Raw genomic sequence first — 121725 nt, 5'->3', positions numbered from 1 at the left:
TAAACCCTAAGCCTAAAAACTAAACCCTTAAAACCTAAGCCCTAACCTTAAAAACTAAACCCTAAACCCTAAACCCTAAACCTAAACCCTAACCTTAAAAACTAAACCCTAAACCCTAAACCCTAAACCCTAAACCTAAACCCTAACCTTAAAAACTAAACCCTTAAAACCGAAACCCTAAAAACTAAACCCTAAACACCTAAACCCTAACCTTAAAAACTAAACCCTTAAAACCCTAACCCTAAAAACTAAACCCTTAAAACCTAAACTCTAACCTTTTTAACCCTAACCCTAAAAACTAAACCCTAACAACCTAAGCCCTAACCTTTAAACCCAAACCCTAAAAACTAAACCCTAAAAACCTAAAACCATAAACCCTAAAAATAAAAATAACAAAACCCTAAACCCTAAAAAAAGAAGGAAGAATATTAAAAAATCTAAAAGAAAAAGGTTCGAGATCTCTCTATTTTTTTTTTTTTGTTTTTTTACTATTTTATTTTAGTTAAACCCTAAACCCTAAAACCCTACACCCTAAAAAACCCTAAACCCTACAAATATATTTACCTAAACCCTAAACCCTAACCCTAAAAACTAAACCCTTAAAACCTAAACCCTAACCTTAAAAACTAAACCCTAAACCCTAAACCTAAACCCTAACCTTAAAAACTAAACCTTAAACCCTAAACCCTAAACCCTAAACCTAAACCCTAACCTTAAAAACTAAACCCTTAAAACCGAAACCCTAAAAACTAAACCCTAAAAACCTAAACCCTAACCTTAAAAACTAAACCCTTAAAACCGAAACCAAAAAAACTAAACCCTAAAAACCTAAACCCTAACCTTAAAAACTAAACCCTTAAAACCCTAACCCTAAAAACTAAACTCTTAAAACCTAAACCCTAACCTTAAAAACTAAACCCTTAAAACCGAAACCCAAAAAACTAAACCCTAAAAACCTAAACCCTAACCTTAAAAACTAAACCCTTAAAACCCTAACCCTAAAAACTAAACCCTTAAAACCTAAACTCTAACCTTTTTAACCCTAACCCTAAAAACTAAACCCTAACAACCTAAGCCCTAACCTTTAAACCCAAACCCTAAAAACTAAACCCTAAAAACCTAAAACCATAAACCCTAAAAATAAAAATAACAAAACCCTAAACCCTAAAAAAAGAAAGAAGAATATTAAAAAATCTAAAAGAAAAAGGTTCGAGATCTCTCTATTTTTTTTTTTTTTTTTACTATTTTATTTTAGTTAAACCCTAAACCCTAAAACCCTACACCCTAAAAAACCCTAAACCCTACAAATATTTTTACCTAAACCCTAAACCCTAATCCTAAAAACTAAACCCTTAAAAACCTAAACCCTAACCTTAAAACCTAATAAGAAAAGTATGAAAAAATGATACTTTGAGTTAACTGTTTAAAACAAACATTAAACAAACAAGCACTTTATTTGCTGTAATCAAATAACATATTTCGTTTCAGACTGTTAACTCTCGTACAGAGGAATATGGACAAGTCGTGGATGTCAGCACCTAGAGGTACGACACAGTATAACGACGGGTGTAGAGTGTTCGTGGCATTCGCCGTTCGTAACTGTAGGTCTGTTGATGGCAAAATTTACTGCCCATGTAAGTACTGCCGGAATAACCAGCGGCACCCCCCAGATTACGTTCTTGCCCACCTGACAGGGGGGAAGGGAATGTGCACGGGATACGGTTTCTGGTATATGCACGGTGAGACAACCCTAAACCCTGCTGTTCCTGTTCGGGGTCACGACCATCCCAGTGTCACAGATATGGATGCATGTGGCATTGAACATGTAGAAGTCACAGAACAAGGCGGAGACCTGGAACAAGGTGGTGACATGCACGCCATGTTGCATGACGCCTTCGGCGTGCACGATGCATCAGATACCGATCATGTTGGCCAGCCCGGAGAAGTAAATGAAGGAACCTCTGCAAGGGACACATTGAAGTACCTTGAGTTGTTGAAGACTGCCGACAAGCCACTTCACCCCGGGACAAAGCACAGTAAATTGAGTGCTACTGTACATTTCTACAACTTGAAGTGCATTGGAGGTATTAGTAACAAGATTTTTTCTGATATTCTTGAGCTTGTCAGTCAGTTATTGCCTCCTTGCGATGAGGCATTGCCGGTGAATACGTACGAGGCGAAGAAATTTCTCAGTTCCATGGGTCTCGGGTATGAGAAGATTCCGGCGTGCCGTAATGACTGTATGCTATTCTGGAAAGACAATAAAGATCTAGATACCTGCACAGTATGTGGAGAATCTAAGTGGATGGCTGATATACATTTCGATCAGGATGGTGAGGTAATATCGTCGAGGAAAAAACGTCCAGTGAAGGTGTTGAGATGGTTTCCACTCATCCCACGGTTACAGAGGTTATTCATGTCGGAGCACACGGCGCACAATATGAGATGGCATGCAGATGGCCGCATTAGGGACGGCGTATTGAGGCACCCCGCGGACGGTGAGGCATGGAGATCGTTCGACTCTCTACATTCAGATTTTATGGCTGACAGTAGGAACGTGCGGCTTGGACTGACAGCAGATGGATTCAATCCATTTGGGAACATGAGTACATCCCACAGCACATGGCCCGTATTGCTTGTACCGTACAATTTGCCTCCTTGGATGTGCATGAAACAGACGTCGTTCATCCTGTCACTGGTTATCCCCGGACCGAGCTCACCTGGTATGGATATCGACGTCTACCTTCAGCCACTGATTGATGAGCTGTTGGAGCTGTGGGATGTAGGGGTACGAACACTAGATGCTGCGAAGATGGAGAATTTCAATATGCGTGCTCAGTTGATGTGGACAATAAACGACTTACCGGCGTATGCAGATTTATCCGGTTGGTGATAAGTTTTGAATTATTCAATTCAAGACCCCTTAATTTGCATTTATTAGACCTAGTTCGTATTGTATATATAACGTTTTGTTATGTTTTAGTGTTTTCTCTTATTTTTAGGTCTTAGTTGAAATCTAATTCAAAATACTTGAATTAGACCTGAAAATACATCAAGGGTATTTTGGTCATTTCTAGAGTTCGAGATTGATCCTGAGAAAATGGAAAATTGTCCAAGGCATTTCGATCGATCGATTATTTGTACAGCAATAATTCGATAGATCGACTTCTCGATCGATCGACATAATTTCGATCGAGCGAATTCGTGTCTTCCAGAAAGTTCAGATATTTTCAGATCTTTGTATTCTTTGTGCGATCCAAATTGAAAGTTGGATTTTGTGGACAGAAATGGACGCCGACCAACTCTGTTTGTGCGGCTAGGATTCACTCTTGATGATCTTTTGTAAATCCAATTCTCTATATATATGAGATTAGGGTTGTAGGTTAGAACATGCATCTTTTGAGATTTCGGATTTGCTCAGATGTATCACTTCAATTCCTTGTGTTTTTAGTTTCCTTTAGTGCACGTTTTCTGGGCTTAGTTCCAGAGAGCTTGTCTCCTTTCCTTAATTTCAAGTTCTAGTTTAGCTTGTTCTTCATTTTCTTCCTTTCTTGTAATCCGAATTTATTTAAGTTTAATCTAGTTGTTTTTAATTCATTTCTTTCTTGTTTCTTTACTGCTTTCCTTTAAATTTATGCTTAACTTAGATTCAATTCATGTCTAGCTAATTTAGTTCTTAGGGTTTGATTCAAAATCCAATCCAAAAGCCAAGAAGTGTTCTTGATGTTCTTAGGATTTTCTTTAGATGTTTGATGATTGTTGAGGGCTAGAGGATATCAAAACCCATGCTAAAAGGTTTTGGTATCAAGATTCCAATCAAATTTATTCATGAAAAAGAGTTAACTTGTCTATGAGTTTTCCTTGAAGTCTTGAGTAAAACCAACGTTCTTGGAAACAAGAACGATGTCTTTTTCAATGGTGCTATTTGACATGATGTATGATTTCTCATTAGAGTCACCTTATAGGGTATGCTAGGGAACACCAATCATTTCACCCCTTTGGTAGTCTAATTGTCTTTCAATTGTAGTTTAACTTTATGTGGAATGATTTGGTGTGAAACTAGATATCTTATCATTGTGGCCTAAGTAGGGTTTTTCATGTATTGTGTATACTTATTAGGATGTGTTATAGAGTAGTAAGCTAGGGCATATTAATCACTCCACACCTTTGGTAGAGTAAAATGTTTTCAATTATAGTTTAATCTTTACGTGGAGTTGATTAATGTAAATCTAGGTGCTTTATGATTACGTCTTAACGAAAGTATTTTCATGTCGAGGTCGTCGTAATGGTTGACGCCCATTGCGCGCTCATATCAAGCATGTTAGGAAGATCCATATAGACTTTAAGCATTGCATAGGTTGAGGATTGGATAGGATCAACATCCTAAGTTTTCTTTTAAGTTAATTTCATTTCCGTTTCCATTTCTTTCACCTTATCGTTGTAGCTTCAATTCTACAACTTTTGTTTTTACTTTTGTTGATAAATTAAGTTAGATACGCTCTTCTCATATCCTATTACGCAAAACAACCAATATTTCTCTGTGGTTCGATCACCCTTACTATAGTACAACCGATTCGTACTATTGCGAGTGGTAAACTTATAAATTTAAAATCCACGTAGCCGCTTGGCGTGCTACCAGTTGGCCTAACAAAGGTGTGAAGGCATGTCCTTGTTGCATGCATTCGACACGTTCTAAACATTTGAAGAACAGTTGTAAATTTTGTTACATGGGACACAGGAGGTACTTGCCAACCGAACATCTGTGGCGGCTGAACAGAAGAACGTTTGATGGGACTGAGGAGTTAGAATGTGCTCCTGATGTGCCTTGCAGGGTCGAGATCCTCCAACAGTTGGACGGAGTTGCGTTTGGGGATGAGACCGCGGGTAAGACGAGACGGAAGAAGCGGAAGACGGGTGCACGGGGTGCTGATGATGTTGTGTGGAAGAAGAAAAGTATTTTCTTCAGATTGCCGTACTGGAAGGACAATTTGCTTAGACACAATCTTGATGTCATGCACATAGAGAAAAATGTCATGGACAATATACTTGGCACTATTTTGGACATCAAAGGGAAAACGAAGGACAACTTGGCAGCTCGGCTGGATTTGCAGGAGATGGGGTTGAGACCTAAATTGCATCCGTTCACCGCCGCAAATGGTAAAACATTTATACCCGCGGCTTGTCACACGATGTCCAGGGAGGATAAAGAAAGCTTTTTAAAGGTGCTTCGAAATGTGAAAGTTCCAGACGGATATGCGTCTAACATTTCACGGTGTGTTCGGATGAAGGACCGTACAATTTCAGGGTTAAAAAGTCATGACAGCCACATACTGATGCAGCAGCTTCTACCAATTGCATTGCGTCAGTCATTGCCAGACAAAGTGGTCAGACCTATAGTTGAGATGTCAGCATTTTTCAGAGGCATATGCTCAACCAAGCTAATCCAAGCTGAGATGGACCGACTACAGGATGACGTCTGTATCACACTGTGCAAGCTGGAACAGGTATTTCCTCCTGGGTTTTTTACTAGCATGGTCCACTTGGTCGTGCATCTTGTGCGCGAGTGTAGACTCGGCGGGCCCGTGCAATATAGGTGGATGTACCCGGCAGAGAGGTAAAATACAGCAGAATATATATATATATATATATATATTCTGCTGTATTTTTTTATTATTATTATTTTTTATTTTTCATGTCACTCGTGGCATTAAACGGGGACAAGCCATTAATGTTTGTGTGTGCACCAGGAGTCTTGGAGGTTTCAAGTCGAATGTGCGCAACAAAGCGGCTCCTGAGGGGTGCATTGCGGAAGGTTACATAGCGACCGAACTAGTAACGTTCTGTTCGAGATATCTAGAAAATGCACCAACCTTCCACAACAGACCTTTGAGAAACCCTGATGGTTCCAAGGGGGCGGGAACACGAGTTAGTTTGAACCGGTTGACGATGCATCAGATTCATCGTTATATTGTGTTCAACTCTGAAGAGTTTCTCAATTTGCGGATGTAAGTAGTGTTTACATATTGAACCGGATTCAAATGATATAATTGATAATAACTAGTTTTTTAATTATATCCGCTGAATGTAGGATGCACAAAGACGCTATTAGGCGATCATGCGTTAGGGGTCGCATCACAGACGCTCTGATTGAAGCCCAACATCACGAGCAGTTCTACGAGTGGTACGGCGCATATGTAAGGAAATAGTGGTATTTTCGTATATAGTATTTACCTATTTTCAGTGTCAATTTAAGATAGGGTTCGACAATATGCTGGTATTAACCGATGTATTCTTTTAATATATGAAATGATAACATAGGTTGATGGCCTTGACGATCAAGGTAGGGAGGAATTGGTGCTGCAATTGGTTATGCGCAGTAGAGGGTTGAAGGAGACAGCAGTGAAGTATAACAGGTACGTGGTAAACGGGAAACTGTTCCGCACGCTAGCCCATGATGTGGGAAGGAGGACTCAGAACAGCGGCGTATGTGTGCCAACCGTTGAAGGCGAAACCTACTACGGGCAGTTAACCGATGTGGTTGAGGTCGAGTACTACGATAGGACTACGTACGTCCTATTTAAGTGCAATTGGGCGGACCCCACGATGGACAGAGGATTTAGAGTCGACCATTATGGTCTAGCGTTTGTCAACTTCACTCACCTCGTCCACAGGGGAGAACTGCTAACTGACGAGCCTTACGTGCTTACATCTCAGGTAGACCAAGTGTTTTATGTCGAGGATGAAAGGAACCCAAACTGGGTTTGTGCCGTGAGGACTAAACCGCGCAACGTGTACGATGTTGGTCAGGGGGAAGGGAGTAGTGATGCAGATAATGCATATCACGAGTGTGTACCGATCATATTACCCACTGATGACCTGCATGATATGAATGATGAATTCGATCACGACAGGCCCGACATTGATCCGATTGAAGCTCCTGTTATACAATGATTGCTATATTTATTATTGGTACAATTTCCTTAAACTCAAAGTACTTTCTTAGTTTGCATAGAGCTCATTGTATATTATGCATATTCTTTTGTAATATTAAAATTAAAACGAATTTCAAATATTTTGTCTCACATTTGTTCGCAGGTTTCGATGGACCAGAGAACCCCTACTTGCGCACATCGTGCACCACGCCTACCCGCGCCTTGCACGACTACATCCACACCGGCGATGTCAGCGGCACTACATACCACACCGTGGCCACACGGCCCTGATGCCTTTTACAGACCATTTCCCCCGGGTACGGCGGGGATGAGCAGGTCAGATCCCGGGCAGACGAGCACAGCTGGATATTCTCCTTCTCTATACCCGCCTACGTCCACACCGGCGATGTCAGCGGCACTACATACCACACCGTGGCCACACGGCCCGGATGCCTTTTACAGACCATTGCCCCCGGGTACGGCGGGGATGAGCAGGTCAGATCCCGGCCAGACGAGCTCAGCTGGATATTCTCCTTCTCCATACACGACGTTCTCGCAGTTGGGGCTGACCTCATCGGGTCATATTGATCGATGGTGGGCGCCAGAGTTTCATGATCTGAGCAAATTTCCGTTGTACTATCCACACCCCCTTACACCACCTATGCCAGTCAACCCTGATAGTGAGAATCAGGATGACAGATTTCCGTTGCCACAGCGGGGGGGGATGCCTATGCCGGGTATGCGGTCGGGATAGCTGTCGGCACCGGCGGGGGGCCAGGGCCCGGCACCTGGGGAGAGCCAGATGCCTGTTTATGGACAGAGCCAGTTGCCGCTTCCTGGGGAGAGTCAGGACCCAGATGTGGGGGAGAGTTAGCTGCCCCGCGAGGGGGACGATGTGATGTTGGGTCTTGATCAGTTAGCCCATGATGTCCCCCAGGATATGCCTTCGGATGACGATCATGATGATGAGCATCACCTAGAGGATGAGTTAGGCGAGGAGCATGCTGGTGACCCAGCGACCGAGCACATAGCATTCGACCATATTCGGCTGATGGGTAAGTACATTTTTATACATCATTATATCTTAATTTAGTAAGTTCGTATAATATTTAAATTGAATTCTTAATTTATTAATATAATTGAGTTATTTAGTGTTACTATATTAACGTTTTATATTTATTGACTAGGGTATAACCCAGACGGAAGCATCTATTTTGAGGTAATTAAGGACCCGGAGAGAAATTGGGTGCTCCCGAGGGGTAAGAAAGTTGTGTTGCAGTACAATGCTGCAACACAACCCGTGGGACGAGCATGCAATCGTTATAGACGGGCTGCGGGCAAGATGTTACGGAGCGGGTCCCACATTCACTTGCGGGACAAATGGGCGAAGGTAGATAAACAGATTAAGCAGGCGATGTGGGATGCCATAATGGTATGTGTATGAAACTAATATATGTATTTTGTGAAATTAAAGTTAAGATGATTTTTTTATTGAACTGCTAAAATTAATTATTAGATTGAATGTGCAGCAAGAATTTTATGTACCCGTATCCGTCGACCAGCGCCTGGCACAGAATGAATTCTGGGGTGATATGGGCCGTAAGCACCGTTCGTGGAAGTCGAAGTTGAGGACCCAGCTAAATATTCGACACGGTGACACGCCATTGACAATACGTGCGAGAATGCCAGATACTTTTTTTGATAAGTATGACCGAACGGATGTGGAGGACGTACTGCACGAGTGGTGCACAAAAATAAATGTGGTATGTAGGTCTTTCAATGTATTACTAAAATGTTGTGTTTTTTTAATAAACAGTTCATTCAATCATAGCACATAAGTAATTAAGTGTATCAATTCTTAAATTTTTTTGCAAATGTTCAATGTAAAGGAGAGGTTTGAACGAATGAAGCGGCTGCGGGAGCAGAATGACATCCCCCATAGTCTGGGGTCCAAAAGTTATACCAGATTTAATCACGATGAGGTATGGAACAATATGTAAAAACCCTAATTCTTATTTGGACATAATTGTTCTTTCTTAACATTAAATGAATATCCAATGTTTGTTATATATTTATACTGTATGGCGACAGGCATCTATATCTGGCACGCCCCCCACTCGCGCCGAGTCGTTTGTGAAGACGCACACAAGGAAAGACGGCACTTACCTGAACGAGCGGACACGGGACCTATGCGTATGCTACTGTTAAATGTTATCGATTATTATTAGTTATGCGTGTGATATAGTATTTATTAATTACCAGTGTTTTGTATGTTGACTACGTACAGGAGCGGATGACACAGAGTTTGTCCACTGATCCTGCTGTCTCGGACCCTGTCTCATCAGATACGGTGCGTTGGGCACCTGGCGACGCATACGAGCAAGTGGTTAGGCGACCCGAGTATGCGGGTAGGGTTCGGCAGGTTGGGCCGAACGTTACTCCTGTTCGCGGGACTTGTTTCTCGTATAGGGACCGCACACGGGGGGGACCGGCCGAGGGCACGTCTCAGGATTGGGCTGCTCATAAAATTGCGGAGTTGGAGGGCATAGTGCAGGCCGAGAGAGAGCGGGCTGACAGCATGGAGCAGCGCATACGACAGTTTGATGCTATGGAGCAGCGCATGCGACATTTTGATGCTATGGAGCAGCGCATGCGATTTGAGGCCTTCATGTCCTCTACAGGATTATCGTTCGTATGCCCTGGTGCTCAGCAGTCTTCACCCGCACACGTAGGTAGTACGTCATCTGTTAGTAGTGCGCCTGCAGGTATGGTTCATATTATGTATACATTTAGGTTTATTTTTAATTTGTTCTCATTATTTGTTTAAATTTGCATATAATATTATGTAAGTTAATTATTTTTATTACTTGCAAGTAATGCGACAACGATTGGTTCGTTGTCGCCTTCTGGACAATTGCTGAGCCAACAATCCCCTCTCGGGACTCCATCGCCCGTTACACCATCTCTTGCGGGACAATCGACAGTTGGCGAGGTCACGCCCGGGACTGCACCTCGTGATCCACAGCGACGTCCTCCAGATTTGTAGATATTTTGTATATATTTTTTTTTTGTTAGTCACGAATAACTTTATTAAATCAAGATTTAAAAATTTGTTGATATTGTTGTGTAAGTAGTTATTGTTAGTAATGAATATGTTTATTAGTACATGGTATTCGAATTTTTAAATATTGTTGTTTTGATTAATTAGTGCAATTTGATTTTGTGATATTTTTGGATGAAATAAATTTGGAGAATTTTAGTAAAAAAAAAAAAATATAAAAAAATATATAAATTATATATATATATATATATATATATATATATATAAAATATATATAAATATATAATATTTTTTTTATAATATTTATACTGCGGCCAGTTGGCCGCGTGTATTAATGTACACGCGGCCGGCAAATTGGCCGCGTGTACATTAATACACGCGGCCAACTGTGCAGTTAGTGCCACATTGATCCGCCACGTATATTTACGTTGCCACTTGCACGTGGCAAACAGTTCGCCACGTGTACAGTGATTGTACACGTGGCGAACTGCAAGTGGCAAAAAACCATGTTTTTTGTAGTGTTTACACATGTCGTCGTGAACCTGTACGTGTCTAAAATTTTGTCCATGGTGCTCGCAGGATGCCTCACATTTTGAAGGGCTGATGCCTGACTTAATATAAGTCAATTGTAGTATTTTGTATGACGTTTTGTAGTTGACATTAGCTATTGTTATGGGAATTCCAATAACTCTACCTACGAACTTGTTTTAAAAGCTAGGGCATTAAAATGGTAATGATGATCATTATCATGATAAGGACGAGATTGTTGACGGTGATGATGATGAGCTTTACAATCTTGTTTCTAGTGGATGTCATGCAACAATGAAGTATGTCATTAAACACATTGATAAACAACCTTGTGGAAAATTTGAAGAAATTAGGTATGGGTGGTTTATGCATACATTGACTAGTTATGAGAATAAATGTCATTATATGTTTAGAATAAACCACGTATTTTGTTTCAATTATGTTGTTGGGAAAAATTCCATTTAGATCGGTCTTCGGGTCAGCACCGGCCTAAGAAAGAGAAACAACAGAACTCTTGGAAACGTACTATCCCGGGATATATATACTAAGCAGCAACGTAACAAGACTCCCAGGATAGTCTCATCCCGAGAGATAGACACCAGGCACCCATTCCCGAGAATACAAGACATGAGTATGATTATATTGGGTCCTAGGAATGCAGACATCATGGGACTGAGATTTAACTTAGCCAGTTAAGACCCGGGACAAGCATGTCTCGGGAACTTAGTTATCAACCCGCATGCTAGGAAATTCGGATTAGAATCTTACGAACTAAGATATATAGACATTACGGTTTAAATCTCTTGAGATCGTGTCCAGTCTCTAAAAATACGGGATTGAGCTAATTCTGGATTCATTGCCAAAGAATCCCAAGATTTGAGGGAAGATGAGCCAAGTCTAGATCAGACTCTGATGGCGTTCCCAAGCCAAAGAAGACGAAACCCTAGCTGTAAGGGATCCCATCATTCAGACTATAAATAGTCTCCAACCCAAGGTATAAACAGGGACTGGATTTTTGGGATTAAACAAACTCTTTTTCTCTCGGAAGCTAACTTAGGTATCAGAGTGAGACTCCCAGAAGAGTCTCTGAGGTTTGCTGATTTTGCAAGATTTTTGGAAAAGCCTGAAGAATAAAGAAGGAAGATCAGTGTTCACACCATACCGGAAACTGTACTAACATATGTAATCATATATGAGAGGGAGAATGAACCTCTTTATTATTTCAAATGAAGCTGAGAAGAGCTGATTCTTTATAAAATAAGAGGTAAAATTGCCCAAAAAACAAAATAAGGAATGCTTTCCGCAATTTAACATAATTCATGTACTAAGTGCTTATTTTTTACGACACTTGATCTTATTTCAATCTTTTCTCCAGAGATTAAGGATTAAAGATGATCCATGAAAAAGACCATAGCGAATCAGCAATTGAACTGCAACTCATATGGACAAAGAGTGATTTTTGTATGCAAATTGCAAAAATCGTGGTACCCATACACTCATATGTAATTTTTTTTTGTTTGCTTTCAATTGTATTGCATGGGATTGTGTATCCAACAAGCAATGCCCACAATACTATCCTATCTCCAAAGAGTAATGTTTGCTGCACAACATTTGTACAACAAAGCTGACGTGTAAATTATTTTCAATTTTTTTACGAAGTATGTGATGTTGTGTAGCAATTTTCACGTCAGCTTTATTATATAAATGTTGTGCAACAATCATTACTCATCTCCAAAACCCTATGGATTTTATTCAAATCGGGAAAAGTATACAAAAAGACACTTTTTTCTATTGTATTAGTATTTTTTTTTTTCATTTTTTTGTTTGTCTTTATTAACTGTGATTTGTTCTTCCATTTCTTTTTTTTCTTTTTTCTTTTTCTAATTTATATATCATTTCTTTTTAATGTTCTAAAAGTACTTTCTTTCACATTATCTATGGAAAGATGGTCAAAAGAAAAAATCTTTATTTGAAATGACTTCCTCCTATACTTATGAATTTATTTTGAATTGGGAAAAATAAATAAAAAAGATATTTCTTTTATATTATATTGGTATTTTTTGTTTTTATTTTTTGTGATTTTGTTTTTCCTTTTTCCTTTTTTATCCTTATTTTTTGTTCTAATTCATAAATTATTTTTTATTTAAATTTTCTTTTGTAAATTTTACATTGAATTGAGGAAAATGATGGTGAGGGAAAGAGATTCCTATCGTTGTTTTGGTAAGATATATGATGATTTTTTAATTTATACTGTTGTTCATTGATTAGTTTTATTCTTTTCTTTTATTTTTCTTTTCTTTCTATGTGTAATACACATTATTTACATGCTTAATTGATAGATGGCATTGTCTTTTAAGGTTTCATTGGAACAGGAAAAAGTATACATAAAATATAGTTTTTTTATATTATATTAGTATTGTAATGCCCAATAAAATAATTATTTAAAGTCATAAAATAATCTTAAAAGTATTAAGAAAATTGAAATGTTTTATGAGAAATAATAAAAAATATTATTTCTTTTATTACTCAATTACGTGACTAGAAATTAGGATTCAATTTTAAAGAGACATTATTGGCAAATCATGATTACTTGCTTTGATCACTTCTTCTCGTTTAAAGCCAAGCCACGTGAGATAGCAACCCTTTGTTATTGATGTAGATAGAACAAGCCATGATGACCAGCTTCAGTTTAAGGCTAGTTTCATGAGTTAGAGATAAGAGATATTATGGGCAAATCATCATTACTTTTTTTTTTTTTGAAGAGCAAATCATCATTACTTGCCTTCATTAATTTCTTCTCACTTAAGCCATCTGTAACGTGCATAAACTCTCCCCAGCCATTGATCTAAAAGAAACAAGCCAATCTCAGCCCTTCAAATCTGTATAAAAAGGCAGCTCCTCAGGTCACTTTTACTTCCCATTTCAAAATGAACTCTCAATTTCACTCTCGGCCAGCAGTGTTTAGGTATCTTGTTCATAGCATTTCAGCTTCTTTTATGAGCATTTTGGTGAGTTTGGAAAAGCATGTATCTTTAATTTTTGTAATTTTAAGATTATAATATTGTTTTATATTTAATATAGGCTTAAAAGAGTATTTTTAGATTTATGTTCAAAATGGGTATATTTGTTTATAAAAAATGCTATTATAATGCCCAAATTTATTTAAGTATTCCATTAATGCGCTGATACGTTGTCCAAAGTTTTAAAATATTTTTAACATTAGTTACAATTATGCCATTATTCTGCCAAAATTTTACAAATAGTATATAATAGGAACTATCCATAATTATGTTGTTATGCCGCCCGTGGGTTTTTTAAAATTGTACCCATTATTTATACAAATGGGGTTACTATATCTATTTTTATATAAAAATATTAAGCTTTTAACATATTAATACTGATATGATGCCTATTTTAGTTTAAAAGTATTTTAGGTATTAACTATATAAATGTCATAGTGATGCTTATAAGAAAATATGTGGTAATGCTACCTACCTATTTGTATACACCAACATAATGTTCAAATAACATTAGGAGCTATAGTAATTTATTTAAAAGTCAAAAGTGGCGAAAGTGATAGAATAATATTTTTAACAATTTATACTAATTCACTATCATATGTATAAAACTGTGTTGCAGTAATCACTTGTGTTGATATTATCTGAAAGCTGAGAAGTGTAAGTATAAATTACTTACTGGAATATGATACTGATTTTCATAACATAATTATTGCAGATTTGTTTAAATGTATGTGTGTGAATGAACCATTATATATTGTGTATATTGTTGTGACTAATGAATATGTTAATAATAAAGCTGCTGAGTAGCAAGGGGTGGGATACCTACCAGTGGGACCTTAGGCTCATGTGAATATTTAATAATAAACAAGACTATATCTGCATATCATCCATTTTCCCCTCTCCCCAGCTGGCCAGTTTTCGAACTTGTAGAGGTTCATGGATTTGGTTTTTTAAAGAGTAGATCTGTAACTCTCTGCAAGCACCTCCTCTTCACGTGCCCTTCCTCCATGCTCCTGAGCCTCCTAGATTACAATCGGTCTCTTCCTTGTTGCCATTAGCCCTGGCCTTCACGCGCATGCGCATGGATCTCGATCACTCTCTCAAGAGTGTCCTCCACGCGTTGGCGCGTGGAGCTGTCTCTCTGATGCGTGGCCTTTCCGGTGGTGGGTTTCTACCACTCTCCTCCGTTGTTGTTGCTGTTTACAAGGTTTTTTTTTTTTTTTCGTTCTATTTTCCAGTTGTTTTTCTTTTGTTATTTTGCAGCCTGTTATGCTTTTTGCTGCTTTTGTGTTTTGTGGGCTAATGTCTCCTAGCTTTTTATTGTTTTGATCATTTAGTGGAGACTTTTGTGACTAGATTTCTGTTGGTGCCTTTCTCTTTGCAGTCCCGAATTCAGACTCTACAAGTGCTTCTACTGCTTTAGCTTCCTTCCGATGGTTATCGTTATTGCTAAGTGGGAGTTTAGATAGGTTTGCTTTAATTTGTATCCATTTTACTTATGTAACTGCTTTGTGCAGCTCCTTGAGAGGACCGTGTCACTTGTTTGACTTATTTTCTATCATTTGTAATTATTTATGCACTGTTTTAGTTTATTTTGAGTTTATTGTTAAAAGCCCACCTCATTTTCGTTCAGGATTATCCACTCATTATTCCTTTCAGATGAAAGAGCGTAAACTATCATTCTTTCTAATCATTTTTTTATTTAATTAGAAAAAAAAAGGTTGAAACCTTATCATTTTTCTTTGGATAAAATCTTCACTACTTACCATGAAGGGTTTTTTTTTTTTTTTTTTTTTGTTTGTTTGTTGGGAAGTGTCTAAACTGAAATACCTCATTTTTTATAGTTGTGGTAGGCTGATTTTGTTTTAAAGCAAATGACCAAGTAATAAAGTCAAACGGTCACAAAAATAATGTGATTTTAAAGCCCATGACCATTTGATAAAGCCAAAAGTGTAAAAATTTATGAAACAAGATAATTTGTAAAGACTAAATGATATCTTGTCTAAAAGTCCAACGGTCATAACGTATGAAACTAAATTGTGTTAAAAAAGCAAATGGTAAAAAAAAAAAAAAAAACTATGGATGGTAAAAGATTTTATTGACTAACAGTTAAAAAAGCCAATGGCTTGCACAAAGTTTTTAATATCCAAATTACTAAAAATAATATTTGTAACACACTACAACACTTTTCATGTCTATTATAGTACGATGGGAAGGTGTGATACATGATACATTGATACATGTATTTTTTTAGATGCTATCTATAAATCATCTGCCAACTTTCTGAGACCATCACCAGATATAGTATTTATATCTCACATATGGTTATTATTATAATGTCTAAGAAAATATTATTTGGTTGATGCTAGATACCCCTTAAAGAAAAGATACTTGCCACCTTATAAGGGGGAGAAATATCACATTCCAGATTTTCGACAAGTTAGTCGAAGAAATGAGATAGAAAAGAGGTTTAATTATGTTCACTTATCACTGAGAAGTGCGATTGTCCCCAATAGGTAGCTCAATCGGCTGGAGACTACGCCTCATGAAGCGAAGGTCACTAGTTCGAATCCCCCCTCCTTCCTCTTGTGTGGACATGTTAAAAAAAAAAAGAAAGAAAAAAAGAAAGAGAAGTGCGATTGAGCAAACTTTTAGAGTGTGGAAGAATAGCTGCCGAATTTTAAAGCTAATGACATCTTATGATATTAAAGACCAAACGCTCCCTAGAGATGCTACTCCGATTTTTCATAATTTTATTATAATACATAATAGGAAGGATAAGGAATTTAAGCGGGATAAAGGCAACTCCGATAACCTCTGAAGCAATAATGATGAATCAATGAGTAGAAGTTATAGAAACATTTGAGATATACATTATGAGGAGATGAGAGTGGTTTATGACAACATAACTCGGTCCATTTGTGGGTTGTAAATAATACTTTTATTATTTATGGTTTAGGCTAAATATTTTTTTGATGAATGAGATTTTAGATTTAGGCTAATTTTTAATGTACTTTAATATTATTTTTTTGGGTGATATATCAAGGTACTAATTTTAATTATTTGTGAAGCATGTGATTGTTGGTAATTTGTACATAGAATTGCACTTTTATACCAATGTTATCCAAACACTCAATTGACAAAAAAATAATATTTTTATACAAATTTTACTAAATACTAATTGGTATCCAAATACCCACTTGACAAAAACTACACTTCTATACAAATTTTACCAAATACTAAAAACAGCACTTCTATACAAATTTTACTAAATACTAACTACAATTTTAAAAATTGTGCTTTCTTAACTACGTTTTAAGAGCGATTTCACAGACCAAAAATGTAATTTTAATTCAAATCACCAAAATGTATCGTTTGAGAGTATTTTTAAAAACTTGCGATTTCAAATTTCAAAATGTAGAAAAATATGTGTTTTTAAATCGTAGGGAAGATGGTGCATTTTAAAATGTATGATTTTAAAGTCTAAATTGCAATTTTAAAAGTTAAATTACGATTTTACTAAGTACTTAATTACAAATCACATTTTTAAACCGTCCGTTTTAAAATCACTATTTTAAATAGCACATCCCAAACTAATCCTAAAATCACTATATTTTCTAATCGCACTTTTTAAAAATTGCAATCCATAAGAAAACCAGATCTTCTCCGATCCATTTGAATTCGATAAGAGCCGATTCCTTAAAAGAGAGAGACAAAATTATCATTTTACTTTTTGTTTAGACAATAAAATAGGTCCCTATTCCCTCCTTTTTAAGAACCGGCTCCCTCTATTTGATTTGAACCGGAGAGGATCTGATTTCGTCTAAAAGCACTCTGCCCAAACAACCAACCAAACGACACGATACTTCATCCCTTCCGTTCACAGCAACGCAGTCGGTGCCTCTCTGCCTTTCTCTCATAAACACACAGTCACACATGCACACTTATTTACTTACAAACAAAAAATTTCATAATTGGCTGATATAGAGATTTGGTTTTTTTGCAACTTATATTCCAATTTTTTTTTTTTTTTTTTTCTTGGTTTGTTGCTGTTTTGGTGAAGTTTTGGGACCTCAGATGGGTCCTATTACGCTAGCCGGCGATGCGAGAAGCTCTTCAGTAGCTTCATCAGGTAACCCATTTCTTGAATATGTATTGTATATGATTTTTAACGTGATTGTGTTTTAGATGATAATTACGTAATTTATGGCATAATGTTACAGTTTTATTGTTTATTCTAATGCAGCTACTGAATTCATATCTTTGAACATAGCATCATATTTTCGGATGAAATGTTACAGTGATTCTTTTGTGCCTGTTTTTCTTTTCTTTTTTAATGGTCTAGAGCTCATTCTTTTTTGGGTCAAGCTTGAGTTCCTAACGCGTGGTTTAAAAAAGATTGCACTTTATCCAGATGAGTCTAATTTTATTTCTTTTTGGTTCACAAGTTTGGTGTGTTCAGGTTGTAACATGCATTTTGGGCTTATTTTTAGAGGTCCGTTTGGGTTAGCGATTTGAAAATCAAATTCAGTTAAGCGTTTAGTAAAATCACAATTTGACATTTAAAATTGTTGTTTAGTCTTTAGAATTGTGGGTTTTTAAAAATGCACCCATATTTGCTTGTGATTTGAAAATGAAGGGTTTTTTTTTTTTTTTTTTTTTTTTTTTTTTTTTTTTTTTTCAAATTGCAATTTTTTAAAAATGCACTCTCAAATGATACATTTCTGCAATTTTGGTTTAAAATCGCACGATTGGTCTACGAAATTGCAGTGCCAAACACTAATGATTTGAGTTGGAAAAAAATGTTCAACAATGTCACATGGGTAAAGTGCAACTTTTTAAATCACAGGCTGAGAAATCAAACTTAACCTAAATCACAAGTGGATAAAGTGTAATTGCCCCTTCTATTTTTTTTTTTGTTCCTGGAAAGGATTTCTGTGATGGTTATCCATTTGAATTAAGCCAATTGCATAACTTCAAGATTTTGATACCCCCCAGCCTTTTGGTATCATTTATAAGCATGAGTAGACCTAGTCGTAACAACAAAAATCACATAATTTGCAATTTGCTTTTGCCTAGTGTCACCCTTAAACCTCTGTATATGTGTCTATGTGAGGCAAATAGCAGAAGAATACCTTATATTCTGTTTCTCAATCACTTAAGAATACCACTTCTTAAAGTAAATGCTTGAATTTATGTGACAATGCCCAGTTTTTTAGAATAATATGTTCTGGTTGAATGCTGATTTTATGTTGTATTTTTATGGGATATTCGAATGATAAAGTAGAAATCCTTTTTAAGAATCTTAAATAGGGAGATATTTAGTCCTTCATATTATAGGTTTTGAGTCCTGTAGATTATAGTTTTGCAACATTGTTAATTGTGCGTGCTTATGTCTCTCTTGAAGGGATGGGGATTTCGGGCCGTCTCGTTGTATATAAAAACAATGTTGTTTTGAGTGATTAGCTTTTCTTGTTGTTATCAGTGATTGGTTTTTACTGAACCATAATAGAAACTAAAATCTTTGAAACAATTATTTTTTATTTTATTTTATTTTTAAAATTTTCTTAAAGCGCAGAGGGGCGCAACCCTAGTACATAGGAAGTATACAAAAGTGTCCCTAATCAGAGGAAACAAAAGAACATGAATGTAAAAGAACATGAATGTAAACAAAAGAACATGAAAGAAAAAATACTTATAAAAAAAAAAACTCAGCAAACATAATACGACTCGAGCTATGCACCGAGACCCAAACATATAACATATTAAGCACATTTTGACACAAGTCCACAACCAGTAATTCCACATCTTCAAATAGCATTGCATTCCTCTCACACCAAAGACCCCACATAACACACAAGGGAACCTACTTCCAAAGACGCGTAACATGATCACAACCCAGCGAACTGCTCCAACCACTCAACAAATCCAGTACGCTTCTTGGTATGACCCACTCCACCTGGAAAAAACTATAGAAAGAGCTCCAAACAGCCCGTGCCACATCACAATGAAGTAGAAGGTGTTCAATGGATTCCCCATTGTTCTTACACATACAACACTACTCTACCACCACTATATGACGCTTACGCAAGTTGTCAACTTGTCATGTGTCAAAACCTTTTCTAATGCCGCTGTCCACACAAAAAACGCCACCCTCTTCGGAGCCTTAACACGCCAAATACCCTTCTAAGGAAAAGAGACCGCCTCTTGACAAGTTAAGGCTCTATAGAAAGTCTGCACTTCAAAGCTCCTCCTCTTAGAAAGATTCCACACCAATCTATCAACCTCTCCATGCCGAATCCGAATCTCTGAATATTTTTTCATGCAGTTTTCTATTTCTTGTGACTTGGGACTTTGAATTGTTTATGGAGAACATAACCAAATTGGCCCTAAGTACTTAGGCAGTCCAGTTTATGGTAACCTCTTATGAGATATTTCCTTTCTTTCAGGGCAAAATCTTTCGTAGAAGTTTTTAGGCTCGTTTGCTAATGCCTATTAGGACAACTTTTTGCTTTTTTGCAAAGAAAATAAAAGTATTAACAAACAATTCAACACACAAAACATTCAAAACTGCTTTCACTTTTATGTCACATCACAACTAAAAAGCAAAAAAACCCTAAAAGGCATTAGCAAAAGGTTTTTTTGTTTTTGTTATTTTACCCTTAATGTTAATTTGGTAAATAACAAGAGTTACAAAGTCGGATTTAATATAAAACAATTACAATAATCTTCTACCAGATTGGGAAAATAACAAAGCATGATAGAGAAAAGATTTTCCCCTATTCATGACTTCGTTGGGTTTTATTACATAACGTATAACTTGGCCTAAGAAGATATATACATAGGGTACTACTTGTGAGAATGAATTTCTCAGTTAGCTATGTGCCTGAGGGAAAGATTTTAGCATCCACTTTGAATTTTGGGAAAGTCCCAATTAGGATCTCATTTTCTATCTATTGATGTGATTGGAATTTTTTTTTTTTTTTTTTTAACCTCAGTGATATTTTTATTATACCACCATGCTTCCTTTTTGAATAGGTGATATGGTTTTGCAGATGCATGTGACAGGAAAATGTTAAATTCGCTGCCGGGAAGAAGAAAGCCATTTGCATCAATCAAAATGGGAGAAGAACAACCATTTGACTTTTTTCGTACTTTCTTTGGTATGCTAAAAACTTCTTGTCAAACAAATATTGTCAAGGTTTGTTGAATGTTTTGGGGTTGACTAAGAATGATATTGAAGCTCAAACTCTGAGTTGATCAATAGATTGAATGACTTTGACTAGGGCTGTAAATGAACGGAGTTGTTCCTAAACAACTCGACCTCGAAAAATTTAAAACTCTTTTCAAAACCCAAAGCCGAAAACTCTTTTCGAAAAATTTACCAAACAGGCCCTGGTTTCTCAATCAATTACTCTTTTGGATCAGCAATGTGATGCTTACTTCTTTTTGGAATATGAGATTATATAGGAATGAATGCTAAGACTATTCACTGAGTTTCTCTTATAGATCCACCCCCCTTCTCTCTCTCTCTCTCTCTCTCTCTCTCTCTCTCTCTCTCTCTCTCTCATATATGTTGCTTATGGAATCTGTGGAATGTGAAATAACATTTCCTGGGTAATTATAAAATGTTGAGCCTATATTTTTTTTTCTTTATGTTGAAAAGCAATAACAAAGATTTTTATAGCCAGCAACTGGGTGTATACATGTTAATCTCTATTTTAAGTGGCTTGGAATTTGTTGTGCAAGTTATGTGGACTCTTGTGATTTTTTTCTTGGTGACACTGTCTTTGAGTCTTAACCTGTCATATTAACTATGGCTCAATAAATGCATGTTTATACACTGCAGAAGAGAAAGAAAATCAAATGCTAGCAGAGTATTACGTATATGCCCAACAATGAGTTTTTGAACACAAAGAAAAGAAGAAATAATTTTCTTCGTTTCTTTAATAAATTATGCTTGATATTGGCTAGTGATTGTAAGGCCCTAGGTCTTGTCTGGAGGGAACACCAAAGGCGTTTGCCCCTCCTGACCTTTTACTGATAGAGAGTTAGGCAGACCATTTGCTTCTTTCATGTTGTCAAATTCTTTGAATACATTAGATGGACAAAATGCTAGTAAGAATAAACATAAATGTTGTCAAATTTTTAGTTTCTAAGTAGTCTGGTGGTGGATTTTGCAGAGGGTGTTATAGCAGGAGGTACAGCCGGTGTTGTTGTTGAGACAGCTTTATATCCCATTGATACTATAAAGACACGACTGCAGGTGGGTTAACTATGCATATTAAATTAGAGTTCATGTTTAAAAAAAGTTAAGGAATCTACTGCACCAGGTTACGGGTAATTTCCTGATGTAATACATATGGATCTAGAGATTGTTCCTTCAAATTTTATTTTATTTTATTTATTTATTTTTCTATTCCTGTTACATTTCTTTTATTTTTTGGGCGCTAGGGTTACTTCCCATTTGCTAGAGGTAATTTTCAAAATCAATTTTATATTTTTTTTTAATACTCGAGGTTTATAAATGTACGTATATAATTAATTATGAAATCATGTTGGACAACAGAGAGATCTAAAAAATTACGTACTCATCCAATTGTCACGCAGAGATTATGGATGTAACTTCATACTCACAAAACTAAAACTTTGCAATTCTGATTGATATTTTCCAACTATCATTTTTACATAAATTTTAAAATCTTGGATTTTTATGAGTGATAAATCTTAGAACATGAAAACAGGGGTTATGGTGCTAGGTTGTCCACTATATAAATACACAGCAATTGCATCTTCTTAAGTTCTAGTAGCTTACATCTAAAAAACTCTTTGATTTCACATATTGTTGTTTGCTTCAGAATGCAAAGGTTGGGATAGGTCTCTTTCTTTGGGCTACTTTGAAATTGATACATTTTGTTTGGGGGGAGTAGTTTTTCATGGTTGCAAGTTTTTTACCAGAGTATTTCCAAATTTACTATTGTGCTTTTGTTACAGGCTGCGCATGGTGGTGGAAAAATAGTTTTGAAGGGCCTTTACTCTGGATTGGCTGGAAATCTTGCTGGTGTCTTACCGTAAGTACCTTTCGAAATGCATGACTTCCCTTAATGTTTAGGATTCACACTTCATATGTCAGTATCCATTTTTGTTCATTGAACAAGTTTTGAACCTGGAAATGACTCGATTTATGCTCTTTGGATGAATTTGTTTCCTTCTACTGATTATGTAGTTTCATTAAAAAAGAAAAAGAAAAATGCTCCTTCATTAATGTACTAATCGTAATTGTATGTGCCATAAGTGTGTTATGTCATCTATCTCTGGATTCTTTACAGTTCCAAATTTTCAATAATGTTGTGGAATCTCAACAATTAAGACTAGCAATCTCCAGCGGGCTTTCTAGGTTGCTAAATTCTTATTTTTCATCTTTAGAGATAGTTTAATTATTCCAATTCATCGTCAATTATGGAATAGATTTCTGTATGAGATTGAACATAACCATATAAGAGTATTTCACTATTTCTTGCCATCTCCCTCCCCATCCCCTTCTCTCTAACTCAGTCAATTTCATCATTTAAATTTATTTCTACTCTCTGTTGCTGTAGGCTGACTGTCTTTGTTTGTGTAGAAGAACCATAGACGGTTAAATAGTTATGAAAATACTAATTATGCACAAGCTTCTTGAAAAAAATGCACAACATCATTTTAAATCTGCAGATTTCTAAGGTGAAAGATGTTGAAATTTATTAATATCCAAGCGAGTGTTGGAGGTGGATGGAAGGTATGTCATGTCCTCCAGTGCCTGACACACCAGTTTGTTAATAGGAGATGTCCTAAAAATTATGATTCTTGGAGCAGGTTTTTCTCTTCTTTTTTTTTTTTTTTTCTTTTTCTTTTGGATTTGTTTGAAAGTGAAGGCTCCATACTGAACAAAGAGAGAAGAGAGTCCTCTTTCCGGGAGCTTGGACATGGTGAGAAGTTGAGGGATGGATAGACGATTTCTGGTGGAGGCAAAAGCGTTTGCTTTCTTGGTTATTGAAGGGGCGTCAGTGCTAAGGGTGGCAGAAAAGTGGAAATTTTATTCCGGTGCGGTACTTCTCAGCAACCAGTGCATTGAATGACTGGTTTCGACTATAAAGGTGTTGATGGGTGGTCATGGTCTGTCTGATTTTGTCCAATCTTTCAGGGAGGGGGCGAAGGTGACGATAGTTTGTATTGGAGGTAACACTAATGGCCGGTTTGTGGAGGTAGCGGTCTATGGGGTGGGCGTTTAGAGAGGGTTCCTTCGTATTCCTAAGGGGCGGGGTGGTTGGGGTTGGCTCAAGTTTATTAGTGAGTTGCATAAGGCTATAGAAGTTCTTGGTTCTTCGGTAGGGTGCGGGTTCGGTGTTTCCTTGCCGGAGGAGAAGGCAAGGGGGAAGAAGGTGGGGGATTGTATGAGAAATGCTGCGGGTCCACTGTCTTTCGCGGAAGCGGTTCGCTCGCCGCCAACCATCCATGCTTTTGGTGGCCGGATTCTGGTCTCTAAGGAGGAGGTGGCTTGGTGCGAGGAGGAGCAATTCTCGATAAAGGAGCGGTCTTGTGCGATAGTCCGGCGGGCGGTGGACTGTTCTACCTGGGAGAGAAACCATTTTGATCCGGTGGGTAAAGACCTTTGTGTCGATGGCTCCAGTGTTCGAAAAGGCAGAGAGTGCAGAACAAGGGACTGCGACGTCTCATTCTGCAGAAAGATCCTGGAGCAGGTTGATGTAAGGCTGGATTGGGTGAGTGGGCCTAACGTGGGCTGGAACAGGATTTCTCTTGTTGGGCTAAAACTGGGCCGGTGTAGGTTCTCATTTGCTGTGATTAGAAGGCCACGCTGTAGGGATGGTTCTAGGAAGTTGGGCCTTAAGCCCAACCCTAAGAAGGCCTAAGAGGTCTTTCCCGGATAAGGTTTGTGGACTCAACGAAGCGGGGTTGGACTCTGAAATGTCGGGATTGGGTTCTTTGGCGCCGGAAGCGTTGGACGGGTCGTCTTCTACTCTTCCGGTGTTCAAGTCAGGCTCGTCGTTGATGGGGGGTTCTTCTCCGGTGGAGAATCCGGTTTTCTTCGCTCATTCTGCTTTGGCCCGGCAAGATGGGTCTAGGTCGGAGGTGAAGACGACGACTGGCATGGGTGGAGGGCTGTCGGATACTGGCGAGTTCTCCGGCGCAAGTCCTAGCTTGTGCACGGCGGTGGTTGAAGATCTGTTCGCCTTAGAGTGGGCGGCGAAGCCCAACCTGCGGTCGGATGTGTCAGTTTGTGACTCAACCCCGTGTCTGCTTGGGGGGTTGGGTTCGGACTCTAAAGGATTTGTAGGTCCCTCTTTGGGGGCGGCTGCGTTGGGAGAAAGGATTCGCTTGTCTCTTCCTGTGATGGCAGATAGTGGGGCTCCCATTTACCCGTCCGAATCCCAATCGGTCATGAGGTATCAACGGAAATCGAAGGCCAAAGCTAGTAAGTTGGATATTTCCTTGATTGATGAGGCAATGACAGCTTTGAGGTTGCCGATGACGCAGTGTTTGGGTACATCTTCTCAGGCTTTGGTCGGGACTGTGGTTAAAAACCTACCGATGCCAAGTGGGGGAGTGGGTCTTCGGCGTGGGTTCTTGCTCCCGAGAGTTCCCTCCCCCTTGAACGGCTGCAAATTGTTGACCATTGACAAGGGTGAGACTCCCAATACGAATGGTTTGATCCATTCTCAGGAGTGGCCGGTAGGGTTTAGCCCATCTGGGGTGATTGTTTCGTGGGATCAGGGAGAGGATGGTGATTCTCCTCACCCCTTGGGCGTTTTTCCTCCCGACTTACACTTGGAGTGGGAGTTGGATGGTGCTGAGGATGAAGATTCGGCCCTGGCTTTGTTGGATGCCATTGAGGAAGATTTTCATCGGGTAGTATGGGGAAGCGGTATAAGATCAAAGGAAGGAGAGAACTGCAGAATCTGAAGAGCTCCATAAACTCGACGTTGCGAGTGTGCATTCTAGGAGTAGGAGAGGAAAGGCTCAGGTTCTGTAGTTTGTGGGTTGTTTATGGGCTGCGGGTGTTGTGTTTTAGGGTGTAGGTTCCTGTGGGGTTTTGGGTGGGTTTCTTTTGTGTTCCTTGTGGGTTGGATTGGGGTTCTTTGTGCTTGTAGGCTTAGGTTCCTGTGGGTTTGTGTGGTGGGTTTCTTTCTTTCTTTTTTTGGGCTGTTTTTTTTCGTTTTCCAGCATTGCGTTTTTTCTTGTATACTGCCGGTGTACTAAGGGGCGCCTGACGCTTTTAATAAAACCAGGTTATTACTTATCAAAAAAAAAATTTGTTTGCTTAGTGTAAGATAGAAATATGTCTATCTAATCTTAACAAAATGAATGAAAGCAGAAGAAATGAAGTTTAATTCCCCTTTCTGGCCTGGTGGACCAATCACTCTCCAAAAGGTCCTATACCTCGTATTATTTCTATTCTACTTCTACCAAATTTAGTTTATTATTTTATTTAATTTTTAATATTTCATTTGAATATATAATATAAATATCGTTTTAATAATTTAAATAATATCGATTTATAAATTAATATCTATTTATTCTTATATTAATTTTCTTTATTTTATTATAGACATTTTTTATCCAAAACAAACGTGCTACCAAGCTGTGCTACATCCCTTTCAATTGGTTGACAGTGTCATTGTAGAGAATACCTGTATTGTTTTCCACATCTTTATTTTATCCATTCATATACAAAAATTATCTTGTCATTTCTTCTTTTTTATCTCATCTCATATCATATAACATATATTTTATTATAATAAAGGACTTATATACATATGTAACATATAATTAAACCCGCTAAAAAAAAATGAATATATTTTTTTTTGGGAATGCTGGGAGACTTGTTTTGGTAATATTCTTTTATGCAGGGCTTCTGCTGTATTTGTTGGTGTGTATGAACCTGCAAAGCAGAAATTGTTAAAGATGTTTCCCGAAAATCTTAGTGCTGCAGCTCATTTTGTAAGAGATTCTTCAATTCCCTTTTATTTTGATATGAATTCATGGGCTTCACTTTGGCACATGACCAATTAATGTCTTCAATTATCTTATTTATTAAGGCTTGTCACAACACAGATTGACACTCAACAAGGTGTTGGTTTTTTATTCTTGTTGAAGCCTAAACACATTTTGGATGAACAACCTCCTCTAGCGCCTCAAGAGTTTGTTTTCCGTACTAGTGAAGGATCTACAAAATCTACTGCAAATCCTAAAATAAAAATGAGAATGCATATCTAGTTTTAATTGCATGACCAACTAAACCTCCTGAATTCATTGGGTTGTTTGATACTATAGCTGATAGTTTGGCTGTATAAACTGTTTATGGTTGAACTTTATTCAGACTGCAGGGGCCATAGGAGGTCTTGCTGCTTCTCTCATTCGTGTTCCAACAGAGGTAGATAACTCTTGCATTTCAAACCCCCCTCCCTCACTTTTTCCTTTTTCCTTTTTTAACACTTTCAATTACTCAGGTTGTTAAGCAAAGGATGCAGACGGGGCAATTTACTTCAGCTCCTGATGCTGTCCGCCTTATTGCTTCTAAGGAGGGCTTTAAAGGATTCTATGCGGTGTGTGGTCCTCACCAACTACCCTCCCCATCTCTTCTCTCAATTTTTTTTTCTTGAAATAGATAGATTGACACTAATGAAGTACCAATGTCTTTAATAGTAGAGAGGAATTTATTGTTCTTTTATTCTTGGTTAAAGGTTGAAAGGGATCTTCTAGGAGAGGATGGGCCTGTGTTGTTGATTATGCATTACATGTGTTGTTAATGTGTGACCTGCATGCCATTTGTTTGTGGCAGCTTTTTTGTTGTTTTGTTTGTATTTATTTTTTTCCATTGCTGAGATTGCAGGGATATGGATCTTTCTTATTGCGGGATTTGCCATTTGATGCAATTCAATTTTGCCTCTATGAACAGCTTCGGATGGGTTATAAGGCAGCAGTAAGCTCCTTACAACATATAATTCAATGTTTGGACACTTTTTGGAAGAATTTATTTTACTTGATGATGTTTTACATTTCCCTCTTTGACTGTGCAGCATGCTAATGATATATGAAATGCTTTTTATAGGTGATGCTCCTATTCTAACACGGTTTGCAATTTCTTTGACTGCAAGATTCTATGTTACTTCAATGCTTCTTTATTGATGATTTGACACCATACCATGTGATCTAGTGTTTGGAACTCCTATCACTTTTAAGAGTATATGATCTAATATTTTCATGGGCTGGTTTAATTGAGAAGAAGGCTGAGTTTAGAAGGCATAGAGAGTTCTCTTGAACCTGAACTTGGTTGAATCAAGGAAGGTATGGGTTAGCTAGTGTGGTTTTAGAAGGCAAAGAGAGTCCTTTTCCTCATTCTTGGGATTTGGACAATGGTCTGTTCTGTAGCAAGACGAGCTGGTTGTTTAAACTCCTCAACTAAGTCTAATAAAAATCCATAGGGGTTGGTTATACAAGCCTTTTCTCCAAAGCTAATTGTATATTCTTCAACATTGTTTATAGAATTATGTACTACCAAAATCTACATCTTGTATCTAGCGCAAAAGTTTGATGCTAAGAGAGTCCTTTTCCTCATTCTTGGGATTTGGACAATGGTCTGTTCTGTAGCAAGACGAGCTGTTTGTTTAAACTCCTCAACTAAGTCTAATAAAAATCAATAGGGGTTGGTTATACAAGCCTTTTCTCCAAAGCTAATTGTATATTCTTCAACATTGTTTATAGAATTATGTACTACCAAAATCTACATCTTGTATCTAGCTCAAAAGTTTGATGCTAAGCTTATCATTTGACAGACGTGTAACTGAATTTTGAGCTTGAGCTTACAACTTGATAGTACTGTATAACTCTGTACTACGCTTATTTTGTTATATTGTTATGTGTTTGCATGTGTTATTCAATGCTGTGGTCAGAATCCTATTTGTTCAGGTTTATTTTATTTTATACTATATGACGTGAGAATTACTAGACATATTCTGTGTGTGTGATGGCACAATCTATATTGTTTAAAGTTTTCAGCTCCCGAGTCTTTCTCTTTCTTTATCCTAACTTCCTAAGCATGGAAAGTGTATGAATGTGAATTTTAAATTTTTATTTTAATATCGCAAAACCCAAGGACATAAGAAGTATATAAGAGATACACCTAGCTAGAAGCAGAAAAAAGAAGAAAAAAAAACGTGATACCTTGAAATATTAAAATCTAAGGCAGCAGCCCAATGAAAAAGTCTCAAAGAATAAAGCCTTTAAATCCACTAATGTCCTCTCACGGTTCTCAAAACTCCGATCATTTCTTTCCCTCCAAAGACACCACATAAGGCAGGGTGATATCGTCTTCCAAACAACATCGAGCTGAAACCTACCATCTAACGCTCTCCAACAAGCGAAGAGATCTACCATCCGACTAGGCATAACCCAAGCCAGCCCTACATTGTTGAAGATAGCATTCCAAAGGGCACTGGCAATCTCACAATGGAATAAAAGATGATCCACAAACTCCTTATTCTTTTTACACATGCAACACCACTTAACCACAATGACATGTTGCTTTAAATTGTCTATGATGAGGATCTTTCCTAGTGGCTGACCAGGCAAAGAAAACCACTCTTAAGGGAACCTCATTCCACCAAATACTTCTCCAAGGGAAAGGAGTACTATCATGGGGAACATGAATATTGTAATAGTATCTAACATCAAACAATCATCTCTTGGAAGGAACCCAACTGTTACGGACCTTCGTAACGAGGGATGAACAATGATATATCAGATAGATTTGGGTAGGATAATTTGAGGTATCCTGGGCCTCCTAATGTTAAGGTTATTCGAGGAACCCTAAAAAACTCACAAGCAACTATAAGAGTTGTCTAATAATTTTCTTCTTATATTTTTATTCCTCAAGACCCCTATTTATAGGGTTACAAAGCTGAATAAAATACCGAAAACGATAAATAAATATTACATAAATATTACTAAACCTAATGGGATAAATAATTTCTTTATTTCCTTCCTAATAGAAAACCTAACATAATGGGATATAATTCCCTTAAATTAGGGATTCTTGCTTTATGAGCAAGAATCCAAATCCCTAAATATCTTTTATTTAGTCAATGAGGCATAATAGATAATTCCATGAATGTCCTTATCCATAACCCTAGATACGTAACACTCCTACCCTCTTCAAATGGACCTTGTCCTCAAGGTCCTAGAAGTATGCTGCCAATAGATGTTGACCTGGGGAATTTTTTTTTGCATAATATCCCATATTCAGTGCCACACGAGCCCTTGATTCCACCCATGATTTCCTTTTTTTTCTCTCATCTGCAATCTTAAATTTAGGGGTAACAGATTAGGCAAAATATTTGACCTTGATTTCACGCTACCCTCTGTTCCACAAGCTCTCGCCCTTTCTCTTCCGGCTAGAATTTCTTGCAATTTTCCTCCAGCTGCATGTCCTGGGTTTGCTGCTCTTCCGCCAGAATTTCCGGAAATCTTGGATATTGCCAAAATGCTCTTCAATTTTCCCCTAGCAGTAAATTTTGGATTCCCATCTCCATCAACAGAAAATCCAGAAATCTCGGACCCAATCTTCATTCGTCCTCTGCCAGTCAAGCCTGAGCGTGCTCCTTTGTCCACCTCTCTCAAAGGAAAATGTTGATCGTTGGCCTGGATATCTGCATCTGTCATAGAATTGCATGGAGGCTCGTCCCTGTTTGGGATGGAAAATTCTGGGCTGCCCTGATTCACGCCACAATCGCTGTTCTTCACACAATCACCGAAGACCCCGGGTTGGGTTCAAGAAAACTCCTAAACCCCCCCACCCCGACCCGTGCACACCCCTAACCACTCCTAGGCCCCACTGTCCCCCCCCCCCCCACATTCACTAAAGCAGAAATCATTTTACTTAACGCCTCCATAACAACAATGAACAGAAATGGGGACAATAGATCTTCCTGTCTCAGGCCACGAGAGTTACTAAAGAAACTTGTAGGAGTGCCATTCACTAAGACAAAAAGCGCATGAAGGAAATACAATATGCTATCCATTTACGCTATCTTTCCCCAAAACCACTTCTCCACAACATATACAAGAGAAAGTCTCAATTGACATGGTCATTAGCTTTTTCAATATCCAACTTACAATACACCTAGTTCCGCAGATCTAATCGTACTATCAAGGTGCTCGTTGGCAATGAGAAATTTGCCTACCCTTGATGAAAGTGTTCTGAGGCTTAAAAATGATTTTCTCTACTACCATTTTCAACTTGTTAGCTAAAAATTTGGCACAATTTTGTGCACTCTACCCACTAAGCTAATAGGTTGAAAATCCTTAATGTCAACGGCCCCTGGTTTCTTCGGAATAAGAGAAATGAAGGTGGCATTGAGGTTTTTTTCAAACATATGTCTAGTGTGAAAATCATGGAAGACATTCATGATGTCTGAGCAAGCTTGGAAGAAACCTATAGTAAAACCATAAGGGCCTAGAGCCTTGTAATAGTGAAGGGCTTTCACCACCTCAAAGACCTTATTATCCTTGAAAGGTCTCTCCAATCAATTGGCTTCCTCTTCCGAACAGAATTATTCCTTCTATTCAAATTGGCCACTTGATGAAAGAACTTCGTGCACTTGTTACTCTCTTAACTATAGTTATCTCGATTTTTGCCTTCAACATACCTCCTTCAAAAGAGTTGTCTAGGTAACCTCTTTTGGAGCAAATTAGGGAAATGGGTTTCCCACTCTGAGTATACAAAGAATCTAACAATTCTAGACTAGGAAGGAGAGTCCCTGTTGCTAGACCACGTAAAAGTGCCGCACACTAGAGGAATGCCCATAAGCCCCTGCTCAAGAATGAAATCGGGAAACTCCAACATAGCCGGACAAATACGAGCAACACCCGATCTCACTCAGAAAATGAGTTACATTGAAATCCAGTCCCACCAACTTAGCAAACCGGCAATTCATCCCATAAAAACCTTCTATCACCATCGGTGTTTGGACCATAAACACCCGCAAATGCCCAAGCAAATTGATCCTCGACAGTTTTGAAAGAAACAACAACCGAGAACTCACCCACACTCTTCGCGTTTCCCCACCACCCTCTTATACCACACGAGCAAAATATCACCAGAAGCGTCCCTAGAGTCTAAACAACACCAATTTACATGACTGCTCCCCCATCAACTACGCACAATATTATAGGACATAAGCTCCATTTTGGTCTCCTCAAGACGTATAACGTCTACTTTCCACTCCCTGAGCAAATTTTTGACTCTAAGGTGCATCTCCTCATTTATTCCTCTTACATTCCAATATAATAGTTTAGGCTTCATGGATAAACTGAGGTACCCCTCCCCTTTACTCTGCTACGGCTTGAACATCCACTCGCAGAGTCATAATTGATCGAGCAAGATAATATTTTCAACTCTCTATTACTTTTGACGACTGATTTGAAATTGGTAGCCCACCCCTCTTGGTTATGACTCGTTTCAATGGCTGTAAGTAACACCATAAATTGCCCTTGAAACCCCTCACAAGATAGCCCAACAAGATGTCAGATGTCCATCACTTTCTGCAAGACCCAACTAGAAGCCATAGGGGGACAACAACTCAGAAGCTCACAAACAAAGGGATCCTCCCTAGTGCATAGTACCAATTCCGAACTTGCCAGACCATTCCTTTTTGCACAACACGCATAGTACCAGCCATACAGCTTGCTTCACCCACCCTGGCCTGTAGCCCATTTTCTTTTTCCTTATTCGAATGACCCTTCTCATTGATGGAGCTATCTAACCGTGCTGACTCCTTATCTGCCTTTGAGCCTCCCAAACCCAATAAGTTACTCCAGCGATGGGTTCATCTCCAGGTGCTGATGTCTTGGCCAAATCCGCTAAACTTCCAGAACAAGCACCATTGACAGAGGAATTGACCGAATTCACAGCCGGTGGCCCAGACCTGAGAGTTATCATCTGTACATGACCACTGGTGAAATTTGAGTTTAAAAATTGCATGTGGTGCTGCATCTAGGTGTCCTCTGGTGAGACCTTAGACAAAGCACTACAAATCGGCTGAGCTAACTCCATCAATCTCTAACATCCCTTTCCCCTTATCACATCACTGCACAACATCTGCTCCAGAACCCACCGGCGAGGCTTTCGGGGGAGCTCGAACCTACACCCATAGAATGAATGCGATTATTGATGGAATATATGATTAAGTGAATAGATATGATCAATTATTGACTAACCAAAGAGCACTATGAATGTGATGCATGGTAAGCCTTGTTGGTGTACATGCTGTTCTGCTTCTATTTATTTTTTTGTGTTTAGCGCGGTTGATAATTTTGACCTGTTTTCATTTTTGCCAGGCACAGAGAGATCTAAACGGTCCTGAAAATGCCATCATTGGTGCTTTTGCTGGTAAGAAGACATTCATACCATGTTTTCCTGATGCTTTTATTTAAAATTAGTCATGTCATGATTCTTTGCAGATTACCAACTTTACATTTTTCTAGCATTCTGCAGTTACATTGAAGCTTTTCATTTCTACCTATTCTGAGAAGGGAAATTCCATTCACTATTAGTGTATCTCATTAAATATGGTTCTTTCAGATGAGATGTAGTTTCAGATTTGGTCGAACAAATTCTACTCGCATACCCCAACACCCCCCACGCCTCCCCACACGCACAAAAAAAGAAAAAGAAAAGAAGGGGGGGGGGGGGTGTTGTAGGTAATAAGGAGCCATGGTTTAACTTACTGAAAGAAGAAAATACATGTGCCCCAACATTTTTTGGGTACTCCAAAGGCCCCAGAAGGAAAGCACATTGTTATCCCAACCTGCTGATATATGTTTTTGATCTGCATGACACTTAAATGGCAGAATAGAATTCTTGATTTAGTTCTAGAAAGTCCCAAGAACATACCTTCTAGTGGGGTTAGTTCTATTTCCATATTTTAAACAGATTACTCTTTTTCTCTTTATTTAAAAATGACAAGGAACCCCAAGATTCCAGGTAGTTAGGGAAATCTGCGGACAGAAAGGGGGTGATAAATTGGTGAAAGTCTAGTAGCTATGCATGTGTGTGAACTTTGGGTTCTAGGATATATATATTTATGTATCTTGAGAGAGAGAGAGAGAGAGCATGTTTATTCCAAACGAGCCTTTGGATGACGGCATGTATGAGCTGATGTTATTTTTGATGAGTAATAATTTTATTAAAAAGCGCAAAAGGGCACAACCCTAATATACATGAAGTATACAAAAGAGCTCCTAATCAGAGGAGATAAACGAACATGAAAGTAAAAAATCAGCAAACGACATACGATTCGGGCTATGCGTCGACACCCACAAATGTAACATATTAAGCACGTTTTTACAAAGAGCCCCAACCGTAACCTCCATATCCTCAAAAAGCCTAGAATTTCTCTCACGCCACAAGCCCCACAAAAACACATAAAAGAACCTGCTTCCAAATATGGATAGCAGCTGATGTTATATTCAATTAAGAATCCTTTCCGCAAAAGATTAGTTTTGTTTTTCCGTCCTTCAGATCTTCAACAAGGCCATTTTACCCACTTCTTTTTCTTGTTAAGTAAATGATAACCTTACATTAGATTCATGGATCTTGATATATCTGTCAAGATCCATGAATTTAAGAGCATAGGATTTGTATCCTCAATGAATTGAGTAATGCAATGTCTAGCATGAAAGTTTGAAGGAGTGTGTGGGGTTAGATATCTCATGAAAATCAAATGTCCCCTTGGGTTTTGTTTTTTCATATGAAGGCAAAAAGCCATCTTTCATAATTTGGTTGCACAAGGAAATTGCAGCCATCTAATGAACTAATGATACCGCAGATTTGGGTTTTCTTGAAAAGACTTTTAAAATTTTAACATTATCAGTGAATAGCTGTCATATTTTAAAGGAATTGTGGTACTCAACATCCTATATTTTGTAAGGATTTGTTAATGGGAACCTGTTCTTACTCTTGAATGCTGTGTAGACGACAAGCAAAGTCTACTTTCTTTGTGAGACTAAAATGCTCCTAAGTCATGTATGTCTAGTAAGACTAGATTAGTATCATGTCGCAGTGAGGAAATTTGAAAATAACCTAGGGTATGCTTGTTAGTGTATTCGGGTAAGTGTCTTTTGTTTTTGGTTTGAAAAGTGTTTTGATGTGATATAAAGGTAAGGCTTTTTATGGTGGGCTCCACATTCGAGAAAATGTTTTATGTGGGAGAAAATACAAACAGATGTAGAGTTGACTCTTTATTTATAAAAAACAAAACAAAAACAAAAAGAAAAGAAAAAAATGAGTAGCCAAGTAGCCACCCTTAGTAGAGGGGAAGGATAGTTGTGTGGCCACCACAATAGGTCAAGGGTGGCCACGCGGACACTCCGACCAAATAGGAGTGGTTGTGCAACCATTCCTCTCTTCCACTAAGGATGGCCACATGACGACGCTAATTTTTTTATTTTTATTTTTTAAATAATAAGTTAGCTCCTATCCCTTCAAAATTAAGCACCTATTTTGTCAAAATATTCCTACAAGAAGTTGTGAAAAGTTTTATAAAATGTGATTTCTGTTTTGAAAGGTGTTTTGTATTTTGAGTTGTTTGTTAATGTTATTTGAGAAAGTGTGTTTTTCAAACTGAAAATGAAAAATACTTGGAGAATACGTTATCAAGCATAGTCCTAATTTCTGACATGTGAAAGTGTGTAGAGTTTTCTTTTTATACTTTTAACCTTATAGTTTGACTTGCATTTAGTTGATGTTCAGAAATAAAACACGAAATAACGAACATAATTTACAGACCTTAACTTTATCATTTGGAGAGAAAGGAATCGTCGGCTCTTTGAGGATAGTGAGACCAATGTGCTTCTTCTTAATTCTTCCTTCCTGAGATCTCTTTTGAACTGGGCCATTGCTCATGTTTCTAACTTCCCTTCAAGGAATTTGGTAGATCTGATTTGTTTTCTAGATTGTAATAGCAGCTAGTTCTTTGGTACTCTTGATTTTCTTGTATACTCTTTGTGTACAAGGATTTTTCTTTTTCTTTTTTAATAAAATTATTATTATCCATAAAAAAAAAATCTTTGTCATGCACTATAGTCTTAAGCATCAGAAACAGGGGATGCACCTCCACTGCTATCCCTCATCATGTTGAGGTCCTCAAATTTGCATCAGCATGCATGTGCACCGTGCTGCAGCCTAATATTTGTTTGACAGGAAAAATCTGCTACTACTTATGTATGGTAGGCAAGTTGGTGAATCAGGAGTTTTCAACTTAGTCAAAATGAAGAAACACAAAACACATTCAGGTAGCAAGTATGTTACTTCCCACTTTTTCAGTCTGCAAAAGTGTGTTGGTATATTGGCGCAAATAGAACAAAAAGGGGAGAAGAGGGAGGATATTATGGGGGGTTTGCGGTCAGTAATTGGAGTTGATATCCAGAGAGGGTTAATGGGAATGCTTCTAGTGATGATGTTGGAAACGACTTATCTTGCTAAATTATGTGCAGACATTTATGCTACGGTAAATTTAGTGTTGCAGTCCAGGAAGGAAATTTTCCCAAGAAGTGGTGGATGTCTCTAATGATTGGATCTATCTACTAATCACAAGCTTGATTGTGGTTAAGGATTGCATGAACCCCCAAGGAGTCGCCCTCCACAATGATCTTATCAAGAACTAACGCTAGAGATTCTGACAGCCATAAGGGTAGCGTTGCCTTCCCTATTGTGGGGTCATCAAGAGTAGTTTTTGCTGTCCAAGAATAGAGGGCATTGCCTAGCAAATCTTGATAAATGGCAGTGATCATTGAAAATGAATTCTGGGCTGTGACATCAAAGTTTATTTTGAGTGTATTGGCAGGCCGTGGGGTCTAGATCTCTAGCTTCAGGCATGCTTTACTATGAGTTCCAAGCTTCGCTATGAGTTCTGATAGACCAAGAGATTATTTTCTAACCCCAAAACAAGTAAGCAAGCAATAATTATCTCAATAAAATTATTGAAACAATAAACATATAACCATAACACAAATATTTTGGTTACAATGTGAAAACCTTTTGAGTACCTCAAAAGTAAAACCACGCTGGGGTAGTCAAACCTAAAAAATCACTATAATGTAGAAGACCAAACTACAGACAGTAAACTTACAACTCGTGTAAAATACTCATTAATTTGTAACTCAACCCGCTCCTTGCATGTCTCTGCTGTAGCTCCCCGCTGGCCAATCTTCTACGAGCGCCTTTCCTTACCGACCCTCCAGTAGACTTCTTGGCGGTAAAAGGTTGTGTATGGTTTGGTATGTAGGAAACAAGTTCCAAGTGAGAAAACTTCAAGCTTTTTTTTTTTTTTTTTGTTTGATAAGTAATTGCTGAAAACTTCAAGCTTTTTAGGAATCCCTACTTGGGTTAACAATGGTGAAGGAAGTAAAACATCTAGAGAGGTTCTTGGCTCCAACAATGGCATCTTCCTTGAAATGCAAAGAGACATTCTTTCTCTTTTATAGGCAAAGGGATAAGGTCCTTTGTAGAGGAGAAAGTTTGAATTTTTAAGTTCAGAATCTGCAGCGGCACCAAGACGTGAACTAGGGTTTCATCGTTAACTCTCTGACATTACAGACAACGTCAGGACTTGCATCTGACGTCTGGTGACAGAACATTCTATCTTCAGTTACGTCAAGACTTGAATCTGACGAAACGTTCTGTATGCCATTTCATTAGGACTTGCATATGACGAAACGTTATGTATCCTATTTCATCAGAACTTGCAACTGACGTCCATATGGCGAAACCTTCTGTATCCCATTTCGTTCGGACTTGCATTTGACGAAACCTGCTGTATGCCATTTCGTCAGGACTTGCATCTGACGTTTTTACAAAGAAGGGACTAGATTTTAACAATTTTACAAACAAACTTTTGATCACCGAATGAAGCCAATTTCTATGACCTATGAAGTTCCTAGTTTCCATGTGCTCTCTGTGGATATTTTTGGTCACAGTTGCCAAATTGATGGGGTCGAGGGTGGCTGATCTAAATGGCCTTATTCCTTTGCATCCAGACCATGTCCATAGTGATGGCTCCAAACTGCATTAAAGAGTGAGATTCATCAGGATTAATATGAAGGCAAAAGAAAGGATTGAGAATGATCATGATCCAATATGAAATGTAGGTCGTATTCAAGATAAAATAATTTTTGTATTTTGTAAAAGATCATTGTTCTGAAATTTCTATTTGCTGTGATTCAAATTCACCCTTTCTTTTTATGCTTTTGCACACATGCATATCTGTTGCCCTGCTGGTTTGTGTTGTGCTTCCCTCACATTGAATATCAATTTTTATGCAGGTGCACTAACTGGGGCTATAACTACTCCCCTTGATGTGGTTAAGACAAGGTTGATGGTTCAGGTATGACCAATCTGCTTCCTCTCATTTGTCTGAAACCTTTTTTTTTTTTTTTTTTTTTTAATATGCAAGTAATCAAGATATCAATAAAAGCATAAGGTGTCCTCAGGTACACAAGGAGTGTACAAGAGAAGCTACTTTATATATTTTTATATGTATGTGCATACATTCAATGCATGCATATGTTTGACGTTTTGCATGCATTTAGTTATTTGCATGTATCTTTAATGTCAGATATGAAGCTATTATATGGTTTCTTTTGTTCTTTCAAAGGGATCTGCAAATCAGTACAAAGGAATCTTTGATTGTGTTCAAACTATCGTTAGGGAAGAGGGACCTCCTGCTTTATTGAAGGTAATCATAAGAATTCATGGTTATAAAGGCTATTGCTTTGAGCTATATGATAACCTAACTTGATAAACCACGGCACATTGAAGGTAGAAAACTTCCGTTGCTTATATTTCTTTTTATTTTAGGGCATTGGGCCAAGAGTACTGTGGATAGGCATAGGCGGTTCAATCTTTTTTGGTGTCCTTGAGAGCACTAAGCGGTCCCTCGCTCAGAGGCGTCCTCCACTTGATCAACAGCCGAATAAGAAACATGATTGAGTACTTTTTTTTTTTGTTCTTTCTAAACCTTGTAACCGTGTCCCCCTAGATTTATCTTAGATTGCGTTCTCAATTTTGTATATTTTACATTCTCTAGAATGTGAGATGTTGAAAGCACGATAATCATATTTAGTTGTACTTGTCATAATTTTTAAATTATCGCCTCTTCCAAAAGCTTAAGCTTATAGAAGCTGTAAATTTCGTCACTTAATCATCATTCTAACGTTCTCCCATGATGAGTTGGTCAACATGTATTTTTTTTTTTTTTTTTAAAAAATGGGAGATAGAATAGAGTCAAAATTTGAACTAAATACTGATGTTTTGGTACCATGAAGAATTACTAAATGGAGCTCTTTGTAAGAAAAAACCTTGAGATTCAAGACCGGAAAACCACCATCTTCATCTAGCGACTTGGGGTTTCTCGGAGAAGATTGGGCACGGTGGGTTTGGGCTGGTGTTTCAGGGAGAGTTGCTGGGTTCCTCCACTCGCGTAGTAGTGAACGCCTAGAGAGGCTGGGCTGGTGTTTCAGGGAGAGTTGCTGGGTTCCTCCACTCACGTAGTAGTGAACGCCTGGAGAGGCCATACGGCAGAGAGAGAGAGAGAGAGTTCTGGGCGGAGGTGTGCACCATTGGGAACATTCAGCATCTCAATCTCGTCAGACTCAGAGGCTTCTGCCTTGAAAACTCTCATAGTCTTGGTTTATGATTACAGTGTCTGTATAAGGAATGCTATATGGAAATATGGAGCCAAGCTAACATCAATCGAAGGAAAACTCCCAATCCCAATCCAACGGAGAATGCCATTTGATGTATGTGGTAGTTTTCTGTTTTGCAGATTTTGTTTCTGCATATTTTCATATAACAGACGTTCTCCCTTCCTCAAACGGCATCATGTAGAAAGCGTCAGCCTTCAGTTTTGTATAGGGATAATTGCATCACTCATATTTGGAATTGGTCTAAATTACAAATCACTTCCTGTGATATAAAAAGTTTATGGAGAGTCTATATGGTAAACTATAATTACGAATCACTCCCTAAACCCGTTTTCCGTTCACTAAGTTAAAAGATTCCGTTAGTTTGTCATGTCATACCTAATAGGAAAATCAACATGTGGTCACTCCAGGCATAAGTGAGGCTGTGCGCCACCCCTAGACGTGGCTGGGCCACCCTCGGCAACCACCCCTATACTATTTTCTATATTTTTTAAGAGAATACAATAATTTTTAAGTTCTATTTATTTATATTTTTTTTATTGTAATGGACATGTGTCAATTTCTTATTGGGTATGACGTGACAAACTAATGAAATTTGTTAATTTGGTGGATGAAAAATGGGTTCAGGAAGTGATTCGTAATTATAATTTACTACAGGGACCCTCTATGAATTTTTTGTACCACAAAGAGTGATTTATAATTTAAGCCAACCCTAAGAACCAATGGTATAATTATCCATTTTTTATATAACTGAAACGATAATGTTTTGGAGAAACAAATATGGGCCCTCCATTTTTTTTTTTTTTTTTTTTTTTTTTTTTTTTTTTTTTTTTTTATAGAGAAACAAATCTAGGCCCTTCATTTTTCTACAGCAGATGTGCTTAAGTTTTAAACCACAGTACTGAAGCCGGATTCGATCAACATGAAGGCCTTAATAAGTAAAAGTTGATTAACTTTATCCTTCTTTGAATTTCTCAGTTAGTCCTTGCAAGAGGCATAATTAACAATCTCAGAAACCAAATATCGAATAAGTTAAATCTCTTGGTCATGCCACAAAATACAAAGAGTAATGATTCACTACCACCTAAATATACAACTTTTCACCACCTTGTCTATGTGGCGAGGTGGTCCCCTACTAACTTTAGAGTTTTTTTATTTTTAAAAAATAAAATAAAGTGGGGGACCACCTTGTCACATAGACAAGGTGGTGAAAAGTTGTATATTTAGGTGGTAAAGAATCATTTCTCAAATACAAATGCCATTGCCGAACGACTGAGCCTTTTATTAAAAATCGAGCTCGAGAGGATCAACCAACCAACCAACCTGGAAGTAGCGGATATTGGATGGTAGATTGATAAGAGGGTCTTTACTTAAAACTTAAAAAGATTTAATTTTGTCAAAACTTAAAAAACCTACGAGTTTAAAACTTAAAAAGACTAAATTTGATATATTTTTCCATAAAATGAACAAAACAAGTGCGAATTAATGAGGTTTACATTGAAAAAGAATATGAACATATTTATACATTTCTCTCACAAAATTGAAGCACTTGTTAATTTGTCGATAATCATTCAGGATATACAACTGGCCTCAAATTACTAATCAAAAAATTAAAGAAAAAAAAAGAAGAAGAAAAGAATAAAAAGAGCAGAGGCAAAAACCATATATGATTTTACAAAGACTTTGCAAGCATTAACTAACTGATCTAACCTTACATATTTTCTTCACACTGCTCTCGGCTTCTGGCTGGTCCAATGAACCTGAAAAAGAATTTAAAACTAATCTATAACTATTCCCAATTTTCATATAACCTGCTTCAATTTCCTTTCCCCAAATTAAGAATCCTGCAGCTGGTTCACCAAAAGAGATTGTGAGGGACATTAAAGTTGTTCGCCATTTTGTTATCACCATCACAAGATGAACACTGTAATCAAACTTGTTGCCATTGACATTTACTTCACATCAATGGGAGGTAAGCCCCACCATGCCCTTTCCTCAGCACAAGTGGCCCCGCATTGTCAGGGACTTTGTCCAATGCCTTCATGCCTGCATCAAGCACATCGCCAAATCCAGTTGCCACAGTAGCCAACTGCAACCGCAACCTCAAATCCCTAGTTCTCTTCAACAAGCACCTAAACGATCTCCACAGATATTTAGCCCATTCGGCAGGCAATCCTCCTCCAGTTAGCCAAACGGAGAATTGGGACTGGTCTCCTCTGGCTGCAACCTCTGCCCTATAAAATCTTGCAAGATCGGCAAGCATCGAGGGCTGGAGAGGAAGCACAGCCACAAATTCAGCTACGAACTCTTCCAATAGTTCGGGTTTGAGCATCTGATTCCAGAGAACCAAAGCCCACTCGCTTGGCTGGTTAAGACCATATGCTTCAGCAACAATTAGTGCCTCTTGAAAACGGGACTGCTCAACTAGGGCTCGTCTGGCATTGGTTTCAGATCGATAAAGCCACTGGAGATCTGGCATTCGAATTTGGAGGGACACAAGGGAAGCCTGAGCACATGCTTTGCGTGTTTTGTTGCCAGCGTCAATGGAAGAATGAACTTCAGCAGCTTCAATGTAATAACGCATGGAATCTAACAGATCTTCATTTTGATCCCTGTCATAACGGTGGAACCACTGCTCGGAAGACTGCTCTGCCCGTGACTCTAAAAGAGCAGCTGTTTCATGCTTCATATCAAAATGGTTGTAGACCTGTGAAAAGAAATAAAGGAAATGATGACATATTACTCCAGAACTTTGCATTAAGAAACTTGACAAACAGACACCATCAAGTTTCCTTTTTTATTAACCCATTTTTCAAGCTGTGTCCTAGAGATTAGAAATATACCACACGTTCAACTTTTTATTAACAAATTTGAGAAGAAAATCAACCTCGAAAATGTACGCTTACCAACTATCTTGGTCCCTAGCACTGCAATCAATTTCACTTTGGTCCTAAAAGTACAAATTGTTTCAATTGGATTCCTCAAATTTGTTTGTTTTGATTCAATGAAATCCCGTCTGCCACAAGACTAGTGTATTTGAATGGAAGTTGAACATGTGGCCTGAAATGTGCCAAAATTGACTCTCAGAAACTAACATGGCATGATGGTTAATGGGGATGTGCAGCACATAACACGCATGTGCCAAGTCCCCTCTGAAAACATGCACATGGGAATCCCATGTTTCATATTCAGTCTAACCATCTTGTCACATCAAGTTCTGACACAAAAAAAGTCATGTAATCAACTTCTGCTCAAACATGTTAACACCATGATAGATTGATAAAACTGTAGCACTAAAACACATTAGGACCAAATCGGAAAATTGACCCTGTAAGGACTATGTTGAGATTGGTCGTAATTATAGTCCCTCCCTCACTCTATCCATCCATCCATCTATTTGGCGAGTAATCTTACCTGATAACCAGAATAGATGCATGTCTGTGCCAAATCTTAGTACTTTACCAAAAGCTGCTCCACTATCTCAATAACCAAGAAACCCTAATTAAGTATACAACTTCTTTACAAACTTTGACAAACAAAATCATTCATAGGGTGTGTAGTGAAATCATGAATGCTGCGAATGCATATACATACCATCGCAAGCGCATCAAGGTCATTGGGGTTGAACTGCTTCAATGATGTCAAAACAGCCATTCGAAATCCCCTGACAGCATCAGCTACGCCCGTGTTTGTATCTGCAGCAGCTGAATATTTCTGAAGAAGAAGATCCAGTTGACCATTTTCTATAAGAATTCCAAGAATGAAATTGAGGGCATGGAAGTTTCCAACTCCAGTTATCAGGCGAGCCAAACACGAAAAATCACCCTCGGATACATAAGCTTCAACCCTGGTAGCAGCAAGGGCTACAAGAACATCAACTCCATCAAGGCAAGCTGACAATTTGTAGAAGTGGTGAGACAGGATAAGAAGCTCAACCTGAAAACACGGTTCCCCAAAGGGCAAAAGAGTTTTAACATCAGGAGGAAATATAAATAGTGAAGTCCTTCCATCTTCCTTTTTAATCCTTTTAACCTAGTGTTCTTTTTTGGATAGGTGAGTTACACACCCGGTGGGTCATAAACCCACAACTTCATCCTCCACTCTGTTCTTACAAGTGGATAAGATGCCATTTTACCTGGAGTTATTACCTTGCTGGTTATAACACTAGTGAGCTTACAGAAATACATCATGAACAATAATGCTAATAATGATGCCTGCCACAGAATCAATAACCCAAATATGCTTAACAAAGACTGATTACTACATAGGGCCCGCTATATGAATTGTTTTCTAGAATATGATGTTTATATTCACGGTGATGATAATAATAAAAGCAACAGCAATGACAGTGATAATGATGATGATAACAACATATAATACTTGGTCAAAATTTTCATAGCTTGTCATAATATTTCCACAAACCTATCTAATTTAGTCTGTTATTATTGTAGATAGAATTTAATCTTATTTGGCACAAAGGATATTAATATCAACGTGTCACTATAATAATAATACCTCACAAGCATGCGGTATCTCTTGTCCAGTAATCACCAAACGCATCAATGCATGGCCAATTTCTGGTTCGGAAGGACAGAGCTCTGCCCACTTCAGGAAGTCTGAAAATCTCCACAGTAAGGGGGCAGGCCCTTCCTCCTTTTGAGAATCCATATATCCCCCACGATGTGCAGCTAATAGGCCCTGGAGAATGTATAGATAATGCAATATCAGCAATTCTAAACGTCAATTAACAGTTCCTCTCCCCAGCCTAAAAAAACTAACAGAATTTATTTTGTGACCCCATTCACCTGGGGAAAACAAAACTTGGACAGATATTGTTTCAATAGAGTTAAAAAATGGACATTGAAATATACCCACCAATTTCTCGTCCAGCCAGAGTAACCAACATGGAGCATACCCAGAAAATTTCAGGTTTAAACATAACATCCCATCTAGAATAAAGGTCTAGTCTAGATCAGCCCAGGTTATAACGCATGTTCTCACTCATACCTAAATTTATGACTATTACCCACCACTAGAGCAATAACAAAAACCTAAAATATTTCTTTGAGCAGCAACATGCCATTGTAAATGAAATTCATAGAGAACAGTGTACAAACCTTCAGAAATGATTCTGCGAGAATCTGGGCAATACTCGTGGCTGGCATAGAATGTGTTTGCACTAGGAGATTTGCCTCCTCAAATGACTCTTGTGCTTTAAGAGAAAGAAGCTGTAGTAATTCAATTGGTTGCTTATCAAATGCCTCTGAAAATGAAAGCCCCAAGACATTCGCAGCTTTCAGAACTGCTATTATTCTCTTACATAGTCCATGTCCACTACCTTCAGTTAAAATGGACGCCAAACTCTCCAAAACCTATATTTGCATATTTAATACTGGATTAATATGATGATCTCGCAGACATTGAGAAGCAAACACAAGAGGTAACCATTAAGGGGAACAAAAGGGAACAAACAACCAGTAGCCCATCACCAAGGCGACCTAGTATACATAAACTATGCACAACGAAATCTCAAAGAAGCAAATAACACTATTATAAAAAGAAACAGACACACAGAAATTTGGACAATAACCTGCAGCGTGTTGACCTTATGCTGGTCAGTAGGAATATTATATGACTTAATAACAGAACGCACTTCCTCATCAAGCATTGATATGGATGCTTCACAACTAGGAGTTGAGTTAGTGGCAAGCTTTAAAGCAGCATCCACAAGTACAAATTCAGAAGGTACTTGTGCCGGAGACAGCTTATGTTGGAGTTGCTTGGCAGCCATTATTTGTCCAAACTCCAATAAAGAAAGAACTGCTCTTTCCAGCTCTGCAGGTCCAACCCTTTCCTCCCACGTCGAAAAGGACATTTCCATTTTAATGTTCTCTTCTTGCAACGGCAAGTCATTACCAAATTTAAGAGGACCAAATCCATCGTCAGGATCAATGTTTTTATCCACCGAGTCTATTAATGGCCGTCTTAGTGGCATGTAGCCTTTGGCCCTCCGTTTTGTCTTTGTACTTCCCCCTGCTGTGGTTGGAAAGCTGGAATCCAATACTTGGTTCTTGTGATGTGTCAGGTTATTTTCCCTTACATCATTTTTCTCCAGAGTTCTACTCCGCATTGTATTCATATGATTGTCCATTTTAGTTATCATACTCGCAGTCCGGTCAATAATACTGGAGCTATTTTTAATAACAGCGTCCCGAGTGGAACTGGTTAAATTGAAGTCTCCTTCACTCTTCACCTGAGCTTCTGATTCTACAGCCAAGAGCCATACTTTAGTCTCAATTTCCCGCAGATGATGCAATGGATAGACTCTGATAAAATTTATCACAGAGGTCAGCAAAGATTATGTAAAATAAAGATTTGAAGCAGCAAGTAAATCTGGATAAATAACATACGGATTGGACATGGTTATCATCCCACTCAACCATTGTAGAGAAAGCAACAATAATTCATGAAGCTCCCTCGCAGGGAGATCTTTCTCCACAGCTTCTGCATGTTTAAGAAAAAATAATCCAGCCTACAAGCCATATGACAGCAGGATCATGTCAACAAATATGCAAGTCACCAAAATACAGCTTTGGTTGAAGACTGTTACTAGCAAAGCTACCTGTAAAGCAGGGAAGGAATATCTAATGAACAGCGTCTGGCAGTGGCCCCATAAAGCAATTCTCTCTTCTGGGACATCCCAAAGAAACTCCTTCCATTCGGCTACCATAGATTCAGCCTAAAATTGAAGAGAGATATAACCGGTGATGATCAAATCTGACCACTATATATAAAGGTGCACAAATGTGAGAATGCTAAGATTTTCTCAACAACCTTATACAAAATAATTTATTTTCATAATTCCTTTAATATTACTGTTCTTTGAACAAACACATACCCGCAAACAAAAGATGCAAACATATTTGCTTAAGTTAAAAAGCACACAGACAGACATGTGTTTGTTGTGTCCCCATGTCTAAAGTCTCAGGAGTTTCCATACACAACACCCTATGCCCATGTTGTAACACAACACCTGCTTGCTGTACCTCAGAATACAAATTACAGCACTGCAAACATCATACTACAACAGCACAAGAGGAAGACAGATTGAGATAGCAGGGGGACTCTTATAGAATAACAGGTATCAAATATTACTTTAGATGCGTATGGAAAATTAATGAAAACGTTCAACTTTTAAACTCCTAAAAAAGAGATCCTTCCCCAAATCAGGGAAGATAAACAAAATCAGAAAAGTTAAACAATGCATAAAACATGCTTTACAACCCAAGCAGGCAGGAATGTAATTGTAATAGTACCTGGGTTTCAGTAACATGATGAACAGAAGATTTCCAAGATCCCCCACTGGCCTCCAACTGCTTGGCCCAGTTGCGTGCTTGCTCCCAATGCCCATTCTCTTTTAGTGCTGTTAAAAGTGAAGCATCATCTAAAGTCTCGGTCCCAAGGTGTAGACCATCATCTTTGCGTAATGAAGGCTCTGCTAAATTAATTTTCCAATAAAGTCGTCGATAGTATGTTGCCGCGCATCCCCCGTCACCAAAGTCAGTAGCAGCAAGAAGTTGTAGTAAGCATCTTTTCTCATAAGGAGATGGACAAGTTGAAAGCATAGCATCAGCAGCTTTTATGGCAGTGGAGCTAATCCATGAAGTCCCAACCTGCCCTTCTCTTCCTATATTTGCCAGTAGATAGGCAGGTTCTTCCTTAATTCGGGAAGAAAAAGAACCCAAATGTGCTGAAGCTTCAGAAAGGCGCATTTGTGAAAATGCCTAGGGAGAAAAAAGTCAATATAGAAATTTGGTTAAAAAAGACTCATCTGACACATACTAATACCACTTCAATGATAAATTAAAAGATTGGTCAATGTGCGCATTCCACAAAACATATGATAGATAAAATTGAAGTTTTTACTCCTCTGCTCCCCATTTCCCCCCCTCCCTCTCACAACCCAGTAATGTTCATACCAAAAAACATAATATTCCAAGTTTTCCCTCAGTAGTCATCCACAGTTAAGCAAATGCACTAAGCAAAGGGCAGAAGTTCAAGAAATAATTTTGCTTAGTCAGTTAAAATCTATCTTATTGCACTCTTAGGTAAATTCCTTCCCCCCCCCCACCCCCCATAATAATGGATGCGGAGGTCTATATTTGGACACTGATCTTACTGATCCAGACTAAATAGTGACGACTAGAATAGAACCTATCTCCTGCCTCTGTATGAGAAGTTGACGATGCACGTGCAACCAAATAGAGTTGCCTTGGGAGGGGTAAGGCACCTGGGCTGCCGTTGGGAGCTCTGTTTAAGGCAAAGTCTATTTGGGATGACATAATTGAAAAGGTAGAGCGTCATTTGGTGGGTTGGAAGCGGCTTTATCTATCAAAGAGTGGTAGGATTACTCTCGTTAAAAGCACTCTCTCCAATTTTACCTACGTATTTGCCGTCCCTTTTCCCCATCCCAGTTGGTGTTGCTAATTGTATCAAGACATTTTAGAAGGATTTCCTAGGGGTGGAGTAGGTGATGAGTTTAAACTCCATCTAGTCAGTTGGTCCAAGATTTGTGCTCTGATGTCCTTAGGAGGTTCGAGGGATAGGAACCTAATTCTATTTAACCGAGCTCTCTTGGGAAAATCGCTTTGGAGTTACAACATGGAGAAGGAGGCTTTGTGGAGATTGGTGGTGGGAGCTAAATATGAGAGAATGTGGGGAGGGTGGTGCTCCAATGCAGTGTACAAGTCCTATGGGGTGGGGGTGTGGCAAAACAGTAGGAGACGGGGGGATTTTTCCAGATTTGTGAGATATGAGGTGGGAGATGACCTCGGTTCTGACACGATGTTTGGTGTGGAGATTGGACCCGAAAGGAAGCTTTTCCGACATTGTATAATACTGCCAGTTTTAAGGAGGCCTCAGTGGTAGATCATTTGCTGTTTGCGAACGACACCTATAAGTGGAACATAACCTTCATCAGATCCATGCATGTTTGGGAGATAGAGATGGTCACCTCTTTCTTCAATCTCTTGTACTCTATTAGGTTAAATAGAGGCAGCGAGGATAGGATCTATTGGCTCCCCTTTAAAAGGCAAACTTTCGAGGTCAGATTTTTTTATCATGCGCTTAATCCCCCTACTAGTATTTCTTTCCCTTGTAAGAGCATATGGGAGAATAAGGCGCCTAAGAGAGTGTCCTTCTTTGTTTAGACAACAGCGTTAGGGAGGATCCTGACCTTGAATAATCTAAGAAATAGGCACATAATAGTGATGGACTGGTGTTACATGTGCAAGAACAATTGAGAGTCCATCGATCATCTTTTGCTTCATTGCGGAGTTACTAGAGAACTGTGGGTTTTAGTTTTCCATCTTTTCGGGGTAGAGTGGTTAATGTCTAATTGGGTGGAGTTATTCGCTAGTTTGACTGGCTAGTTTGGTAGTCACCAGAATTTAGAGGCCTGGAAGATGGCTCCCCATTGCGTGATGTGGTGTATTTGGAGAGAATGCAAATCCCAAAATTTTGCAAATTGTGAGAAAAAGGTGGTAAGAGTTAAAAAATATATTGCTCAAAACTCTCTAAGGGTGGATGGTTGCTATCAATAGCTTTGCTTTGCTAACTTTGAAGAATTTTTGGATTTGTGCTCCTCATCTTCTTCCTGGTGGGTGTTTTTCTTGTATACTTCTTGTGTACTTGGGTTGCACCAATTTGTGCTTTAATAAGATTGAATCACTTAAAAAAAAAAAAAAGTGCTTCATTTGAGCATGATCCAGCCTAAATAGCAACGACTAGAATCGAACCCATCGCCTGCCACTAAGAAGAATGAGAAGTTGAGGATGCACGTGCAACCAGACAGAGGTGCCTTGGAGGGGTAAGAAAGCTGTAGGAGAAAAATTATTAGGATCATATCCTTTCTACATTGCCAATGAAAGAAGTGATTTATTTGAGCATGCACTCCTTTGCTACAGGGCTCATGGAGTAGCATATTTCAAAAAGAGGAGGTGATAAGCTGAAAAAATATTGAAACATTTTGGGCCTCAGTTTCTGCTGGGACGATGATCGACGTTGCATCCGACACATTCAAGATCATAATAAAGAGACAGTAGTTCTATCCAACCAAAAGAACCAATAGATGAATGAAAAAGCCGGGTTTTAAGCTTCCTCACAAACCTGAAGAGCACGGATGAAAGGTAGCAGCGAACATGACGGAAGGAACATTTCAAACGCCCTTAGCAATGGCAGGAACAAGTGTTGTTCGCATAGCACTGCGACCATCTTGGAAAGAGAAACAGGCCCTTCATCAAAATCACTAGAAACTTTGATATGTTGACCAAGTTGCGCTTTTCTTTCCTCTTCAGCAATAATGCCTTGGGCAACAAATATTTTTGCACTCAAAGAAGTACTTGAAAGCTCCGATGTTGAGGCAGCCACTGGATCAACTGATTTGGGCTCCATAATCCGCCTGCGTTTTGGATTACACCGGTTGTAATGAAATGTAAGGGCTCTATCACCTGCTGGCAGGGAATTAATGGCTTCCACGGCTGCTCCAACATGATCTGCAATCTGGGACGCAATATCATTCACCTTAATGGATGACGTTTCCCTGTAGAGAACATACCTGCAATCAGATCTTAACCTTGGAAGCATGCATAGATAATATGGGATCTGTGGACTAAATGCACACATTATGGGGTATAACTTTACTCAGACAAAATCTCAGATACAAAGATGAAATATATTCTAGGAAGGGAGTAATATGGAAATATTTGACAGTAACCTTGCTGCAGTAATTTCCAGCCAAACAGTTAAGCAGGATAATGGAGAAACATCAGGAAAGCAAGATGCAACCATGGCCAAAATAGACCAGGACATGTCCTTTGCTTTCAACAAAAGGGCCTCTCCAGGATTTTTCTGCTTCTCACACTCGGCTAAAATTCTAAAGAGTTCAACTGGGATACATATGTTGTCGTCAGAAAAGAGAGTTTCACCCCCTTTGTCTGTAGTATCTGAAGATGATGAAGGGCTAGCTTTTTTCCTTGACTGCATGCCTTTCAAAACTGTGAATATGTGAATTCGGAGACGTGGATCACCAAACTCCTTCAACACCTGAAATGCATAATTTCATAAGGGTATCCTCCAAGTTTAAACGTGGCACTGTTTAAACTTGAAATATAGTTTTCTTGAGGTTCTGGATGAAATGTTTGCAATATTTATAAGATGAAAGAAAGTACTTACTACTTGAACGACAGTGTCATAAGGGTATCCTCCAACCTGGGCTTCAGATAAAAACCCAACCTTACATATGAAAATGGCAACATAAGATTCAAAGTTGAAGAAGAGTTAATTCAAAATCTAGAAATATTAAAAATAACAATAAAAAATAAAAAGAGACATACCCAGTCATTGTCTCTTGCTAATACAGCAAGGTATTTCGTGCTCAAGGGAAGCTGATGCATCTGACAAAAAACTGTAACTAAATTCCAATGCTGGCTCGCAGCTTTCTGTTGAGATCTTAACTCAGTTCCATTCCCATTGCCACTTAATAGCCAAGACCCACATGTATTTCCATCCACCACCATTGGCAGACTAGCCTTTTCCAAATGCTGTAGGACAAGCATGAGAGCTCGTGAAGGACGTTTGCTAGTAAATGAATTTGGAGTTCCCTTTGGCTTAGTAATGGTAGCACCATCCTGGTGCAGATAGTCATCGGCCAGAGCTCGAGCAAGAGACTCCGCTATATCACTTTCATGAGATATTGCATGAAATGCAGAACCCTTTGGTGAAAGTTGTCTAAGATTCTCATTGGTTTTTAAGGACTTGTAAAAGGAAGATATCCGTCTCAAGGCGGCAATGTCTATGCCAAGCATGCTGGCAGATAACCCACAAAGCTCCATGAGAAAAGCACATGAAGCCACCAACACAAAATCCTCAAAATGCATAACAGCAAGGGGCATGACCTGAAAAGAGAAGTGTGTTAGTTCCAGGTTCCATCTGAATAAATCCAACAAAAGTAATCTCATTCATTTCAAGTATAAATGTAAATGACAAGAAAATTACGACTTACAGATGCAAGAAGAGACTCTTCACTTTGTGTTAAAGGTGCAAGAAGTGTTTGCACATCTGATTGGACATTACTTTGTCCAAGTACTGAAGCACCAACTTGCTCTTCTGATTTCAATTTTTGAACTCTAGCAGCAAGAAGATGGTTGAAAGCTGCCAGTGCACGCCCACGATGCAAGTGATGCTCAAGTCCAAGTCCAGTTTCCTGATGTCAATAAAACCACTGACATGAGAGGCAGCTACAATGAAAACCATAGAGGTCATTCCAGAAACATACAAAGTGACAGTAAGGAGCTCAAAACTAACTGAAAACGTACTTTAATTTCTACCTGTTCTGGTATGATATTACTTGGGTGTGCCTCCATGGCATCTTTAATAACTTATCAAAAACTACTACCACTCAATGCCAGGAAACATGTTCTGACAAAAATGTGTCACCTTCTTCCACCCAACTTCACCTACATAGGAACCACTTTGTTTTTGGGTCATTGCATAAAAGGCCCCTGCTTTTTGTTACAAGTTTCCTTCTCATACAACTTTGCAGAATCACTAATCAACCCTGAACTACAAATCCAGGCAAACTCGAACCTTGAATGGTTTTTTTTTTTTTTTTTTTTTAAAAAAAAAAAAAAAAATGCAAAAATTAATTGAAAGCACGAAGCACGAAGTGGCGCAACTCTAATACACATGAAGTATACAAGATAACCCTAAAGCACAAAAAAATAAGAACAAAAATTACAAAAACTCAAAAAAAATTAGAAACATGCAACTATTCCATGCTACCCTCCATGTACAAAGAGATTATAACATCGTCTTCTTCAGGTCGACCATCATAATCTCATGATCTTCAAAGTTCTTCACATTTTGGTCTCTCCAAAGACACCACTTTACACACAAAGGAGCCAACCTCCACATTTTCAAAGAAGTACGGTTTCCCAATTCTCCCCTCCAACTCACCAATAACTCGTTCACCTTTCGAGGTATAACCCATGCAACACCAAACAACTTGAAAAGCATGCTCCACAATTCTCTTGCAACCTCACAATGAAGAAGAAGGTGATCAATAGACTTCCCACATTTCTTACACATGCAACACCACTCCACCGGAATAACATTCATTTTTTAAGAATTATCCAAAGTTAAGATTCTCCTTAAAGCCGTCGTCCACACAAAGAATGCCATTTTCAAGGGAGCCTTAACTTTCCAAATACTATTCCAAGGAAAAGAAGATCTTACGAAGTAGCTAACACTTGATAAACAATTTCCTTTTAGAAGGAATCCAGCAAATTTCATCCTCACATCCTTGCCTTACTCTTTGAGAATACAACTTAAAATAAACAGAGACTACTTCCACCTCCCAATCATGCACAAGTCTTGTAAAGAAAATATTCCAATGAATATTTCCACTCCGGAACTACACATGATCCGCTACCCACACATCCTTATTACAAGCAATAGTGAATAATTCCGAAAATGAGAACTTCACAGGTTGTTCCCCACAACATACATCATTCCAAAACCTCTTCTTAGAACCATCTTCTACCTCATACCTCACATGTTTAGAAAAACTTTCCCACCCCCTCCTTATACATTTCCACACTCCCACACCATAGGGTCCCCAGCCTCCTTAGAACACCAACCTCCCCTCAAACTTATCGTATTTAATGTCCACCACCGATCTCCACAAAGTCTCACCCTCTCCATAGTATACCTCCACAACCACTTACCCAAAAAGGCTAGGTTAAATTGAACCAGATTCTTCACCCCCAAAACCCCCGAAATTATCGGAGTACATATTCTCGACCACTTCACTAGATGAAACTTAAAACTCATCACTAATTCCCCTCCAAAGAAAGTCCATTTAAAGTTTTTCCATTCCATTCGATTAGCCACTCAAAATAGGGAAAATGGACAAATAGTAATTCGGTAAATTAGAAAGAGTGCTTTTTATCAAAGTTAACCTGCCTCCCTTCGATAAATAACGTCTCTTCCAGCCTGCCAACATAGGTTCCATCTTCTCAATAATGCCATTTCAAATGGTAGAAGGCTTGTAAGAAGCTCCTAAAGGAAGACCCAAATACTTCATCAGCAACGAACTCACCCTACACCCAAGAATGCTAGCCAAACCTTCCACATCCCCCACATCTACGAGAACAATCTCTAACTTAGACAAGTTTATCTTCAACCTCAACACCACTTCAAAACATAAGAAAAGGCATCTCAAATTGAGAAGTTGTTCACAACTAGGCTCACAACAGATCAACGTATCATCTGCAAACAACAAATGCGACACTATCATCTCCTCACGATTCCTTGATCCCAATGAAAATCCCGATAAAAGACCATTATCCACTGTAGCAGACATCATCCTACTTTTTTTATAAGTAATCAAGTCTTATTGATAGCGTAAGGCGCCCCTAAGTACATGGAAGTATACAAAAGGAATCACCTAACTAGAAAGAGAAAAACGAACAAGAAAATCGACATAACTAAGTGACAGTGGAGACAAAAAAGTCATCGTCCAAAGATACAAAGTATGAAAAAACGAAACTAAAATATCTTCCATAGAACTCTCCAAGTCCTCGAAACACCTATTATTTCTTTCCTTCCAAACACAAAAAAATGCAGATCAACACCATCTTTCAAATCGCATCACTTCTTGGCCTTTCAGATTTCCACCAACAAGCAAACAAATTGATAACACTTCTAGGCATAACCCAAGACAAGCCAAATGAAGTAAAGATAGCATTCCATAAAGCGGAAGCCACATCACAGTGAACAATAATGGAGACAATGGAACTCCCTATCATAATTCATGCAAACTACTAAAAAAGCCAGAAGGAGACCCATTAATGATAATGGAAAACCGCACTATAGATATGCAGTGATCTATCCAACCTTGCCATCTCTCCCCAAAGCCACATGCTTCAACACATATAACAAAAACTCTCAGTTGACAGGGTCATAGGCCTTCTCCAAATCCAATTTACATAATATTCCTGGCTCCCCAGATTGAATTTGACTATCCAAATATTCATTCGCCGCCAAGATAAATGCATTCTGAGAACTTGAGACAATCTTCCCCAATACCGACTTCAACCCATTTGCCAATACTTAAGAAATAATTTTGTACACACAGCCCACTAAGCTAATAGGATGCAAAACCTTAATTTCCACCGCCCCAGCTTTCTTTGGAATAAGGGATACAAAAGTAGCATTAAAACTCTTCTCGAACTTCCCTCGACTATGGAACTCCTTGAACACCGCCATCATGTCCTCCTTTAATACCTCCCAACAATTTTGGAAAAAATCCATAGAAAACCCTTCAGGTCTTGGCGCCTTATCTCACCTCCAACACCTCACTCTTCTCAAATTCTCTTCCCATCCAATTTCTCTCCCCCTTCATCACTGGAAAGGAATGAGAGGCCATCGAACTAAAGAACTCTGCTCTGAAACCATATTAAATTACCACTTGTACCAAAAGTTTAAGTTGATAGGAAGAGATGAATTTAATCATTTAATTTATATTCTAACACAAACCACCCCATGTCCCTCTCTTTGCCTACTTTGTCCCACCTGTCCCTCGCTCTTTCATCTCTACTCCCTCGCAACCCGGCCCTACCTTCGTGTCAAAGAAAAAGCCTTTATGTATCCTCCCCTTTGTCTCGGTGCAAGAATCCTTAGGCTTGCAAGAAAGTACGATTTGTCCAATGACACGGATTACACTGCGTCATAGCTACAAGTAAGCATTTCCTAATCACCTATAATCTAAACCCCGCCACGAAACCCTTCGATTACTTTTTACAAATTTGTTTTAATCGAGATTGCGGTCAATGAATGCTGGACATTAGCTGATTACTTTTTCTTTTTTTTTGATAAGAGAAATATGATTAAAAAGCGCAAAGCGCAATCAAGTACACATGAAGTATACCAGAAAGGCATCTAAGAGGAAAACAATACAAGAAAATCATTAAAACTAAACGTTAAAGGTGTGAGGAACGCAGCCGACCAAGAGTACAAAAAATGAAAGAAAAAGGAAATGAGATCTTCAATGGTTCTTTCTTTGTCCTCAAACTGCCTATCATTGCGTTCCCTCCATAAGTACCACATAAGGCAACAAGGGACCATCTTCCACACGACTGCACTCCGGGAGCGGCCACCCGTCCACCAGCAAGCGAATAAATCTACCATCCGAAGAGGCATAACCCAAGACAGACTGAAGCGCCTAAAGATGGCGTTCCACAGAACGCGTGCTACCTCACAATGGAGAAGGTGATCCACCGACTCCCCATTCATTTTGCACATGCAACATCTATCAATCACAATGACCCGCTTCTTCCTGAAATTGTCCAAAGTAAGGATCTTCCCTTGCGCTGCCGTCCAAGCAAAGAAAGCTACTTTCAAAGGAACCTTGGTCTGCCAAATACTTTTCCAAGGAAAATGAATAGCCTCTTTGCAAGCAAGAGCCTTATAGAAAGATCTAACATCAAATTTCCCTTTGTGAGAAGGAGACCACCATAGCTTATCCTCCCCATCATAATTCACTCTGGATGAGTACAACAAAGAGAAGAATGAGGTCAAAACATCTACCTCCCAGTCGTGGACCGCTCGGAAAAAGCTAACATCCCATTGATAAGACCCACTCACCACAACCAAATGGTCTGCTAAAGGAAAGTAATGCATAATCCTTGAGTTTGATTTAGGTTTTTGCTTGTTAAATTCGGTTTCAAGGGTTTGAAACTTAGATTTTTATTATTTTTATTTATTTTTATGAATTTTTGTCATTGAGGAGAGAGAGGGAGAGAGAGAGAGAGAGAGAGAGAGAGAGAGAGAGAGATTTTTTGATAAGTAATAAACTGATTTTATTAAAAGCGTAAGGAGCCCCTAAGTACACCGGAAGTATACAAGAGAAAGCACCCAATTAGAAATCGAAAAATGTGAAAAAAAGAAGCTAAAATATCCTTCAAGGACCTCTCAAAATCCTCGAAACACCTATTATTTTTTTCCTTCCAAACACACCAAAGAATGCATGTCGGCACCATCTTCCAAATCGCGGCAGTTTGAAGGGGCGGGGGAGGGAGGGGGGAGAGCGGGGACATTGATAATGAGATGTTAGTTTGATGGGGGTTATATGGACTTTTTCCTAAATTTTAAGATACCCATTAAGCTTTTCATAAGTTCACAGGATTCAAAAAACATTAAAACACAAATATGACAACCAAAGAAGATATACAAAGAATTTTTCCTTCCCCAAGAAACAAACCAAAATATTAGAAAGGGAAAAAAATCAATGATTAAAATTTGCCCTTGCTTTTCTCAGGACAACTATGCTTAAACCCACTCAAGATACTTTGGCTCTTGATCTGATGGCCTTTTCTATGCCTTTTCATTAAATGCATTGGAAAAGTTTACATAAGTGGAAGTCTTCCTTGGGGTCTTGTGAGAAAGTGCAAATTATGCAAATAGTATTTGTGGGGATTTTGGATGAGACCCAACAGGCAATAATTTAGGGTTCAAGGTGTAAAAAGGAAGGTTATGAAGGTTTTCAACTGGGCTGGTTCGTGTCTAAGCTCAAACCGGTTCGTGAGAAGACGGGTTTTGGACTTATTGAGGGCATTGTGGTTACAGGCTCTGGGCTGGGTTCCGGCCCAGAGAGGGTCTTAGGTCTTCTTCGGGTCCTGGGTACTCATCGTATTCAAAGAAGCCTGGAGATGCTGAAGGTCCTCATGCGAGGCTTGTTGACTCGTCGTCGATGGTTGATGCGCTATCCTTGTCTGCAACTAGGGGTCTTGCAGTCTGTTAGATTGGGTCTCTTTAGGTGAGGTATGTTTTCGCCGGTGGGTGTGTTTTAGATCTAGCGGTTCCAGCAGATACTATCACGGTGTCTACGTTGGAGGCTGTAGCTCAGCCTTCACAAGTGATCGAGAACTTTGTCTTTCCTCCCATGCTGACATCTTTTTTTGATACACTGTTTTCTGATGTTGTGCTATTTGTTCCAAAATCAGAGGTGTTGTCTTCGGCGTCAATGGAAGCTTCTCTCAGGTCTGAGGGGTCTTCTTCGGCTCCGGTAAGCATTGTTGGTAGGTCTTTCGAGTATTGGATTCAGCCCACCACCTCTATGTAGGATTCGCTTTTTTCCGGAGTTGTTGGATGAGAGTTTATTTGCAGAGTTTGTGGCAGCGATGAGGATATATATTGCTAGTGAGACTAAGTCATTGTAGCGCTCTAAGTTGGAGGATTGTCTTTTTGCTGAGGAAGGTTCGGTGGCTACAACGAAGGGTACTGTTAAGCAATCTACTCCGGCGAGGGGTTTTCTATGTTTGGGGTTTCTCAATCCGAGTCTGTCAGTGAAAGTTAAACCCCTTCTCTTACCTAAATTGTCGGTAGCATCATTGTCGACTTTAATTGTTAAGGAGGATGGGGTGGAAGGGGCTCCCTCCCTTTTGGGTTGTTGCATCACTCCAACTGCTGAAAAGGGTGAGGATTTCAGGGTGAACGGTCTGATCTAGTCTCAGAAGTGGCTGGTAGGTTTTGGTCCGGGTGGAGAGATTGTCGTGTGGGATCGAGGCGACGAGGTTTGGGATGTGGAGGATGGAGACTCCTCTAACCCTTTGGTTGTTTTTCATCTCGACATGCCCTTGGATTGGGCGTTGGATGGTGATGAAGACGAGGATCCGTCCTCGGCGTTTCTGAATGCCATTGAAGAGGATTTTCATCGGTAAGCAAAGGTTGCTCGTCCAAAGTCCAAAGGTAGGAGGGAGCTGTTAAATCTGAAAAGTTCCATTAACCATGGCGATGCAATCGCGTCCTCTCGACATTGGAAAGGTAAGGCTCACATGATGTAGTGTTGAGTGCTTCATGTGGGTTTCGGGTTTGAGAGATTTAGGTCCTTGCGGGTTTGTTAGGTTTCTTTTTGTCGGCTGGTTTGGTTGTTCTTATATATACTTCCTGTGTACTCTAGGGCGTTTTACACTTTATTCTTTTAATTAAATTTTATTATTTATCAAAAAAAAAAAGAGTATCTGGTATGTGAATAAACTCTAATGGCCAATGTGTGTACCATGCCTGCTCTTTGCTAACACTGCCATGCACCGATGGTTAGGGTAAAGTACAGCAAAACATTTTATAGAAAAAGGAGAATGAGTGGAGGAGGTACATGCAGAAAAGTAATTTTTCACTATGAGAAGATTGAATAGGCGAAATGGTCAAGTTAAAACTTCTAATCTGTTATGTGCTCATCACGACTTATCTCCATTACTTCCAAAAGGGTTAAAATACAGCTTAGTATATATATATATATATATATATATTTTATAAATAATGTCATATCATAAAAAACAGGACATTGATATAGGTTCTCCATACTAAAAATATATCTAGGACTTGTATGTCTGATATTTTAGCATTGAGGTGATAAGTGGTTTTGCTTAGTTTAGGGGCACAAAGTGTGATTCAGCCTTTTTAAATGAATACTTCACCTACTCCCCTTAAGTACACAGATAGAATATCATGATACAAGAAATCCATTTGCGATTAGGGTACATGCCAAATTGCATTTCCAAATTAAATGCTCTAACCGGAGGTTATAAGGCTTAAGTGCATTGTTCAAGTAGTCCTCCTTAATGTAAAATAGAGGAAACATAAACTAACTACCTAAAGAGAAAGAAGAAGCACAAACCTCAAGTGAAGAATCATAGAGCTCCTCTTCAATGTGCTTTTGGATGGTTGCTTCCCAGGAGATTGCACTGACCTCAGCATTTTCATCAGCATTTATGAAAAAATCAGTGTCTCTATCTAGCAGAGATTCTCCTATAGGCAGACCTGAAAGTGATTGCCATCCAAGAGGACCCTGAAATACCATGCAAATTACATGACATGATAATTCATCCATGTAAAAAACAGGAATATCATAGTAAAATGACTAGCAATATCTCTAGGGAAATTCGGTATCAAAGCATAGTTTAAAAAGACGTCTAATATCATATATTCCTACTCGACTAGAGAGAGAGAGAGAGAGTAAAATGCCTAGAATTACCTCTAGGGCAATTCAGTTTCAGAGAGAGAGAGAGGACAGAAAGGAGAGAGAAGGCAAACACGTCAGAGCAGTTCAGTGACAAATGAAGCAGATAAAAGAGACCTGGACATAAAGCTGAATCAATCTTCTCACAGCCTTAGGAAACCAGCATGGCAGCATTTGTGGAAGTGAAGTATCATGTCCAGCAGAGAAGAAGATGTTCTCACGCCATTTTAGATAGTCAGATAAAGCTGAATAGCCAAATTGCAAATTGTAAGAAACAATGCAAATGATTATATACATGAAACTATAAACTTCATAGGAATAGTTTGCTATGTGTCCATGAAAGAGGGAACCAAAAGATAACCAGTTTTTGCTTTGAGGTTCACAACGTTGCAAGTTGCATCTTCTCCAAAACATGCAGCTACAAGTGTACGCCACAATGTAGGGAACCGCTGAAGGGTCGGTCTAAGATTCTCCAAGGTGCACTGGGCAGAAGAACTACTATACCGGTTTACACTACCAGAACTCAGACAACTTTGAATTGGTGCCGGGGCATACATTAGGGTTGCTAGAGCTGCCATCTCCCCCCCTCCTTCAGCAATGTCATCAACAGTATGAATTATTTCGTCTATCTCTAGAATGCTGAGGTTACTTCCAGGAACTAAATTACGTGACATTATGGAACGAGCATTAGAAAGCGAGGCATCATATTCACGCCCCCTAACTCTTGATAAGAGCAACCATCTTGCCCATTGACAATCTCCCTGTACAGATGAATTGTATTGAACACATGTAAGCCCATACACACATTTATTCCAAGGCATTTATGAGCCAGACCATATAAAACTTTAAAAAAGAATGTGATAGGATCAGAGAGCTCTAGGTATGATAGCCCACACATGATATATGAAGAACAAGAAATTAAAATAAATCAAGCAGTCAAGTGAACAGGAAAGGGAAGGTTTTAAATGCAGCAACTCTTTAGAATTATTAGATGAAATTTGCTGTTTGTTTTCTGAATTTCTTTAAGACTCTACAATATCTTTAGATTAAATGATTAAAATGGATGTTGCTGAAACATCAAAACAATGAAGAATTTTAAAATCCATTATTGATATCCTTGAACCACTACGTCAGATTCATAACTTTAGGAATCCAACCAGTATCTATGACATAAGTTTAGAGAGAGAGTTTACAATGTAGCTACTATCACTTGTACATGGTTTTCATAATATATAGATAAAATGGATTAAAAATACAACCAGAACATACAAGCAATCAACTGAACCTCAAGGCACAAACAAGTATAAAAACAGCCAACAAACTACAAAGGTTTTTTTACAAATGTGTGATCAAGGATAAAACTATTAAAGAAGACCCCACATGAAGAACAGTACACTCACTGGATTTGTAGAAACTTACTGCAGCTTCCTGTAATGAACAAAGTGACTCATTATCTAGAACCAGCTTGTGATGGTCAAGATAAAGGTCCAGAAGGTTTGGCAAGTAGTTTTGAGCACAGTGATGTACAAATAATTTATGCAAAGCTTTCACAGTGTCAACATGAGATGGTCCACTACTATCTGAGAATTTTAGATTTGATGAACTCTTGATGTGATCATCCTCAAAAGGAGATTTGTATCCGCTAGTGATGAAGCCTGAACGGGCCAGAAGATGTGCTATCTCTGCTGTGCCTTCCCAGTATTCCTTCATAAAAATGAACTTCCTTGCGAGCTTCTCCTCCATAAGCAACCTTAACCAGATGGAGCACATTATATTGGCTGAAAACCTGAAAATTTTGACATCTGGGATGTCCATGCACACAGCATCTAGTTCTTCAAGAGAGCATAAGTAATTGCCATAATCAGCAGGCTCCCTATTGTACCCAACAGTTGAAGCAGGCTGCAAACTGTCTAAACTGACTTGGAGGTTTCCATCTGATAAAATAGATGTAGGAACCAGGTCCAGGAGTTTAGAGACTTCTTCCCAGTCATTACGGCATACATGGTACTCAAGTTGAGATTCCCATAATACATTAACACCCATAAGAAAAGATTGATCCAGTAGTATCTGTGCAGAAAGAGACATGTAAGTCCATAGTCCAAGCAACTAAACCTTCTATGATACATAAGCAATGGGCGATTTTGAGTAACTTGAAAAGAAAACTCAAAGATGCGAGAAAGCTTTCAGCTTTAAAAGAGATTCAGGAGAACCCTTCTTGCATATATTTTTGAACATGTTGAATGTTAAGTTCAACTAAATCTTAATTTATAGTTGCAATAACTCAACAAAACCTATTTAGATCTCATTGTGAGTATATAGTATGCTTCACTCTTTTTAAGTATCGGAATAATTATGATGCAGCACAATCAGCAGAAACTAGAAGCCAGTGAAAGAGAGAAGAAAGAACGGGAGAGAGTGGAAAGAGGAGAGAGAAGGGGGAAAGAGGAGAAGAAAGTCAGGAAGAGGAACAAGAAGAGACAATTAATAAAATGTTAGCTACTGGAAGGGGAATTTTTTTTTATTCGATAGAATAAACAATTAACAGCTAAAATGGCTTGCAAAAATAATAATAATAATAATAATAATAATAATATTGGGTACTGGTATTTAAGGCAATTGGGCTATTTGGGATAATGGACAAAGCACAAAAGAAATGCTGATACAATTTTAAATGGCAAGCATGATATACCAAAAAAAAGGAAGATAACAAAACTTGAACCTTGGGTAGTTGACCATGTTAGGGTTTATGCCCTAAAAGCCAATTTCTTTTATATGACATTTTCGGTTTATTAAATAAAGTTGTTTATTTTCTGAATTTTATCAAGAACATTGAGCATATCATTGAATACATGTGCATATTATTCTTTATATAAATATAGTCCTTAAGTTATATAAAATATGGTTTAGCCATGTTAATGAGATTATTAAACAGAAGATCTAAGTCATAAACCTTATAACTTATAAATTATAGTTTGTAGTCGGTAACGGAATTGGGCATTCCATTTGATAAGACTGTAACATATCAATCATGATGATCTATCTTGATCATGGAAGTAGACTTTTGATTGATACATGGGTGCGGTAACAATGCACTGAATGGACTACATGAGTTGTTATTCTATATAACTATTGTCAATATGAATAACTTGAACTCGCGACTGCTATAGCATTGACTCTCAATCCTGATAGAAATGTGAAGTGGATGACACTTTGATATATTTAGGAGTGAAATCTTTCATGGTCAAAATCTCGAAGTGTTGAGTTATAACATGTAGCATTGTGGAAACACTACTTTTCAAAATGGAATTCATAATCCTTTGATTTTAATCAAAGTGATATGAAATATCCCATTGAGATGCATTTAATAGGAATTGATTATTCTAAGTCTCTGGCCGAAGCATTTTAGTAAGAAGTAAATAAAATTAAGTGTACTACATGAATATGATTTCAAGAATACAAGAATAATCAAGAAATTAAATCGGGAACTTAAGGATTAAGAGATAATGAATTAAAGTGACAGTTTTATTTATGACTTTAATTCTACTATGGATATTCCATGGAGGGGTCAATTACAATTATAAGAAGTAATTGAGAGTTTTGAGTAATCATAATAAATATTGGAGTGCAATTACAATTTTCTAGTGTAATTAATAGTAACTTGGGACAAGTCATAAGATGACAAGTGTCTTATTCTTATTAGAGCTAATTTTATTTTCCCTTTAGATCCCTTCTTAAGCTGATTATTATACCTTAAGATGTCATTGAGAGTTTAGATTAATCATAATAAATACTGGAGTGCAATTACAATTTTCTAGTGTAATTAATAGTAACCTAGGACATGTTATAAGATGACAAGTGTCCTATGCCTATTGGAGCTAATTTTATTTTCCCTTTAGATCCCTTCTTAAGCTGATTATTATCCCTTAAGGGCTTGACCTAAATTTTTTTTGATAGGTTTTTTTTTATAAGTAATGATAGTTTTATTGAAAGCGTAAGGCGCCCCTACGTACACTAGAAGTATACAACAGGAAACACCTAACTAGAAAGCGAAAAAGAAGCAAGAAATTCAGCAAAGCTGATAGATAAAGGGTACAAATAAGCCATCGACCAGACATACAAGGTATGGAGAAACAACTCTAGCACCTCCTCTAGGGAGCTTTCTAAATTCTCAAAACACCTAAGGTTTCTTTCTCTCCAAATACACCAAAAAAGGCAAATAGACACCATCTTCCAAGAAGTAGCACTCCCAGATCTCCCAGACTTCCACCAACAAGCAACTAAGTCAAGCACAATCCTAAGCATGACCCACGAAATACCAAAGCGGGAGAAAATGTTGTTCCATAGAGCTGAGGCCAGATCGCAATGCAGAAGAATATGGTCCACTGATTCCCCATCCCGCTTGCAAAGACAGCATCTATCCACAATAATTAAGTTCCTCTTCCTAAGATTGTCCAAGGTCAAAATTCTGCCTAGAGCTGCAGACCACGTGAAGAAAGCTACCCTCGGGGGAGCCTGAGACCGCCACACACACTTCCATGGGAATCGAGTACCTCCAGCACACATCATAGAACTAAAAAATGACTTCACCCTGAACACACCTTTCTTGGACAGGACCCATTTAAGACAATCTGCCCTCTCCAAATTCACCTTGGTAGAGCCCAGCACCTGGAAGAAAGAGGCAAAAACATCGACTTCCCAATCATGAGCCTCTCTAATAAAGCTCACGTTTCATTGAATGGACCCGCCCAAGCTCTCCAAATTATCAACCACTGACGCATCCTTCACCTGAGCAATGCCAAAGAGATTAGGAAACACTTCTTTCATAATCGAATCTCCACACCACAAGTCATGCCAAAATCTAATCCTACTCCCATCCCCCACCTCAAATCTAAGGAATTTGGAGAAATTCTCCCAACCTTTCCTAATAAACTTCCACAACCCTACTCCAAACGCCCCAGCAACCTCTCGGGAGCACCACCCACCCCACAAACTTCCATACTTGGAGTCCACCGCGACTCTCCACCAAGCATCTCTATCCATGCCAAATCGCCATAACCATTTACCTAGCAATGCGCGATTGAACTGAACCAACTTCCTAATGCCAAGCCCCCCATTCGAAATTGGAGTACAAACCTTTTCCCAACTCACCAGATGGTATTTAAAAACTTCACCCATGCCACCCCAAAGAAAATCGCGTTGCAACTTCTCAATACGAGAAGCAACACTCACCGGTATAGGGAACAGAGACATGTAGTACGTAGGTAAGTTAGAGAGCGTACTCTTGATAAGGGTCACTCTCCCTCCCTTAGAGAGGTATAACCTTTTCCAACTAGCCAACCGTTTTTCAACCTTCTCAATAACTCCATCCCAAATACGAGTAGACTTGTAAGGAGCCCCCAATGGAAAACCCAGATACATCACAGGCAAATAAGCAACTTCACACTCTAAAATGTCGGCTAACCTTCCCACATTGGCGACATTCCCCACTGGAATAATGCTGGATTTGGCCAAGTTAACCTTAAGACCCGAAACAGCCTCGAATAAGAGCAAGAGACCTCGCAAAGACCGAATCTTGGAGGAGCTAGCATCACAGAAAATCAAAGTGTCATCAGCGAACAAAAGGTGGGAAAAAGAAGCATCGCCCACTCTGAAACCATCCAACACACCCCCACTCACTGCCGCAGTAATCATGCGACTCAGCGCCTCCATAACAAACACAAACAAAAGGGGAGACAAAGGGTCTCCTTGCCTTAGGCCTCGAGAGCTGCTAAAAAAGCCGTATGGTGAGCCATTAACAAGCACCGAAAACTTTGCAGAAGAAATGCACCGAACTATCCACGAACACCATTTTCCCCCAAAGCCGCATCTCCTCAACATATATAACAGAAAATCCCAATTAACGTGATCATAAGCTTTTTCTAAATCCATTTTGCAAACGACTCCCGGCTCCCTTGATATAATTCGACTATCAAGGCATTCATTCGCAATAAGGATTGGATCAAGAATCTGCCTCCCTTTGATGAAAGCACTCTGGGATTTGGAGATAACCTTGTCCATAACCGTCTTCAATCTGTTGGCCAAGACTTTAGCAATAATCTTGTAGATACCTCCTACAAGGCTTATGGGCCGGAAATCTTTGAGAGACAAAGCTCCTGGAGTCTTAGGAATAAGAGAAATAAAAGAAGCGTTCAAACTCTTCTCAAAAACTTCTCTAGCATGAAACTCAGAAAAAACCTCCATAATGTCCAAGCGCACCACCTCCCAACATGCTTGGAAAAAAGCCATAGAGAAGCCATCCGGACCCGGCGCTTTGTCGCCATTAAAAGTAAACACTACCTTTCTAACTTCCTCCTCCTCAAAGGCTCTCTCCAAGCACCTTGCTTCTGACTCTAAAATGGCATCAAAGGAAAGATCATCCAACCAAGGCCTCCAACTGTGCTTCTCAGAGAAGAGATCTTTATAGAACTGAACCACATGCTCCCCTATCTCTGTCGGATTAGAAGAAATGGAATCTCCGATCAATAAGGAATCAATAGAGTTATACCTTCTGTTTGAATTGGCTATAGAATGGAAGAATTTTGTACATTTATCTCCTTCTTTCAACCACGTCACCCTGGACTTTTGCCTCCAGCAGACCTCCTCCAACAGTGAGCATCTCTCTAACTCACTGACAACCTCTAGCTTCTTTTGAATTTCCCCCTCAACCAAAGCCCTACTGCCTTCCACTGTATCAATCGCCTGAAGCTCCTCAAGAAGCTTTCTCTTGTTCCTCTCCACATTACCAAAGGCCTCTACATTCCACGTCTTCAAATTAGATTTGAGGGCCTTTAGTTTACATGCAAACACAAAGCTAGGAGAGCCATGAAAAGAGAATGAGTCCCACCATTGTTTCACCAACCCCACAAAACCATCCACCTTGAGCCACATATTCTCAAACTTGAACGGCCTACTTCTTGCAGAAGAGTGAGCACAATCGAGGAGAATAGGAAAGTGGTCAGAGAAAAGGCGAGGAAGCCTCTTCTGAGACGCCTCAGGAAACCTATCTTCCCAATCAGGAGAGACAAGAAAACGATCAATTCTGGACCAAACAGGAGGATCACAGGAGATCGACCACGTAGAAGAACCTCCAACGAGCGGAAAATCCATAAGACCCTGGTCAGAGATAAAATCACAAAAGTCCCTCATGGCAGACACACTACCATCTCCAGATCTTTCGCTAGGGAACCTAGTAACATTGAAGTCTCCCCCTATACACCAAGGCAAACTCCACCAACTCATAATCCCAGCCAGCTCATCCCAAAGACCCCTCCGATCAACCCTGCAATTCGGACCATACACGCCCACAAAACCCCACTCAAAGTGATCATCAACATTCCTGAAAGAAACTGCAAGTGTGAAACTCCCCACGCACACATCCACCTTTTCCACCACCCTCTTATCCCACAAGATAAGGATACCCCCTGAGGCCCCACTAGCATCCAAACAACACCAATCCACATAATTACACCCCCAAAGACTATGCACAAACTTCCTAGAACGATCCTTAACTTTTGTTTCTTGGAGGCAAATAAGATCCACCTTCCAATCTCTGAGCAAATTGCAAATCCTTAAGCGTTTACGCCTATTATTCAGCCCCCTTACGTTCCAAGAAAGAATCTTCGGCTTCATGGCACTACTACTAACCCCCTTGCCCTCCTATTACCGCTACTCAAACCGGAACCTTTGGCATCATAGTTAATAGAGCTCTCCAAATTCTTAATCTCCCTCTTACCCTTCGTGCGTCCTTTACCCAAGCGACGCTCCTCTTTTCTCTCCTCTTCTATACAAGTCAGAAAAGCTAACAATTGCAATTTATGCCCCACGAATGTCATCCCAACAATGGGATAAATCTCATTAGCACTCTGCATCACCCAGTCCGAGTTCCCCAAGCCACCCAAGTCTAGAGAGTAGGCATTGAGAGGAGAACCCACATCAACAGCCCCTCCCCCCTCCTTGAACTCCACCAAACCAACTTCCCCGGGAGTAATGCTTCTTGAGGCCTCACCCAACAATCCAACCTGCAGACCAGGGGACACTGAGTCCACCACTGGCCCCCCCATCCACTCACAACCTTCCCCTCCAGCACTGCCAAAGCATGGAACAATCTCCATATCCACCGATTGATGCCCACACACGTTCCCTGACAACTCCCGAGGCACACTTAGCATATCCACACTCCTCAACTGCGAAAGTGCCGAGTCTTTCACCCTCACTATACCACCCTCTAAGCACAAGACAGGGATCTCATTATCCCCTGCTGCACCGGACCCAACTATCAGCTCCCCCTCCCTCTGCTGACCCGGTTCCTCCCTCTGCACCGCCTCTACCTCCACCTGCACCTCAGAGCTACTAAGGGGCGAGAAGCATCTATCCAAGAGCCTGGACTGTCCTTGGAGCTGCCCTTCACCTACACCCAGAGCTGGAGTCGATGTCTGACAGTCAGCGACCAGGCTCTGAGGACTATTCTGAGAACCATTCCCCCGTGCGTCTGGATCTGTGCCTACCGAAACCAGCGCAGATGACTCCCTCACCGGCAAACGAAGCTGGCCATCGAGAGAAGAGGAGGCGACGACATGTCCCAAAGCCGGAGCCCACGAAGAGGAAGAGGCACCAGGCGTCAGGTTCTCGGCGTCCAAGCCCGGAGTCGAAACAGCCCCATGAATATGCACCGAACTCGCATGGGCCCAAGGGGGGCGGAAAACTTGATCCACCTTAGCCCTCCACTCCATAGCCTGGTCTGGACAATCCAAGATACCTTTTCCTTTAGAAGCCCTGGCTGATTTGGATAATGCAATAGTTTTCGATTTGGGCTTAGGTTTAGATTTGGGCCGAGCCACTTTGAAACCCACCACCCGGGCCCTAGAAGAAGCTGCACGACCCAAACCACCACCATCAACCAAGGCCAAACCCTTCAGCCAAAAGTCAATCTCCTTTTGCATCCTTTCTAACGACTCTCTGAGTGCACCCACATCGAAACTTTCACCACAAAGGCTGTTGCGTGCTGCAGGGAGAAACATTGCTTCGGCTGCACCATGCCTAGTGTCAGACGACTTTCCCAATGCAACAGAGGGTCCAGCTTGAGCCGCTGTCGAAGTCGGAGCCGTATCCGGAACTGGAGCTATCTCACCCGCCGCTGTTCCTTTGATAGGTAAGAGATCAATTTTATATAAAAAGCGTAAGGCGCCCCTTAATACACTGGTAGTAAAGGGCTTGACTTAAATACACAAGGAGAAACCCCATGTGGCCATGTAGTACAGTGATAAGGTTTAGGTTTTCCAAGTTCTAATTTGATAATGAACCCTAGTGCGACCTTCACTTGGAAATACAAGCCTATTTAAAGGGGTCTAGTGTAGGCATTTGAGCCCACACTCTTGGTCTCATAATTAGAATTGAGGAGAATGTTTAGAAATCTCAAAACCCTAGCCTACATGTGCAAGTTGAAGGAGGACCAAGAGGATTCAATTCAGCCCCAAGAACACCAAAGTAGCAGACTTTTGTGAGGTATTGTTCTTGCCTTGTAAATTTTTGTTTTACATGATCTAATGCTATGCTTTCTTGATGCTTGCTATTGGAATTTTTCACTGTATCTTCTGAGATATATTCCCTACAGACTAGACCTGGACTGACAGAACCTCCAGGAACTTGAGCTAGATGGGCTTGCTGGTAGCACAGACTGGGTCCTCACGGTCTTGCACTCACTATTACTTTGGGCCTCAGTTAAAACCAAACAAACAATCTAGCTCGCAAACAACTAATAAGTACACGTATTCTGCCTCTTTTACAACTTTCCTTGTGTTGACCTGCTGACTAACTTCTTCCCAAAACAAAATTTCATGTCTTTGTGCTCTTAGACAATATCAATGGGAGCAAGAGTTGGGATGTGGATGCAGCATGGCTTGATGCAGTTCGTGGTGCGACTTCCAGTAGGGTCTACAGTGACAGGACGACACGACGGCAAGGTTTGAGCTCGGTGGCACTACAATTTGCCCTCATGTTGGCGAAAAATGGTAGATGTTCTCTACATTGATTGGGTAGCTGAAACAGTGCTGTACAGGTTGAAGGCTGACGGGGAGGAAGACCAACAAGAGTGTTGTGGTCAGCGGCACTGTGCAAGACGGTGGCTTGGGGCAGTGCAGCGTGAAAGAGGTTTGGGTACCATGTGGTGGCTGAGATTTGAAGCAGTGGTGTTGTGCAAAACAGTGACTGGGAGTGGTTGTACTGGACGGAGCATTTGTGGTTGCCGACGAAGGGTGTACTGCCATGGGACGAAATGTATGGTGGTTGGGTCTGGTGTTGGGGGTGGCAGCGCGGTAGCATGGGGTGGGCAGTCCTTTGTGGGTTGTTGGTGGCAGAATGGTGGGTGTTTTGCGATGGGCTCCGGTGGGTGGGATTGTTGATGGTTGATTGGCGATGGTGTAGGTTCGGTGGTGAAGAGGATTGGTAGTTTTAGTGGTTGAAAGTAGGGGACAGAGGAGAGAGAAGAAGCGATTGTGAATCGCTTGACTGTTATAGGAAACAATCAAACCTGGCTCTGATAAAAAAAATGATGCAGCACAATCAACAAAAACTAGAAGCCAATAAAAGACAGAAGAAAGAATGGGAGAGAGGGGAAAGAAGAGAGAAAAAAATCGGGAAGAGGGGAAAGAAGACAAGGAGATACAAATGTTCATTATTTTATTCATCAAAAGCAACCATCAACATACAAAATTATGCTTAAATAGAGTAGGGATTAAACCGTAACCCTGACCCTAGTGACACTTGGGCAGCCCACTAAAATAACACAAAGCCCAAAAGTTAACATAACCAGTCTGAAAAATTAAAAACAAAACAAATAAAATGCAAAAAAACAAAAGTGCCCATACTAACATCTCTAGATCTCAATCACCTAGCCACAAAGTCAGAGGTTGGGCTCTCCTCTGATGTCGGTGTAAATACACGTGTGATCGGTGGCCTGTATCTGGTGTCCGCACCAAATTAGGGATGAGCAAGTGCTAAACAAAGCCCTAAATATAGATTGCAATATGTGCACTTATCCAAATTAAGGTTTTTTTTTTTTTTTTTTTTTTTTTAGGGGCAAGAAGAAAAGACTATAAAGTGAAACATACAACCATTACAAAACGAAGTCCTCTGTTACAAAGCCCCTTTTTTGCTTAAAATTTTTGTATAACACAACATCTATCTTCTTTTTCAAGAAATAAACTTCATATAAGAATTAACATAACAAACAAAAGCTGCTTTCACTTGGTAGTTGCAATAGAAGTTCAACCAAATTACCACAGATTTGCTGGCAATATTGAATTCAGCTTTCATAAACTAGGATATGAAGGTTAGCTCTCTCTTTCTCTCTTTCCACCAGAGAGAGAAAGAGAGAGCTAACCTTCATATTCAATTTTGAATATACATTGATGTTCTCAAAAAGGTCAGCTATCCAGAAAGCAAAAGAACAGCATCAAAGGCAGAAAAAAGTGTGCCTCTTTCTGAACTAATCTTAATTTCAAATAAAATACAAGAGAGGGAAAAATAAACTACAGAAGTGAAGTCCAAGCGGAAGTGTGGATAGAAAGAAGGATAACCATCTATGTCCAATATCATATATTACGAGTCTAGCAAAGATCTATATTCTTTATTACATTAGGGAGCAGCATTATTGCAAGTGGCCCGGCCTTTGATCTAACGAATAATTTCAAAATGGAACTTTGGGTTGTAGACAATCAAATTATAGCCCAATTTTTGTCATTCCAAGACTCTATGAACACCATAATTAGGAAGGATTCACTTATTACAACTTATTACTTATATTTATCAATTTCAGAAACTCCACCTGCACCTTAATATGACACTCTGGCAAGCTTAACTTTTCTGCATCAAATGCAAGGGAGACTCTGCATAATATGCCTTGGTATAGCTTAATTGACAAACCGAAAAAGAAAAAGAAAAAAAAAAAGAGAGGAGAAGACAACACAGTTGGAAAAGGGGGCATTTAACGCAAGCTCTAAGTAGGGACCAGGTCAGCATTAAATTTTCCTTTCACTCAGGTTTCAGCACAACAGAGCGACCTTTAAATAAATCAAGTAATAGAGTATCTGTCAACGGTAATATTACTTGAAGAAAGAAATAAGAAGTAACTTACACGATCAATGGTTCTTTGATCCCAAGCATTTGACCAGATAGCAGCAGCAGCCCAGTATCCAGCATGAGCAGTATCTTCATCAACCGCAGGAACAGAAGAGCCCAGATTGACATTTGTCCATGAACCTAAAACAACTCCATCAATCTCACCACACTCAATTATCAGATTGTCGAACAAATGTGAATGCAAAAGGTGCAGATAAAGTCCCCCTGGTGAATTTGAACTTGATGAAGTTCTCACGAATTCTTTCTGTCGGCCAAGAAAGGTTTTCCAGAAACTACTGCTTGGGTAGAGCCTCTCCAAAAAAAGAAAAAGGAAGTCTCAGCTCCATTGCTGTCATATTGGAACTTAAAATCGAAATGCACATAACCGTATGAGAAACATAAGATATACAACAGTAGAAGTTCCAGTTACCTCAATGATTGATATCCTATCCAATATCTTCCATTCATATGGTCCCAAGTAACCACATTTTTTCATCTCCACAGCAATTTCTGCTCGAAGGGATCTTCTTACGGTGCCAAACAATAACTGCCTGAGGTTGGTTTCAATGTCCTCTCCAAGCCTTTGCAGCGTAGCTACAGCAAGTCCAGTTTCACCCTGTAGATCGTGTTAATATTAGTTAGGAAAGATAATGACAGTAAATGATGTAATCTTCATGTGGAAACCAGTTATAAGCTACCTTCAAAAATAGGTCATAAGCAATAGCTCTTCCAATGTCACGAACTTCAGTGAAAGAATCAACAGGCTCTTTGTCATCGACTAAACCACTCGAATGATGAAGATGCAGTTGAAGAACTGCTAAAGGGAGACGACCAGAGAGTAACGCATCTTTGACCACAGTTTTTAGGTCCAGATTATCTAGCCTCCAACGAGCAATCATCTCCTTGGGATTTTCTAAGGGGAGAATTTGCTTTTCCAGCACTCTCCCTTGCAGCACAAGAGCAGATACTTCACTTAAATCCTCTGTGTCCAAATGGGATTCAGCATCCACAGGCATCAAAGCAAGGTTCTCAGCAGTGATGGAGCCTGAGGACACAGGAAAATAAATTTCAAGTTGGTTTGAGGTCTCTAATGATGCACCATCTGTAGAAAGACTAGAAAGATGACATTCATCTTGGGTTAAATCCATATCCACCAAACTTGATGCTTCCCTACCATCCACCTGCAATATAGCAATATAGCAATAAGGTATTACTAAAACTATAGTGATTTGAGGCAAGCAAGAATTACAGAAATATCTAGAGTAGCAGGATCACAAAACACCTTACCGATCCTTGGCCAGGCCTCTTGAATTTTGAACTAAGTTGATATTGCAGATTTCGAACAACCTCTAGAAAGTGAGCCATCTCACTAAGCCTTCTTGAATTTCCCTGATCTTTTTCTACTTTCTCTGGTCTAACTGGTGGAAGAGAAAGTATGTGAGTCCTACTAAAGCCCTGCAATATGTAAGCATCTTCCCTGTGCTGTAGTAATCCATATCTACGAATCATTTTGGTCGCAAAGCATGTGGCCAATGCAAGAAGCCTACAAGATGGAATTGAAAGAAGTTCCAAAAAATGATTGTAGAATAAAGAAAAAAATTTAATAAATACAAAAGATACATTAAATACATAGATTGCACTTCTGCTCATCTTTTTTTCCCCCCTTGAAAGCATAACTATTTATTTTATATCCCATATCAAAGAAATTCCCAGCACAGGATTCACGAGGGATCCACTGAACATAGTTGACACCCAAAATTAACATTGGGATTCTATGACACATGACAAATTGCTAAAGGTTTAGTTAATCAATCAATTATGACTTACAGCAGGTCTGGATAGACCATACTAAAGCAGACATCACCATACCATCTGTGCCAGCCATTTTCCATAACCAAACACTAGGGGCTCATTTGGCAAATCGGTTTCTCTTTTCTTCCTTTTTTCTGAGAACTGTTTTTGAGAACAAAAACTAAAAACTGTTTTCAGTTGTTTTTTCGTTAAAAAAGTGTTTGGCAAACTATTTTCGGAAACAGTTTCTGAAAATATAAAAGAGTGCTTAAGGTGTTTAGACAATTGTTTTTAAAACATTTTTCACTTCAGAAGAAAATACAACTGTTGGGTGAGTTCAATTTTGTGTTTTTACATTTTTTTTTCAACTTTGTGTTTTTTATTTTCAATTTTGGATCTCCACTTCTTCCATATATTCAACATCAATAGCACAAGTGGCATCAAACACATGCATCTGTCCAATGTATGTTCATATTCAACAACAATAAATTACAATCCAAATAGACCACTGAACGAACAGCTCTTTTTTTGATAAGTAATAAACCAATCTTATTAAAAGCGTAAGGCGCTCCTAAGGACACCGGTAGTATACAAGAGGAGACATCTAACTAGAAAGAGAAAAACGAACAAGAAAATCATCATAACTAATCATCAGAGGAGACACAAAGGCCGCAGTCCAAACGTACAAAGTATGGAAGAAAAAGGAAATAATATCCTCTAAGAATCTCTCCAAATCCTCAAAGCTCCTATTATTCCTCTCCCTCCAAATAGTCCAAAAAAGGCAAGTGGGCACCATTTTTCACACCGCATCACTCCTAGGCCTTCCAGCCGACCACCAATATGCAAACAAGTCGATAACCCATCTAGGCATAACCCAAAACATCCCGACGCGGCAAAAGAGAACACTCCACAAAGTAGGAGCCACATCACAATGAAGAAGAAGATGGTCCACTGACTCCCCATCTCTCTTACACATGCAACATATATCTATGACAATAACACGCCGTTTCCTGAGATTATCCAAAGTAAGAATTTTGTCTAAAGCTGCCGACCATGTGAAAAAGACTGCCCTTAAAGGAGCCTAAGTCTGCCACACGCTCTTCCAAGAAAAGTGACTCCCTTCAAAACACAAAGAACAGAAAAATGACTTAACCTTGAAAAGACCTCTTTTGGAGGGAACCCACCAAAGCTTATCTTCACTACCTCTTCTCACTGTAACTGAATGCAAGACTTGTAGAAAAGACGCAAAAACACCCACCTCCCAATCATGCGCCTCTCTAGTAAATGCCTTAGATGCAGTCTAGAAAAGAACAACATTCTTAAATGCCTTGGAATTGCAACCACACGATTTTAAGAGGTAATTAAAGACCACAAAAGCAAATATCGTTTCTCTAGGTGTTGCCTTAAGTCATACCCATTCTGGCATCAACACATGATGTCTTGTCTGCTTGTGGCTTCTCCAACAAGCCATATGTTAGACCAAAAAATTATTCAGCAATGCTCAACCTTCATCTTCATCTACATTTTCTTAGAGAAGCATCAACCCCCTAGCATACACATCGACCCTTGTACTGATGGAATTGAGGTGAAGAAACAGAAAGAAACAATAACAGTTCGTATCCCCTTTTCTCCCCTGTTCTGAGCTTGGCATTTTCTGCAGAATTTTGCAACCGTTGGAGCTCATTTGGCAAATTGGTTTTTATTTTTGTTTTTGAAAACTGTTTTCGAGAACAAAAACAGAAAATCGTTTTCTGTTGTTTTTTCGTTAAAAAAGTGTTTGGCAAACTATTTTCGAAAATAGTTTCTGAAAACAAAAATAATGGTTAAAGTATTTGGACAATTGTTTTCAAAACAATTTCTTCTTAAGAAAGAAAAATAGACTATAAGCTATAAAAGTAAGTCTGACTCAATAGACCAATATATAAAATAAAACAAGGGAAAAAAACATCAACTCCATAAACATCATGGACACATATCCATTAACAAATTTGGTTTGACAAAAAAAAAATGATGAGGATACATCCATAAAACAAAAATGTAGATTCAGATCAAACAGAATTAAACTTGCTTGGAGAAATCTCAACAAAAAATCCTCAAAATTAATTTTTATAGGAGTTATGAAGAGCCACAGGCACCACCAATTTTCATCAAGACAGAAGGAAGCCATCCAGATATAAGATAGATTTTGCAGCTAGGATTAAGAATATAACCTTAGTATAGGGCCTATAGGCCTTCGTGTACTTCTTCTCTTTTTTTTCTTTTTTTTTTTCTTTTTTTTTTTTTTTTTTCAGAAGATAGGCTTCAAGGCCAATGCCACTTCAGATCCTCTCAACCGTTCACAGCTTCTTCTTTTTTTTTTTTTCCCAAACAGCCCAACCTCTCTTTGAGGCATTCTATCAAACACCTTAGCCTCAAGATCCTCTCCTGTCTTTTCTGTCTTAATCTTATTTTCTAATATGGCCAACGCCATTTCAGTTCTCTCACCGTTGCCGTTTTCCCTTTCAAAAAAAAAATCGCACCTTTTTCTCAAACACGGCAGTTCCACAGCCGTGGTCGTTGCCGCACCTTTTCTCAAAAAAAAAAAAAAAAATTGCCGGTCCTTCTCTTTGTTCTTCTGTCTTTCTCTTTATTCTTCCAAAAAAATAATCGCCGGTCCTCCACCATAGATTCCCTCTCCCTCTCACTGAATATGTCGTCTTCTCTTCCTTTCTTTTTTTTTTTTTGCTTTTCGTAGTACCAAAAACAAGAAGAAATCCTGTCCTTTTCTTCCTAAGGGAGAGAATAGGAGAAAGAAAGAAAGAATGGACACTGGAAGGAGATGTAGCAGGTGAAAATGAACGAGCACTTGGGGAAATGAATGCGGGAAGGGAAGGAGATGTAGCAGGTGGAAATGAAGAAGGATTTGAAGAGCTTGCTATGCAGTTCTCATGAATCGAACCACCGTCCTAGTGCACTGTGCTTGTTACTGTGCACTTAAACTGAAAGTGCATTTAGCTTGTTTTTTTTTTTTTTTTTTATAAGTAAATAGATTTATTGAAAGCGTTAAGGCGCCCCCTTAGTACACTGGAAGTATACAAAAGGAAACACCTAACTAGAAAAAGAAAAACAAACAAGAAAATCAGAATAGCTAATCGACGTAGGTGACACAAAGGCCACCATCCACAGATACATCGTATGAAAAAATGAAGCTAAAATATCCTCCATAGAATTCTCCTGATCTTCGAAACACCTAAGATTTTTTTTCTTTCCAAACACACCAGAAAATGCAGATAGGCACCATCTTCCAAACCGCAGTACTCCTTGGCCTTCCAGACTTCCACCAACAAGCAAATAAATCGATAATTCTTTTAGGCATAACCCAAGACATACCAAACCGAGTAAAAACGTGAATCCACAAAGTGGAAGCCACATCGCAGTGAAAAAGAAGATGATCCACAGTTTCCCCATCTCTTACACAAGCAGCATCTATCTACAATGATGATATTCCTCTTCCTGAGATTATCCACCGTAAGTATCTTGTCTAGGGCTGCCGACCACGAAAAGAAAGCCGCCCTCGAGGGAGCCTGAGTCCGCCACACACTCTTCCAAGGAAAGCAACTACCTTTAGAGCCAGCCAAGGAGTTGAAGTAGGTCTTGAGCTTGAACACACCTTTCTTGGAAGGGACCGACTAAAGCCTATCTGCACGATCTCTATTCATTGTGGCTGAATTTAGCTTGTTTTCGTTACTGTAGATAAAACATGTTTTCGGAAATAGGTTGAAATTGTTCTCAGATTTCGTGTTTCACTTGTTTTTGTTTTCACCCATTTTGTGTTTTAAAACAGGTACCCAAACGCAAGGCTACAGTGAAAAAACCGGTTTTGCTGTTTTGGAAACAAAAAATCTGTTTCCAAAACAGCAATCAAACAGGCTCTTGGTTTTGTCAACTCCATTATTGTGTGCTTCTTGTTTTCTTTAGTCTTCTAGCAGCCATGGTGTGATAGTGTTGCTGGAGTATTCAACCAACGTATACATATCTCTCGCCTTTCCTTCTCTCCCTCTCCCCACCCCTCTCTCTCTCTCTCTCTCTCTCTCTCTCTCTCTCTCTCTCAATTTGGTGGGGCGAGGCCTTAAAAATTACCCAGATGGTCAAGACTCTTCTCACATCTTTGGCCTGAAAATTTTTGCCAGGACGCTCGCCCGCCCACCCCTATGTTCGCCACTGATCCCACGACTTCACCCCTTTCCCTCACCATCATCACCGATTCCTTTCTCACACCATCTCTCTCTCTCTCTCTCTCTCTCTCTCTCTCTCAACACTTCTCTCTGGTCTGGTGCAACTTACAGAAAGTCATTCACACAACAGCACATAGTTATCAAAACTAATGTATTTCATTTCCCTCTATAAACACCATACAAGGCACATAGTAACCATCTTCCACACAGCAGCACTATACGGATTGCCAGAAGTTCATTAACAAGCAAATAGATCAACTGCACGTCTAGGCATAACTCAAGACAAAGCAAAACGACTGAAAAGACAATCCAAATGGCATAAGCCACATAACAAAGAAGAAAAAGATGGTCCATGAACTCTTTATTTCTCTAACAAATGCAACATCTATCCACCACAATGAAGCGTTGCTTCCTGAGGTTATCCATAGTAAAGAGCTTACTTGGAGCCAACGACCACGAGAAAAAGGCCGCCTCAAAGGAGCTTTAGACCGCCACACACTCTTCCAAGGGAAGCAACAACCTTCACTACAAACCAGGAAGCAATAGAAGGATTTCACCATAAACAAACCTCTATTAGAGGGGACCCACCGCAGCTCCTCTTCACTTCGTCATCTCACTCTAACTGAGTACAACACATGGAAAAATGAGGCAAAGACATTCACCTCCCTATTATGAGCCGCTCTTGCAAAGCTCACATTCCACTGGTTTGAGCCACCATAAAACTCGAAGTGAGTCGCAACAATACATCCTTTGCATGAGCAATACCAAAGAAATTTGAGAAAGCCTCCTTTAGAGGCACATCCCCACACCATTGATCATGCCAAAAACTAATCTTGGAGCCATCTCCCACCTCAAAAGCCGGTATGACACGAAAAATTTCTCCCAACCCATTCTAATATTCTTCCATAACCCCACCCCAAACGCTCAAGAAGGCTCAAGAGAACACCACCCGCCCCAAGAACTGCCAAGTTTAGAGTCTACGCCATTCTCCACCAAGCTTCTCTCTCAAACCCATAACGCCACAACCATTTACCTAAGAGAGCACGATTCAACACCAACAAATTCCGAATTCCCAACCCTCCCTTAGATAGGGCCAAACAAACCCCGGACTAGCTAACCAAGTGATATTTGAACTCTTCACCTAGGCACCCCATAAGAAATCCGTTGGAGCTTCTCAATATGGTTAGCAACACTCGCTAGGAGAGGAAAGACAGACATGAAATACATAAGCAAATTGGCAAGTGTGCTCTTAATAAGGGTAATCCTAACATCCTTTGACAAATACATCATTTTCCAACTAGCCAACCAAAGCTCTATCTTCTCAATAACATCGTCCCAAATATACTTGGCCTTGTAGGAATCCCCTAACAATAGGCCGAGATACATTACCGGCGAAGAGGAAACCCCACAACCTAGAATTCTAACCATCCTTTCCACATGTACAACATTTCCCACAGGAACCAATACTGACTTTGCAAAGTTAACCTTTAAGCCTGAAGTAGCTTCAAAGCAAAGGAATAAGCACCACAAATGACGAAGATGAGCACCACAAAAGATTAAGGCATCATCGGCAAATAGAAGTGAGAGAAAACAAACACACCAGCATTATCCACAGAGAAACCAACCAACAACCTCCCACTAACAGCCGCATAAATCATTCGACCCAAGGCCTCCATCACGAGAACAAACAATAAGGGGGACAAAGGATCCCCTTGTCTTAAACCACGGGAGCTACAAAAAAAGTTTGTTGGAGTGTTGTTTACCAAAACTGAGAAACGCACCGAGGAAGTATAATGAGCTATCCAAGAGCACAATTTCTCCCCAAAACCACACCTCCACAGCATATACAACAGAAAATCCCAATTAACATGATCATAAGCTCTTTCAAGATCCATTTTGCAAATAACACCCGACTTACCAGATTTTAATCTACCATCAAGACATCCATTGGCGATAAGAACAGAATCTAGGATGGTAGATGTCAATTATAATTACTTATCAAAAAAAAAAAATATTATAATCTTAATGGAGATCATTCTCATAGTGACAGAGAAGGGGAGGGGTGGTAGCTATTCATTTTGAAAGCTAAGATTGTATCATAGAATGTGAGAGGCCTGAATGATAAGGAGAAAAGGCTAAGGATTAGAGGGCTTCTAAGGGATTGGAAAGCAGATATTTTTTGTTTGCAAGGGAGAACAATGGAGGTTATTATTAGGGAGGTGGTTCGTAGTTTATGAGGTTGTCATCATGTGTATTGGTCTTATTTTTGGGCTCGAGAGGAGCATCAGGAGGTATTCTGTTAATGTGGAATAGGCGGGTGGTGGAGAAGATTAAGGAGTGTGTGGGCGATTTTGTGGTAGCGTGTTCTTTCAAATGCATAAATGAGAATTTTGAATGCGCATTTGTAGGTGTGTATGGTCCAAATGATGATGTGAAAAGATGTCCTTGGGATGAGTTGATGGGAGACGTCGTAATAGGTACTTTTAAGTTTAAGAATATGTGGCTGAAGCTAGAGCGTTTTGTGGAGCAGTACAAACTTGGTAGGCGTCCTATAGTTATTAGACACCTTCTCTCTTGGACCCCATATTCCTCTCTGCCCTAGTGACGGTGCGTGAAAGCGCGTCCAACTAGGGGCTTGATTTCTTTTCCGTCCTCTCGCATTCTCTATCTCTCATAGCCTCTCGCTTGGTCCTCAAGTTTTGTGTTTCGGTCTTCTGATTTGTTGGGTGGTTCTTTGTTCGGAGATATAGTTTTTTTGGGTTGGTTGTCTTATTCCCGGGTGTGTCGTGACATGGATAAGAATTTCATAGTGGAGTCGAAGTCTTTTACCTTCTCAATCTTAGATGGGGCGTCGACGTTGAGGGTGGAGGAGAAGAGGAAAAATTTCCTGGGTGTTGTCATCTTGAATTCTCAGAGCTCCGAGTGGCTTGCGTCGACGTTGGAAGTGTTGTTGGGTTTCCTGGAAGAGCAAGATTTTGTTAAGTTGTTCAAAGAAGGATCGAAGGTTCTAATTGCTCGGAGAGGTGGGAATAAAGCTGGGCGCTTCTTAGAGGTGACAACGTTCGGGTTGGGTGGTCGGAAATGGTCCATTCTTATCCCCGAGGGCCGTGGAGGGTGGGGATGGTATAAATTCTCTGACGAGCTGAGAAAGGTTGTAGATTTTCTCTTAGTCTCGGTGGGTTGCATGCTCGGTTCCTCATCTACATCGGAGAAGAAGGCTATGAAGGATGTTCAGCCAACTCTGGGCTTGGCTCCAAAGTGGACGGGGCCTTCTTTTGCGGAGGTTTTGAGGTCAGATTCGACCACTACTGCAAAGACGATGCCCATAGTGGGTGATGGTCATTCCTGGTTAATGGCTTCGTTGTTGGAACCTTGCGAGCTTGATCTTCTTCCGGCGGTGTGGCATGCAGAGGCTGATCCGAGATCGGTGGTGGATTGCTTCTCGTTGGAGTCTCACCTGCTTGATCTGTTGGACAAAGACCAGAATGTACGTCTGCAGGGTAAGTACTCTCGTTTGATTTTTGAGGTTTTCGCGTGGCATGACTCATGCGGAAACCTAAAGTTTCCTGTCCGCCGCCATCCTTGCCAGAGACGACAACAAAGGTGTCTTCTGGGTTGGTTCTGAATCGGCTTCCTCCTGGGGGTTTGGAGGTTACAGCGTTGGGAGCCAAATAGGGTGTGAGTCCAGCTTCATCGGTTTTTGTTGGGGATTCTTCTAGGTCAAAGCCCTCATCGACAGTAGTTACAGGGATAGTTACAGGGGCGGAGTCTTCTTCCAAGGGTGAGTCGAGCAGTTCCCAAGTGTTTCCGATGTTTTCTAGCAGGATTCCAGCCTCTAATCTTTTCAGTTTCCCCCCTTCACTGGCACTGGATCTAGGCTTTCCGGCAGATCCTGATCCTTATTCGGCTTCTGTCTTTAAGTTCACTCCATTGGGGACGCTTCAGATTCCTAAACCCTTTTCTGCCCCTCCGTCTCTCGCTGGAGCAACTATTTTGGGAGAGAAGCTGCGTTCTCCCCTCCCTGTGGTGGTTTCTAAGCCTTTTCGGTGTTACTACAGGTGGGCAAAAAAACTGAGGGAAGGGCATTCTGTGAAGTGGAATGATGTACTACTTTCTGATTCCCTGGAAGCCGTAAAAGATGTCTGTTGGCTACATTGATAAGAGGGTTACGGGTGCAGAGCCGCCAGCTGAGAAGGCGGTAAAGCCTCCTGCAATGAAGAAGTCAGTGACGCCTGAATCAGGGCCTTTTTAGGAAGGGGTTTCTCAACCTTCCCCCGATAGTTCCAGTCCCTCCCGCGTCACCTCAGGAGGTCAACAATGGCAGGATGGTAGCTCCTTCCTCCCCTTCGAGTGGTTGCTTAAATGGTTTCTCCCAATCTCAGAATTGGCCAGTTGGTTTTGATCATAACGGGGAGATTGTGGTGTGGGAGGAGGAAGAAGATGATTATTGGGATGGTTTGCCCTTAGATTGGGCGATGGATGGAAATTTGGGGAGGAGGCTATGGCTATTCGAGATGCCATGGAAGAGGAGTTCCAGTTTTTTGCGCGCCAGAAGTCTAAAGGAAAAAGGGAGCTTCTGAATTTGCATAGCTCCATCAATTATGGTGACGAGAACTATCCCTCTAGGCGTAGGAAAGGCAAGGCACACATGTTTTAGGTTTGTTGTGCCTTGACGAGTAGTGGGTAGTCTTGTTCTTAGTTGGTTTCTTTTGTAGTTTGTTTTTTGTTCTTTCGTGTTCTAGGGCCTTGGTGTTTTGGGTTTTCGAGGGTTAGCGTTGGTTGTTCCTGTATACTTTCTGTGTACTTAAGGGCGCCTTACGCTTTCTTTAATAAAGTTCTTATTTATCAAAAAAAAAAAAAAAAAAAAAAGCTATGTGCTTGCACAAAAATTGAAAGCATTGAAATTGAATGAGAAGGTCTTTGGTAAGATATCACTCACATCGGGCTAGCCAAAATAACTAAAAGGTTATTTTAGCTAGCCCTATAGCAAAATTTCCAAAATAGCTCCACATCCAGCTAGCTAAAATAGCTAAAGAATTGCTGAGTTGCTACAGTACAACATTGTAGCTCAACAATGCATAATTTATACTTAAAAAAAAAAAAAATCAATTTGATTCTCTCTCTTCTTTAGGAATAGTAAAACTAGATAAAATAAAAATAAATAAATAAAAAATAAATAGTTTAAATGGAATAGTGAAAGTGAATAACTAAAATGATGAGCCCGATGTAGGTTCTTTGAAAAAGTTGGTAGCTAAAATAGAAAAATTTGTTCTTTAGCTAAATGTTAGCTAAATATTTGTCGAGCTGGATGTGAATGCTCTAATGTAGGGAAGCAAATGAAGGAGATGGTGGATGGTCTTTGTGAGCTGGATATGACTGCAAAGGAAAGACCTTTAACTAAAGATGAACGGTTGAGGAAGGAAGATATTTCTAGAGAGTTGGAGAGGAATATCCTTCTTGAATAAGTGAGTTGGAGACATAACAAGGGTCCTTTGGTTGAAAGAGGGAGATAAAAATACTAAATTTTTCGTCATTAGCAAATTCACATAGAAGAATTAATACGGTGGAGTCCCTAAATGTAAATGAGACCATGACTTCATACTCCGCATAAATAAAGGAACATATTGTGAACTTTTATGAACAATTGTATTTTTAACAGTATAATTGGAGACCAAAGTTGGACTGCCTTTCATTCCTTTCGATTGATGCAAATGAAAGAAATTGGATTGAAAGAGAATTTGAAAAGAGTGAAGTCTTGTAGGTGGTGAAAAATTTCATTGGGGATAAGGCTCCTCCAAGACCTAACGGGTTTTCTATGACTTTTTTCCAGAAGTGTTTGGAGGTATTAAAAGAGGACATTATGAAAGTTTTCAAGGAGCTTCATTACCAAGGAAAGTTCAATGCTACTTTTGTGTCTCTCATCCCTTAGAAAGCTGGGGCGGTAGAGATTAAGGATTTTTGTCTTATTAGTTTAGCGGGTGGTATGTATAGAATTATCTCTAAGGTCCTAGCAAACAAGTTGAAATTGGTGTTGGGAAAGATTGTTTCAAGTTCACAGAATATGTTTATTAGAGTTAGACAAATTCTAGATTATGTCCTGATGGAGAATTAATGTCTGGATTGTCGGATTAGATCTAGGGAATTGGGAGTATTGTGTAAATTGGATTTGGAGAAGAACTGTGATCATGTTAATTGGGAGTTTTTGTTATACTTGTTAAAGAGATGTGGATTTAGGGAGAGATGGCAAGATTGGATAGAGCATTGCATAACTACGGTGTGTTTTTCATTCTCATTAATAGATCTCCATCTGATTTCTTTAGTAGCTCGTGTGGATTAAGATAGGGGGATCCATTGTCTCCTTTATTGTTTGTGGTTGTTATGGACGCATTAAGTAGGATGACATCTGTGACTGTGGACACTGGACTCTTATCAAGATTTTCGAAGGGATCGAGGAATCATGAGGAGATGGTAGTGTTGCATTTATTGTTTGTAGATGACACTTTGATTTTTTTTTTTTTTTTTTTTTAGGCTAATTACGGACAACTGCAGACTCTTCTTACGTTTTGAAGTGGTGTCGGAGCTAAAGATAAATTTGTTCAAGTCAAAGATAGTTCATGTAGGTGATGTGGGTGATGTAGAGGGTTTGGCTAGCATTCTTGGGTGTAGAGTGGCTTTGTTGATGATAAAAGTGAAGGCCCCTCCGCGCATTGCTTTCTTATGGGCCACAGCTCTGGGTAGAATTCTCACGGTGGACAATCTTAGAAGGCAGGGGTTTTACCTGATTAATCGATGTTGCCTTTGTAAGAAGGATAAAGAAACTATTAATCATTTTCTCCTCCATTGTGAGTTCTCTGTAGATATCTGGCACCTAGTACTTATCAGCTTTGAGGTCTCTTGGGTCACACCTAGTAACTTGCCTCAACTGTTCCATTGTTAGAAATTCCTTGGACATGGACATCCTAGAGAAGCTATCTGGAAAGTTATTCCAGCCCTCTTAATGTGGAGCATTTGGAGAGAAAGAAACCGTCGGATCTTTGAGGATAGTGAGTCCGGTGTGCTTCTTCTTAAATCCTATTTCCTGAGATCTCTCCTGGATTGGGCCCTTGCTCATGTTCCTACCTTCTCTTCAGGGAATTTGGTAGATTTGATTTGTTTTCTAGATTGTAACACCCAGTTCTTGCTGCTCATTGTATAGCAGCTAGTTCTTTGGTGATCTTATTTTCTTGTATACCCTTCAAGTACGAGGATTTTCCTCTTTTTTCAATAAAACTTATGGGTCTTCATTTGGGAGCTTTTTTTTTTTAATAAGTAAGAAGACTTTATTAATGAAAGCGTAAGGCGCCCCTAAGTACACATGAAGTATACACAGGAACAACCAAAACTAACCCGCAAAAACCCAATAGAACTAATAAAACCTGAACCCTCGAAAATGAAGAAAAACCCCGAAACAAACTACAAAAGCACCCAACTAAGAACAAAACAACCCACCACCCACCCACCCACCAAAGCACACAAACCTACATCATGTGTTCCTTGCCTTTCCTACTCCTAGATGGACCTTTAGCATCACCATAATTGATGTGGGAGCTTCTTACAAGGCTTCTAACATTTGAAATGACATTACTAAGAAAATGGAACATCGGTTGGCAGGTTAGAAGAGGCTTTCTCTATCTAAGGGAGGCAAGTTGACTTTAATAAAAATTATAAAAATAAAAATAAAAAAACAATTTTCTAATTTATGGACATATTATTTGTCTATTTTCCCTATCCCGATAGGTATGGCTAATAGACTGAAAAAACTTCAAAGGGATTTTCTCTGGAGGGTATGGTGATAAGTTTAAGTTTCATTTAGTGAAGTGGTCGAAAATATTTATTCCAATAACTTTAGGGGGTTTGATGGTGAAAAATCCAATTCAATTTAGGTAAGTGGTTGTGGCGATATGCTATGAAGAGGGAGGCTCTGTAGAGATAAGTGGTAGACACTAAATATGATAGCTTGATGGGAGGTTGGTGTTCTAAGGAGGTTGCGGGTCCCTGCGGTGTGGAAGTGTGGAAATGAATGAGGTGTGGGAAGGTTTTTCTAAATTTGTTAAGTATGAGGTAGAAGATGGATCTATTGTGCGATTTTGGCATGATTTATGGTGTGTTAAGCAGCCTTTGAAGCTTTCTTATCCAGAATTATTCAGTATTGCACGTTGTAAGGATGCGTGGGTGGCGGATCATATGCAATTAAGAAATGGAAATGTCCATTGGAATATTTTCTTTACAAGACTGTTCATGATTGGGAGGTGGAAGTGATCTCTACTTTCTTTGAGTTGTTTTCTCAAAGAGTAAAGCAAGGAGGTGAGGATAAAATTTGCTAGATTCCCTCTAAAAGGAAATATTTGAAGTAAAGTCTTACTATCATGTGATATCTGCTCTGGTAAGTTCCCATTTTTCCTTGGAAGAGTATTTGAAAAATTAAAGCTCTCTCAACTTCAAGAGTGACGTTCTTTGTGTGGACAGTGGCTTTATGGAAAATCTTGACATTGGATAACTTACGACGAAGTTATATTGTTGTGGTGGATTGGTGCGGTATGTGCAAGAAAAGTGAGGAATCTATTGATCACCTCCTTCATTGTGAGATTGCAATAGAATTATGGGGTTTACTTTCCATTTGTTTGGTGTTGCATAGGTTTGCCTCGAAGGGTGAGAAAGCTGTTGATGAGTTGGAGAGGACATTTGGGACATCGTACTACTTTGCAGTGTGGAAGTTGGCTCCTTTGTGTTTAATATGATGTGTTGGAGAGAGCGAAACGCAAGGAGCTTTGACAATCGTGAGACTGCGATGTTATAGTTGAAAAAGATGTTCCCATCCCTTTACACATGGATAGTAGCATTCAATAGCTTGCCAATTTCCAATTTCTCTGAGTTTGAGTTTTGTCTTTTTCCCTACATTAGGGGTCCCTTGTATACCTCATGTGTACTAGGGTCCTCTCTACGCTTTTAATGGATTTGAATTACTTGTCAAAAACATTTATCACTAATTCCATAAACATAAGTTTTTAGTAAGTAGGCCACAATGTATATTAAGCTTACAAGTACTTGCTCTAAAAATTGAATTTCAGTTTTCTTAAATTAGTCGATGGCTGTGATTCTCTTTGGTGGATGTATTAAGCTTAATATACATCGGCAAGGAGCTTGGTTTGGGGAAAAAAGAACAAAAACATGAGCAAAACAACAAAACAGAAAGATTAACAAAACCTGCACTTATTTTGAAATTTTTTCTCTAACTATGATGCATTATAAATATCAGTTATTCTTCCCTATATAGAGATTTGAAAAATGCAGAGACAACAATTGACTTGGTTCAAAAGTACTATGAAGATAAACAAATCTAAGATTCATGGTATATGCTCTAGCCCCTCAAAGGTCTTTTCAAGCAGCAAATGCCATTTTCTGTCAACTTACTTCAGACATGGCAATGGATACAGTCCTCAGGATATCCATGAGAATAAGCAGAAATTGGAAAAAGAACTTTACCTTGATGCAGCAGAAACCTCATTATCACTGGCAGATTTACAGAGCATCAGATAAACTGCAGCAAAGAGCAATCTTAAAATTCCCTCTTCAGCGAGATTTACACCCACAAGCTTTTCTAGAGATCTGTTCATCCACCAAAAGGAAAGAAGAAATCCATCGGTTTAACATTATATGATTGCCCTGAGAACAAAAACTCAATATGATCCCTTCATAACAATATTGAAGTAGTAGATGCTCTGGTCTGGCTGTTGGAAAGAGATATATCTAGATAATTTTAAGGAGATTCTCTGACATTCAAGTTTCAAAGTATAGAATCAAATTACTTACACTTGATTGGCTCTCTTTTGGTCCTATTAAAAGAGGTAGGAAGAAGTTTGCAGGAAGACTGGGCGATGCAGGCAAAAGGTCCCCAAAAAGAAACCTTAAACACCAAAATTATTCAAATATAGTCTCTATATTTGGTTGCACCTAATCAGCACCCTTTATGTGGTTACTTTAATTACTATTGAGTCTTGGTTCTAACTTGTTTATACTTGTTTTAGATTCCTATAAAATTAGAATCAGGGAATTTCTATGAGAAATATATATGAGCTTAGTATAAATCAGAACTAGATTATCAGATCCATTCTAGAATAGACCAATGGTTTGTGAAAAATACATGTACACATAAATCTAAACCGGTCATTCCAGAAAAAAAAAATATGTACTCTAATATAATAAATCATATTCTTAAAGCAAGCAGCCTAGAAAGTCATTTGACAAACAAGCAAAGTAATAATGGCATATCAAAAATAAAATCTTACCCCTCTATTTCATCAAATTTCAAGTAGTCCAACTCTATTTGCAACCGACGCATCCGCGAAAGTTTTAGGTCCCACCCTGACATGGTAGCATCTAGATGTCATGGAACCACTCAAATACAGTTTAGCATATTCCAAAAAAAAAAAAAAAAGGCATATCCCCAAATGCAGAGCATTTGATGAACAAGTATCCATCACATGTTAAAATCAAAGAGCCAAAACCAACGAAATTAATTTAGTATTGTAGCCCTTCATGTATTTTGGTTTCTAAAATCTTCTCCAACTGCTAGTTCTGAACTTTTGGAACTATGATTTCTCCAAAAGAAAAAAGAAAAAATAACAGATTTATTAAAAGTATCATATTCCTCCCACCAAATAAAGGACTGTTGAAGAGTGACTAGATATTTAGTAAAGTGCCAAAACAAATATGCTCAAAGAAAGGAAGACCCTCAAACAATCAAATGAAAATATAAATTAAATTAAATAATATGATCAAGACTATAACCTCTTTGTGTGTGTGCGCATGTGTTGCATACACCTTGAAGACACAAACAAGTTCATGCACTTTGAAAATCGACTCTAGTCATTCTATTCTTGTCCACAAATGGATTAAACCTAAGTAAATATGATATATTGCATTTAGTTTGAACATCAACTTTGACAGGCTATAATTTCATATTATCCTGTATAATTGCTGTTCCAACCAAATACCCCACAAGATGCTATGCATTGAATCTGACTTTCGATAACTCTACAGCCGACTCATATCCCATGGAATCTAAATTGCAGAATATCCGAGTTTTGTAAAGATACACCAAGATCTTTTACTTATACATGATGATTCATGATTATGGCAGTATTCCACACTAAGCATATCTAGATTACTCACATTTTCCCATTTGGACAAAAGTTGAACAAGCTTATACAAAATCCACACTATCAGAGATCATCATCGACTTCTCGCTAAGAAAAGTCTAGCCCAAAGAGGGAAATGACACATCAATAAATGCTTACATGGAGTTATCACAGAACTTTAAAATAGGAAGGGTCTAAATATCTCAATGGATAAACCAACCAACACTTTTAAATGAACCTGTCCCCTCCCCACCTGATAAGTGAAGTTGTCAATGAAGCGTCACTTGGGGGGGGGGTGCATCAGCAATGAAAAAACACTTAAAATCTCCAAATTCACATTGTTAGAACATTAATTAAGTGATTTAATCTAGGAACGGCTCACCTGCACTAGTTCGAATCTCCTCTTCCCCCTCCCTTGGGGCCAAAAAACTTATCAGAAAAGATTTTGGCACATCATTTAAATTTGACCTTATGGTTTACAATAAGTCACATCATTAAATCAAAATCATTCTCATGCACTCTCCAACTCACTAGCTCACCCCTCAACTCACTCACTTAACCACCCCCATTTCCCCCCTCCTCCACCCCCAAACCACCATAGCCATTGTCTCCACCGAGGTAGCATGTCACAATCTATGGTGCCAATAGCACCATACTCAAAATGGATGTTTCCCAATCCAAGGAGACATCCATTTGAGCAAAGATTCTTCAGTTTTTCTCTTGGTTTTGGAGGGTTGTAAATTTAATCTTTAGATTTTACTGGGGATTGAAGGGTTAGACTCAATTGGGTTTCTTTAGAATTGGATTGGGGTTCAATGGGTGGAACCAATTGGTTTTCTTTGCATTTGTCCTGGGGTTGAAGGCTTGGAGTCAATTAGGTCTTTGTAGAATTTTTTTTTTTTTTTTTTTTTTTTTTTTTTTTTTTTTTTTTATAAGTTAATCAAGTCTTATTAAAAGTGTAAGGCACCCCTAAGTACACCGGAAGTATACAAAAAGAATCACCTAACTAGAAAGAGAAAAACGAACAAGGAAATCGACATAACTAAGCAACAGTGGGGACACAAAAACTACCGTCCAAAGATACAAAGTATGAAAAAACAAAGCTAAAATAATCCTCCATGGATGGTGGACCTCTCCAAGTCTTCGAAACACCTATTATTTCTTCAAAAACTTCCCCCTACTTTCGGTACATGCCTATTTCTTTCCTTCCAAACACACCCAAAAAGACAAATCGCCACCATCTTCCAAATCACAGCACTCCTCAGCCTTCTACACGTCCACCAACAAGCAAACAAGTCGATAACTTTTCTAAGCATAACCCAAGACATACCAAAGCAAGTAAAGAGAGCAATCTACAAAGCGGAAGTCATATCGCAATGAAGAAGGAAGTGATCCACTGATTCCACATGTCTCTTGCACAAGCACCATCTGTCCAAAATAATAACATGCCTCTTCCTGAGATTATCCTTTGTAAGGATCTTGCCTAGGAAGGCCGACCACGAAAAAGAAAAAAACCCCAAAGGAGCCTAAGTCCGGCACACACTCTTCCATGGGAAGCGACTACCTTCAAAGCAAGCCAAGGAGCTAAAGAAGGAATTGACCTTGAACAAGCCTCTTTTGGAAGAGACCCACCAAAGCCTATCTTTACGACCTATACTCACAAAGACTAAGTGCAACACCTGGAACAATGAAGCAAAGACATCCATTTCCCAATCATGCCTCTTTAGCAAAGCTCACGTGCCACTAAGTGGAACCACCCAAAAGCTCCAAACTGTCCGCAATAGAGGCATCCTCCAATTGGGTCTTTGTAGAATTAAATTGGGCTTCTTGGGATTTGGTTTCGGATGGAATCAATTGGGTTTCTTTCGAATCTATTTGGGTTTCCTGGCATTTGGCTTGGGATAGAATTGCAAGAGCTTGGATTTGAAGGTTGGAGAGAGTTGGATCTATTTGGCTTGGAGTCCTCAAATGTTGGCTTGAATTGCACCATGGATGGAGAGGACATGGTCCTCCAAGTCCTACATTTTAAGGGGGAATTGGCAACGGCAGCAGCGTGAGTTTTGAGGAGGTCGAATGCTTTGTCGAAGTTCTGTTTCGTTGGCTTTGTGGGTTGCAACCTTCAGAAACCTTGTCCAATATGGATGACATTCTTGTGGCTAAAAGAACTAGAAACAGAATGGGGAAGTGATATGTGGGGGGTAAAATGGCTGGATAAATGGTACTAAGGGATTTATGTAATGATGGAAGATTGGTCAAGGAAAGCAAGAGGACACATACCTCCTTCGTATTCCTTAAATAGGCAAGACTCGTATATTACATGTGATAAGTATAAAGTTTATTGAACAACTACATAGATCTTGATTGATTTGGATGCAATGGAATTTTAGAGTCAACTTTAGTATGGATGGATTTATGTAATGAGGGAAGAGCCACTTTATTATGTATTTGATGAACTTCATGGCATGGAGGCCCAGTTGAAGGATTCAGGTAAGGTGGGGGATTTTGTGCATTCGAATGGGTATGAGGGTTCAGGGGAGGACATTATCGGGGTAGAGAAGGTCATCCATAGACAACGGTGGAAAATAAAGAAGAGTGGTCCGCAAATACTGTGTCGATATGTGATCAACAGAGAAGATGAGAGGGTGCTGTCTCTGGGGCGTGATTTATGAGCTCTGATGCTTTCTTCGAAAAAGGTATGGGGGAAGACAGTAAGGAATTTCAGACAGTAAATATAGATGGTGCTGAGAGTGGATTATGTTCAACTATAGCGGACAGGGAAAATCATTTTGATGCTTTGATCTGGTGCCTTACAGTATTGATGAAGTGATGGAGATAGAACCATTGGAAGCCCTTCTGGTGGCTGTTCTAGAGGGTCAGTATTTTCCTGAGATAGCTTTGTTTGATTGGGTAGTCGAGAGGGTGAAAAATTTATGTCATGCGGTGGGCTTGTCATATGAGGGGGTTATGAGGAGCAAATGTTGGCACTATTTACAGCTATTGAAGCAAATAGGAAGGAGAGTAGAATGGCGAGTTCTTCAAATGTTTTGGCAAAGACAAATACCAAAGGAAAAAGAGAATTACAGCCATTGGCATGTTCAATCACCTATGATGCAAACAGAGGGACATCAAATAAAGATAAAGGAAGGGGGAGGGGCTTTCGTGTGCTTAATGATCCCTAAGATTTTATCCTGGAATGTGAGGGGACTGAATCTGGAGAAGAGGATGAAGATTAAGGGACTCGTAGGAGAGTGGAAGTCGGATATTGTTTGCTTGCAGGAAACCAAACTTCAAGTTGTTAATAGGGAGATGGTACGGAGTTTGTAGGGTTGCGCTCATGTGGATTGGTGTTTTTTAGGGTCCCTGGAGGAATTTTGCTGATGTGGGATAGAAGGGTTGTGGAAAAGATGGAGGTTTGGAAGGGAAGATTTATCATTGCTTGCTCCTTTCGTTGTGAAAGTGATAATTTTGAATGGGCTTTTGCAAGTGTGTATGGTCCAAATGATGACCACAAAAGAAAACCTATGTGGGATAAATTGGTTGGAAGTATGAGTTGGTGGGAAAAGCCTTGGTGCATTGGAAGAGACTTTAATGTTATTCGTTCTCCGAGTGAGAGATCAGGAGACAACGTTATTCATCATCTATGGGGGAGTTTTCAGATTTCATTATTGAACAGAGGCTTATGGATAGTCCTTTGGTAGGTAGTAAGTTCACTTGGTCTAATAATCAGGATGTGCAATGTTGGTCAAGAATTGATAGATTCTTATTTTCTCCTGCGTGGGAAGAACAATTTCCTAATGCAATTCAAAGGAGACTTCCTAGACTTTTGTCAGACCATTTCCCTCCAATGCTTGATTGTGGGGTGACGAATAGAAGTGGTGGATACTTCAAGTTTGAAAATGTGGCTGAAATCTGAGGGATTTTTGGATCGGGTGAAATTATGGTGGCAATCTTATAAGTTTCATGGCTGTCCTAGTTACGTGTTGGCGTGCAAATTGAAGGCTTTGAAGGTTGACTTGCGAAAATGGAATGAAGAAGTGTTTGGGCATGTAGGGCAACGGAAAAAGGTTTTGTTGGATGGTATTCAAGAGTTTGGTATCATTGGAGAAGGAAGAGCATTGACCGAGGAAGAAAGGGTGATAAAGGATGATTTTTCTAGGGAGTTGGAGAGGTTGCTGCTATGTGAAGAGGTGAGCTGGAGACAGAAGTCTAGAGCTCTTTGGTTGAGAGAGAGGAATAAGAACACCAAGTTCTTTCACAGGATGGCTAATTCAAATAGAAGAAATAATACTGTAGAATATTTAACTGTCAATAGGTCTTTGTCATTAGATGCTACAGCAATCAAGGCGCATATAGTACAGTTTTTTTATACACAATTGTATTCAGAGCAGAGTAGCTGGAGGCCAAAGCCAGATGGACTTTCTTTTCATTCTGTTGGTGCAGATGAGGGTTCTTGGTTGGAAAGAGAATTTGAAGAAAGTGAGGTGTTTGAGGTGGTTCAAGTAATGAATGGAGACAAGGCCCCTGACCCAATGGTTTTTCTTTGGGTTTTGTTAAATCATGTTGGGAAGTTCTTAAAGAGGATATTATGGCCGTTTTCAGAGAATTTCACAAAAAATGGAGTTTTGAGAAAAGTCTAAATGCAACCTTCATAGTGCTCATCCCCAAGAAAGCTGGAGTGGTGGATCTTAAGGATTTTCGACCTATCAGTCTCGTGGGCGCTATGTACAAAATAATATATAAGGTGCTAGCAAACATATTGAAACATGTATTGGAGAAGTCATTTCAAAGTCACAAAATGCGTTTATTCGGGGGAGACAGATTTTGGATTCAGTTTTAATTGCTAATGAGTGCATTGATAGTCGCCTCAAATCTAAGGTGCCAAGCTTATTATCTAAACTGGATCTAGAAAAAGCTTATGATCATGTGAATTGGGAGTTTTTATTATGTGTTGCAAAGAAGTGGTTTCAGGGGGAAATGGAGAGCTTAGATAGCTTTTTGTATTTCTACAGTTTGCTATTATGTTTTGATTAATAGAGCCCCTTCTAGATTCTTTAGTAGTAATTGGGGATTACGCTAAGGGGATCCGTTATCTCCTTTGCTTTTTGTGATTGTTATGGAGGCTCTGAGCAGGATGATGGCGGTCACAGAAGACAGGGGTCTTGTAGTTGGTTTTTCAATGGGTTCGAAGAATAATGCAGGTATGGTTGTGTCACATTTGTTGTTTGCAAATGATACTTTGATCTTTTGCGTCGCAAATGGTGTACATATTCGTAATCTGTGAAGTCTTTTTTTATGCTTTGAAGCGGTATCGGGGTTAAATATTAACTTGTCGAAGTCACATATTATTCGAATTGGTGAGGTGGATGATATAGAAAGTTTGGCTAGTCTTTTTGGGTGTAGGGTGGCACCATTACCAATGAAGTATTTGGGTCTTCCGTTATATGGAATGGTATTGTCGAGAATATGAAAGAAGGTTGGCGGTTGGAAGAGGGCTTTATTTGTCGAAGGGAGGGAGGTTGATGTTGATTAAAAGTACCTCGTCTAATTTACCCACATATTATTTATCATTGTTTCCTATTCCTTTGGGTGTGACGAACAAGATAGAGAGAAACTTCAAAGAGAATTCTTATGGGGTGGTCTAAATGAGTAGTTTAAATTCCATTTAGTTAAATGGTCACATATTTGTTCTAATATGCAGTTTGGCGGTTTGGATATTCGAAATTTGTGTAAGTTTAATCAAGTATTGTTGGGTAAATGGTTATGGCAATTTGCTGAAGCGTTTTGGCATTTGGTTGTGGAAGCAAAATATGATTGTTTGAATGGACGTTGGTGAACTAAGGAAGTTGAGGGGCCTTCTGGTGTTGGAGTGTGGAAACATATTAGGAGGGGGTGGGGAATTTTCTCGAGATTTATTAGATTTGAAGTAGAAGATGGTTCTCAAATTAGCTTCTGGCATGATGTTTGGTGTGTGGATCATTCTATGAAGGACGCCTTTCTGGAGTTATTTCTTATTTCACAATGTAAGGAGGCGAGGGTCACAGATAATATGCAAGTTTCCAATGGTATTGAATCAATGGAATGTGCTTTTTTTACAAGTTGTACAGGATTGGGAGGTAGAGGTGGTGCTTGCCTTTTTTGGGATGTTGTATTCTCTCAGATGGAGACAAGGTGGGGAGGAATGTATTCGGTGGATTACTTCAAAGATTAAGAAGTTTGAGGTGCAATCATTTTTTCATGCATTTTCTATTTCGAGGGTTTCTTCTTTTCCTTGGAGGGGTATCTGGAAAGTTAAAGCACCTCTGAGAGAGTTTCTTTGTGTAGACGAAAGCTCTTGGTAATATTCTAACCTAGGATAATTTGCGAAAGAGATGAGCATAATGGTGGGATGGTGTTGCATGTTTAAGAGGAGCGAAGAAATCTATAGATCTTCTTCTTCACTACGAAGTGGCACAGGACTTATGGATTACGCTCTTTACTCTTTTCAATGTTACATGGGTTATGCCTGAAAGGGTGATATATTTGTTAGCTTGTTGGAGAGGTCAGGTAGGTACTCGTTCAGTTATAGCTATGTGGAGAATAGCCCCATTGTGCTTAATGTGGACCATATGATATTCAGTCAACCATGTGGAACTAACTAACAATTAAAGTGTATAGCCTATTATGATGCAATTGTAAAAGTCCATGAGCCTTACTCACTCTCAAAAGACGCCTTGAGAAAGGAGAGGTGTCCATGGCTTATAAACTTCCCAGGCCAGTAATCTCTTGGCGATGTGGGACACTTTAACACGGCCCCTCCTGTGTGGTATCTTTGGCCAAACATGTATTCAACAACAGAAGGGAAATGCCCAACATCATCCAAGGAACCTGCTCTGATACCATATAAAAGTCCATGCGCCTAACTCACTCTCAAAAGACCCCTTAAAAGAAGAGAGGTGTCCATAGCTTATAAACTTCCCAGGTCAGTAATCTCTTGAAGATGTGGGACACTTTAACAGCAATTACAAAATGTAAGATCCATCTAACAACTTACATGTTGCAGGTTCATCATGCTCTGCTCAAAGAAAACCTATTTGAGCATAATTACAAAATTCATTACAATATTTAGTGGTTCTTTTGCACAAATGCCCACACTGAAATGCAAGCAAGTCACATCACTAATCTGGGACTCGGAAAATTACCATATCCAACAACCAATGTTTATACTGGAATGAAAAACGATAAATCCCCGTTATGATGTAGGACTGGCAAGCAAGTATGAAGGTAAAAATTATTGTTCTTAGTACTGTACTCGAAAATATCCATGGATGCCATCATCTCTCCTTCTACGCTGGGTCTCCATTCTTCATTGCCGATTGAGACTGTGGCAGTCAGGAAGCCTCTAGTTAGTCTTTTTCGACATGGGTTTCTTCTCCTGTGCAGTCCTTCAGCTGGCCAGCCTCCGCCTTGTGGTGTCGAGGGCCCTCCTTTGTCCTTAGAAGTGGGTGAATCTACGAAGAGGGGTGATTTTGAAGGGGTTTATGATTTCAATTTTCAAATGTTGGGGTCTCCCATAAGGGGAATGTGAAGGGCTTTTGGGACTTAATGACTCAAGTTGATGAGGAGCAGCGTCAAGAGACTTTAGTACCCACTCCTAAGCTTAAAGGAGAGGTGAAGAACTTAGAGTGCTTGATTAATTATGATGCTAGGGGTTTTAGTTCTAACCAGGGCAAGGCAAGAGGGCCCTTGTTGTGATGTAATGTTCTCTGGGTTTTGGGGGTTAGTTCCTGTTGGGGTGTTTGAGTTTCCTCCTGTTTTTGGGTTTTGCGGGTTTTTTCCTTTTTCTTTCTCTTTCTTGTTTTGGTGTCCTTTTGTACACTTCATGTATGCTTAAGGGCGCCTTTACGCTTTTCATATAATGTCTCTGCTTACCTATCAAAAAAGTATTTTTGTATACAATTTCTATTTGAGGGTGGTTGAGTCTTTTGTTTATATCCACACTAGTGATTATGACTAGTTTATACTAAAGGTCATGATTCATGTTTTCAAAACTTCAGTCTTATTCCTTTTATATAGAAGATGTTATTCATGGCTCTGTATAAGACTCGTTACTTTCAAATAACATTGGCTTTTACACAACATTGTCACAAGGATCAAGAGCCAGTGCACAGGTCGGGGTCTTGAGAGCAATCACATCAAAAAAATGTCAACAAGTACAACTATCTCCAAGCCATCCCTCCTAAGACTCCACTTAGGTGGAACCAACACTTGTTACTGACCAATAACATTGGCTTTGGCTTTTTAGTTCCATTGATAGCTTGTTTCAACACCCTAACAAGGTTTCCCTTTGTTTTCATCTTTAAATGATCAGGTATAACAGAAAATCGAAAATTGTTTTGGTCTACCACCCCATCTACTACACCCTATCACCATATAGTTTTCAGTCCCTTCACCCACGCAATCTGTCAAATTTGTACTGAAATCTAGCATCTTTGACGAGGCATCTACTCTAGTCACTTTTACTATTACCCACCACATAGCCTCAAACTAATGTAAGACAAACTATCACAACTAAAATCTTCTACATATGGTAATAGTTTCAATTTGACAAGAACAGCACTTAACATGACATTTCAAACAATAATGCGATATAAAACATTGACTGTTCATCAGCTTGCTCCAACCAATGAACTATTAATTAGACAACTCAAAAAATAATCATGTGAAATAAATGAGAAACTGATACCAGGCTAAAGTACAGAATATGAAACATTGATCCAGAACAAAATTCAGAATGGAAAATCCTTGCAAAGTATATACATCAATGGAAAGCTAGAATGACAAACAAGTTCAATTTCAATTATTCTCACCATTTTCCAAACATAAACGATCTGCCTCTTCAGGACTTTCATACAAAAGAACTCTGTCCAAAACTTCAAGTTTCCACGGTGGGCAGGGCTGTTTTGATTCATTAATTTCGAATGTGTCTCTAACTTGACATCCAATGCCTCTACCGATAATTGGCTGCCGATATCCAATGGTCTCAACAGGAAGGAAATTAGATGAAATTGAAATAGAGGGAAGAACCACTGAAAGACCACCTTCTGTCACCAAATAAAACCATCCTCCAAATGTGCAACCAACTGCTTCTCCAACAAATGCTTCCTTTCTACCTTGTAGAAAAAACATTTCATACCCATTCAGGCAGCTGTCATCACGAACTGCCAACTCTGCATGCAGGTCAAAATGAACAATTTGAGAACCCTTTTGATTCTTCATATGGTGTTTTCTAATGAGCCGAGTAATTCCTAGAGGAGAAAAACAGATACAATCATCCTCATTAAATCTATACATGGACAGAAAGATTTTTCGCAAACTGTGTGATGGTACTTCAGAATCATGAAACCTCTGATCTATCGTCTTCGAAGCAGCAGAAAAGCCACTTAAACTTAAGTCGTACTGGTTCCTCTTTCCTTGAAGGCTCAAGTCTCGGATTTTTGTAAGTACATTACTTCCAATATCATCTGAAAAGGAAAAACTCCCGCCCATATTGGATAAAATATTAGATTTAAGATGGCCAGAATAACTAGAATACACCCTTTGGGTGCCAATATCAGAACCACCAACTGACATACCAAGTCCCAAATGCTGAAAATGTGGAAGCAATTTCTCAGATTTATAATACTTGTCTGGCATATAGTCTCCAGCATGAATTACATATATTACACCATATTCATCAGCAACCGCTAAGAGAGAAGTATGTGAATCAACAAGCAACCTTTTAAACATTCTTCTACCAAATAAACCAGCACATTGATCAGTTGACTTCTCACGAACTTCATCAACTTGTTTAATATGTATTCCTACAGAAATCTTTTCTTTCTCCAGGAAAGCTGATTGAGGATTAAGTTCACATGTTTGTAAAACATCTATACATGTAACATAATCACCAGACATTGCAGCATAAAAAACGATTAAGCCAGATGCATTAAGACAAACAAGAAGGTTATCAGAAAAGCGGAAGTCAGCCCACTCAACCACTGGACCTATGTTTAGACTTTCTTCAAGCTTTACTGAGGAAACCCACTGGATTCCCCAACTCTCTAACCTTGCAACAAGAAGTAAATTGTTGCTCCTGCTACTTTCACTTTCATCACTAGTATTAACAGAAACAGCATCCACCAATGTTAAAACGAATCCAATTAAGTGATGTGAATTGCTAGAGAACACCCTGGAGCACTTGTATAAATCATTCACTCCAAAACCAAAAACATTGGACAAAACATCAGACTTAAAATTTGAAACAGGTGATGCAGAATTCGACTTGATAAATGTATAATTCTCTGAACCAAGAACTGTTTCCTGCCGGCTCTCCTTATTTGATTTGGAGTTTCCTTTGTAATAGAAGTCGAGAAGTGGTAAGTTACTATTGAAAAGGCTGAATGAAACAACCTCTGCAGAGCAAGGAATTGATGATTTTTCTGGGAACCTGGTCCATACGGTATCATCAGATTTGATAGTTTCAGCTTTAACGAAAAAAGATTGCAACCATTTCTTAGAAGCAACTCCTCTTGACAAATCATCATCTACTTCAGAAGTATTTTGTGGAATTTCACTAGTTCCATTGTCTGTGTTTACATCTACAACATTTCCAGGGGGTTCACAACACAAGATGGAAGGTTCCTGCACTTCCATATTTTGAGCTAGTGTAGCAGAAGGCCCCCATTCCACCCACCTCCCTTGCCCAAAGTCACCCTCTGGTGCAGTTCTAGCCATTGCACTGCCTCTATTGGGTTCACAAAAAGCATGGACCGTAACACCATGGCTGCCAGATACAAATAGAAGTTCTCTAAATGAAGTATCCTTGTGCTGATTATAGGTATCACCACAGATACCCCAAGCCAGTGAGTTTACATCACCAAGAAAAGTATAACTATGAGATCTTGATTCAAGAGAAAAATCATTATCAAAATCCACAACGGACCCAGATGTGCATTCCCTACCTTCCAAATCATTACTACTTATAGAGTCCCCTGCAGGCAAATAAAAAGGGTTAAACAACTGCCTATCAAACACACACACGTACTCACACATAGGTCCATGTGACTGAGAAATGTTAGGCAGTCTGGGAGAGTCAAAAGCACAAATATGAGAAAGATAATTGAGTTAGTAAAACTCACCAGTAATAAGCGGAAGCAACAGAGCTTCACACTGATACGAAAGCAATAACAATAGCTGTCTTGTAGGAGAAATGAAAGCTTCACGAAATTCCGACAGGTTCAGTTGGGCCTGAGAGGGGTGCCATTTTTGCAACTGCAGTATAGCAGGACCCTCACCACCCAAAGGTAAACCCATGCTGATATTCTAAGTGAGCAAGAAAGCAGAATTAAGAAAAGTGAAAAAAAAAAAAAAAAAAAAAAAAAAAAAAAAAAAAAAAAACTGTATTCCCATTGTAAGCTTCTAAACTGCATTTAAAGACGAAATAAGAAAAAATAAGAAAGGAACCACAATAATTAAATGGAAGTAATAATACTTTTAATATATACATAATAAGCAATACTTGTCCAACTAAAAGGAAAAGGAAAGGAACATTTTGTGTAAGCATTGCAGACTATTCGACATTTTGAATTCTTTATTCATCCAAAACAAATACTTCATTGAAGTCATAATTTTAATACGAATAAAGGGACCTCATGAATGTGAAGTGTTGCAACCAACGATCATGGCGAAACAATGTATGCATACATAAATACATACACATGAGATTTTAAAATCAAGTTGGTCGGTTATGTCTAGTAACGTCGATTGCTATGAACTAAACAGATTATAAAATGCAAGACTAAAAAGTGTATTCCTTTCCTTTCACTCAGTTTTCTTGGCAACCAAACAATCAGCGTAATTTAATACCTTCTCAATCAGACACAGACCAAGCTCAACCAAACATAAATTAAAGATTAAATTTAACCCAAAAAAAGTAATAGAAATCAATTGCCAGCTAAAGCTTAGATTAGCGGAATCAAAATGTAATCAAAGAAGTCGTAAAACCAGATTGGAGGAATCAAATTCAAGAAGAATAAATGAATAAGAATCAAAAAAGAATGAGTAGGCTAGAATAGTAGATACAAACAAAGAAAACGCTCGAGAACAAACCGAGACTTGCACTGACGGTCTAGTCAATGAGCGCCACCATTTCTGAGAATCGCGACAGTCTTTCTCTCTCTCTAGAATCTGAATCGAGGTCGATAGCTTCTCTCTCTACCTCGCTTTTCGAGGCCGAGATGTTTCCGGTGAGGCCGGAGTGAAATTCCGATCGAGGACCGTAGGTTTTGAGGTTTGGGAAGGAGCGCAATCTCAAGTTTAGAGAGGGAGAAAGAGTGTGGTAGAGCATGGGCTTTTCGGTCAATTCCGATTTTAGAGCGTTTCTGTCTGTGCCAGGGGAGTTACGGGTGCACGTTTCGTAAGGATGCTTCCTTCCTTCCCTCTATGGTCACAATTATGATTTGCTTTTTTTGTTTCAACTATTTAGTGAGAAAGAAGGTTTTTGTGATTTTGTTTTTACTATTTTATTGAGAGAGAAGGTTGAATTCAATTCAAGTAGTCGCAGAAGTGTACTAACCGTCCGCTAATCACTAACCATATAATCGTTTTGTTGAAAAAATTGTTAATAGTAACTTTTTTTTTTTTTTTTTTTTTAATTATTGGGGGTAATTACCTTTTCTCCCATGAACTACCAAAAAATGCACGATGCCCCCATGAACTACCAACTCGACCAAAATAGAGTATTCAACTACCAAAGACAACCATTTTTCCCCCTTCCGTCAGTTAGAGGGGTTAAAAGAAACAGTCAACGGGTCATGTGCCGTTTTACATGGGGGCATGTTGAAAGATAGTGGTAGTTCATAGGGGGGAAAGAGGAAGACGATGGTAGTTCATGGGGGAAAGAAGAAGAAAATGAGGATAAAACGGCGTGTGACAGTCACGTGACCCGTTGACCGTTTGTTTTAACCCCTTTGACTAACGGATGGGGGTAAAAGGGTTATCTTTGGTAGTTGAATGCTCTATTTTGGTCGAGTTGGTAGTTCATGGGGGCATCGCGCATTTTTTGGTAGTTTATAGGGGGAAAAGGTAATTACCCCTAACTATTGTATTGAGAGAGAAGGTTGAATTCAAGTCAGGTAATAGTAGGAGTGTATGAGCTATAGTAACCGCCCATTACTCACTAATCGCATAACCGCTTCGCTGAGGAAATCGCTAATCGCCTAAGACGATATGGTTAGCAGTTTTGGAAGTAGGCAAATGTGATTAATAAACGCTAACCGTTTACCTTTACATATATAATGATCACACACATATCATTTAATTTTATGATTTAAAAAGTTTTATGGTTATCAAGGTTTGATAGTTTCATATCAAGAGCATAACCTTAACACCTAAATAAATTCTTAAACGTTTTGAACATGTGGGACGTTTGATTTTGATTAGACTGTGTGTTAGTGGCTTGGAAGGACCCGAAAGAGAAGCTGGATTGACCTATGATCAATCCCTGCCAAGTAGGATCAATGACCTACTTAGATAGGACAAATCCTAATAGGGTAGGATTGTTTCTCGTTCTCTAACGATCTATTCCAGCTAGGTCTGTACAAACAGAGCGGTTATAACCGCATAGCTGCATAACCACTTTTGAATGCAGTTATAAATAACCACTAACCGCTTAAGAAGAGGCAGTTAGCAATTATAGGGGTCGGCGGTTAATAACCGATAACAGCCTACCCTTATATATATTTTAAAAAAAAATCATGTTTACCTGGGCCAACTACCGTTATTTTGGTATTTTAAATACCAAAATGACGCAGTTTCATACCGCAATGCTTAGATAATTAGACTTACTGATTTAGCCTTTAGGTTTAGGTTTCAACTTTCTTTCGACCACTTTCAGCATCCCTCCCATCTCATTCCACTGCGCTGCTGTTGACAGTTGATGCCGCTGGCCTGCTACCGAATACTGTTACTCTCCACTTCAAGTTCTATTACAGTATCTCTCTCTCTCTCTCTCTCTCTCTCTCTTAAAATGGCAACAAAAATTTGGATATACAAGTGCTTGGACTTGCTTGCCTCTTTGATGGATTATCCTCAAGGCAAAGCATTATACGTACTACTATGGATATATTAGTGGACTTGCCCAAGAAGAAGATGCTCATCCTTAGAAAATAGAAACCATCTTCATCAAGTCCCATAGATCTATCGAAATTAGGAACATCATTTGGAGTCTTGGACAATATGCGTAGATTGTGTGGCCCAAACTCGTAACCATGGAGACTTTCTTTCTTTCTTTTTTTTTTTTTTTTTTTTTTGTAGTTTCTAGACAAATAACTCTTATAAAGTAAGAAAAAAGAGAATGACCAAAGCTTGATGCTTTCTGGGTATCTCTTTTAAGGCCGATTGTGAATGGATAATTGGATATAATGAATTTGAATGTCGTGATGCTTTCCAGCGAACTTTGTTTTTCCTTTTTTGACATTTTAGCTTAATATTGCACGAAAGTATGATCAATATTATAATTAAGCTAATATAATCTTTTATTTTCTTCTTTAATGGATAAGCAGAGGGTTTTTTTGCTTCTGGATTGATTTTTGAGTTGTAATGTACTAATGTTTGGATTTGGATTTGTAATGTTTTGGTTTTCGATTTATAATGTTTTGGATTTGTAATTTTTTAGTTTTGGATTTGTATTCGATTATTTGGATTTATAATGTCTTGGATTTTTATTTGGATTTGTAATGTTTTGGTTTTGGATTTGTATTTTTTTTTTTATATAGATAATTTGGATTTGTATTTAGATTTGTTGTATTTAGATGTGTTAATTTTATATTAATGTTTTGGATTTATATATGGAAATACCAGCTCGAAAAGTCCAAAAATTATTATTTTTTTTAAAATAAAAATAAAACAGCCCAAAGCCGGACCAAAACTAGCCCAAAGCCCAAATTTAGAAACGATTATAAAACCGTTGATTATAAACACCATAACCACTAACCGCATAAGCTAAGCAATTGCGGTTGTTAAAATTCAATAACTGCCTTAGGCGGTTGTGGTTAGCGGTCTTAGTCAATAACTGCTAACCGTAACTGCTTGTACAACCTTAATACCAGCCAACCAGGATCAATCTCTAGTCCCCCATGATCGATCCCAGCCTAGCAAGATCGATCTCAGACAACTAGGATTAATAGCAGAACCCTTAGGATCGATCCCGACTGTCCCTAAAACCTGAATTAGGGTTCTCTGAAGTGTGTTTTAGGTTTTTAAATGTATTTTTAGGTTTGTAATTAGTGTTTAGATAATTATAGATTGATTTGCAATGCAGGAAATTAGGATGTCTGAGGAATCATCAGAGTGGTCAAGGTAAGTGAATACTTACGGAACTAAAAAAAATAAAAAATAAAAGAAAAGAAAAAATAAAGAAAGAAAGAAAAAACCATTTTAGAGCATGTTATGTTGATATAAACTGTCAAAACTTTTATTGCATACTTTCCAATAAATATGTTGTGAGCTTAAGGATTTCAAATTATTGTGTATTACTGATGAGCATTGAATATTGCACATTCAAGACCCTTAACTCGCATATATTAGTCTCTTAGTTTCATTGTGATATGATGTTTTGCATTATTTTTATATTAATAGCACTCTCAGAAACCAATGGAAAAACACAAGTAATCTTCAGTCTTAAAGCTTCAACTCTAGCAAAAGCAAAATCCTGCAATCTGTAAGGCAAACCACTTGAGCGCAACACACTGGGCTCGAGCGCAAGACCGTGCCGCTCGGGTGCACATCAGGAGGCTTGAGCGCATCAGGCATCCATAAGGCTCGAGCGCACATTAGGAGCTCGAGCAAAGCAAGAAGACTTGCGCACGCAAGACACTAGCACATTGGGCTCCAACGCACATCAGGAAGGCTCAAGCGCAAATTGAGCTCGAGCACATAAATACTTGGGCCCGAGCACAGTCGAAAACTGCAGAGTTGACTACAAGATATCAAATTCACTTAGGAGTTTTTATATGATTTCTATTTGGATTAGATGTTTTGATATGTACAAATCCACGAGTATTTCACTTGTCTTCTATATAAATATCCTAGACTTGTCCAGATTGAAAAGATCAAATTAGTTACATTAAAGAATAAAAATCAATAGGATTAGAGGCTAGGGTTTTTGAGAAAAAAGTGGAGAATTTCCAGCAGCGATTTGGGATGAATTTCTCTCTGAAAAAGATGATTTCTAGTGTCTCCATGAGCGGCTAAATCTTCCGTAAGGTATTGATGCAGCCTTTTCTAAATCATAATGGTGTAATTGTGTTTTTCTATTTGGAATTTTATGAACATAAGTATTGGTTATTTAATCTTGAGATTGTTTCTAATGTTTATATTAGATTTTGATAAATCTATTATCTTGTCTTAGAAAATTATTTATCTTTATTGAACTCAAAATTCATATTTTCTGTGATTATTTGAATGATGGTTTTACAACGATTTTAATGGACATGGAATCAAGAGGGTTTGATAGGCTATACCTAGCAAGAATAAATTGTTTTACACTCTAGTTAGTTTAATTTAGGTAAATCTATTTATGCTATCCGAAAGATGAGTTATGTTTATCTCTTGATTATGTGTAAACTAATTAGGATATTTGATAGCCCATGCTTAGTAAGAATGAATTGTTCTACACCTTAGTTTAAGTAGAGAATTCATATCTTGTCGAAAAATAAACCATGTTTATTTTTTAATAAAATAATTTTCTTGACAACATCGTTGGATGCTTGATACACAGACACGAGTCATATTATTCATGTACATGAAATTCTCATGTTAAATGCAATTTACCATTATGATGATGTTAAAGGTGGGATCAATCCCTATTTCTCCTTATTATTTTACACTTTCATTTACGTTTTATTTCAATAATAATTGCTACAAACCAATCAACCCCTTCTCTAGATTATATTACAATTAATCTTAGTAAACTTTATGATACAAAACCTACAATCATTGAGGTTCGATACCCTCACATAAACCCTATCTTACAAGGATTCGTTATATTACGAGTGATTTTTATTATTGGTACACTCCACACCACATCACTCTCCCCCCCCCCCCCCCCCCCTCCTTCCATCCCTTTTTTCTTCAAAAAGAACAAGATCATTGTCAAAAATACAATTTTTTTTGAAATCAAGTGTATTTTTAAAAGAATTTTATTTGCCAGGGTATTACATTATCTACTCCTTATAAAGATTCTCAAAATTAAATTCACAACCAGTAAAATCATACATCATATATAATACACCAACAAGTCAGCCAATAGAAAACATCAAAATACCATCATAATCACACCATCATCCATCACAATACACACACACAACAAAATTGGCGTCTACACACAGATACAAAAATAAAATAAACTAACAAAGTTGATGATCCTCAAAACAAATTCAGGTCTCCACAAAATGCTCACGACAGTCAACACCTCCTCCATGGTCATATCTCATCGTCATTGTCATCTTCATCCACTTTTTAGAGAAGAGTGCAGAAACTTTCCAGCAGCATATTGGGATGGATTTTTCTTCAATAAAGAAGATTTCTCGTAACTCCATAAGCGACTAACTCATCCATAAGGTATTGATGTAACTCTTTCCAAGTAATGATACTGTAATCATGTTTTTCTTTGGGAGTTTTATGTATATGAATGATGGTTGTTTAACTTTGAGATTATGTTTTAATATTTATATTCAATTTCGATAAACCTTTTGATCTTGTCTTACAAAGTTGTTCATCTTTATTGAACTCAACATTCGTATTTTCTGTGATTATATGGATGATGGTTTTACAACGGTTTTAATGAACACAAATCAATAGGGTTTGATAGGCCATGCCTCCACATTTTAGTTTAATTTAATTTAGGTAAACAATTCATGCCTTGCTAAAATGTGAATTATACTTATCCATTGATTGCGTGTATGCTAATTAAGCGATTTTATAGTTCATACCTAAAGAAGAAGGATCATACCGTGTCTTAGTAATTAGATGGACAATCCGTGCCTACCGAAGATAAGTTATCTTATTTCTTATTTTTTCTTAACGACATTGTTGGGTGCTTGACAAGTCCAGACAAGTCATATCATTCATGTAAGTAAAATTTCAATGTTAACTACAGTTTATCATCATTATGATGGTTAGTAGTGAAGTCAATCTCCTATATAAACATAGTAAGTGATGCAAAGCGTAAAGTAAAGAGAGAAGAATCCACCTTAGAGTCAACAAATCTCAGTTCACATAGTTCGGTACTAAGACGGGAGAACCAAGCCCTTAGTGCTTGCTTCAAGTCGTATAAGGCTTTGTGTAGCTTGCATACATGATTCGATAGAAAGGGATGAGAAAAACCTGTTGGCTGTAACATATACACCTCTTCATCTAGAAATCCATGCAAAAATGCATTTTGAATATTAATTTGACGCATTTTCCAACCACGGGAGTAAGCAATGGACAACATTGTCCGTATGGTGGTAGGTTTAACAACCGAGCTGAAAGTCTCTCCATAGTCTAGACCAGCCCGTTGATGGAAACCTTTAGCCACAAGCCGAGCTTTATGCCTTTCAACAGATCCATCCACCTTACGTTTTACCTTGAACACCCATTTGCATCCCACAAGATTGGTAGTAGTTTGTTGAGGAACCAAGGTCCATGTATGGTTCTGAAGTAAAGCATTGAATTATACTTGCATGGCCTATCGCCACTCAGGTAGTTTGATAGCATTAGAGTAACATGTAGGTTCATCAAGAGCTAAATTTGTCACAGCCAGCAGAGCACGAGAGATAGGATATTTCACTCTTCCATCATTAAATAATATAGGCTTAACAATCTGATTTTGTGCACGGGTAACCATGTAGTGAGTTCGAGAGGGTGCAGGGCAGGCACTTGGTGACAAGGAATTTAGAGAATCTTATACAGAGGTGGACTCATTTGGTGACAAGGTAGACACAGACACAGGCATAGCTGCAGAAGAGGCGAAATTTGGTGTTGCAAGAGAAGGAATAACACACTAAGGTAATTGCAAGGAGGATGGTAACCAAGTAGATGAGGGCCGGATAGATGGGATGGAGACCAAGCAATTTGAAGTAAAAGGGAATTTAGATTCATGAAAAATGACATCACGAGAAATATACATGCTGAAAGTTGGAATATGATAGCATTTATAACCTTTGTGATTACTGCTATAACCTAGGAATACACATTCTTTTGAACGAAAATCAAATTTATGTTGATTATACGGACGTAGATTGGGGAAGCGCACACAACCAAAAATGCATAAAAACTTGTAATCAGGGCTGCGACAAAAGAGTTTCTGAAAATGAGATTTGTTTTGTAAGACGGATTGGGGAGACGATTGATCAAATAATAGGAAGCTTGACATGCTTCATCCCAAAGGTTTTGGGAACATTGCTTTCAACAAGAAGAGCAAGAAAGGTATCAATGATGTGATGATGTTTGCACTCAACATAGCCTTGTTGCTGATGCGTATGAGGACATGAGACCCGCTAAACAATTCCAAGTTTGTGAAAAAAGTGTTTAGAGAACGAAATTCTCCACCCCAATCTGTTTAGACCTGTTTGATTTTAGAGTTGAAGAGGCATTCAACCATAGTATGAAACTTATGAAAAAAATGATAAAACATCAGATTTGCATTAGATTGGAAATAACCACGTAAATCTACTAAAAGCATTAATAAAAAGAAACATAATACTTATTTCCATTGGATGAAACAACAAGGGAAGGACCCCATACATCGGAAAAAAGTAATTTAAGAGGATGACTAGAAACATAGGTGGATGTCGTGAAAGGAGCTAATGACCTTTAGCTTGCTGGCAAGAAGCATAGGAAACAACCGGCTTATTTGAGAAGATAAGAAGAGAAAACTTGGAAATCACATGTTTAACAGCGCGAAGAACAGGGTGGCCCAAGCGTTTATGCCAATGATCAGTGGAAGTCTTTTCGCCAACAAGAGAGTACCGAGAGGAAGAAGAGGTGGAGGAAGGGAGTAGCCGATAGATGCCATTCTTAATAGGACCCTGGTGGAGGATTGACCTAGTGCGGCAGTCTTTAATCACAAAAAAAGTTGAGTGAAACTCAAAGAAACCAAAGTTATCATGAGCAAACTGATGGACAGATAGTAGATTTTTGCAAATAGATGGAACATGGAGTAATAGATTTAGAATAAAGGATCGATGAGGAGAAGAAATAAGAGTAGAACCAATATGGTTAATTGACAAACCTGTGCCATTACCCACATGAATCTGATAAGAACCCGTGTATGCATCAAAGGTCAAGTTGAGATTGTGCAAATCACTTGTGAGATGGTGAGTGGCCCCTGTATTGTGGCACAAACTGTCATCAGTCGGTAAGCTAGGAGAGGAGTAGAAAGCCTATAAGTTGGACGAAGAGTCATGCTGAGAGGACTAATCAAAATGCTGATAGTAGGAGATGGCATTGTGTCCTGGCTTGTTGCAAAGCAGATAGATGAGACGGGAGGAGCTTGAAGCATGAGAATTGAAGTGCTTGCCACGACCATGTCCACTAGAGGAGGGACCACGTACGCCCGAAAAAGCACCATGGTAGCCACGACCATTGGGGAAAAACCACGAGCAGCATTGAAACCTTTACCACGCTAGCCAGAATTTCCAAGATTGGGTGCAGTGAAATGAGTAGAGGAATTTGAGAGATCCGTGGTAGCCATTCGTTGCTCAAGGCACATCTCATAGGCGAGTAAAAGCCCATAAATATCATCACGGGAGATAGGATCCACCCGAGTAGTTACTGAGGTGACCAAAGGATCAAACTCCAATCCAAGTCCAGCCAATAAGAAAGAGACAGTCTCAAAATCATTGAGAGGCTGCCCATACGCAGCTAGCGTGTCAATGAGAGTTTTCATTTTATGAAAATAGTTAGTAACAAAAGGGTTACCTTTCTTCAAGGTAGCAAGTTGAAAATGAACTTGCATGATTCGAACATGAGCTTGGGAGGCAAACATCTTTTCTAGTAATTCCCATAACGCACGAGAGGCGGTACAACCCATAGCATGAGAGACATACGAGTTTGATAAAGTAGAGACAAGAACACTGATGATTAATTGATCCCGTTGATACCATGTGAGGTATTCAGGATTGGTGATCATGGCGGGAGCTCCAAGAGTAGTGGTGGGATTGTCGATCAATTGGATAGGAGGAAGAGTTGTGCCATCAGTAAACCCATACACATCTTGCCCTCGAAGATATGCAAGAAGCTGGAACTGCTAGACCATGTAATTGTCCTTGGCCAGTTTGATGGAAGGAGAGTGATCATATGTGTGATAGAGAAAATAAGGGATTGCGAGGTAGAACTCAAATCAGTAGACTCGGCCATTGAGAAGAGAGAAAAACAAAGAGCAGACATTAGTGTTTTTGTAGCTCTGATACCATAAGAGAACTTTTCTCTTTTCTATATTGTTTCAACCGTGGCTCTATTGGTTGCTATGCACTTATATTTATAATCAAAGGATTACAAGAGTTTGTTATAGGTATTATGTCTACCTATGAGATATACATGAGAGAGATATACTCTAACTATGAGATGTAAATGAGTAAAGATAAACATAGGTATAGGTTTGATCTATATCTTATTTTGTTACAATTCCAGCTATGTTATCTCTTTTATACTTTGATAAAGAGATATCTGAAGTATTTGATTGTGTACTCTTATCTTTGGTTGTTGATAAGAGTCCTTCAATACTTTAACTCTTGGATAAGAGTTTGTGTGCTTTAATAGTGGGCGAAGGATCAATTGGTAATCTTGTGATTGCGAAATACAATGCTACAAAAATAAGGGTAGCAATTTCTAAGATGATAATCGTGGATGATTTGCCATTTAGGTTTATGAAAGGTGAAGGGTTTCAGGATTTCATGAAGACAGTTGAACCTAGGTTTTCAATTCCTCATAGTTATACTGTGATGAAGGATTGTGTTAAGCTCTTTATGTCTAAGAATGAAAAGTTGAGGGCAATGTTCATGACAACCGGTGCTTGGGTTTGTCTTACCACTGATACGTGGACTTCAGTGCAGAACCTTAATTACATGTGTATCACTCATTTTATTGATAGTGATTTGAACTTACACAAAAGAATTTTAATTTTTTTTTTTTAATTCCTAATTACAAAGGTGAGACCATTGGGAAGAAGATTGAGGCATGTATGCTTGGGTTGGGTATTCGTAGCATTTTCACTATCACAGTTGAAAATGTTTCTTCCAATGATAGGTTTTGGATTACTTGAAGAGGAGAACTGGTCATAAGGATGGCACCATATTAGAGAATCAGTTTATACATATGACGTGTTGTGCACACATATTAAATCTTATTGTGTCTGAGGATTTAAAAGAGCTCGATGACTCCATTTTGAAGGTTAGAAGTGCGGTGAAATATGTGAAGTTTTCTCCTTCAAGATTTGAGAAGTTTAAGTATTGTATGGAAAGAGAACATTTTACTTTCAAGGGTTTGTTGTGTCTTGATGTTCCAACAAGATAAAACTTTACATTTAAGATGCTGGAAGGTGCTGAAAAATGTCAAAGTGCTTCCAAACTTATGGAAGAGTTTGATGGACACTTTATTTCTACGTTGTTTGAAGAAAAGAATGATAAAAAAAGGTTTGGGACCTCCTACTTTTGCTGATTGGGAGCACAATAAGATTTTTCTCAAGTTTTTCAAACTTTTTTATGAAGCCACAATATGACTTTCGGGGTCTTTGTATGTGACATCTAATACGTATTTTCAAGAAATTTGTGGCATTCAAATACATTTACAAGCGTATAGTGAGAATGGTGATTATGTATTGAGTGCTATGGCGAAGAAAATGATGACGAAGTACAATAAGTATTGGGGGGATCTTGATAGGGTTATCTTGTTGATGTTTGTTGCGGTTATTCTTGATCCACGAACCAAATTGGGGTAATTAGAATTTTGGTTCAAGATGCTCTTAGTGTCGAGCAATATACTAATATGATGAAAAAATTTGAGGCACCACCTTCAGAAATTATATGATCACTTCAACGTTAGAGAGAGTTCATCTCAAGTTGAACATGGTAGTGAATTTCTTCAAAGTTCCTCAATGAATGTAAAAGAAACTAAGAACCTCTCACTTCACTTTATGAATAAGTTTCATAAGTACCTAACTTCTAAAAGTGATGTTCAAAGCAAATCGGAATTAGATCAATATTTGATGGAAGATGTTGAAAAATCGAATGCGAATTTCGATATTTTAAACTGGTGGAAGGTGAACTCAACCAAATTCTCAATACTTGCTCAAATAGCACGAGTTGTGTTGGTCATTCTCATTACAACAGTTACTTCAGAGTTGACATTTAGCACTGGAAGGCTGTGTTGGATCCTTTTTGAAAGTTCATTAACCCTATGAACGGTTAAAGCATTGTTATGTTCACAAAATTGGTGAAGATCAAAACCCCTAAGTGGTGATAATGGTTATGACGCAAAAATGGTTAATGAAGCTGAAAGTTATAAGCTCGTTTCAAGTAAGCTTTCTATTATTCACTTCTTAATTTATTTTGCTATTTACAAATTCTAATTATCAGTTTTAATTGAGATTGTAATTCTTTTTTCTTTTTTTTCTTTTTTTTTTTTTTCATTTTTTTGTAGAAATAACTTTAAAGAATATCAATATTTTACTTGAGGATGATTAGTGACTTGAAGTTGCATTCTGCTTGGTGGCTGTTATTTGCTAGATTTTGTTGCTAGGAGCCTAGGCCTGGAGGACTAGTGATTTGTTGGCTACTAGTCTATATTTTGCAACTCTTTTTTTTTTTTTTTTTTTTTTTTTTTTTTTTTTGTAAATTATTATTATTGTTATTTTAAGTAACTTAAGTTTTATGTATGCTTGGCCTTTAAATTAAAATTGTGCAATGTGCTTGGCCTGGAGTATGTCAGAACTAAGACCATTTAGCTACAAAATTTTCCAAGGTCATCTGCGAATATTAGGCTAGTAGAAGCCTGGGGTCTTACTGACAGCATCTGTAGTTAACCTTGTTTGTTGCCACAGCTTGGTTTGTTTGTATTGTACTGCTGGATTTGTTCATCTGTCTGGGTTTGCTTGGTTGGATGGGTTGCTGCACTGGGGGTGTTTTGCAGGCTATGGAGCTTGCTGCACTTGTTTTAGCTTCCACATTGTTGGGTTTATTTTTTTGTAACTAACAAAATTGTAGCAAAAAACTCTTAGTACCTAGGCTTACTATTTGCATTTTGATTATTTTAGTTTTGCATATTTGGTTAAAAAAAAAAAAGGCAATAATTTTTATGAAAATTGTAAACAATACAAAACAATGAAAAAAGCCAATTATTTATATGTCAAAGGAAAAAAAAAAAAAAAAAAGAAAAAAAAAAAAAAGAAAAAAAGAAAAGAAACTTAAGCCTATATAGGTTTAGGCCCAACCCACTCAATTGAAAAAAAATTACAAAAATGACATGCACAAAATACCCGCCCACCCCTCCCATCCCGAGACCCGGCGGATATTGCACATTGTAGCCGAGTCACAGGTAGGTTTTTTCAACCCGCAGGGTGCGGGTCTGGGTGCCAAAATGGCCAATACCCAACCCACCCCACCCCGACCCGTACCCGCCCCTTCTCATGGGAAGTTTGGTTCGGGGGAGCCATAACCTGACAATATTATGTTGTTGGGGGTGAGTTATTACAATTGTGACTTCTTGCGTCGCTTGGGTATGGAAATGAGGATGTGCTTATATGCATATTTACACATTTCTTGACATAGCGCGTTTTAAAGCCGTGATGACCATGAACCTACCAAAACTTTGCAGTTAAGCGTACTTATACGATAGTAGTACCAAGATGGGTGACATCTTGGGAATTCTGGTTTAGATGAGCCAAAAGCGGACAATATTGTGTCGTTGGAGGTGTGTTGTTACAAAAGGTTGTAATGAGAACACGCAAACCCTACCAAGAAAGGGGTTAAGGGCTTGAGTAGACCATACGAGGAAAGTTATGATTAATGTGTATAATAAGTACTAATATCTCATTTGCATGCCTTCTTATTTAAAATGATGAAAACTATTGCTAACATTATGCGTTGTTTTTTCTCTCTAAAATTCCTTAGTTTCCCCATTAGCAAAATTGTAAAGACATCATATTTTCGAAAATTATTTAGGGTAATTACATTTTCCCCCATGAACTACCGGCCATTGTCAATATGCCATCACGAACTGACAACTCAACCAAAAGAGAGCATGCAACTACCATTTTTGTACCTTTACCCCATTATGTTAGGGAATCTTATTAAATTGGACGGAATATTCAATTTTTAAACCTTAAATTTTGTTTAAAGACAAAAATACCCTCAAACAGTAATTTAATAAAATAAAATATATTTTTTATATAAAAAGAGGAAAAAAAAAGAACAAAAATAAAAGGGGTGGCTCGCAAGCCACCTTGAACCTGGTGGTGGCCGCGCGGCATCCCAAATCCAAGCCGGGGGTGGCTGCCACCAACAGCCACCCCCTTTCTTTTCCTTTTCCTTTTTTTTTTTTTTTTTTTTTTTTTCTTTTATTTATTTTTTTAATTGTTTAATTTTAAGGTATTATATGTAAATTTGAAACTTGAGTTAGGGTATTTGAGTCTTTTCATGAATTTGACTGACGTAATGAGGGTAAAGGTACAAAAATGGTAGTTGCATGCTTTCTTTTGATCGATGTATCAGTTCATGGTGGCATGTTGACAATGTCCGGTAATTCATGGGAAAAAGGTAATTACCCCAACTTATTTTGTAAGATTCATGGATTGAGAAGATTCTTATTTTTCTCTTACTTCCTTTTGTTTCATTAAAAGTTAAGCTCACAATAGGGGTGTAAATCCGGACCAGTTATAACCGGCCAGGAAATCGAAAAATCGGGAAACCAGGTTGGTACCGAGTTATAAATCATCGGGTACCCAGAGCCGGGTATTGGTTTTCAAAAACCTCAGTTATAACCAAGTAACCGACTCTAGGTCAATTAATTTATTAAAAAAAAAAAAAATTACCCCTACCCTTTTACCCTAATGCTACACGGCCTAACAAGGGGTCCTTTCCGTCTTTTTCACACTTTTGTTTTGAACTAAATCCGGATTTCTATTTCTCATTTTCTCTTCACACAACCTGCCTTCACTAAAGTTCACTCTTCTCTTTTCACGCCCCTGACTTGCTGCTGCCACCTACCAGGTAACCAGCCTTCTTCTTCTTCTTAGTTCTTCTCTACGATTTTTGATTTTTGATCACTGATTTTTGATCTTTCGATTGTTTTATCACCCTTACTAACTTTGTCTTTCTCTGTTTCTCTACAGATTTGGTAATTTTTGAAGCAGAATGAGCAAATCACAGTTAGGTATGTTGTTCTTCTTTAATGTTATTAACTGATTTAACTTTTGGTATTGTTTTAGCTTTCGTTTCAAATGCTAGGGTTTTTTTTAGGGGTTCTGAGAAGTGGGTTTTGGTGAAAGGGAAGGATCAATGGGTTGTGTTTGGTTCTTTGATTTCTGCAGCTTGTATGAAGCCTCCTTGGCTTGATTCCATTTTTTCTGGTGCATTTTTGGTGCCAATAACTGTCATGTTCTATGGAATTATCAGATTTAAGTGATCAGATATCTGAATTGGATAAGAACCTTATACATTATTCTAATTTCTAGGTTGGATTTGTCTGTATCTATGTGTGTCTTTCAAACGATAAGATAGACCTTTGGAATTTTTTTGGATAAGTGATGATTTACTCTTAAATAATTTTCAAAGTGTCAATATGATTAATTATTTAAGATTTTTGTAATGTATATGGGAAATATATCAACTTATGTTCTTATTTATTTTCCTCAACAGAGTGTTATAATAATGGCTAATGGATTGAGCTTTCAGCTAGTCCAAATCCAATTATTTGTCTATCTATACCAGTGCATTTTTTTTTTTTTTGGTTGATTTTTTGTTGATTTTAACCAATTCTCCTTTTCTTCTATTGTAGTTATAGATGATTGAGAGCAGAGTTGCAGAAAGCCCGAAATCGGACTGTGCTTGGATATGTTTAATATGTTTATGAACTTTTGGTTATGAACTTTCTTAATATATTTATGGACTTTTGGGTTTGAACTTTTTTAATATGTAATATGTTTATGAACTTTTGGGTTTTTAATATGTAATTATGTTTACATATTTTTAATATCTGAAGTTTTTGAGTTCAAATCTGCAGTTGATGGGCATAATGTATGTGTCTCAGGATGGCACAAATGAGAAATTTTTTCTCTTTGTTATAGCAATTGAAATTTCTTGATTGAATTAGGTCCAATACCTTAAAAAATGGGCTAAAATGTTTAAATAAAGCCCAAAAAAGTTTAAATGAAGTCCAAAAAGTAATTTTTTTATTTTAAAAAAAAAAATACCCCCGATCCAAATAACCGGGGTACCCAGTTCCAGAGCCGGTTGTTGAAAATCAATGACCGGCTTCGGATTTACACCCCTAGCTCACAACATGAGCTCGATTCTGAGGTACTTTACTTACTAAGTCGTGAACTAACCTAGTTGTTTTTCTTTCACCTGTGAAACATTTATTTGTTCTACAGTTTTAGCAGGTACTAGCAGAGTTGGCCGATTATAGTCTTTCGTCAGGCTTGAGAATGTGCAAGGAGTCTTATTGAGGCAATTGATGGGTTTTATTCCAGTTTGTTGTATTTTTATAGTTGTTATTATTATTATTGAGGTTTTGATGCAATTATTCTTAACAATGTATTGAGTTTTGTAATGTAAATCAAATCATTGTATTTTCTTTCGTATTTCGCTATTTTTTGTACTCTGATAGATGTTTAAGGAATTTTTTCTCAGAGAACTCTCAGTTAGTTGATGTGGGAAATTATGCTTGTAACTCTTCAAGTTGGTGTTCAATATGAGATGATGAAAGGGTTGTCATATATTTTATGTCTCTCTTGTTTTCTCTAATTTATCGAGGCATTAAATTTCTATTACTTTAGCATTTACTTCGTGTGACAGCTGGCATATTGTGAATTATTAGATATAAAGTATGGCTAGGATTTAACAATTTGAGAATCTCAAATTTGGAAGAAATTGGAGGGGATCCTGATCCAAGCTAGTGGCAGCCAGATTCCATGCTAACGTTCATTTGGGAAAAAAATGATGGCTTTTATTCTGATAGAGAGCCTATATATAGGAGATTCGGTGTGTGACCACTTTTGAGGCTTTGAAGCTTGAAGATGACTTGATGATGGTCCAGAGATTGATGGAATCCATAGTCGCAAGTGATGACTGGGTGGAAGGTGTTAGTATGGTGATCTTACGCCGCTCACCAAAGAGGGAATTGAAATCTACAAGTAGAAAAAGAAGTTAGTTCCAACACTCAAGTCAATTGGTTAAAAATTTGGTTAATATATTCTAGAGAGAGAGGCTCTCCCTTCTCTCTAGAATCAGAATCATCTTTCACCCACGATTTTCTCTCTGACCAATATGGCCTTTCAACCTCTTTGAGATGCTTACCCACCACCCTTGTGGCAAACTCTTATCCTTGTTTTGCATAGACACCTAAAGAAAATTTTCCGTCTTCTTGCCTTAATTTTCTCCCCTTTTTCTATTCTGCCCTGTGCAATTTTTCCGGCCTCCTTGTGTGGCTTTTCCACCTCCTCGTGAGGTTTACCTACCTCCTAGTGAGGCTAACCTTTATCTTTGTGTGGTTTTTTCTTTTGGGGTTCTTTACCCACTCCCCTGTTTTCATCTGGTTTGCTTCAGATTTCACTTTCAGAAGTCGTTGTCTCTTGTTTTGGTATAAAGGGGGTGTCTTGCTGTTGGAGGGTTTTTTCTAGCTCTCTGGATTTTCCTATAATATCACCAAAGGTGCGAGTGGGTATTCTCAGCAAGTGGTGGTGTTTATTTCTCAGCTACAGGGGATAGTTTGCCGAAGTTTTTAACACAGGTCTGTAGAGGTGTGTTTTGCTGAGCTTGGGCGATTTTTGAGAATTCAAAGCATTCAAGGCGGTATTACCGAGCTTCGGTGCTTTTTTGGGGTTTTCTGTTGGGTTCTATTGTATTTCCCATCTTCTTCATGAAAATTTTGGCGTGGAATTGTCGGGGTCTTGCCCGTGGCCCGACCACTCGTGCTCTGCGGGCTTTAATCAGGACTCATCGTCCTGATCTTCTATTTCTTTCTGAAACTAAGGTGCCTTCTATTCGTTATCAACCTTTGCTGTTTGGGTTAGGTTTTACGTCTTGGTTGGAAGTTTCTCCTGTTGGTTTGAAAGGACTTTTTTCTAACTCGGAAGGGTGGTGTGGATATCAAACCAGTTCGTTTGGATGATCATTGTATCTCTTGTCTTGTGTACTAGGATCCTTTGAATTGTCCTTGGTTGTTTTCATGTGTATATGCTCCTCATATGCTCCAAAGGCGTTTGGATTTTTGGTCTTTTCTGTCGGATTTAGGTACCTCTTTTGGGGGTGCATGGCTTTTGTTGGGCGACTTCAACTCTATTTTGTCTCCATTTGAGAAGTGTGGTGGTCGTGATTTTGGATCTTCTTCTCATAATGAATTTATAGATTTTGTGAGCTCTAATGCATTAGTGGATTTGGGTTTTGTTGGTAATCGTTTTACTTGGAGCAATCATATAAGTGGTAGTGCTAATATCAGGGAAAGATTAGACAGGGGTTTTGCAAATCAAAATTGGGTTCATATTTTTCCCAATTCTTTGATTAATCATTTTCTGGCTATTCAGTCAGATCATTGTCCTATTTTGCAATCCACTTCAGGCTCTTATCAGAATATTCCAAAACCATTTAGATTTGAAGTTTTCTGGATTCGGGATCATTCTAGTCTTAAGGTTGTTGCTGATGCTTGGTTGGTTGATGTGGGTGGTTCTCCTACTTTTTCTCTTAGCAGGAAATGGAAGAATATGAAGTCTGCTTTGAAATATTGGAATTTGCATCATTTTGGGCATATCCAACTCAAAATCATATCTCTAATGTCGGATATCAATGTTATTCAATCAAATCCTCATTCTTTGAGCAATGCGGCTAAGGAAAATGTTCTACGGAAGGCCTTGCAGGAGCAACTCTTAAGGGAGGAAGTTTTTTGGAAGCAAAAGTCAAGGGAGTTGTGGCTTTCTTGTACTGATCTTAACACCAAGTTCTTTCATGCCTCTACTGTTTGTCGACGTAGGTACAATTCTATTTCTAGTTTGAAAATGTTGGATGGTTCTAGACTTTGTGGTAGAGATAATATTGGTAATTTTCTGGTGCATCATTTTCAAACTTTATTTATCACGTCTAATCCTTGCTTTGATGAGGGAATTTCAGATCTGGTTGGGGAAGTTATTACTGTTGAGGAAAGTGCTAATCTTTGTCTTATTCCTGATGAGGCAGAAATTTTTGTAGCTATCTCTGAACTTGGTCTTAACAAAGCATTGGTCCAGATGGCATGATAGGGCTTTTCTATAAGTCCTATTGGCCTATTGTTAAGACTAGTGTTATTTCTTCAATTCAATCTTTTTTTAGGGGTGGTTACATGCTTAAAGAATTTAATCATACCAACATTGCTCTTATTCCTAAGGTGGTTAATCCTTTGATGGTGCATCATTTTCATCCCATTAGCCTTACTAATTTTAATTACAAGATTATCTCCAAACTTTTGTCTAATAGATTTAAACCTCTTTTACAAAAAATTATTTCCCCAACTTAGTCAGCCTTTTTAAAAGGTCATTCTATTCATGATAATACCATTCTTGCCCATGAGTTGTTTCATTCAATGAAGCAGAAAAAAGGTAATGGAGGTTTTATGGCTGTGAAATTAGATATGGAGAAAGCTTTCGATTAAATGGAATGGGAAATTCTATTATGGATTTTAGCCTTACGTGGTTTTAATTTTACTTGGATTCAATGGATTAAGCAATGTATTATTACTACTTCTTTCTCCATTATGATTGACGGAGCTGCTTTTGGAAAATTCTTACCTTCTCGTAGTCTTCGGCAATGAGATTCTCTTTCTCCTTTCCTATTTATTTTAGGATCGGAGATTTATCAAAACTTATTTTGAGAGCGAAAAATAGGGGTCTTCTCCATGGTATCAAGATGTCTTGTTTATGCCCTGCTATTTCTCATCTTCTTTGTGCTGATGATGTGATGATTTTTTCTCAGGCTAATGTTAGAGAGGCTGAAGTTATTATTAATTGTCTTGATACTTATTTCTCTTGGTCTGGTCAGCATATTAATATGGCCAAATCTACTGTGTTTTTTAGCAAGAATTGCCGGCCAGCTACAAGGGTTTCTATCAATGGCATTTTGAATCTTGCTCATATTCCTACCTGAGCTAAGTATCTTGGTATTCCTCTCTTTTTGAAAAGGAGAAAGAATGATTCTTTTATTGAACTTAAAGATTGTATCTTTGCTAAGATTTCTGGTTGGAAAGCTAGATTGTTGTCTCAAGCGGCTAGAACTACTCTTATTAAGTCTGTTGCAAATGTAATTCCCACTTAGTTATGTCTCTTTTTCTTCTACCAAAGTCCTTTTGTTTGGAAATTAATGCAGGTTTGCGGAAGTTTTGGACAGGTTTTCCACAGGATAAGAAAAAATGTATGTCCTTTCTTTCATGGGATGGTATTTGCAAGCCTAAATCCTTGGGGGGGGGGGGGGGGGATTAGGTATTCGCTCTATGGAATTTCTAGATCATTCTTTATTGGCTCGACTTGGTTGGAAGATGACGATCAATCAACCTTTGTTGTGGGTGGAATCTCTTTTTTGAAGGCTTCTTATAATCCTCGTTCTTCTTGGCTTTGGAAAGGATTATTGAAAAATCGTAAAGTTGTTGAATTGGGAGCATATATTTCTATTTCTAATGGTTTGAATGTGGATATTTGGGACTCTCCATGGATTCCTTTAATGCCAAATTTCAGACCTAGACCAAATGCAAATTTGGTTGTGTTGCCTTCTTTTTCTGTTAATGATCTGCTACTTACAGAAGATCGTGTGTGGAACATTCAGTTGCTGATGGATCTTTTTTTATCCTACTACTATTCAGAATATCATGAGTATTCATATTCCTCGCATCTTTTCATTTGATAAATGGGTTTGGGCTCCTTCTCCTTAGGGCAATTTTCAGTGAAATCTGCGTATGAGATTTCTATTGCTCAAGGGGGTCATGTTTCTCCTTTCTCTGTAAAAACTTGGAAATCCCTTTGGGGTCTCAAAATCCAGGCTAGGCTTAAACATCTCTTATGGAAGATTGCTTGGGATATGTTGCCTTCACGTGCAAATATTGGTCGATTTATTATCTATGAGGATATGGATGCTTGGGTTTGTCCATTTTGTAAGAATTCTCTTGAAACGCTATCTCACATTTTCTTGGAATGTGATTTAGCTAGAATTTTATGGAGGAGCTCTAGTTGGCCTCTTTTTCCCTCAGCTTTCGCCTCTAAACATATATCAGATTGGATTCTTGCTATTATTTCTCCTGTGATGATGTTTGCTATTCCTAAATATAAAGTTAGGAAATTTCAATTGTTTGCTTCTCTTACTTTAGACTTCATCTGAATGGCTTGGAATAAACTTATTCATGATGGAATTCAACCTTCTCCAGCAAAAGCAATCAAGCAGATTTCGTATACTTTGGGCTTGCATTGTAAGGCTTGGTCTGATTCTATTTTACCTTATCTTTGGACTTCACCTTTTTGATGCAAACCAAGGAGCTGGACATGTTGATCATACACGTGGGAATGGAGTTGAAGTTGCACAAGACCCTTTTTCACTTCCTAGTGGCCCAATTACAAGACTTAGAGCAAAACGTTTCAAGGAAGCACTAAATGGGCTAATCCAAGAGAATTGGGCTGATTCTAAAAAGACCAAGATGAGCTCAAATAATAATCAAGGCTTAGTCCATGTCATCAAAGCAATTGAAGAGGCTAATTAGCATGCAAAAACATGACCAGCATGGTTTGACCATTA

General features: G+C 38.7%; 2 protein-coding genes and 2 long non-coding RNA genes across 7 annotated transcripts; 3 read left to right on the top strand and 1 right to left on the bottom strand.

Annotated features, from left to right (window-relative positions):
* Positions 1-14439: 14439 nt before the first annotated feature.
* Positions 14440-15156, top strand: LOC133858000 (uncharacterized). Its single transcript, XR_009898406.1, has 2 exons — positions 14440-14748; positions 14926-15156. It is a non-coding gene; the product is annotated as an uncharacterized LOC133858000 (long non-coding RNA).
* Positions 15157-17287: 2131 nt separating this feature from the next.
* Positions 17288-38742, top strand: LOC133858111 (S-adenosylmethionine carrier 1, chloroplastic/mitochondrial). 2 transcript variants are annotated; one of them, XM_062293558.1, is made up of 13 exons: positions 17288-17434; positions 17605-17673; positions 20597-20704; positions 21725-21807; positions 22536-22612; positions 26447-26537; positions 26917-26970; positions 27047-27142; positions 27430-27519; positions 32934-32985; positions 37917-37978; positions 38249-38329; positions 38452-38742. In XM_062293558.1, exons 2-13 carry the CDS (start codon positions 17619-17621, stop codon positions 38581-38583), a joined length of 981 nt encoding a protein of 326 aa, XP_062149542.1. In that variant the 5' UTR covers positions 17288-17434; positions 17605-17618; the 3' UTR covers positions 38584-38742. The 2 variants fall into 2 exon arrangements, with proteins under 2 accessions (XP_062149542.1, XP_062149543.1); XM_062293559.1 differs by having other exon boundaries at positions 17313-17438.
* A 2030-nt stretch (positions 38743-40772) lies between these two features.
* On the bottom strand, positions 40773-101143 carry LOC133857165 (uncharacterized). Of its 3 annotated transcripts, none has more exons than XM_062292308.1 (26): positions 100835-101134; positions 99865-100048; positions 97555-99717; positions 87857-87932; positions 87054-87176; positions 72814-73069; positions 72225-72707; positions 71957-72142; positions 71543-71839; positions 60793-61440; positions 59735-60134; positions 59491-59618; positions 59032-59202; positions 51358-51558; positions 50690-51250; positions 50529-50588; positions 50071-50399; positions 49464-49896; positions 46613-47080; positions 45919-46035; positions 45707-45828; positions 44887-45622; positions 44414-44668; positions 43812-43994; positions 42891-43232; positions 40773-42003 (listed from the first exon to the last, which is right to left on the bottom strand). In XM_062292308.1, the coding sequence occupies exons 2-26, from the start codon at positions 100037-100039 to the stop codon at positions 41254-41256; spliced, it is 9663 nt and encodes a 3220-aa protein (XP_062148292.1). In that variant the 5' UTR covers positions 100040-100048; positions 100835-101134; the 3' UTR covers positions 40773-41253. The 3 variants fall into 3 exon arrangements, with proteins under 3 accessions (XP_062148292.1, XP_062148294.1, XP_062148293.1); XM_062292309.1 differs by lacking the exon at positions 40773-42003 and adding an exon at positions 42086-42794 and having other exon boundaries at positions 100835-101143; XM_062292310.1 differs by lacking the exons at positions 97555-99717; positions 99865-100048; positions 100835-101134 and having other exon boundaries at positions 87054-87233; positions 87857-87919.
* A 1473-nt stretch (positions 101144-102616) lies between these two features.
* On the top strand, positions 102617-104819 carry LOC133856661 (uncharacterized). Its single transcript, XR_009898242.1, has 3 exons — positions 102617-102716; positions 104046-104083; positions 104363-104819. It is a non-coding gene; the product is annotated as an uncharacterized LOC133856661 (long non-coding RNA).
* The last annotated feature ends 16906 nt before the right edge of the window (positions 104820-121725 follow it).

This window comes from Alnus glutinosa, chromosome 14 (assembly GCF_958979055.1).
Source record: "Alnus glutinosa chromosome 14, dhAlnGlut1.1, whole genome shotgun sequence".
Taxonomy (NCBI): Eukaryota; Viridiplantae; Streptophyta; class Magnoliopsida; order Fagales; family Betulaceae; genus Alnus; species Alnus glutinosa.
The sequence above is the reverse complement of the archived record's forward strand: the minus strand, read 5'-3'. Positions and strand labels throughout refer to the sequence as shown.

Bases quoted from the DNA above. Each gene is read 5' to 3' on its own strand.
- LOC133858111 (XM_062293558.1), top strand. From the start codon at position 17,619: ATGGGTCCTATTACGCTAGCCGGCGATGCGAGAAGCTCTTCAGTAGCT. The intron at 20,705-21,724 runs GTATGCTAAAAA...TGGATTTTGCAG, and splicing joins CTTTTTTCGTACTTTCTTTG to AGGGTGTTATAGCAGGAGGT. The intron at 37,979-38,248 runs GTATGACCAATC...GTTCTTTCAAAG, and splicing joins AGACAAGGTTGATGGTTCAG to GGATCTGCAAATCAGTACAA.
- LOC133857165 (XM_062292308.1), bottom strand. From the start codon at position 100,039: ATGGGTTTACCTTTGGGTGGTGAGGGTCCTGCTATACTGCAGTTGCAA. The intron at 50,400-50,528 runs GTAAGTACTTTC...TATGCATTTCAG, and splicing joins ATGACACTGTCGTTCAAGTA to GTGTTGAAGGAGTTTGGTGA. The intron at 44,669-44,886 runs GTTATTGTCCAA...ATGCAAATATAG, and splicing joins ATAAGGTCAACACGCTGCAG to GTTTTGGAGAGTTTGGCGTC.